This window comes from Phalacrocorax carbo, chromosome 25 (assembly GCF_963921805.1).
Source record: "Phalacrocorax carbo chromosome 25, bPhaCar2.1, whole genome shotgun sequence".
NCBI lineage: Eukaryota > Metazoa > Chordata > Aves > Suliformes > Phalacrocoracidae > Phalacrocorax > Phalacrocorax carbo.
In genome coordinates, this window is record NC_087537.1 from 232,827 (window position 1) to 339,616 (window position 106,790).

The window sequence follows — 106,790 nt, forward strand, 5'->3', positions numbered from 1 at the left end:
GAAAGAACAGTCTGTAAAAGGGCAATGCATTCACCTTCAAAATATAAAGTTCTCCATTTTTATAAGAAAATAGACAGTTATTCTGCATGACTGAGAAATCACAGAAACAGCACCTCACTAGCGAATGTTTTTTAATAGGGGTTTCTCATCTCCCTGCACAATGCTTCCCTCCAAAAAAAGCAGTTACTAAATCCATATAATCTGTGCAAAATGCAGTGTTGTTTCAAAGAAAACCTTTTGACTGTCATGCAATAAAATAGTCTAGGGTATTTCAGAATCATGTTTGCATTCAGTGATGCAATCATAGCATGGTAGTGTAAATTTAAACCTCTGTAACTGCCCAGAACTGAAAACTGCTTTGTAGGTTTTTGCATTTCATGGGATTTTCTTTCTTTGTGTTGTTTCTTGTTATCTTTTTGTTTTTCTTTTGTAAAATAATAAGTGGAAGAGCGAAAGTAGCATCAGTAAAAAAAAAAGTCCAAGGATACAAGAAACAGTAATTTGTTAGATTTCTTTTTTCTCCTGGTAACTGAGGCAGACTGGTAAAGTATTATTAGCTGTTCTTGTAATGATTAACTCATATTTGAAAAAAACAGCTGATCCTGTATGCATTTACTAATATTGCTGCCATCATATCTGCAAAACCACACTGAGTAAATCCTTAAACCATCTGCAGTGAAGAACTAACTGTAAAGAAGTAGAACAGATTTGGCAATTACTTGTGTAACTGTGAATTGACTAAAGAAACTGTATTCATGTATGCGTTTTTATGAACAAAGTAAAAATTTTTTTAACAACGATCAGAAAGGCCTGCTGACAAGTCTCCACATGCCTTTCTCACTCTATTTTGACAAATTTTAGAAGTTTTTCTATAGTCTTACAATCAGAGGAGTGATTGCTGCAGATGGAAGCACTGCTGCTTGTGCCCTGACTCAGAAGGAAAATGTTTTTTTCTTTCACATTATTCTTTGTTCAAGTGAACCTTAGGAGGATACTGGGAAGCATTTCCACTTTGTCTTTAGGTAATGCCGTTTGTCACTGTAATAACATATCACTAATGAGTAGCTTTGGAGAAATTAGTATTTAATTATATATTAAATCTGTAAAGCATAAAATCATCATGAACGTTTAGTAAATACTTTGATGAATAGCTTGGTTACTCTTTCCACAGTAATGTTCTGTGCTGCAGACTAGCCTTCATATGCATATGTATTTTAGTGGGATGCTTTACTCCTAAGAGCTTGACTGACCAAAGCAGCTATACTCCTAATTACTTAGTATTGCATCTGGTGAGTAATAGACCGTCCTATCCTTATCGCTGAGGACTTTGAATGACTGAAGAGCTAGAGAGGTCTCTGCAAGCTAAAACTCATCTGTTCCTAGCCTATCCCCCAAATAATATTTTTTTTTTCTAGAAAAAAAAAGAGATGCTACCTCTGTAGAGCCTAGCAGATCTTCTGCCATACCGCTGTGACTTTTGTTGACCCTCTCCTTCTGTCTCTCCAATGGCTACCCATTTTACTTCACTGAATACAGCTTCTTGTCTTTAAGGCCTGACTCGCTTCTCATGCATGCCCTGCCAGCTGTCCTATACGATCAGTCTGTGAGCTTCTGCGCCCTGGACGCCTGGCCACCAAACATCCGCCGGCACTATTTGCCCCGATTATTTTTATGCATGCTCCAATGCCGCGTCCCCCTTTGTGGGATGAATCCCCCTATAATATCCAGAAAGCCACTGCAGTGTCCTCCTGTAAGTCTCCCAAAGCACACCCGACAGCTGCCAGCTGGGGTCCGGCGCGGCCGCGCTCACCACCACCGACGCTCTCCGAGAGTGACTACAGAGAAGGGCCTCAGGAGCGCGGCCGGCGCAGAGCACCGTTACGTCGCGGCAACGGCCCAGCTCCCTACGTTGCCCAGGGGCCTCCCGAGATCCCCTGGAGGTGCGGGGAGCCCCGCACGCGCCGCGGCCGGCGCCGCCACCTCTGGGGCGAGACCCCGGGCCGGAGCTCGCAGCCACCAGGCTTGAGGGTGGGCTGCCAGCCCGACCCTACGCTACCGTTTCGCGGCGAGTCCCCGGCGCCCCACGACGAGCCAGGGGTGCTCCGACAGCCCCCAGCCCCGCCGCTGCCGCCCGGCCGGCCCTGGGCGGGTTCGGGGAGGGAGGCAGGGGGGCGGCGCGTAGGACGGCTCTAAGGGCGCATGAGCGAGACACGCAGCCGGCTACAGGAAGCGGAGAGGCGGGGAGCTGCTTTACGCCCTGCCGGGGCGGGCGGGCAGCCAGCACCGCACGGGCCTGGGCCCGGGCCCGGACCCCCACCCGCAGGTAAGGGTCGCCCGGCGGCAGCACTGCTTCCGAAGCGCGGCGCGGCTCTGTACCTGCAGGGGCGGCCAGGGCGATACCATTTCGCAGCCGGGCGGGGCCGGGCCGGGCCGGGCTCTGACGCCGCCTGCGAGGCGCGGGCCCCGGCGTGGCGGGAGCCCGCGGGTGCGATGGGGTTTGCCTGGCGGGCTCTGGCCGAGGCCTCGGGTCCGCGCCTGGCGGAAGCCGTGCGGAGCCGTTCGGGTGGCGGAGATGGCGCCAGAGAGGCGCTCGCAGAGCCGGGGCTCGCGGCTGGGGAAGCAGCTCTGGAAAGGGGCGTCTCGGTTCCGGCGTGCGGGATGTCCGGTCCGGGGCGTAACCTCGCTCCATTCCCGCTGGGCCCGCGGCGGGGCCCTGAGGCCTTGTCGCCGCCAGTCGTCGGTGCCCCAGCTCGGTGGAGCGCATGGAAAGCTCTTTCCGAGGAGGGAGAGTGCTGGCCGGCGATGTCCGGGGACCTGGTCCGGCTCGCTGCGCTCCGCCCCTCGGCTTCCCGCCAAGCCCCCGGGTCGCCTGAGGGGCGCCCGGCCCAGGCCTGGCCGCGGGCTGCGGCTGGTACCGAGCGCGGGGCCGCGGGGCTGCTGCGGGGGGGGCTCGGGCAGGAGCCTGTCCCCGTGGTGCCGAGCTGGGAGTGATGTGCGGTTTTCTCCGTGCTCTGTTCAGCCGTCGGAGCAGTCGCTCTTTCAGTGCTGAAGTAGGTATGGTACCCAGCCAAAGACTAGCTCGGTCGGGATCTGGATGCTTTTTGTGCACAAAAGCGAAGTGAGGAGTCACAGCCTGGGTCACAGCCATCGGCTTTGATCTTATTAGCGTGCAGGTTAGTGACCCAATGACTGGGGTGATCTTCTGGAAAGATGCAACTGCATCTGCTGCAGAACTGCAACTGCTTTCCAAAATGAGATCATCTACTACTTTGACCAATATATCTGGATTATAGAAGCTTTATGTTGTATTAGGCTGTGACCCCACTACGTTTGTTTTTCAAGGTAATGTGGATATGGCAAAGCATATTATGCTTCTGTTTAATCCCCTTCTTTGACCCCATGTACAGCATCAGTTCAGTTTATTTAGCCCTTTCCAAATATCAACAGCCTATTTCCTAGGAAAGGAAGGTGGCTCAAACATTCTGTCTCAGGAACAGCTAGGCAAGGATATGTGTGAAAAATGAATTATCACAGAATCACAGGTTGGAAGGGATCTCAGGGATCATCTAGTCCAACATTTCTGGGAAGAGCGCAGCCTAGCCAAGATGTCTGGACAGGGTGCTGGGCCGACTCTTAAAGGTGTCCAACATGGCCAAGTCATCCCCTTCCCTGGGGAGATTATTCCAATGGTGACTGTCCTCACTGTGAAAAATTTCCCTCTGGTGTCCAATCGGGATCTCCCCAAGAGCAACTTGTGTCCATCCCCCCTTGTCCTTTCCATGTGACTCCATGTAAAAAGGGAGTCTCCATCTTCTTTGTAGCTACCCCTTAAGTACTGGTACATGGGGATGAGATCCCCTCTAAGCTTCCTTTTCTCAAGGCCGAACAAACCCAGTTCTCCCAGCCCATCCTTGTATGGCAGCTTCCCAGTCCTGTGATCATCTTGGTGGCCCTTCTCTGGACCCCTTCCAGCCTGGCCACATACTTTTTGTATAGCGGGGACCAGATCTGTACACACTACTCCAGGTGTGCCCTGACAAGCGCTGAGTAGAGCGGGATAATGACTACTTTATCTCTGCTGGCGATGCCCTTTTTGATGCAACCCAGCATCCTGTTGGCCGCCTTGGCCGCAGCAGCCACTGTTTGCTCATGTTGAGCTTTCTGTCCACCAGGACCCCCAGGTCCCTTTCCACAGAGCTGCTCTCCAGCCAGGTGGATCCCAGTCTGTGCTGCACTCCCGGACTTATGTTTTCCCAGGTACATGACCTTACACTTCTCCTTGTTGAACTTCATAAGGTTCTTGCTGGCCCATTCTTCCAGCCTATCCAGATCTCCCTGCAGAGCAGCTCTCCCTTCTGGAGTGTCTACTGCCCCACTCAACTTGATGTCATCAGCAAAATTCACCAGGCTACACTTGATGCCGGTATCCAGATCACTTATAAAGGTATTGAATAACATTGGGCCCAATATCGATCCCTGGGGGACTCTACCGGTGACAGGTTGCCACTTGGAAAAGGAGCTATTTATCACCCCCCTTTGGGTGCGGCCTGTCAGCCAGGTCCCCACCCACTGCACAGACCCCTTGTCTAGGCCATAACGCATTAATTTCTCCAGGAGGAGACGGGGGGGGGACCGTATCAAAGGCCTTGGAGAAGCCCAGGTAGACAGTGTCCACCGCCCGCCCCATTACAACCAGGCAAGTCACTTTGTCATAGAAGGCCACCAGGTTTGTCAAGCACGATCTGCCTTTAGCGAAGCCATGTTGGCTTTTCCCAACCACATGCTTCATTTGACTTGTGATGGCCCCAGGAGGATTCATTCCTTAACTTTCCCAGGGATTGAAGTAAGGCGGATGGGCCTATAGTTACCCGGATCCTCCCTTGACCCTTCTTGTAGATAGGGGTAACATTTGCATTCCTCCAGTCCTCTGGGACATCCCCCGTTCTCCATGACTTCTTGAAGATTATGGAGAGTGGCCTCGCAATGACATCAGCCAGCTCTCTCAACACCCTCGGGTGGATGGTGTCAGGGCCCATCGATCTGTGGGGGTCAAGCTCCTGTAGTAATTCATGTACTAACTCTTCCTTCGCCGATGGTGGGTCGGAGTTTGGATCAGTCGTCAATTTTGTTCCCAAAGCCTGGGACCCAACAGTGCTGGTAAAGACCGAGGTGAAGAAGGTGTTGAGGACCTCTGCCTTTTCTGCATCGTTGGTGATTGACTCTCCTTTTCCGTTTAACAGTGGGCCTATGTTTTCCTTCTTTTTCTGCTTATGGTTGACATGGCTGAGGAAACCTTTCATGTTATTTTTTATGTCTACAGCCAGTTTCAATTCAAATTGGGCTTTTGCTTTTCTGACTGCGTCTCTGCACTCTCTGGCTATGCCCTTGTAGTTCTCGGCAGATAATCCTCCACTTCTCCATCTCTGGCGTGCTTCCCTTGTGGATTTGAGTAGACCCAGGAGGTCATGGTTGAGCCATGGGGGCCTCTTGCTCCGCTTATGGTTTATACCAGATATTTTTAAAGAGGAAAAGTGTATTTGAGCCTATTCATACTACAGTGATAAAAGGGCAGATCCATGGTTGTGAGCCCCTCTTGCAAAATATCACATGCTAGTGCTGAATTTAATACCTTGAAGCCAGCCCTGAGTCTTGACATAGCACATGCTGGTGACAAATTATTGGGTACGGAATGCTTTTCATTCTTCTGGCTGTTCATTCCCATCAGTCCTGGCTAACAGGATTTGTACAGAGTGTGCAAAATCTCTCTAGGGGAAGCCTTCATTTTGATTGCTCTGCCTAACTTGTCTAATTCTAGTGCTCCTGAGTTCGCTCTCAGGTTTTTGAGATGTTAAAATGTATCTTTTCCAGATCCCTGTGTAGGATGCTTTTTCACTAAGAGTCTGGAAAATAACTGAGGTTTTCTTGGGTTTTGGTGCTGAATAGGTTTGACTGTGGTAAGCACACATTCTTACAAAGACAGAGCACGCAATTAAATTTCTGTTTTCTTGATAAGTAGAGATTTTAAATACATGACAAATGAAATGCAGTAGTCAAGGAACCAGAGCAGTTAAATGAATTTCCTATAAATTTCTTCTGGCACAGAGTATTGGAGGGGTGTACGATGTGTTCATTTCTTCAAAGCAATAAGTAATAAAAATGCTTTTGAAAGGTAATTAAGTAAGTGTGTAGCATATGTAATAGGCATGAGTGTGATCCATGGATTAGAGTGAAATTCCAGCACTCTTTCAGCTCACTTGCTTAGTGAACTCAGTTTTGTTTTGGACTAATTATGGACTACTTAAGCATAGCAGTAGAAAATATGGGGTGCAAAAGACAGACAACCATCAAGCTTAATATTGCAGTACGTTGTAGAGAAACTCAGGAGCGTAGAAAATGCTGAACATGTATATGCTAATTTTCTAGGCAGTACTATGGTATTTTTCAGGCAGCTAATAAAAATAAAGTTGCATCAGAAAACCATCAAACTCGTGTCATGCGATCAAAATAGATTTATCTACAAATAGAAACTCAAGGAGCATCCTTTATTGCATTTAGCAGAGTTGGAGTATGCCAGATGTCTTTCTAATCCTTTTTGCGTGCTGTTATGATTGTTTATTTTTCTTCAATTAGTCTGATGAATTTTATGAGCATGAACAAGACTTTAAATGCCCTGGAACACACCTTGGACTGGTGATGACAAGCATAGACTCAGTTTTGCAGTTTGAAATGAAATTGCTGTGGAGTCACTTGCTCTCACTGACAAGAAGAATCAGCAGTAAAAGCATCTAATGGCATTTTTGAGCAATGGAAGCAGCCTTATTTTTTGTAGCATCCTTCATGCCCGTGACCAAGGTTGTTGGAGTGATGCTCCTACTAGCTTTAATTAGTTGCATGTAACTGTAGTGTGGCCTGCATCAGAATGTCAGGGGGATGTAGAGTCCTTTGCGGTGTGCTTTTAGGAAGCCCTGGAACATCTTGTCATGACAGTGTCTTCCTGCATGCTCTCTCTGTTTCTGTGCATATGGTGTTTATTGTTGCTTTTAGACATCCATTCTGCAGCATGCTTTTTTCTTTTCTGTCTTTTCAGACAGTTACTTAGGCCTTCTAAAACTATCTATCTTGAGAATAAAACAGGGAAGCATCAGCTTTATCCAAGATACCATATGGTTATTATATAACATAATATTTCTCATGTTTTTACTTACATAGCAGAATAACTGCAGGACTCTGCCTGATTCAGGTTAAACGTAACACTTGAGAGAAAGATGTACTAAGAATTTACTATTTTTACATGATTGCCAGTTTTCTTGCATGCTTGAGCTTAGGTATTATCTTTGCTCATTTCAGGACTGCCTCTGAATCGCAGTCCAGAAAGAAGAAACGATCATCTTGATTTGAACGTTTGTCTCTAAGATTAAGAACAAAACCATGCCAGTGCTTTCGGAAGACTCAGGTAACTAATCTGCATGCTTTCAACAGACCAGTGACTGAAATATTAGTGTATGCGTTTCACACAGGAAATTAATTCAAACTGAGTTAAATAAAATAGAATTAAGGCAATTCAACTAGATTTCTTAGCAATTACCTAAAAGAAAATGAGAAAGGTGGAAATGAATAAAGTTAGTCAGATTTCAGGAAATGCCTAGGTTCATAAGAACCCTAGTGCCCCTGGATATATGCTGGTAGACAGGCTCCTATGGACAAACTTGGACCTCTTAGCGTAACACTGGCTTCTGTGCATGCTTATTAAAAATCAGTCCTTATATCTCTGCTGCTTGCTGTGCCACTTCTTAATATTTTCTGAATAGGTATTGGTAAGCTTTGTTAATGTTCTTCCTTTTGACTTAAAAAACTGTGATTCCATTCAAGGCTTGCTAAGCAGTGTCTCCAATACTCTACCCAAGGTGAAGCCATATACACTAATGATACTGAGTCTTAAAGCAGAAATGAATTTGAGACTCCTGGATCCAAATACACTAAAGTTCATGGAGAGAATAGCCAAAGAAGCAGGTTTTAGCTGCCCTACCCTGCTTTTTGTTTTGTTTTCCCAGTCATCGTCCAGCAGGAAGAAACAAACATCTGTCTGGCTCTGTGCACTGCAAAATTAGAAAACTTGCTACAAGCTTTGCTTCCACTGCAGTGGAAATCTACATCAGTCTTTTCTTCCTCTGGTCAGACCTGACTTCTAACAGGTGCCTCAGAGGTACAAAGGGCAGGATAACACTTGTGAGCAAAGTTGCTCGGGAAGTAGAGCTGGTGGCTGTGCAACGGAGGAGGTAGTTCAGGCATTTTGCGAGTCTGCTGTGGCACTCTAGTAACTCAAAGTTTCTTAGAGGGCTAGCTGTTCTAGAAACAAAGAGTAATTAACATGAAGGGGGAAACTTTGAAAGTGATGTCTTTATATAATGCTTTGGTAGCTTTTACCTTAATATGATACCTTAAGCTGTGTTTGCCACTGAAGAAGGGAGCATGAGTGGAAGATAAGCACAAATCTCTCTTCAAACTTAATGATCACCAAGGTGGTAACCAAGTAAATGTAGCTGACGTTAAGTCTGCGATAGAAGGTCCTGTGAGACATACTATCTGCAAAACTTTTGTTCTGTCTTGAATTTAAATTTAGGATTGCATGAAACTTTGGCCCTTCTGACATCTCAGCTAAGACCTGATTCAAATCATAAAGAAGAAATGGGATTCCTTAGGGATGTCTTCAGTGAGAAGAGTCTCAGCTACCTGATGAAGGTAGAAGTTCATTTATGAACCTACATTTTCTTAGAGGTTACTTATTCTCTGTTCCCTTGATTTATCAACCATTTACTTTGCCAAAGCTTTTTTTTTTTTTGGTAGAATTCTATACTGACCAAAGTATGTTGTATTTAAGCACAAACACTACAAACATTCATTGACAATTAATGTGTTTGTTCAGAAAAAAACATTTCTGCCTTTATTGCCAAAGTACAGATACAATGCCCCATAGCTAAAAAGCAGTGTGAGATGGCTTCATTTTTTTTCCCTAAATGCTGCTGAAGTCTTAACAGATTTTCTGGCTGTCTGTGAGACTAGCATGAGCAAAAAGGAAACTAAAAGACTTCTAAACAAAACAAAAATAACCCCAAGAGAGAGAATTTTTCTGACACTTATCTGAGAAAAATTCTATTCCTTGAATATTAAAAATATTCCAGTGCAGGTATAGTTTTGTATCTCTTTGTAGTAATATCCCTGAATAATCTTTTTCAGATTCATGAAAAACTCCGTCATTATGAAAGACAGAGTCCAACTCCTGTTTTACATAGTGCAGCAGGATTAGTTGAAGATGTGAGTAAAAATTCTTGCCTCCTTATTTTCCTATTATTTAAGCTTGCTTTTCTAACAGATCAAAACTTTGCAATTGTGCTATATGTCTACATATTTCTCATCTTCCCCGACTGTTTTTAGGAATCTGTTGGCTAGTTTCACTTATGATTGATCAAGGAAATAAGAGCTCAAAAATGTCAAGTTGTTAAATGTCCAGTGAAGATGGACGCAGGCAGGTGGAACAGAAGGATGTTATTAGCGGCCTTCGTAAGGGAGAGGCTGCAAAAAGCATTCAGTCTTCTCTTGTCAATAGACTATCCCAGCTAGGCATTCAGTCTTCAGACTTAAATCCATTACAATCCAAGCAGCATTGCTGTTCTCATAGAATGGTTTGGATTGGAAAGGACCTTGAAGGATCATCTAATGTAACTGCCCTGCCATAGGCCAGGCAATCCTTCACTAGGTCAGGTTGCTCAAAGCCCTGTCCAGCTTGACTTTGAACATTTCCAATGGTGGGGCATCCACAACTCCTCTGGGCAACCTGTTCCAGCATCCCATCACCCTTACTGTAAAAAAATTCTTCCTTATATCCAACCTAAATCTGCCCTCTTTCAATTTAAAACTGCTGCCGCTTGTCCTGTCACTATAGGCCTTGATAAAGAGCTTTTCTCAATCTCTCTTTTAAGTCCCCGTTATATACTGAAAGGCAGCAGTTCAGAGCTGGAGCCTTCTCTTTGCCAGGCTGAACAACCCCAAGTCTCTCAGCCTGTGTTAATAGGAGAGGTGTTCCAGCCCTCGGATCATTTTCATGGTCCTCCTTTGGACACACTCTAACAAGTCCATGTCTGTCTTGTCTTAGGGACGCAGTACTCCAGGTCGGGGGGATCTCACGGGGACAGAGTAGAGGGGGAGAATTACCTCCCTCAACCTGCTGGCCATGCCTCTCCTTATGCAGCCTGGGATACAATTGGTTTTCTGGGCTACAAGTACACACGTACCTGATTTTTTTTTTCGTCCACCAAGTCCACAGGGCTGCTCTCAATCAATTCATCCCCCAGTCTGTTCACAGAGTAAAGTTGTATCTTAGACTTGTTTGTTAACATGCCACGTGCCTGAAAAACTGAAATTTATACTGCCTTTGACAGCTCTTTACTAGTGGCTTGCATCTGTTTCTTTTGAAAGCGTAGCAAAGGGCTGTGGAAGGTTTGGGAGCTAGAATTCCTTCCTTTGCAAAGCCAGGAGACCCCACTGTGCCATCTGAACCTGCAGCATACCCCTCTCCCCTTTCCCACAAATAGCTTACTGCCTCCATGAAAGTTTTGGTACTGCTGCCTATCAAGTCATATGAAGTTACCATCCCCTAAACAGCAGAGGAGACATTTTGTACAGGACTGTATGACTTCTCTCTCTAGAACCCTTTACAGGAAAAGTAAATATCTCTCGCCTCAAGCCGGTCTCTCTTCCTCCTCACTCCCTGCCCCTTCTTTTGCACTAGGCTGGTTGTGTGACAGAGCTTCCATTATTTCTCTAATCTTTTGTTTGGAAGGCCTGAGTCTCCAGGGCATCTTTTGGTATCCAGGCTTTGCAGGGGAAGAAGGGAACTTCTGTTGCACGTTCCACACAGGTAATCTCCCTGATTACAGGGAGGATTAAACTTCTTTATTGCAGTACAAGCACAAGAGTGTTGTTTCACATATTGCTTACGGATACCATATAGAATTTAGAATTTCTGAACTCATTCCTGAAATTATATTGGCGCAGTCACTCTTAAAATCGTGTGTGTAGGGGCTAGGATCCTGATTTCTGATGATGTCTTCCTGCACTATCTAAAAATAAAAAATAATAATAAAAAAAAAATAAAGAACTTTCCATTTCTTTTAGGATTCATGCATTATTGATTGGGATTGGTTTCAATCTGTGCACACTACTTTGAAAGATGATAGAAGCTAGCAAACGCTCACCAGAAACACTTACTTGGAAATATATTATCTTGTTTGGTGGGCTCCTTTTATTTTGAGGTTGTTAATTTTTATTTTAAAGGTAATAGAAGAATTGCAGACCACACCAGTGAATAATGAAGAGAAAGAGCTACTTCAGCTGTTGTCAACACCACATCTCAGGGTAAAAAACACACCAGGGACCTTAACAAAATTCCTTTGCAGAATTCCAATGGAACATTTTGTAATGGAAAAGTTACACTGGAGAGTCCCTAAGAGAAAGGAGAAACCTCCTACAAACCGTAGTTCTATTCCACTGTGATTTCCTGCAGAGGCTTTAGGATACAAAGGGGATTGAGATGACACAGTGTAGGCCTTTCGTGCATAATGCACCATGTTGGCTTTCCTCTCCTCCTGAATATTTTCTGAGGGAGCAGAAAAGAGAAGGGTACCATTTCTCAACTTCTTGCTTTCCATAGTCCACCTCTTTTCTGTAAGTTTATTATGCTGAGCTGTGTTACTGCCTGGATTTACTTTAAATATTGACATATACCAATATATAGTTCACGTGATGGGCAAGATGATTGCTAAATCTTTTTTGGGGGGATTTATGGTGAGGGTGGGAAGAGGGAGGTTTAATTTTGCTGTAATGTTGGAAATAAGAGACTGCAAGCTGTAATATTACCCCATTACATTACTGTTTCTTATTTTCTTTACGCAGGCAATGCTCGTAGTACATGACACCGTAGCCCAGAAGAACTTTGACCCAGTCCTTCCACCTCTACCCGATAACTTTGATGATGATTTCGATGAGGAATCAGTGAAAATTGTTCGGCTAGTGAAAAATAAAGAACCCCTGGTACATATAACCGATCTCTAGTCATAAAACTCTGTAGTGCAAAAGCGTTACTGTGAGTATGGAGGAGATGCTTGAAGATGTCATCAAATAGCCTGCAAAAACAAGGAATGTTCTGAAGCTAGTAAAATAGCATTAAAAAAAGACTTTACTAAATACATCCTCACAATTTTGCATGAGGGGCTTTATAGGCATGGGTTTATAATGCCAGTTAATGCAAATTGTATATGTTGAGCAATTATGCTTAATATACATAGTAATTCTTTTCATATTGTAGCTAACATTCAATGAATTGAAACCTTTGTTTGCATGAAAGTCAGTGATGTATGGTAAGAGTATGCTTGACAGCTGTATGTAAACATTATATTGACAAGGTACTAATATTATACAAATGGGAATGGAAGAATTGATTTCCTAAGAAAAACCAATTCTGCTGGGGGAGAAATCTGCTGAAGTGCTTTTTGTATATGACAGTAGGTAGTAGAAGAGAGCAGTGACTTAATTCCTGATTAAAGCTTTATATTGCCAGCAGCGGTAGGAGAAGAAAAAAAAATCTAATTATTTGGTTTTCCTTGCTTTTGTATGTAAAAGTGCTGGCTGTATTGTATAAAGAGTCCGAAGACACATGGATGAAGTTAGTAAGAAATTCTGTTTTGCACGCTTGAGTGACTCTGATCACAATAACGTAGGTAGGGTGACCACTCGGCAAAGTTGGCAGAAAGGAAGGTTTGTGCACCTTCCCACCATCACATGACATGGGCACAGGCAGAAGGTGAATAATGGTGAAAATTGTCAAGGAGGAAGACAAAATTTATAGAACAAAGTAATTCCAGTTTAAAAGACACGTTAGTTTACGTCTTATTTCATCGTTTACTTTATCCTAAGCAAATTTCTGATGATGGTTTCGGGGGGGCTATGTTTTATTTTAGGGAGCTACCATCAGAAGAGATGAGCATACAGGAGCTGTGATTGTGGCAAGGATCATGAGGGGTGGTGCAGCTGATCGCAGTGGTAAATTTCTGAAGAAAAGGGGATTTAAAATTGCATTTGTAAACTGTTTTAAAATTTCCAAAATAATGCATGTGTGCACGTACTGTATACACATACCTAGAGCAATAACCTCTAACTAAACTTGATGGTTATTCATTCAAAAACTAATTCTTTAGACACAGGTGTTTAAAATACATATAGACTATTGTGTAAAAAAAAAAAAAAAGATAACAGCCTATTGAAATCTTAATAGGCAACTGTTAGATGTCAAACCTGAACTAGTGTGTAGGCTCTCTGTGTAGTCAGTGGAGGGAGATGGACATTGCTGGAGAGCAAATCATCCCAACGAGCTTTAGAATGGGATAGGTTGTTGCTGGAATTGCTTTTCTTCCCTGTTGACTATAAAGGGAGTCTATGCAGTAAGCTCACACTTGACAGCTGACTGTCAGGTGTTGAGTGGCAGGAGACTTCTGTGTGTAGGCTGTCAGCCTGCTTTTGGGATCTACAGGGTTAATTCATACAGTATTTGACCTTCCATTTTCTAGAAGGTGATCATCCAGATTTTATTAAATAAGCTGAATTGACCATATATGAGATTTATAGACTCCAAGCCTCATTTACTTTTTTTAATATACAAGTAATGCAATACCAAAACTAACTAATTACTGTGATGAAAAAATATTATCTAATTACAGCTTTCTTCTTGATCGTTATCATTCTTCAAATTAGTGTATTTGGATTAACGTAATGTGAAATGACTGGAGCACGCACTTAGCATTTCTGTATTTCATCAGTAATCTATTTATTTAATTAGATATGTTTTTCTCTGAAATAGCTGCTAGGAAAAAATGCCAACAGAGATGGGAGAAGTAGGTCTCAGCTTTAGGAGAAAGAAAAGAAAGGATTGTTTTTTACCTTTAATATAGTATCTTGGTTTATTCGGAGTCTCGTGTTGTTTTCAGTTTGATTTACTGAGAAATTCTTTTATGTTCGTTAACAGTAGTTATATAACATGAGTAAAAATGTTTTTTTGGTGGTGTTTTGGGTTTTTTTGTGTTCTGTTTTTTTGTTGTGGAGGTTTTTTTGTGGTTTTTTTTGTGTTTTTTTTTTTTTTTACTGGACCAGGTAAACAAACCTAAAACTTGTAAGGGCCTCTTCACAGCTTGTTAAAAAATTGAGTCCAGTGTTCTTTCTGGGACTGTGTAGTGTTGATCTGTCAGCTGACAGCTATGTCATTCCTGGCTTTATAGTCAGTGGCATGGCTCCTGACTGTACAAGATCTGATAATCTTCATGAAACTATCCCAGTTTTGCATTCTTAGTGCTGATCCAAATAACGAGGCAGGGATTTTTACAGAGTATCTGGGCACATGTTCTCTGTTTCCATGCTGGTCTCCTATTAGACTGTGCTGCACGGGAAAAAAAGGCCATACAGAGTGAGGGTGGGAGACAATGCCAACAGAGGCATTTGACGCTAGTCAGGAATTAAGCTGGGGGAGGGAGGAGAGCAGGCACATCCTATTGACTTTGGTCAGACATCGGGGGAGTGGTGCTTTCCAGTCTGTAGACTTATTTTCATTTGCTTACCATCTTTTCAGGTCTTGTCCATGTTGGAGATGAACTAAGAGAAGTCAATGGTATTACTGTGCTTCACAAACGACCGGAAGAAATAAGTCAGATTTTGGTCTGCACTGATTTTCATTTCAAGATCTTTTTCTGTTAAGTGATCTAGTAATTGCAATAGATAATTAAATTTAACGATGAGTTTAAAATATGCGTAGAGCTAAAAGATGCGGTCCCTGCTTGTTTTTCTTCTCCCAGTGCGTTAGTCTTTTCCTTTTGACTTGAGAAACTTCTGTGAACTGAATCGGTACCCAGTAAGATACAGATGGGAAGTTACATGTTGCTGTGTCGAGAACTTCCCTTTCATGCTTTGTTTATGACAAGCAAATTGCAAATTAAAAGTGCATTCCTAGAAGATAAGCAGTTTATTCATAATACAGTATGTTAGGAAGCTGAAGAAAACCTTGGTTGTCTGTCCAATAGAGCTATCAGTCTGTTCTGTACCAGCAGATTTCTTTTGACATAAGCGAATTCTTGCTTCAAGCTTCTCTAATGTTAATGTCCACAGATCTTAGTAACTCTTTCTAAACCTCCACATCTGTGGTCTGCCTGCTGCGTTGCAGAAGGCGGTGTAGCTCTTATGCTTATTTGACTCCCCTCTTGTGGCTTGGTGTTCCCCCCGTCTCGGTGTGGAGTGGGATTAGGGACACAGTAAGAATGGCAACACTAGGAAGCTGAAGTATCTGGCACCGGTTCCATCACCTAATTTAAATTTAGATCAAAGTAATCCTGAGTAAGGAGAACGACTGCTTTTCACTTGGGCAGGGTGGGGGTGGGTATGTGTGTTAAAATCACATTTTGAAATGCTGTGTAGTTTTATTTGTGGGGACCCTGGGATGCTATCCATCTGTCCCATTTCAAATGCCTGCAGTGTAATAGTTTTCTTTTCATGGTTTGTTTTTCGAGGAAGATCTACAAATTTTTGTTCAAGGTGGTTGTCTGGCTTTCCTTTTTAATCTGTGCAGAATAGCAGGCTTCTCTAGGACAGCGTTCATCTCGTCTAAAATAAGACATCCAAAATAGATCAGATAAACCTAGTCTGCTTTTCCAAAGCACCGAGAAGTGCTTTTTAATTTACTATAACTGATAATCGAAATTTACTAGCAAAAATTTTAGTGAAGGTACATGTTTACTTTGTAGATGTTTACATTTCACCCTAACCAGGTAGCCGCTCTGTGGGAAAATACAGCAATATTTTTCAAAGGAGCACTTTAAAATGGTTAGTCTGCAGAAATTAGTGTCATATGAAAAGCCACAGAAGTATTTAATGCCCTGTAAACTGTAGTTCAGAAATTAATGCAGTTGCTAAAAGCAAATGAAGGAATATTAACGCAGGTCTTAATGTGTTCTAGCCAAGTAGTTACTGTGGATGTCTGCATGGGGAAGACCCTGTTGTCAGGGATTCATGGATCATCCTGATGGTCTCTGTAAAGAAATTAAATAGCGGGTTAGCTCGGCCTATTAAAGTTCTGAGAAGAAGAGACAGATGCTAGCTCCTAAACTGGAACTTGAATGGTCTGCATTGTGTCCTTGTCCTGCCTTCAAAGTAAAGATATTTCTCTCTCTCTCAGGCTCAGTCTCAGGGATCAATAACATTAAAAATAATTCCAGCCATCAAAGAAGAGGATCGTCTAAAAGACAGCAAGGTACACAACTTAGTGAAATACTGAAGTGTGTGTTTTCATATTTACACAGTGCTGGCATCTCTGTAAATGCAAGATTCCTGATGTTTCAGTGAGGAGTGTCACAGAGCCATAACTGAGTTGGAAAGATAACAGAGCAGTTTCCTGTTGTAAAATGCAGTGCCCTTTTATTCAGTACAATGACTTAGATGACTTCTTGCTTCCTCACCATCTTGGCACATATTCTTTCATAGCATTTCTGAAATATACCCTCTTCTTTTTGTTCACGTAATTAAAATTGGTGTTCCTGCCAGTCTCCTCTTACCGTGACAGCTGCTATCTGTCTGTTACCTCTGGGAGTTTTGCCACTCGAGTCAAAACAGACCTATCTGCAAACAGCTGCGTTCATCATTTGACACCATTAGCCCACTGCAGACATCAACACGCTTCTCTGAGTGCCTCATTTGCCCTCCTCGATCAGCAATGACTTACTGTTTGACTGGTCCCTTACAGGGTTCTTCTGTCAACTTCTGTTTCTGCTTCCTTGCTCTCAGTTGCCAAGTTTTTCCTTGATGCCCCGCAAATCACTTTTAAAAATAGTTCTTGTGTGATGTGTTAAACAATGGGAAGATCCAAATCCATGGTTGAATAGTAGATTTTGATTCATTAGGGGAACATTTTAATGACAGTTTTTATAATTGGGCAGCTTTGCCATAAATCCCTTTTTGTAGTTTTCTTCCTCCCCTTCATTTTTTCTCCTTTGTTTGTTGCATTTTGTACTTACATAGACTGCGAACTGTTTCTTGGGACTTTGAGCTTTGAGTCTCATGTTCCACAATGCAAGTACATAATGACTGGGTATTGAAAATGCTGGGCTATATACTGGATATTGAAAATTACTGGGCCTGAAAGTTAGTTTATTTTTTTCTGCGTCAGTCAAAATACAGATGTAGATTTCCAGGTTTCAGTATTTTTGAGGACTGTAAAGCACAAAGGCGAGATGAAGAGTGTATGTATATAGTTAGCAGTGTAAGCATTGGGAAAGCCTTTTCAAGGTAGTTTGAAGTTCCAAATAAGGCAAGAAGAAAGCATGTGTTACTTTCTTTTACAGGTGTTTATGAGGGCGCTTTTCTGCTATAATCCCAAAGAAGACAGGGCCATTCCCTGCCAGGAAGCTGGGCTGCCATTTAAGAGACGGCACGTCCTGGAAGTTGTAAGCCAAGACGATCCCACATGGTGGCAAGCAAAGCGTGTTGGAGATACCAATCTCAGAGCAGGCTTGATCCCCTCAAAACAGTTCCAAGAAAGGTTTGTCAATGAAGATTACAGAATTTTTTTCACACATACAGTGTCGTGCTGAGTTTATGCTATTTTTTTTTTCCCAGGAAACGAAGGGCAGCATCATGCCAGGGTGAATAGCAGATGCTTAAAGGAAAATGCTAAAAAGCTTCATCCTCTCCAATCATATAATAAACTTCCTAGCTTTCCTTGGCTAGTTTGCTGTTGCCATTGCTTTGTAGCATGAGGACAGAAGCACTTGCTAAACACACATTATGAAATGAAATGTGGAATATCAGTTTCTTGCCCCACTCAGCCTACGGAGACACTGTATTTCACAGACTTGTACTTCCATAGTATAAGAGGAAGTGCTGATTTATTGTAACAATTTTGAATTTATGCATGTAGTAGTAGTCAAAAAAGTGTATCTGATCTTTCTTCTGGCTCCTAAGAGAGTATTTAGCTTGGATCTGAATACCTTCTAGACCTTGAAGTTTCTTTGTTTTTACAGTGAGATGTGTATCTCTTCTAAAGCAAAAATATCCCTCAAGTCTTGTATTTACAGTACAGAAGTCCTATATTTAAGAAATCTTATATTTAAGAAGGAATCTGATTTAGGCTGCTGGTCACATTGTTTGATTCTTACTCCAAATTACTAGATATGTCTTCTTTCAATCGTAGGTGTTACAAAGGCGGGGTATCTGAGAATTAAACAGGTCTGATTCTATTGATGGCCTCCGAAATTTGCATAAGGTTTCTAACAAAGGATTCACTCCACTATATGAGTGCTCCTTTTAAATTTTAGGCAAATTCCGCCTAAACAGCTGTATCCCTCTTCCTGTGCATGCATATATGTCAATAGATGCTGCTGCACTGCAGTCCCTTTTTTCTTTTTTTTTTTTTTTTTTTTAGATGTTGTAAACTACATTTCAGTGTATGTAAGAATATAGAAATTGCTTCAGTGCCTATTTCCCCCGAGTGACTGTAAATACCTGAGCATCTTCTTTAGTCTGTTGTGAATGTTGGTCTGTTGCAAAAAAAAACACTTAGGAAGAAAATGTGGTTTCCTTTGCCAACAGTGAGGGGTTTCCTGGGGGTCAGATTTTTGTGCTGGGTTGTTGAGGGTTTTTTCTGGTGTTGGGGTGGAGGGGTGGGGTTTTTAGAGCAAATTCAAGGCTGGGAGATTAGGAATTGAGCTCTGGTTTATGATTTTAACAACTTAGAAAATTTTACTTGATACTCTGTTCTTCCATTTTCACACAAGCTGAGTAACTTGGTTTGTTTACTGATAAATACAGAAAACTCCAAACTGATCTTGGAAGGCAGTGGCTAATTTCTGAGTATGCATAGCTGTAGCGATCATTTTGGACAAAGGTTATCTCCTTTTGAGTTCTCTTTGAGGTTAGCAGTTTTAGGATTGTGGCAGACAGGAATTTTGCCCATCCTGTGTTAAAATGGCAAATAGAAGCTGGATTCTCAGCAGAATTAGAATAGAGTAGAATAGTAGTTGGTTTTTTTAATCTTTAAAAAAAGATTTGGTGGGGAAAAGGAAACAGAAAAAAATAACATTGATGAAAGTAATGTGCTATTGATTTCTGTGCTCTGATGTATGAAAGCCTAAACATTTTAGAATGTTCTCTCTCAGTCAATTATCAGTAGCAATCTGGGACTGTCACAGTTTTAAAGGAAAAGTATTTTAAATGTTGATTCAGAGACATTTTGTGTTTTTCAAGGAAAAGCACTATTTCATGCTTTGTTTTCAACACTGTATAACATGCTATAAATTCTTTATAATTTTGAGCTTACTTGGCTAAAGTATAATTATTTTCTATTTAGACGATTGACTTACAGAAGGACGATAGGCACTCTGCAGAATCCCAGAACTGTGAAGAAACCGTTATGTAAGTCTGTTTTGTTCCTGTTCCTTCAGTGATGTCTTAGTTGATATCAGCTTCTCAGTATTTTTCCGTTATTTAAGTAATGATGTCTGAATGTGTTGTGTAATCTGGCATTGATTGATTGATTTGCATGGATACAAGCTGCCACATCTGAGGATTTGGGATTGAGCTTAATCCAGTGTTAGTTAGTGCCTGTTGTTTTCAAAAAACGTGGCTGTCCCTCTCTTCCTACTCTCAAGAACTTGAGGCCTTACACATTGCTTTAAAATTTGCTAGCGTTCACATTTTTTCTATGGTTTGAAACTTAAAAGCTGCAAAAGTAACCCAATGCACACTTCTTGAAAATCTTACGTAGTGCATTGATTGTATGCTTGTATGAAAATAATCTGTAGCTTTAAGGAGGATAAAAATCACTGGAGCTGGCATCTGCATTTCAGGCTTAGCGTTACAGAGCTGGTCTGAAGTAGACTTTAAAGTGATTCTTGTTTACAGCTCTGAAGCCTCTGTCAGTGAATTATTCACACAAAATATGCTATTTGTGATGAAATTGCTAGTCAGTGAAAGGTAGAAGACGTTCTGTGTTATCTGACTATAACATTACTGTTGCTCTTGGGTACTTCAGCACAGCTGTTATTGATGTGTGAGGCAGCCCTGTGACTGTGTGAAGCCAGGCATTGTGCTAGGAGTGCCACCCTCATGTAGACTAGGAATCTGGAAATTGTCCATCTTCAGTGATATAAGTGAACTTCTGACCCGTGGTGCGTGGCACATCTCATGAAGATACAGGTATTCTTACGCTACAAAGAGGGAAGGTACTCAACCAAATTATAAAATAGCATTATTGATTTAAATGAAGCTTTTCCAAATTAGTTTCCATTACATTCAGTGTTAGGAGGCATGTAATGAGGATTGCTACTTAGGCTTTTTGTCAGATGTTCTCGAGACAATTAAGCTGATAACTTGGTATAATACTAAATTTTGGAAAAAAAAGTCTTTAATCAGTCGATAAGGGTATATTACTGCATTATTTTTTTTTAAGATAGAAAAGCCTGTTAAGCAAATCAGACCAGAAGAACCTTCCTTTTCATTCCCTCTAATTTTACTCAATCATTTGCCAGTCTTTTTAATATCATACCAACTCTGCCTTTCATGCTAACTACAGATGATCAGTCTTCTGATAAAGGTAGGTACTCTCCTAACTCATTTTCTGTCTGAATATAAACAAATAAACAACCAATGCATTTTTTTAAAATACTTGCTTAGCCCCCAAGAGAACGGAATAGTAGATGTAGCTTGTTCCTACAGCAGTGTCTTTCCGAGTTATTAATTAAACTAATTTAATTTGGATTGATGACTTGGGAGTAAATTTGGAAGTTATCATTACCTGATTCAAGAGAAGAGATTTGTGTCTTCTGATATGCATTTCCATGTTCTGGTTTGGTAGGTTTCTGAGTGAGGCTGATAGAGTTGCAAGTCAAATGCAGTCTTCATATCTGGTCACAGAATCACGGAATCATGTATCTGGTGTTTATAAAAACATAAATATTGGGGTTTAACGTTTTAGAGCACCTGTATCAGTCCAAATTGATATTTCTTCAGTGTTCATTTGGACTGTTTTCTGTGTTACTTCCATTATGAGCAACTGTGTCAGGCTTATGCAGTTTATGTCACTGGACCACATGCCTTTCCCAATATCAGGTATTTTCTGTTGAATTCCTCATGCTGTGATTCCTACCCCCTACCCCCAATTACACATGCTTCTTGAGAATAACATTCCAAGTACTGGTATTCCATCAACTTCTGTGAAAGTACTAATCATATTGTATACTTCGCTGGCCGTGACTGGTATACCCCATCAAAGCGCAGTGTGAAACTAAAGCCTACCTTCAACAAAAGAAAGTAGCTCTGATCTTAGCCATGGATAGACATATATCGCTACTAGTATCTTCTGTTAATGTTGGCATAAATTTTTTATGAGTATACGTTAGCATTGCTGATTACATACCTGCATCCAACTATTAATTCAAAAACAAAGCTCCTTCTCTGGAATGGTGCATTTTGTTAAAGGTGTAACCTGCATATATTTTTGCCTATGGTTGGTCTTGTCCCAGAACCACAGACCACCTCCTTAAAATGAATTCTGTGGACATTGCAGGGCACAGATGCCTACATTTTAACAAGCCAGGTAGCCCTCTTTCAGGAAGTATGAGAACTTGGTAGTTATCTTATGATTGCAGAATAGTGTTCTGCAGATAAGTACCATGGTTTTATTTTGTATACTTTTAGGGGCCTTGAGGGTGGTTATAGTTTGAGGAGGGGCAGGTTGGCTTTTTTTAACATAGATTTGCATATTATTTTACATACATGCATATGATGAAAGCATCAGATCTTTACCTTTTTAATAAAGAATTAATACGTAGTGATAATTTAGTCAAAATGAAGGTGTTTAGAGCTCATATTTCAGTCATCTCTGCCTTTTTTTAAAGCCCAAATGATATTGCAACGTCAGAAGAAGCTCTATTCTTACACAATCGCACCTATTTATAAAGTCATATATTAAAAAAGAGCTCTGTGTTTGCAGAATTTTCTTTTTTACTTAGGTTTGAATATTTTAACAGCAGCATTGATCAAATGTAATGAATGCTGAAGAGCATAAATACTGGGATGTAAAATTTTCTTGGGCAATATCAACATCAAGGACTCTGTAAAATATAAACCACTAGCCAAGACAAATAATTGTATCATTAATATTTGTGTTAGAAAAGCGTGTGCATATAACACAGGATATAAAACTTATCCTTCCCTCATCAATGAGCCAGACTTGTATCGCAGGCACTGTTTAAGATATCTTCCTCCTCCCCTCTCACTCTCCTCTCCCCTGTGCCCTTACCCTCTGTCCCCTCCCGCTTTTTAATTTACAGAAGACTGTGACTGTGAAGGATATTTCAACGGACAGTACATAGGTGAGAAACCAAAGTCCCCTTCCTCTTCCCTAACACAGCCCCCCCGCCCCAACACACACAGAACCAAAAAAACCCCACCCCCACCTTAAAAAAGAAAAACTAGCTTATTTACATTAGAGTTAATTTCCCATACATTCATAAACTAGATTATCTTTGTGCAGGGGCATAATTGGACTTGGGCTTAGCTAACACTTGGCAACTCAAGGTGATACGAGGGTGGGTTTAGTATGGATTGGGTGCTTGGTTTTTTACCTGACAGGCAAAATTTTCATCTATAAGATTAGCACATGTGCACTGATTTGATTATTTAAAAAAAATTGTGAAAGTAACTTGTATTGAAAGACCGAGTAACTTCTAGCTGAACGAGCTTGAATATTTAGATAAGTGGAGATAAGGTTTAATATAGCTTTTGTTTTTCTCTGCAGCTGGCTTACGCAGGAGCTTTAGGTTAAGTCGTAAAGAGAAGGAGAACAATCTGAATGAAGGAAAGCAAGCAGAGCAGGCAGACGCAGCAGAGTTCCTAACATATGAAGAAGTCACAAAATATCAGCAGCAGCCTGGGGAACAGCAGAGGCTGGTGGTTTTGATTGGTAAGATACATAACTGGCTCAAAATTTTTCACATATCTCCCTCTTCCCTTATCACCTGCACTCCAAGCGGGTTTCTTTGGGTGTTTGGTTTTGGTTTTTGTGGTTCTGGTGGTTTTTTTTGAAGGTTTTTCTGGTTTTCAGCAGCAGCTGTTCTCTTCTTTTAAATGACATTAAAAAAACAAACCACCTAAACAACCCAACTCACCAAATCCTTTTGAAAATAATGATGCAGGACCGTTTCTCAGTTTTCTGATTCACTTTCCATTGGTTCTCACTCAAACATGCATTCTTATGCTGTCAGAACAGCTGATGAAAAGGTCAACGTCAGAATTATCATGCAAAATTTTGCATGCAATTTTAACTCCATGTGCTTAACAGCCTTGTGTTAAGCCAGCTTCCAGGATGTCATGCAAATCAAGGGTATGTCATAAAACTGACTGCTAAGAATACAGATTTTCTGACTTAGTGCCCGAACAGCTGTTCAAGGATTCCGTTTGATCCTGATGATGTTCTTCAAAGCAGAATGTGACAGGTCATGAGGTCTCTCATGTGCAGGTTTCTTCAAGCACACTCCTGTATCATATTATTTGTGTGAAACTGATACTGTTTATTCTCTTTCCAGTATTTTATTCCACACAGAAATCTGTCAGTGCATTCTATTTTATTAGGTTGTTTGGGGGCCAAATTAAGTGAGCTCAAGCAAAAGGTGGTGTCAGAGAACCCACAGGAGTATGGTGTTGCAGTTCCACGTGAGTAAAATTTACTGACTTGTGTGTCGCCACTTTATTCCATAAATGCTGTCTAATAGTGTAGAGCTAGCAGCATTGATGAATGGTAATTTGTGTTTTGACTATTGATTGTATGCATACTTCAGAAGTACTTCAAATTATTTTTCTGATTGTAATATACTTTGCCCTTAATAGCTGAATAGATCACTACACGACTGGGCGCGCACGCATTTGGAATTCTGTCAACTCTGACTTTCTTGAATTGTGTTTTCCCAGGTGAACAGGTTGCGTTTTCTCAGTGTCCATTAAAAAAATGAGAAACTGAATACAGGAAGAAAAAATAAGATCGTAAATTGCAAAAAGAACTAGTGTGAAAAGTCGTATCTTAAGATTCAGCCAAAATACTATGTGTGTTTAAAAGAGGATGATATTTTCCTCAGAATATCATACCAGCTAAAGTTTAAAAAAAAAATTAGTAATAAACCAAGTCAAAATTTTTACAAGACTTTAAATTGCTGATTAGTATATCTAGGCTTCTCAAACAAGCCAGTCACAGAGACAGAGAAATGAGTGATCCTGCTGCACGGATTTGTGGCTAGTGTTACACTGAAATTTTTTTTGCTGGATTATTTTCTTAAAAAAAAAAAATATATTACACACATTAAAAAACATCAATATTTGTGTTCCCCAACAAGCTGCTTTTTGCAAACAAAAAAATTGACATTGAGGGCACTCCTTATATGTTATTTAAGACTTTCAGTAGATGTCTGTCAGGCAGACATTCAGTTAGCAGAACAACTCATATGGGTAATTTCTACTTGAATTTAAACATGTGCACAAAAATAGCAGACATCACTTCTACGGTCAGGCATATATTTGTAAAATGATCGCCAAAGCTTCTCCTACAGTAATAACAATTATTAGAAGAAACTAGGACATCAAAGGTAAGGGACACAATTATGTAAGTTTCACAGCAGTGTGTGAAAACAGCGGAGGGTGTTCTTAGTCTAAATTCAGAGGCAACGTAATAGGACTTCATGTATTTCCTATTCTTGTTTTCCAAGTTTCAAAAAAATGAGAGCCCAGTATTCCAAACAGTTAAGAGGTACTCTCTTTCCACAGGATATGCTCTACTGCTTTTACCAGGCATAAGTAGTATGCCTCCTAATTTTTGTGTTAGTTATAGTATGTTGGGAGCAAAACAACTTCAGTTTTGGTCTTACAATTTTTGAGATTGAGTTTAAAACAAAATTATAATGTTGGATTTATATTTTATATTAATGTGAACTTGCCAGTGTGTAACTGCCTTGTTTTGAGGTCATGAAAATATGACTGGAACTAAACAGAGAAAATATAGTTGTTTGCAAAGACTGATCTGCTTCCTGTGTCTTGCTTCCATTCTTTTCTAGATACAACCAGGTCAAAGAAAAGTCATGAGAAAGAGGGAGTAGAATACAATTTTGTCTCTAAGCAATCATTTGAGACAGATGTGCAGCAAAACAAGTGAGTTAATTTTAAAATACTGGCATAACTGTATTTTAAAAATATTGCTAGTTAAATCTTACATCATATGAATACCAAAATCAGGTGTGAAGTTGGACTAGCTCTATTAGAAGGGTACAGCTTTCAAAGTAAAAAGCTCTTTATTCAGTCTTGACTGTGTGAACTCAGAAATTTAGGAAGAAGCAATGTAGAAACAACGTAGGACTAGCAGGAGGATCATAAGTTAGAACTTAAGCCTGCATATCATAAGTAGTATGATGGGTCAGAATTTAATCTAGTGAAAGTAACAGATATTTAGTTGGGCCTACTTATTGTCCATTTAATATGATGGGTAACAAGTTTTCATAAGTCAACTTTAAAGTGTGTTATAGACTGAATCCATGGATATAAAGGCCTTTCTGTAAGATTGAGTGGGTTTCCTGAAAGTACAGATATTTGGCTAGTCTCCCAGAAGATGGAAGAATTAGAGTCCATTTCCTTGCCAGCTTTGTTCTATTTTCTGTGAAAAACATCCTCATTCTTCTGTTAGGCTTGAATATTGGTCAATTGAATTAATACAGCTTCTTACCCTATTTGTCAGTAGCACTGATTAGCTATTAGTGACATGTGAGACGACTATTGCTACTGAGCAACCAGAAGGGGGGGGGGGGGGAAATCAGAAAAAAAAGAAACCCTTCCCCCCCCCATTTGACTACTGTGACTTCAGGAAACAGATATCAAATGTTGTAAGTTAACTATTCTTTGTGGATGGTACTTAAAAATATATTGACTTTTTAGATTTGTGGAACATGGAGAATACAAAGAAAATCTGTATGGTACAAGTCTTGAGGCAATCCGGTCCGTGATGGCCAAAAAGAAGGTTTGTTTGGTGGATGTGGTACCTGAAGTAAGTTCTGCAGCTTATTTTAAAGAAAGCAAGTATTTCTTACTGGGCTGCCAGCCTAAGTAACCGCTGTTGTTCACCATTTGCGGCTACTTGCCCCGCAGAGAACAGCAATGCTCTCAGAACTTGTGTTTCTAACCGGTGGCCTGACCGGTAGCTGAGTGGAATAGGACTCTTGAGAAAGCAGTGCAGTAGTGTTTACAGTTCCTAGCTGTCTGGCTGATACAGCCTAGATGACACTGTACTGGTTCTCACTGTGAGATTTTTCCCTTGCTGTAGGAGAAACGTGCATCACTGTCCCAGCCTGCTGAAGTCCTAGAGAGAATACTAAGAGCGTGGATGGGGTTTTTTTCATTCTTGTTCCTTCCTGTTGCCTCTAAAGCATTACTAGCATTGTAACCAGTGCCAGTATACCTGCTCCTAATCCCTCCATACTAGGAGTTAATCTTTGGAGTTTTGATTCAGATTTTGTAACTGGGCTAGAAGACTTGTAATACAACCTCAGATGAATTCCAGGTTTAAAATTCCCAGTGTTTGGCCTCTTAAGCAAAGCAAGCCATAACTTGCCTGTCATGTCAATTTTTTTATATATATAGACACACATACTTCTCTCAGTATCTTTTGCCATGTCCTTGTTCCTGGTATTGCATTGCCAATAGCAGGGCAGGTGTGCAGGTAGACCACGCTCCAGCACTTCACACCACAGTGTGTGCTATTGAAACTGTTGAACCCAGCTTGAATCGATCATTGACATATAACACCAACAAAAAAATGGTGTAACAAAAAAACCATCTATTCACAGGCAGTAAAGCACCTGAGGACTCCTGAGTTTAAGCCTTATGTTATTTTTGTGAAGCCTCTCATTCCAGAAAAGAAAAAACATGCCCTAAAATCTCCCGTGTCAGAAGAAATCTCAGCCCCCCTTGTAAGTATTCTAACCTTAATCTCTTCTTTTTAGGCATGAAAGTAGTATTTGGGCTAGCATTTCTATGGTAGGAAGAGCTCCTCTTCCATGACAGTGAGAGTCACCGTGGGGGCACCAAGTGGGTCCTGTGCCCTTTCAGCTGGAACTTTAGAATGAGATTTGACTCCCTTAAAACTTGGCTATATAAGTAACATGAAGTAACATGCATGCCTTCCACATGAATCTGTGTACATCACTGAAGGCTGTAGCAGGAGAAGGTGCTACTGAACTCAGATAAACTAATAATTCTACATTTCTGATGAGCAGCCCCATCAAATGGTAAGGGTAGCCACCTATTCCTGACACCTAACCCAGGCTGTTGATCAGGTACATGCAAAATGCAGCATGTGGGTGCCTTATGAGGACTAAACCTAGACCAGCTGCAAACTGGTGATCTGTAAATGTGAACAGAAATACTGCGAGTGCATAATGTCATTAATTTGGGTAACCTGAACTTGAGTTTATATGTAACTGTTCCCTTGGTAAGTTCTCATGTAAGCCCTTAAAATTATTGAACCTGGGGACAGCACTTAACTTCCTTCTCAACTTCTGGGGAGTATTAGTTCCAGGTGTTAGTTTAGGCAGTGACTTTAAATTCATAAAATGCAGTATCACCATCTTGCATCCCTCCTGTAACATGTGTTTTCCCATCCTTATCACCTCTTTCATTTTTGAAAACAGCCTACCACATTCCAGTAGTAGCATACTGCTCCTTGATCTCAGCTGTAATATCTTACACACCCTCTCCTAATGGTGGCAGCTCTTGTTTCATTTCCTTTCAAAGTAGTGACTTACTGTGCTAATATACTTTAATATACTTAGTAAGGAAAAAGACATGCTGTAAATTTCATACCATCTTCTCACATTGATCAGCAGGATGAAGAACAGCAGGAAATTATTAATTCAGCAGCATTCATTGAAGAGCAGTATGGCCATTTAATTGACACTGTACTGGTGAAAGAAGACCTCCAGAGTGCATGCAATCAGCTGAAAACTATGTTAGAGAAACTAAACAAGGATTCATTTTGGGTGCCAGTCAACTGGGTTAGGTCATAACTTATCATCTGTTTAAGGGAAAGATTGTATAAAAATGTATTGTAAATATATGGATTTTAAAAGGGAAATATGTCAACCTCACTTGAAAATTGCTGGTCTATCTAGAAGGTAACGCAAAGACTGCATGAGGAAAAACTGAACAAAGTCCAAAGCTGACACTGCCTTCCTGAATCCAAATCCTTAATAGCAGCTGTCATTTAAAAGTGAATATTCAGACTAAACAGATCAGTAAAAGACTGGAGTGACTTTTAGACTGTAAATAGTGCATTTTGTACAGTAAAATTGCACAGAGGGTCCCACACTTCCAAAGCATTTAAGTAGCACTAGGCCACTAACCATCTGGAAGTTTCATCCTTTGGCCACAAGTTTTGTGGCTAGAGTGAAGGTAGCTGAACAAGGTACGTTTCAGGAACCGGTCTGCCTACAGAACGAGCTGCTTCAGTGAGGTGGGAGGGATGTCCTTTGGAGACTGTTTACACCATGTCAGGTACTCAAAAGTTCAGCTGGCTGACAGGCCAGCAAAACGTGGTTCCCTTCACTCAATCATCAGTTGCCAATCCTTTCCAATTACACACTAAAACTAGGCCAGTTATGTAAGTAATATATACTTTAGTGGCTGAGAGATGTGGGGAGGGGGGAGAGGCTTATGTCCAGCTCACACTTCCCAGTGCTTCCAAGCTTTCTTGCACAGGTATGAGTCTGTTCAGCTGTAGCTTATGCCCACTTTACCCATCTCTTCCTACTGATGCAGGACAAATGTGTCAGTGAACACACCTGCATGACTAGCCAGCTCATAAACCAGACATTTTTAGTCTACATGACATTAACTGCATATGATCTACAAATAGGACTTTTAAGCAGCTTGTTTTCTACAAGCTATCTTTGCAAATGTCACCTCATGGGACACGACCTTGACCCCAACAGAACAGCTCTTTTGAAAATGCCACTAAAAGGAGAAGGCTGAAGTACCAAGTACCAAGATGGGTCCAAGGCATCATCCTTCCAGCATTTATGACTACTTCTGTGTTAAGTCAGGTAAAGCCTTCCAGAGTATCTAATGGGCTACATCAAGTCCTGAAGAAATCTTAACTGTTAGAGGATTTTGTATACTCGAGTCTCCTGAAATATATACAGGATTTTTAGATCGGTGTTGATAAGAAAATGCAGAGAGATGATTCTGGAAGCACATACGCTTTATAATTACTTGAAAAAAATTTTAGTTCATACAGGTGCATGTTAACTGAAACTAGTTCCAGTTTTGTTGCCTGCTGAGGTCTAATCTTTCCTGTGTACTATGCCCTTCAACAAGGCTTTTTTGACCACTGGTCTAATTTCTTTCATCTTAATAGTATGATGTTGTTCCATTGCATTTAGCAAAACTAACAACATTGTGTATTAAAAGCACATTTCTTATATACCAGTGTCACTGAATCTACGTTAACTCTATCCCAAGAAGCTGTGCAGGACAGTCACCCATATCCATCTCCTCCAAAGGTGCATACCCTAGCAACTTCCGTGTACTGTGCTACAAGGGTAAGCGCTTTCCACAGTCAGATATCAGCTCTGACAAGCCAGAGCAGATACGCTGCCAGACTGGTGGCCTCAGCAAATGTACAAGAACTCCTTTATATGTGGGCGGCCCATCAGCTCTGCCACCAGCTTTCTGCAACCTTGTCGCAGCACAGCCACCAAAAGTAATGTGGCTTGCAAGACAGACATACCTTCATCCTATGAAAAACAGAGTATAATATTTTTAAAACTATTTAAGTAACAGCATTTCAAACTAAGCCATGTTATGGAACGGGCAGAATGATCTCACCATAGAGCTATATTGCAGACTACAAGTAAGTTTATATATAAACAGGTTTAGAGGATATAGATTTAAAGAAAACTAGGTAAGATACTATCTAAGGGTCAGCATTCACTTAAAGCAAGGTTGCTAACATCTTAGAATATTCCAGATGACTAGCAGTGAATAATTTGTGTGTTTTATTATCTAGCATATTCTAATAGAAATACGCATTCAGAAAAGCAAGGCAAATGACATCTGAAGTACACCTGAAGTTAAAATAACCAAGAACTTAAGATGTTAAGATATACCATTGCTATTAAAAGTGAACTGAAATATTCAGAAGTTAATTTTTTTTTTTAGTGTATGCAGATACTCTGTATTGATGTATAGTCATAGATACTAACTTGGGATACTGTCAGAAATTTTTTTTTTTTAAACGCAAACTAAAGGCAGTGAGAAGCTATGTATTATATGCTAAAGCTTGCAGGTAACTAAGATGAGCTTCAGTTGTTGGGGCGGGGTTGGGGGGAAGAACATGTTCAATGCTCCTATTTATTCTAAAATCCTAGGAAGGGGGTCCATGCAGAAGATGGTTGTTACCAGGACAAGACTCCAATTCTGACAAGATACTGAAGCCCTGCTGCATTAGCCATGCCTGGTATATGCTCCTGCCATTAGGGGGGGAAAAAAAGGTGAGAAGAGATTCTGAAGAGAATCAGAATGCAAGTTTCCCTTAATTCAAAGGCCTGCTTTGTAAATAGCAACAAAAGCTCAAAGTCAAAGTACTTGAACAAACTCCTCCCCCTTACCCTGCTGCTGACCTTGCTCACACCTAAAACTTAGTCTTTCATATTTCATTTATATGGTTTGTAGTATTGAAGGCTGAGCCTTGGTTAACATCTACAGTTTCCAGGTGGTCTTCTATATGCTAGCTGTATCTGAAGCGGCTTCCCTTTCTAAAAACCAGTTGTGTACAGTACACCCAGGGCACGCTTCAGTCAGTAAGCGCAAACGTGCATTCAGATGGTTTTGAAGAATCCATTTCTCCAACCAAATTTCCAATGACAATTTACTATAAACTACGTACCCTCAGCATCACTGAGGTGTGCACAGATTAGGGCCCTGATACCTCTAACCCAGTTTCTTATGATGTATACATCGTTTTTATAAAGTGAAACCTGCATTAGAACAGCATGCCTAATTCTCTTGTGAGGAGATAAGGAATCTTGCAGCAGTCTGCTGAAAGCGTTTGGTGTTCTGCCATTAAAAAAAAAATTGCTGTGGCTTTTGTCATCAGAGCTAATTCTACGAAAACTGTAATCAATAGAAGTATACTTCATCCTTTTTTCCCCTACTCTTACACGTCCTCTTCCCTTTGTACACCAATGACTTATTAGCATCCTCAGTCAACTCTTCTGTGGGAGAATACATAACACCGTTAATATGGACTGTACATTGCTCTTCCACCTCCTGCCTGAGAATATGCCACAGGTTATCTGTAATACCTACAGATTTTGAATAAATATTTTAATGATCATCTATCATTGGCTTTTTCTAAACAAAGATAAACTTATTTTGGTAATAAACACATCTTAGTTTGTCTAGAATGGGATACAAAGTATGTTAAGTTCAAAAAATGCTCATCATCAGCTACCTTTTACGAACAGGTATCCCAGATACATTCACATCTAAGGTACTAAGAATGCACTGAAATACTACTTTGTTTTGCCCTTTCAGATAGTATAGAAAAACTTGGTGCAGCGCACCTGAGGACGCGCAAGGGAAATACACGGGACAGTGACAAAGATGCTTCCCCTTACAGTTGTCATTGGTAATTGAGCACAACCCATCATAAGCAGTAGCCTTTTTTTCCCCCCCTATGAGACACAATTATAAGTAGTAAAACCTGTGAGCGTCTCAAGTTCCTAATTAGGAAGTTGAAAAGACATACCAAAGAAAAACTGCCTAGGATTCAATGGCTTCCTAAACTGTTCAGTGAAGAGTTGGCTGGGGCTGTAACTGAAATTAGTTTCCATTTCTGGAATGTAAAAGCAAGGTTCTTGTCCTGGTGACCTTTTTATAAAGAAACAGAACACTATGGCTTATTGCTCTGCCCTAACCGAAATTAGTATTTTTGCTTAGGCATGCACATGAGTATACAATAGAAAGATTAGGTCTTGATTTATATTAAAATACTGGCAATGCTCATTTGGCATATCAGAACAAAATAGCAACAAAACAACTTCAGCAAAGCATCCATTAGCACTGAGACAACACATGCTTTTTTTTGTGTATAGCCGGGCCTTCAACCCAAATTTCTAACTTAATTTCTAGAAATTAACTTAACTTTCTAGAAACTAACTTAAGTTCTAGAAAGTGTTTTTCTTGCTTCCTTTTCCAATTACCTAATGCTTTCTTACTACTTTCAGATTTTAAGATAGAGGTAGCTGTATATTATAGAATCATATAATCGTTAAGGTTGGAAAAGAACCTTAAGATTGAGTCCAACGGCTAACCTATCACTGCCAAGCCCACCACTAAGCCATATCCTCAAGCACCACGTCTACCCTTCTTTTAAATACCTCCAGGGATGGAGACTCCACCACCTCCCTGGGCAGCCTGTGCCAGGGCCTGACAACCCTGTCGGTGCAGTTTTTCCTAATATCCAACCTAAACCTCCCCTGACGCAGCTTGAGGCCATTTCCACTCGTCCTGTCCCTGGTGACTTGGGAGCAGAGACCAACCTCCCCCCTCACTCCAGCCCCTCTCAGGCAGCTGCAGAGAGCGAGAAGGGCTCCCCTCAGCCCCCTCTTCTCCAGGCTAAACCCCCCCAGCCCCCTCAGCCGCCCCCCAGCACACTTGTGCTCCAGACCCTGCCCCAGCCCCGCTGCCCTTCTCTGGACACGCTCCAGCCCCTCAAGGCCCTTCTTGTCCCGAGGGGCCCAACCCTGAGCCCAGCACTCGAGGTGGGGCCTCCCCAGGGCCGAGCACAGGGGCCCCATCCCTGCCCAGCTCCTGCTGGCCACACCAGTGCTGACACAAGCCCGGGGGCTGGTGGCCTCCTTGGCCACCCGGGCACTGCTGGCTCATGCCCAGCCGGCTGTCAGCCAGCACCCCCAGGGCCTTCTCCGCCGGGCACTTCCCAGCCCCTCTGCCCCAGGCCTGGGGCGCTGCCTGGGGTTGGTGCGACCCAAGGGCAGGACCCGGCACTTGGCCTTGTTGAATCTCATACTGTTGGCTCCGGCCCATTGATCCAGCCTGTCCAGGTCCCTCTGTAGGCCCTTCCTGCCCTCCAGCAGATCGACTCTCCTGCCCCACTTGGTGTCATCTGCAGACTTACTGAGGGTGCCCTCGATCCCCTCATCCAGATCATCAATGAAGATCTTGAACAGGACCAGCCCCAGCACTGAGCCCTGGGGAACACCACTCATGACCTAGTTTTTGAACTAGAAAAAAACTAAGTAGCTATAATTTTAAAACATCCCAACACAATGTATTTAGTTTGAAGTTATAATAAAATATTTATACAAAATAAAAATTAAAGTACATCCCTGCCAACTAGTCTCAGAATTCCTTTCACTATAGGTAGGCTTACAGTCAACAAGTCAAAATACCTTGGTTTTCCACAGTGATGTTCATTGTTTTCCTGTTCTGCTTACCTCTGAGCTATAAACAAAAATGAACACATCTGAAAAAAAAAGAATATTTGCTGGCTAATAAAGTGATATTTGTATGGCACATATATTGCAAAAGTTGCAAATGCCCATGGTCAAACAAGCTTGTGTTATCTACCCCCGTACGCACACACACTTCCACTGCCTTACCACCCCACCCCAACCTTTCAGTGCATCCTGTAATTGGACGTCGGCTTAGCTCAGCTTTTCCATAACAGCACGTTAAGGGCTGTACCGTTATCGCAGTTCACTGTCATATCCCTTCCCTGCACAGGTCTGTCTTCGGTCAGACTTACATCTACATAACTTTAGTTATTCTCTTGCAGCACTCACAGCTGCAGGCACCACCCAGCAGGTAAAGTAATCTCACTTGGAAAGATCTAAGGGCATAGCTGTATGCAGAAGGAAAGTAGCAACAGAACAGCTGATGTGACTAGGTAGGGGGAGGCAATGATAATACACTGCAATTTGGTAAAAGGATGTGTACTACACATGCAGGCTCTTTCAGTGCAAATACCTATCTGCAAATACAGAAATAGAAATCACCTTTACAACCAGCCATCCAAGGCAAGCCCGAAAGTAAATAAAAGTGTGTGGGAATCACAATGACAAAGCAAGTTTGGGGTTGCAGTCCACGCGTTAGGGCAATTTGGGAAAAAAAAACTTCAGGAGAACTGAGGTTGGCAGAAGAAAACCCAAACAGGACGATCTCTAGTGAAAGATGCGGTTGAAGCCCTATTAAGGAGCAACGTTTCCACATCTGGATGGAACAGGATGATAGGCAGCATAAATTTACACAAAATGACAGCGACTATTGGAAGCTCTGGAAGAAGAATGCAACATAAAAGCATTTCAGTAGACACATTTTAACAATGAAAAGCGTTAAAATCTCAAAAAAGTGGTTCCCTGTTTGTTGCGGAGGGTGTGCATCTCTATGAAACAGATTTTGTATACAGAATGGACTGAAAGCAGACCTTTGTAAGGATACTACAGCAGACGAGACTACAGGGAGCTTGAGGATGAGTTCACAATTGCATTCTAAAAATTGCAGAAGAGAACTCTGAAAAGGCATTTAACTCTTCAGGAGATGAGGCAGGAAGGTACTGCCACCTATTAGGTGCTAATTTAGCTCCCTCTGTTATAGACGGCCCCTTCTGAAGCTGGCATGATTTATCAAAAACTCCTTCTGCAGGAGTCCTTTCATGGATGTAATTTTGTGTGGGGTGGTGCAGCTTTTTGGAAACATTGAGTGGAAATGAAAGGCCGACAGCTATAGTTCTGCTTTTGTAAACTGTGGATCCATGCCATGATATTATGCAACACACATGCACACCTCACCCCCCCCGGAACAAACAGAACCAGCTCCCTCCTCTGAAAGGCTTCATTCCAACACTCCGCCCTCCCTGTCCCTTCGCTGTGTCCCGGCCAGCCTCTCCAAGAGCTCTTCTCTCTCAATTTGGCCAGTCCACTTTCGATCCTCCTGTGCAAGAGAGAACAGGTTTGTAACACCAGTCTCAGAAGACCCTTCACCAGACTGCCTCTCACAGTTGTTATGTCGCCCTGTCCATTGCCCGTATCACCTTCTCCTCATTTCTGCACTCAGCCATATGCAAAGCCACCATGTTCTCTTGCTGGTTTTTGTCACTACTTCCTTGTTTTCCTTCCCCCAGCATTCCCATTTATATATGCATGTAAACAAATTAATAAGATATGAAAGCAGGGACGCATTCAATTTTTTTTTTTTTTTCTGTCCTTACTCCATCATTACTTCAATGTAGGGAGTCACAGGCTAAAGAAAGCCCTCTGTTCTATATCTACCTGAAGAATTCCCTACCGCCTGAGGCATTGTCACAACACAGACTTCGGAGTACCACTACCTAAATCCTGCCCAGGTTAAAATGCTGGGTCTGTGCATGTGGAGGCTTATTATCCACATGAGATCTTGCTTAAGGCAGGGGGAAGCCTTTTAAGTGAAAAAGTCTTACAAAATTACTCAGCCTCAAATCCCTTCACCCAGCTCTTCCTCTGTCAGCATCCCCCAACAAACCTTGGAACAGTTTTTTTAGGGAGAGCATTCCAAGTCTTCATTGTTTTATAGAAGTAGTATAAATAGGAATGTTTCAGACTTGCAGAGACAGGAAGGGGAGAACTCTTGTTTCAGAGCTACCCAAACACTGTTCAGTAACATTTTCCTATTTATGTGCCAAACCAGTCATACTGTGCCTCAGTTCACAGTAAGTGAACTGCAGTATTGTTTAAGGGGTTTTCTGTTCACAAAAGCATGAACCTGGATCAAAACCTTCCTTCATCTATTTTAGCTCTCACTTCATCAGAAGTCAAATTCATTTGACGATATAGTAATTCAACAAGTCCACTTACTGAGATATTAACTAGCGATGGTTTTAAAACATCTAGTGATTAAGGAGGACTGGAATTTCCCAACAGGATCTCTACAAATGTTTCACACCAATAGCAGCTCCCTCTTCTCTTACTTTTGTTCAATTTATAGTTTAAATAGTTCAAGATGCTTATTAGCAGTTTTTCAGTAAAAAATACCATCTTGGTGTTTCAAAAATCCCAACCAACCAAATAACAAAATTCTTGACTGGAGCATGAGGCTGCAACAATTTCAGAAGCGTGTACCAAACTCTAGCTTGTTCTTGCAAATCAAATCGTCAACAGCACCTAGATTTTTCTTTACCACAGCTCTTTGCTCACAATTTGCGACTGTGACAGAACAGGCTAAGTACTGTACAGTGCCCATCTTTGTCAGAGCTATTTGTTCATGTTCACAGGACTTTCACTATGTCATGGACTAGCTTCTGATATCATAGGAAGAGTATGATAACTTCTAGTGATACCACCAGTCAAATTTGCAATATAGTTTGTTTTCCTCACTATTTGAGGTTAGAAAGACAAAGTTAGACAACCAGATGATACCTTTTTTTGCTGCATATAAGCATTCCATAACAAGCCTAGTTCACTCAGTCCTAAACACTCAATTTTATATTTCATTTCACAAATCCAGAACTGTAGACACCTTTCCTGTAGTTTCTAATAAGGATGGGTGTATGTTTACATTACTACTTTCAGACCTGACTATATTTAAAATTGAATGAAAGACTGATTAAGTTCACTTCCCTCAAAATTTGTTATTACTATAAATAACAAATCAAAAACTAATCAAGGTGGATTTTGGCTCTGGGTTTTCTCCTGCCCCAAAATACAATAGAGGAAGCATTCATTCAGTAGGATTGCATTTGCAGCAAACTGAAGCATGATGCAAAGGAAAACTGTTACTTTTAAAGGGGCTGCCAGCCATTTAATTATTTTTGAAAAATATGCCATTCTTAAAAATGAGGCCTTCTAAGGAAGGCAGATACCAACTGCAGCACAGACCAGCTAAGCAGTTTTGCCCATATTCAACAGGACAGCAACAGAACACATTGTCGTCTCTTCAGTCTCTTCCTTAACCCCAGGAAATGTAGGAAAGAAGTCACTACCGTGGCAACAAGCTCACTGCACAAAGTCATGCCCATCACCAGAAAAAAACCTACACAGACAGCAGAGAATGCACCAGGACCATTGTATGGCCTGCTGATCAGTAGTCCTTCATGTCATCTTCTCATGATTGTCTCCTTCCTAGCCTTCCCACCTGGTTTTATGGCATTGTTACAGTTGCCATGGCCTCCAGTCTTCTGAACTTGACTTCCTAGTCTTATTTTCTTGTGTCGATGCCCTGTTGCAGTTATACCTTGCTGATTCCAGACAATCTCAAATTGTGACATACTCACATTTTCCCCGATAGACACTTGGTAGTTTAACAATTCACGCCCTCTGTGATAGCAGCCTATCCAGCTGCTATCAAGCACACGAACAGAAACTACTTTCTCTTCTACTCTCTCATAACCTGATACGAATAAGTATTCCAAAGGGACATCTTATAGACCAAAACCAAGATGGAATTTTAAGCAGCAGTCCTTCAGCTGGCTGTAGGCAGATGTATTTCCACTGCTAAAGACATTAAAAACTATTATAAGATCTGACATCTCCATCACAGGAAATACAAAGGAGTGATATTCCAACTATGCAGCCGCTTACATCCGTTGCAAGGCAGACAGAAGCTGATGCAAATGCCCGATACCAGTATTTCTATTCACTTCAGTGACAATTATACAGGCACACTTCTCACAGAAGAAAACAGTTCTACAAAGAGTGACTTTGCGGAGAACAAGCTAGAACAGTTCTGGAGTGAGGTTGAGGTTTATGCGCCTTGTCTTCAGCCATGTTGTGGTAGTGCTCATGACGAATCACTGCTGGTACTCGGGAAGGCACTCCCACTAATATAAACTAACTTGACAGTGATGAATCATCAAAACATACATCTTGAAAAAAGGGCAATTCTTCTGTTCTGACTCGACAGTGTCCTGTAATGAACAACTGTCTTTGGACTTGTCACTTGTAAACAAGCACTTCAGTTCACATTTCAAATGTTTTTAATATTGTCCCCAAATTTGATACTTTTACAGTGTTGCAGGCAGTGAACCAGAAGTCTTCTAGAGACATTACTACCAAGGTCAGAGTCTAGGCTAACATCTTCCATAAGTCAGTTTTGTTTTCAAGAAAAGGCAGTGAGTTTAATTGAGAGGGGGGAAAAAAAGATTAAAAGCAGCAGTTATCTGTCAGAACTCCATAATGGGATTGGCAGACAGCCAGACTCACCTAGTGGAAAGTCTTCCATAATCAGGACATTTTATATTAAACTTAGTTTTAATCCTGCAATTGCTGAATGAGGGCAGGAACATAGGTTTGCGGAGAGCCCTGTTAACTGTAAAACAGACCCACAGTGTAAACGAGCCAGAAATGACAACTCCATTTCACCACTGATCCTCGCCACAAAATATTTAAGAGCAGCAAGGGGTAACCTACAGTCTACTGCACAGGAAGTGGTTTTTGTCCTGCCAAATGATCGTAGACACACCTCTTCACTACACCTGAAAATTTAAGTAGTAACACATCTTACTATCTGGAGACACGTAGCAATTTCAGCTGCTTAAAACCATCTGAAATAGGGAAACAATGTCACTGCCCAGGGTGACCCTTGGCCCTTAACTACATTTAAGGGAACTTGGGTGCCTGAAAGACTCCCATGCCGTTCTGGGGAAGAACAGCTTTTCAATAATATCCCAAAATGGAGTATTACCTTATGTACTACCTTATCCTATGCTAAGGCAGGAATTTCAGAAAAAGTCCATGCTGAATGCCATGCAGCAAAAGCACAATACTCTAAGAAGCACTGTGATTTAACAGTGAAAAATCTGACAGTTACCAGAAAAATATCTGGAGATATCAGTTGTGCATAAGGGGAGGTTTGGATCTGTACAACCGGTGGTGGGTCAAACAAGGCACAGACTAGTGCTTGCAATCCCTCCCGTCAAAAAAAAAAAAAAAAAAGAGTCCACTCCGTTCAGACCAAACAGCCACCTGTAGATTTAAGACAGTGAACAGGAGGCGCCACATAAGCTTTTATCCTGCTGTACTGAAGATTCCATTAGCTGGACTCCCCGCTTCTCTGGGCTTTTATCCCAAAGACCTGGTGTCTGCAGGATCTTTATGACTAGTTCCTCAAAGGCATGTTGCACTCCATCCTGTGTCTTGGCACTGGTCTCTGGTGGAGGGGGAAGAAAGAGAGGAGGGGGGCAGGGGGAGAAAAAAAAAGAAAAGTATTTTATCTTATTTGCAGGGCATATTCCACTTTGTAAGAAGTTCTTTTGGGACCAGAGAGAAGATATAATTTTTTAAATAAGTGAACCTCCTCTTCATTCTCACTTAAGTTGATTATGATAAACAGAAATGCATCCCAGTCTGAAGCATCTAATTTTTCCATCTAAAAAAATTCCATAGGTCCCCATTCTCTCCAAAATGGAGAAACAGAAATTGTTCTCCAGTTGCGATAGTAAATCTACAAAGTAATTATTCCACTACTAAGCTGGGAAACAAAGAACACAGAGGGAATTACATGTTTTCCCCTATGTGCTTGTCCCAGTTCCTTCTGGAAATCTTTTCAAGAAGCTTCACCTAAAATGTACTTTAAAAAAAAAACCACCACAAAAAACAAACCACAGTTTGTTCCCCATCTTTATATCTTAGTATTGTACATTTTATTGTTGGTCTAAGAATATCACCTCTTATGTTGCTGCAACAGACATTACATTGGGTAATGTCTTTTTCATTTCCAAGGTCCCTGCTGACATGAGTCAGGAGAAAAATTCCAGTCTTCTGGGCTCTGAATTCAAAAATCCTGCTAGCTTCAAGAGAATATAAAATTCATGCCTACACAGTATATGAAGTAAACCTCTTTCCGAAAAAAGTAATTCCAATTGCAGTCAATGCAGAGCATCTCTGAAAAAAAAGTTAAAAACTACATCCATGCATATGAATTAATGCAGCAAGAGGAACCCATATTGATTAGGTACTAAAAAAATGTAACTGAAGTACAATTGTACGCTTCATTCACGCTTAGCAATACCAAAATAAACGTAAGAATATTCAAGGTTTTGGCACAGAGTTACATACCTATAAAAAGCAGCGAGCGTTTCCTAGCAAATTGGAGTCCTTCTCTTCTCTCTACTTCACGATCAGGCTGCAGAGACAAATGAAGAACATGACTAAAGTAAGCTACACTTGCCACTTTTAGGAAGTCCCTGGAAAAGCACCACTGCAGAAGTGTAGCTTTGCTGAAAAGAAAAAAAGTCTATAAAACCATGTAGCAATCAGCAACTGGATTTCCCCACTCTACAGATAGCTTACTGCTAGAGGCAGGCTGTTAGGGGGTCAAACTGAACAGCAGCAACATCAAATCAGTAAGAAATTAATGTGTTGCTATCTTCTGAATCAACTACGAGCAAGACATATGCCAGAAAGGAGGTTTTAGTAGTCAGATAGCTGAAAAGGCATACCATGGAATCTGAAAATTGACAGATTTGGAAGAGGGCAGAAGAGAACCTAGTTCAGGATAGCCACACTGGAAACCTCTGGTAGTAAAGCAAGAGTGAAACATCTCACTAAGCAAACCGGCATCCAAGATACGTCAAAATGGCTGAGAAATGTACAGCAACCAGTGCACCTCACACCCACACAGATGATTACTCTATAGCCATCTGAAGAGCTGAATTATCCTTCCCTACCACCTGTCCAAAACACAGTCTGGTGGTTAAAAAGAAAGAGGCAGTTGTGCTGTTGCACAGCAGTTAACTTCAGTAGCATACAGCAGTTTCTAGGCAGAACCTCTCACTACCTTAAGAGAATCTCTCTCATCAGTTGCATGTCTTCAAGAGAGTTTCCATTAAAATCTTTAACAAGATCTGCTTCAAAAATAAGGTACTAAGTAGAGCCTGCCCAACCTAGGTTTCTCAGTTACAGAGCATATCACCTCCTCACACAACAGATGCGTTAATTTCAGCACTTAGCTCACATTTATACTCTGTCATGACCAATTAATCTGTGGAAGAGTGTAAGAGGATGCATTTCTAAACTGACCTTATCAGTTTTATTGCCAACTAACATCTTCACAGTGTTGCTTTTGGTGGTATACATTTCCAACTCATTCAGCCAGCTCTCTAGTCCTGTGAAAGTGTCTTTTCTTGTAACATCATACACTGGTAACAGAGGAAAAGATGTTTAACAGCTGTAGAGTCTTGAACAATGTTTACTTCATTATGGCAGAACTTAGTCCCTATTAGCTAGCTATTGCCCCTGCCCCCTTCCCCAAAGCAGTACTAGAGTATTACAGAAATAATGTATCAACCATATCCTCTTCCCAGAGTTGGAATACATTGGTTGTGCTCACCCAAAGTCACTAGGGATTACTGAACACAAGCATCTCTGCAACAGATTTGTGACTGGATATCAGACTTACCATTTGAAATCTTGTACCTGTTACTAGCTCTGAATTGGGCCACACAGAATATTTTAAAATAGGTGTTTTGTCTCCTCATTTAATGTATAGCTAGCTACATGTATGCACTGCTGCTAAAAACATGGATTTGAGTAAAAAGCAACTTTTGGTCACTGGTAACTTCATAACTGCATTCACTTAATCACTAAAGTTTAAAAAGCTGCATCACTGTCAGAAAGGTTATTTTGTACAATAAGGTGTTCAGCCTTCACAATCCCCGAGAATAAGAAATCCCTTCTTTTCCTAACTGGTGTTGTCATGCAGAAAGGGTCTAGCTATCCATTACTTGTGCTACAAACCTCACGTCTTACAGTAATCACATCAACGGTTTCTGGAAAAAAATGTAAAAACATCCAGGGGGGCGGCAGTGCGGGGGAACCCAACGCAAAACCCAACTTGCCTTATTACCAGAAACTCACCAAAGGAATTACTACAAAGCTAATAATTCATCCACTGAACAGCTTGCAGCGTGACATACCTGTACCTTTAATTTAAAACATTTTGAAGAAGCATTATTTCCTGCCAGAAGATTGGCACACTCAGTGTTTGAGATAATGATGCGGTAATGTTGTGAAAACCGTAATTGTTCCTCTGATTCTCTCAGACAACCTCCTTTGGTAAAGACATAGACATTTGGGTAGTAATAAAGACCACACTGTTTTTAATTATGTTCTTCTTCTATATACCTCCTACCTAAAACAACCCCTTGAGCTCCTCGGTAATAACTGGGAGTTAGTGTTCTAAAGCGCTCCTGTCCTGCTGTGTCCTATAGAGGAAAAAAAGAAAAAGAAAAAACAAACAAAACAAAACACACACACTTACTCAAATATATTTAGAACAAAAAATGTATTTTAAACTACAGAAGACAAAGGTAAATTCTTCCTGACCAGTAAGGATATGTGAAACCATAAAACAGAATGAGAGAAGCAGTCAGAAAGCAGCAGCAGCAGCAAATTGGTAAGGAGGGGTAGAAAAGCATGGAGAGGACTTGATGGAAGGTTAAAGCGGTAAGCACAGGCACCTCTAACGAGAGTGAGGCAAGAAAGTCAATGGGACTCAAGAATTACATAAAAGGCTGTTGCTGCAAGCCAAGCAGCTAGGCTTAATCAGTTATTGATCAGCTGAACTGAATGAGGTGAGGAATAATTGGTTTCCCAGTGAGAGACACTGCAGGAAAGGAGACATAGTAGTTCCAAAAACATCCCTTTGCTCTCCACAGCAGGAAAGGAGAATCCAGTTAGAAAGAACTTCTTAAAATTTGCCAAGATTCTAAGCAGATAAGAAATTTAAAATCAGTAGTTTCATTCAATTATTACTGCAGTATGTCACACTTACTTTCACGAATCTTCGAAATAGCTCCCAAGTGCAACATGAAATTCAAAAACCCGCAGAACAAAGGAGGCAAAAGAATTACACAAATATGATTTTAACAAAAAAAAAATTATGTACAGATTACAACAGACAAACAGCTATGTTGTAATTTATTTCTTCTTTGTTAAAAAAACCCTAAAATTGGCGATATATTTACTTAATTTGGGTCTTCGTTGCTAAGGTGATTGTACATCCATGCACACAGGGGCACTAAAACAGAAGCCTCTTTTTCACCTCAGTGCACTGTACACGCATTAGAGTTTTTATTTTACATTGTACAACAGCACTGGTTTTTTTTTCCTCCCTAATTAGCAACTTCTCCTGATGCTGTTACAGACTACTGCAAAAGTGCCTTTTCCAGCTATACGACTTGTGCAAGTTCTGGCCTTGCTTTTCATTTCACAGCAAGAAGACACACCCCTGTGTGATTATTAGGGCAAACATATCCTGATTACTCTCACCAAAGCTTCTACTTTGTGCGCGGCATGTTCAGAACATGGCCAATACATGTGCTCACTGGCTAGAGCAAGCGTGACTTTATCGCTCTTGCTCTGCGTCCCATGCACAAAGTGTGAATGAAAACAAGAAAATAATTCAAGTTTTTGCATTTATATTAATTTTGTTAATACCAGCCCAAGTCACATTTGTGCTCTTTTCCTATAGTCCCAATTACTTAATTCATAATGGCATCTTCTTTCTCAAATACCTATGACCATACACATAAAAACCCTTCCTTCTAGGGCTCTTTCATTCCATTTAGGAGAATAAAAGTGCGGCTTTAATATTATAAGTAATCCTGTGCATACGGCTGCAATCTGATTTCCCAGTTTGCAGGTGCTGGAAATACAGCATCAGGAAGTTCAGGAGAAATGCTCAAGTCTCCCAGTAAATCTGAACCAAACAGTTCAGGATCAAGTTTGTGTTCCCCCCCCCGCCCATGAATAAAGCACCTGGACTGCTTCTGGTGCAGTATACACACAGAGTTGCTGCACGGCCCCTCATGCACCTCATCGCCCAGAACGTCACTTTTCTGCAGTTCAGTCAATTAAATCCTAAGCCTCGATTTAAAACCTAGAGCAATGAAGCACTTACGAGTGTTTTGAAATAACCCTGTCCGCAACTGTTCGTTGTACCATCAGGACAGACACTCATCCTCTGTGCATTTACACCTTAAGTACAGAATCTCAACATGCAGAAGACTTTAGCAAGGGTGGGGGAAAGAGAAAGAGGGAAAAAATGAAGAAAAAACTGAAGAGCCCTTTTTTTACATCTGTTGAGAACAAAGTCTCCGCACACCCGCCTGGGACAAAACCTACCCATATTGCAAGCTGTACTGTATGGCCATCTACCACCATTTTCTTCACTTTAAAATCAACACCTAAGGCGGAAGAAGGGGAGGCTTGTCAGGAGGAACCGGCGACTGCCCGCCCTCGCAGCCGGCGGCCCTCCCCAGCGCCCGCCGCCCGCCCCGGCCCCGCTCCCGCCACCGGGGCCCAAACCGAAACAAGCCCAAACGCCCCCCGTTCGGGGGCGGGCGGATTCCGGACTCACCGACGGTGGGTTTCAGGCACGGCTCAAACGCGCCGTCAGTGAACCTCAGCAGGAGGCTGCGGGGAAAGAAACCGAGAGCTCAGCCCGGTGTCGAGAGAGCCCCGCCCGCACGGCCCGCTCGCTCCGCACCTGGACTTCCCCACGGCGCTGTCCCCGACCATGAGCAGCTTCAGGGTGAGGCCCGCAGCGTCCATCCCCTGCGCCGCACGGAGCCGGAGCCGCCCGCGGCGGAGAGGCGCGGCGGAGACGGCCGGGGCGGGCCGGGCCGGGCGGGCGGACGGCGGGAAGCGCGCGAGGGCAGCGCGCATCCCTATCTGAACCGCGCGCTCCTCGCGTGCCTGCGGCTCCACACCCGACCCCACCGGGCGGTGTCGGCACAACCAGCTGACGCGCCTCCGCCAATCAGGCGGCGGCCGGTGCCAGGCGGGGCGGGGCGGGCGCGCGCCAGGCCCGAGCTGCTGCGCCAGGGGCCCCCGGCCGGGCGGCGGGGATCGGCCTGGGCCCGGCCATGTCCGATTACCGGATCTCGGTGGAGGAGCTGAACGACCTTCTGGCTAATGGGAGCGGCTGCTATAGCCTTCCTAGCGCGCACAGCAACGAGGTGGTGCCACGCATCCACGTGGGGAACGCGTGAGTGCGCGGGGCCGGGGCCGGGGGCGGGGGCGGGCGGGAGGTCCGTGTTTGCACGGCCGTGAGCGGCACTCTCGTAGGCGCTTGAGCGCGGAGGCTGGGCTGGGCGGACTGCGTGGCCGCGCAGGGTTGTGGGGCGCAGGGCGTTCACTGAGTCGTAGCCCGAGCGACGCCCGAGCGGGAGTTAGAGCCGGAGGGGGTCAGGCTGCAGGGCGGAATCTGCTGGGCCCGCGGCGGCCCCGGGCCGCCCTCGGGAGCCTGGCCCCGGCTGGGCAGCCCGGAGGCCTCCAGCTCAGGGGGGTTGTCAGCCGGGAGGCCTGTGGCTGCAAGGCCTGAGCAGCCTGGCAGCAGGCGGCCTGGGGCTCCTGCTGGTGCCTGGCACGGCAAGTGACAAAGACACAGCTCGTAAATGGCATCTGCTAAAACGTTTGGTACCCTGTTGTCCCAAATCTAAGCTAAAATAGAGCTGAAGCAAGATTAAGACTAATTAAATTGCTTAAGAATGAAATGCACCTGCTCAGTTGCGTTAGTGCTGGGGTTTTTTTGTCCTGATATTTCCTACTCTTTCTAACAAGTTGTGGTCATCCGCACAGAGGAGGGAGGAGAGACAAAATGCCACGAGGTGTATGTACAATATCATCTGCGGAAGCCCGGTCACAGCACCAGTGTAATAACCATATGTCAGATGAGTGGAATAAGCTGGAACATGAAGAATGAGCAAAATAGGAATATGGATGTTAGATCTCGGTTTAACCATGCGCAAAATTACCTAAAAGGAGCAAGGCCTTAATAGGAGTCACCACCCCTGTCTGTGATTGGTCAAATGAATGTTTCAGAACTCTTTTCCCTAAAAAAACTCATCCTAATTAAGTATTCATGGGCAGGATGGGAGCCAGAGTGATGCAGGTATGGGTATGATGAAGGCCCTTAAAATGGGAAAAGTGCTCAGGATTCACCAATACCACCTCTTTTCTCAGTTGTATGATGGTTATTCTTTGCACTAAGCTTATGATTCCAATTATCTGTTCCAATCCTATCAAATCCTGCTGATTCTCTTTCCCCATTTTGTCCATCTTTGTACACTTTATCTCTGTGAAATTGGGGACTTCTTGATACATGTGTAGTATACTGGATCCCTGTTCTTATTTGAAGCTTGTAACTCCTAAAGAAATATAAGTCAAACGCATAGGTTTTCATTAATTTTCTCCTAAGCAAACCCAATTGATGTTTGTCACTGCCAGTTGATCCAGGACATGCACATCTAGGGATAGGACTTAAATTACTATCTCAATGGCCAATCTGACATCTGACAGCCACCTTCTCCTTCATATTTTTAGCAGTTACCTGGAAGAAATTAAGTCATAGCCTGCAAGGTGATTTGCACAGTAAATAATTAAAAAATAATTTTGAAAATAGTTGGCTACTACAGAGTAGTTTTCACTGTTCAGTAATTGATTTTAATTATATAGTATGGACTTTAATACATTCAGATGCAAGGTTGTCTAGGAACAGAGAATGCACGTGTAAGTTGTAGGATAGAAAATGTCTAGTGGAAAGCTTTACCACTGAGAAGGGCTTTTTATGTAATAATTGACAACCAAAAATATGGGGACCACCAGTGCAGTTTGTAGCATAAGAACAGTGTAACTGTTAGTTGGACTAACAGACTATGTGCAATTCTACTGTCCCTGTTTTTAAAAGCATGCTGAAAAATTGTGGAGGACAGCTAGAGGTAAGAAATAACTTTGTGGGCTGAAAAAGCTGTTTCAAAGTGGGAACAGACAACCTACTTAATTTATCAAGACTTAGTAGGCAATGATATCCTTGAAGCATCCGCAGAGAATTAAGATAATGCTGATGTCTAGTTGAATGGATGAATATCTATTAAGATTCCAGTCACTGCAGGGTGAACTTTGATATTCTCAAACTGGAAATAATACTAATTCTTAAGAGGATTTTTTGTATGAAAGGGGGTTGTTGTATACTGCATTGTAAGTAGCATTTGCTATAGTAGTTGTCATTCTGAAAGAATGTGAACCTGTGCAGATCTGTTCTCACACCATTTCCAGCTACATGTCCCTCTTTTGTACTCTCCTTGTATAAAGATAAGGCTGAAGAGAGATCTGTTTTTCTGTCTTGAGTCCTCCTACAAACTGCTGGGGAAGTGAACCTCCTTTGCGTTCAGCCTCTCAGACTTTGTGCACATGTGGGTCCAACTGTGTGCAGGGCATCAATAAAGCTTTTACTGTTGCGTGCAAGAAGTAAGCCATAGCTTTGGGGCCTGTATTTGCAGTTCATTAGCCTGTCTTGTCCTGCTCTAGCATCTGCGAAGAGCTTGGAATATACCTCATGTGAGAAGCTGTCTTGGTGCGGTGTGCATCTGATTGGCGCCCACCTCATATCTCAGTTTTGGCCTTTGTTGCACAAATCTCCGTACTGAATCTCTGAGGAGTCGCTGGAAGCACCTTGCGCTGGGCATCGGGGAAGTCTGGGAAGGCAACATAGCAGGAGAGCTAAGTAATGCAGTCATTTGATCTGACATTCAAATCGCTGCTTTGACTTGGATGGATCAAACCTTTCTGCAAAATAGGGCCACGTTTGTGACTACAAGCAGCAGAGATTTTATAACAATAAGAATTCAGAGTAGCCACATCTGTAGAGTTTTAACATGGGGGGATTGGAGTCCCAATACCTGGCATAAAAGCAGTAGAATTTGAATAGGAACTCACAGGAATAAATTAAAATGTCTGAGTGAGATTCATAAACTTATGTTGGAAACCTTTTAGAATATTTTGCACAGGGGTGCTGCTGTCTTTCCTTACGAGTAACTCATCTTTAGATAAAAATGGCAATAGGGAGACATTCAGGTGGATGAGATTAAGTTGGGTCATAGTGTAGGACAAAAGTTTATCTGTCAAATGATTTCAAGTTTCAGACGGAGACAAAGTACTAGATCTGCCATGCAATACATGAAAGCCATAGTTAATGAAAACACAGAGGTACAATGATACAATAAAATATTTTGAAAATAATGTTTTTGCATATTACAGTGGACAGTTCTAACCTCTCAAGAAGATTGGACAAGATTGGTGCAGACAAGGGTAAAAATGTAATATCACTAAAACAAGAATCATTATATAGGTGACAGACAAGTGCAATTAGATATTTTTCAAGCAATAACAAAATAAGAATTCAGGATACACTGGAAGTACAAATCTTCTGTTTCTGTAAAAGTGAAGATGTGTTTCAGTGTAACGTGTTAATCGGTGACCAGGACGGTTGGACAGAATGCATCTTTATCAGGCTTGCAGATGACACCAAAATGGGGGGGAGCAGTCAGCGCACTGGAGAATAGGGTTTTTATTCAGAGCAACAGTGTCTTGTCAAAACCAGTGTTTTGCCAGAAAGTAAGCGGGCTTAGCTTTTTGAACTACTGACTAACGGAATCTGTTCGTGGGTTTTTTCACAGACTATTGGAAGCCTGTAACAATTCAAGCCATGTCTCCAGAACTGTATTTGGTAAAAAGGTTCCACTTACAAATGCCCAATCTGAGTTTTCTGTCTGTTTTAATGTGCCTGGGTAACCCACGAAGAAATTCTTTGTTCTTAATGTGCTAGAAGTGCAGGTACGTTGTAAGGAGTATGAAAGGCATTCTCCCCAAATTAATATTAAATTTAGTGACTGTAAGCAGTGAGTAAGTGGTGAAGCGGTGAGGAAAGAATTTTGCATGAACATAACAGTGGAAATCAAAATGTGTTAATGTCCTGGCATTTTTTGCCGTTAAGGACTTGGTTTATTCACTTACAATACCATATGGCAATACTTTATAGCCTCATGTACCCTTAATTGCTGATGTGTGGTTCTCTAAGGCCTGTGTTTTGTAACTGGTAAAATTGTTCATATCTGTCCAAAAGAAACACTTCTTACTAGTGTTACTCACGGGATGAGGAACTCTCAATCTTCCATATTGAGAACAGACAAGATTCTCTGGTTCTGGAAAGGGAGGGAAAAAAAAGGGCATACAAATACCGTCTTTTTTACCTCTAATTGTGTAATAAAATCGTCTATAAAATCTGCAAAAATCGTTCTCTGGGAATAAGTTTGCCTCCAGGGGAGCCAGCCTGTGTTGCCAGATTCAACCATGATTCTAAGGACATGAGTTTATGTTGATCCTGACCGCTATCAGATATATACTGATCTATATACTAACCCCACTAAGCATAGGAACTCACAGCTGAATTAACCATTTTTTATTTTGGCCTTGCGCTGTAGGATTTACTTTGTGTGGCAAGCAGATTTCCCCAGGCACTGATACATGCCCCCTGGCACAGATGATGTTCTGCCAGATGGAAAATTTGTCAACATTTGTTTGGCTAGTGAAGTCTTTACAAATATTTGGCTATTTGCCATAGTTGTTTGGCACAGACAGCAGAAAATGTAGAAGCTTCACTCATGCATAGGGATTCATCTGCTTACACTACAGTTTAAGGGGTGAACAGTCATTAGGAGAAAAGGAACACTCTAGGTGTTCATACAGCCTTGAATTATGTGAAAACTGAGAGTGAATGCGCTCAGAAATTCATACAGATATAAACCAACTAATTTGGGTATTTAACTTTTTTAGAATAGCTAAGTGTCCAGCCAAAACCCTTAGGTGCATTGCCGTGTCTTAGAGACTTGTCCAAAAAGATACTGCACAAATGCTTATCTGGAGCTCAGCTTGATATTAAGACTCCTTGTATTTGCAATTAATGACTTGAGACATAGGGAGATTTTCTAAAAGATTTCTATTTCCACATCCACTTAGACACATAGTGAAAGCTGCCTTTGAAAACAGTAAAGGGATTTCTGTCTGTTTAGGCTACCTCTTTTCACAGAAGCTCAGATATCTTTCAACTAAAGCCTTCTGCCACATTCTGCTAATGTTGACCAGCGGGCTCAGATTTTAGCAGGGGACCACGTGGCATGATAAAACATATGCAGGTTTTTTTTTCCCTTCCCAGGAAAGTGAGGCAAATATTGGGACTGACATACGGAAATAATCAGACTCAGGATCAAAAGTAGTGGTTTTACAACAAAAAGGAGTCAATGGCCTCCTCATATGATTTAATGGTTATGTCCTTTTACTGTAGATTGCGTTCCAGTGCACAAGTAGAGATTTGTGCATTATCAGTTGTGTTACTAAGCAGATGGATGGATTGCCGTTGTACAGCCTGGAGCTTTTCTCAGAGCTTATGGCATTATTACTGGATCTAACTCATTGTCATCATCAAGTCTGAAAGGCATGATTATTATGTATCATCCTACTCAGTTGTTCACTAGTAGGGTAGGGTGCCCTTTTAGCTGCTTAAAGATGAAAGCAGGTGGTTTTGCTACAATTATTTGATAGAACTGAGGAGTTGGAAAGGGCTTAGCTGACCTAAAAGTACCAAATGCTTTCTTAAGCACTTAAGCATCTTAAACATAACTTATTGGGATTCTTTCTCACCTTTTCCATTTTCCACACTGATTTCAACTAAGGCACTAAAAATTATAATACCTGTGATGACAACACTGACTGGCAAAGACTGATCTATATCACTATATTGCTGGCCTTTGGATAGCCTTGTCAGATCTTTGCATGACTTCAAAGATGTTGAATAGCACAAGGACAGAGGACTACACCTCACAGGAGTCTTCAGATGAGACCTTTGAAGATCCATTTATTCATAGTTACTTTCTATGTTTCTGTGGCCTATGGGGAGCCAATGCTGTTTCACAGTAGTTAAAATTGCTGCCTAAAATGTCTGTCTGTCTGGACTGTCTGCTAGAGTAACAAGCACTGCTTACCTAGCCCTGCAATGCTGGTAGCTGACAGTACAGGCTGTTTGTAACTGGTTTTCAAATTACCTTATGTAGATAGCGGTTAATCTTAAAAGTGGTTGTCCTGGGCTTTCTGTTATCTCCAGTATTTTCTTACTGTAGTCAGAATTTTATGTTCAGAAAGAGTTATAATTTTATGCCACAGAAGGGTGTAACAGATTAGGTTTCATGTGTGCTCTGCTTGGTTGTCAGCCAACAAAATAACATTCTCTCATGCACAAGTAGTGACCGTGGCTCTAAATGTTGCTGTGAATTTATAATCTGTAGCTAATTCGCTCCTGGGCACAGTATATTTAGCATCTATTAACAGAAAAATCAAAGGGTTTGGTTAACGGTACGTTCTGGGGACATCATAAATTGGATGGGGCTCTGAGCAACCTGATCTAGTTGAAGATGTCCCTGCTCACTGTAGGGCAGTTGGACTAGATGACCTCTAAAGGTCCCTTCCAACCCAAACCATTCTATGATTCTGTGATTCTAAATACTGAGGTGATTCACCAAGTTCTAATAATTTTCTTGACACTTTTTATCATACAGGTTCATAGCCAAGAACATTATGAGGCTGCAGCGTCTGGGGATAACCCATGTTCTGAATGCAGCAGAGGGGAAGTCATTCATGCATGTGAACACTAATGCAGAGTTCTATGAAGGCACAGGCATCAGATACCACGGCATTAAAGCTAACGATACACAAGAATTTAACCTCAGTCGCTATTTTGAGGAGGCAGCTGATTTTATTGAGAAAGCACTTTCCCAGAAGGATGGTAAGGCAAACTGAGATATCTTTCTACCGTGTTTTCTGTGCATTGCATATGTTTCGTAGCAATTTATTTTACTGTTTAAAATGGCTCTTTGCTCAGATTATCAGCTGAACAACCAAGTCAGGAATTCAGATTAAGGTTCTGGATCAAAGACACCAGAATAGGCAATAAGACATCTTAATCTTCTGTCTGTAGTCGTAGGTCTCCAGTACATGGCAAATGGAAGTCTGTCACTGTAGGGGTGACTTTGAAAAGTAAAACAGCTGCTGCATCCTATAATAATGCCCTTCTGGAAAGATATGTTCTTATTTTATCATAGAAGTGGTAAATTACATGAAAAAAAAAAACATTAAAAAAAAAGTTCAGGATCTAAAAGTTGTTTTAGGACACTAGAAGTTATAAATTAAAGGCAGAAGTGATAAAAGTAATGCATTGCTGAAAAGTACTCACACAACCTACTATATGATTTTTATTTCCAAATGTACAGTAAGGATAGAGACTGTGGCCTTTAAGTTTTTATTACATTAAGTCATTAAATTATTTTATGTGATGATTACCTCATTATTCCCTAGGATTGCAGGAAGGCTGGAGATGATATTTGCAATGCTGTTGATTGCCACATTTCTCTACAGTGTGTTTCCCCAGAGCAGAAATCCTAGGACATAGTGCAGTGGGCCAGAGGATGTTTGTTGTTGTCTAACTATTTCAGCATACCAGTTATTTCTACACGTGTTTAATTTTTCTTGCTTCATGACTGAACATGAAAAAGGAGGAATGAGAACTCCCACAATTCTAGAAATTCTTTTTCTGAAATGGGCAAAAGGGGTCCTACAGCTGTGATGTGCTTGTGACAGATGGAAAGAGATTTTACCACCAGTTTGGTGGAGTATGAAAAAATTCTAAAAATTGAAATGTAGCTCTTCCAGTTAGCGTTGTGACTCACTGAAGCAGGTTGCAGTAAGAAAGAAGAGTTTAACAGTGCCCGCTATGCCATGACTGTCCCTACTCAGTTTGATCTAAATAGTTGCAGATTCAATCTGAATTTACAATAGCAGTTCTATTTGCTGATTCTTTCAGTCCTAGGTCATTGTCTACCATGCTTGCCACTGTTTTCTTACTGTGGTAAATGAAGAGGAACTTTGTAGCTGGGTGATGCTGGAGCCAGTTTTGAGATTAACTCACTACCAAAATTTTATAGTTTTGTTTGACATTGAAGTGTAGAGTAAGAACAGTGAAGAGGGATGCGGTAGTATTTTCCTTCAGTTTCAGTTTAGCATTGTAGTTGCGTGAAGGAAGGCAGGTCTGGTATGTTAAACGTCTGGAAGGGAGCCCTTAAAACACTGCCTTTCACAGAGGAAGACTAGAAACACTTCTGCTTCTGATCATATGCAGATGGGAAGTCGATTCTCTTCCTGTATATGATCAAGAATCTCTAAATCTTGCTAATTTATGGCTACAGGCTCTCAAGAAATGTTGAGAATGAATTGTGTTAGTTGTTTAACTGGCTGCTGATCAGAGATTTGCCTTGAGCTGGGAAGCCTCTGTAGCTCAAGGCAAATGTGGTAACAGGCTTTCTGCTGCTGTGGTTCAAAGCAAGTTGCGGCTGAGATGAAAATGTGTGTGTATGGTTCATCTGTTCTGTTGCCTCAGAAAAAAATTTACTGTGGAGAGTAGCCTGGGGCCATATCTCTCACTGCATTTGGGAAGGGGAAAATTTTTGTGTCTGGAAAAGCAGGTCAAAGGAGGAAGCAGATGAGAAGCAATAATATCGGCTTAGATTTCTCAAAAGGAGCAGTGGCCTGCTTTATTATTGTTGGATACCTACCTACAAGATTTACGCATGTGGTGCGTTGACCCTGGCTGGACGCCAGGTGCACACCAAGCCACTCTATCACTCCCCCTCCTTAGCTAGATGGGGGTAAAAATATGACGAAAGGCTCATGGGTTGAGATAAGGACAGGAAGATCATTCAGCAATTGCCATCATGAGCAAAACAGACTCAACTGGGGAAATTAATTTAATTTATTACCAATCAAATCAGAGTAGGATAATGAGAAATAAAACCAAATCTTAAAACGCCTTCCCTCTACCCCTCCCTTCTTCCTGGGTTCAACTTCACTCCAGATTTTCTCTACCTCCTCCCCCCAAGCGGCACAAGGGGATGGAGAATGGAGGTTGTGGTCAGTTCATAACACGTGTCTTTGCCGCTCTTTCCTCCTCACTTTCTTCCCCTGCTCCAGCGTGGCGTCCCGCGCATGGGAGATAGTCCTCCATGAACTTCTCCAGCATGGGTCCTTTCCATCGCGTGCAGTCCTTTGGGAACAGACTGCTCTAGCACGGGTCCTCCAAGGGGTCACAAGTCCTGCCAGAAAACCTGCTGCAGCATGGGGCTCCTCTTCACAGGGTCACAGCCTCCTTCAGGCACATCCACCTGCTCTGGTGTGGGGTCCTCCATGGGCTGCAAGGCAACAGCCTGCCTCACCATCGTCTTCAGCACTGGCTGCAGGGGAATTTCTGCTCCAGTGCCTGGACCACCTCCACCCCCTCCTCTTCAGTGTCTTTGGTGTCTGCAGAGTTGTTTCTTTCATTCTCCTCTCTCCCAGCTGCTGTTGTGCAGCAGGGTTTTCTTTTTCCCCCCTTCTTAATATGCTATCGCAAAGGCACTCCACCATTGCTGATGGGCTCAGCCTTGGCCAGTGGTGGGTCCATCTTGGAGCCAGCTGGCAGTGGCTCTGTTGGACATGGGGGGAGCTTGTGGCGTCTTCTCACTGAAGCCACGCTGAAGCCCCCCCACTACCAAAACTTTGCCATGCAAACCCAAAGCAACCCGACAAATAGGTAGAATGAGTTCCCTAATCAGTTAGCTAGACGCATTTTATTGGTGCTGGCGTAGGTGTGATTAGATGTTTCTGGTTCTTGTTGCTGCACGGTCAGCAGTTTAATTTACCTGAGTGTTAATGTGGCTTCATAAATAGCCAGAGGAGTAGCCAGGTATGTTCCAACGTGGTGTTAGCATAGGAACTGGTAGCAATGCAGCAAAAAAGGCTGGATATCTTTGAAGAGATGCAATATATGACAAACAGCCTCTTTCTCTGTCTTCAGTGTATTTTAAATGTTGCATCATTTACTGGTCATCTTTAGGGGCCAAGGCTTATTCTAAACTACAAAAGACTGGAGAAGTGTAGTAAATAGACACAGCTTGACTCCCTTTAATACAGCAGCAAATATGTTTCAGTGTCAATGTTTGATATACAACCACTTGTTTTCTGCATTATCCTTGATGACAAACTCTGTAGCTAGTAACACAGTGATAGCACCTTTCTTCCAAGTTCTACATGTCTTCTGTAGCATTCTTGAGCATTTACATTTCTCAAGCTGCTGAAGGACTAATATTATTGCACTTTATATCCCAGCTATTTCATGTTGCTTTTCAAACATATATTCCAATATAACACAAATTATGACCTGTCTTCCCTGCAGGACAAGTATTTGTGCATTGCCGTGAGGGCTACAGCCGTTCTCCTACACTGGTCATCGCCTACCTCATGCTTCGCCAGAATATGGATGTCAAGTCTGCATTGAGCACTGTCCGGCAGAAGCGAGAGATTGGCCCCAATGATGGCTTTCTAAGGCAGCTTTGCCAGCTCAATGAGCAATTAGTGAAGGAGGGCAAACTGAAGCCCTAGAACAGAGCACTGTAGTATTTTTTTGAAGTTTCTCAAACCATCAGAGGACAACTTAGGTGCTTTAGGTTCCCAAACCCCAACCACCAACCTAAATCACATAATGCGAGGGAGAAAGGATTCCTGCTCTTGTCTAATGAAAGTATCTTTCTCAGATTCTGGGTCTGTCTTTTAAGACGGCACAAAATTGTGTCACTGTTCAGAGCTGTTGCAATAAGGAGGTGTTTTTAGAGGGGTAACTCCAGTGATAGCTGTCTTCACATGTATTTCAGAGCCCCCTACAGACTCTGTAGCGTGTGTGGTTTGCATTGACATTTGAGTGTGATTCATTTAAGCTTCGTCTTGTATCCCACCAGAGCACCGTTTTCTGAGAGCCCCAACAAGTCTCTTCACTCACTCTTAACTGAAGTACTGTATTTTCTAAGGCTTCTTTTCCATGCACACAGGTGCCTAAAGTTTGAGTGTAGACGCTTCAAGGAATGGAGAACCATATATACAAATGCACAGATGCACTTGCCTGTAAAATGAAGTGTATGCAGTGTTGTGTTTAGTGTGGATTTATGCAATACACAGTGTTTGGTAGTAAAGCCATTCAGAGCCCAATCTTGATGCACACTGTATCTCCAAGAATATTCGTACCTCTTGCTGTTGTGATTGACATGAAATAGTCTGATATTAAATGCTCTTTTATTTTTGTTTTGAAAACATGCTAAAAAAAAATGTCAAGAGCAAATGTTGAGGAAAATACTTGAGCAAGGAAGAAATAATGTCTGTATTTTAGGAGTGCTTGTACTGGATGTATGATAAAGTCCTAAGTATCAGAATATAATGGCTCCCGAGGCTTGTATTGAGTTACAGCGTCTCTCTCCCTTTTTACTATCGCTGTTTATTAACATAGAAGGGAATGAGCACATATGCGGGTTACTTCCAGGAGGGCAGCACAGGTGTGCTTACAAAGCAGTCTGTAGAAGTATGCTCTTCTTGGATTGCTTGCATGGTATCATTAAGTAGAAATGAGCATTGTTACATACCACATGGAATAGGAAGCATTTCCTTTCTATTAAAATAAATTATGTCTTAATTCTCTTTAACATACAGATGAAGTGAGTCATTGCAGTGTTGGGAGAGGGAGCTTTGTTTACAGCATGCCTGACTTAATGTGCAAATGTGTACCTGTGAATTATAGCACTGTATTAACACAAAAGGATCTCCCACTGCAAACTTGGAGTTGTTGGTTAAACTAACAGAACCAGAGATGTATGTACTCCCTCTTTATGCTTTCATGTAGTTCTAGATTGAAAAGCTTAACACTATTTTAACCAGAAACACTGTTGCGTTAGTAACACACGTAAGCCCAGATCTAGTTTTGTATATTTGGTTCACTAATCAAAAGTCACACAGGATGTACATTGTTTTACTTCTGGTTGTTGGGGTCGTGTGGTTTGCGTGGGGTGGGGGGTGGGGTGGGGGGTCTGTACAGCTAGATAATTTTCTTGAAATTAAAATCCAGAGGTGATTATTCTGTTTGAAGACCAGGCTTATTTCTGTTTCCTTGCACAGGTTGGGAACTGCCGAGTCAAGTAGCCTTTCCTCTTTTGTGTCCTTTAAAGGGATACCTGGGGAACACTACATAACATCTCCCTTCACCTCCCTACAGTCAGTCAGTATTTAGTGCTAGCTTTGAATCAGGATGGTTCGGTCATAGCAAGCAGTAGTCACTTTCATTGGCTCATTACATACCTGTTTCCTTTCTCCCATTATATCGGTATTAAATGAATTGCTTCTTCAAAATTCCTAGTTACTAATTTCATGCTGTGTAGCTTGGGGAGTAGCAATACTGGCCTTATCTTTTCTACTATACTGACTTTTTTGTACTGCGGTCTTATTTATAAAACATAGTTTTAAAACTTTTACTGTGGACACAGATTTTTTTTTTCTGTCTCCTCTCACACCATGTATTGATAGTACTTATCTGCACTACAAGAAAAAAAAAGTTTCTTGTGCATGCACTTTTTTTGACCTGTTACATAGACCTTGAAAATTCCAGCCCATTAAAGAGCTAAGAAACCATTAGGCACTGGATTTTTGTTACTCTTTCATAGATGGTAAGAAGGCTAATAGCTGTCAGATTAAAACTGGAATGCTTTATTAAAATCGAATCTGTTTACCTTATGGTGATGTTTTGTATTTGTCAGCATCAAGAGATACTGACAAATCAAGACATACAGGAATTTGTTCTGATATTCAGGATGTTCTTTTAATTCATAGGACACTGCTCACTTCTAGTGGTAACTCCAGTGGTACTCTGGCCCATTTATCTCAGTATAACAAAACTGATTTAACAAACATTTGTAATATGTGGGTGGAGAGGAAGAAATAAGACAATGCTATAAGCTGATTTTTAAAATTGAGTTCTAAGATGGTATATCCTATTTTGAGTGACTCAGTAAGGAAACCATTTCTAGCTCTGCTTTTGGAACAGCTAAAAATAGTTAGAATGTCAGGCTACTGCTCCATTAATGGATCATACCCTTCCTCTTTTAGTCTTATCATGCTGTTTAAGTACAGTAATGTTGCAAATTTCTCTGCCTATTTTAGCTGGCCAAATAGAGCTTGTATGCTTCTAATACATAATGATATGCTGTATACTTCTACATTTCTCATTCTGATTGTAGAAGGAAAGATTGTATAAAAAGGGAATGAGAGCTTTCTTTCCATGTAATATGAAATTGAGAAAGTATTAGAAGAAATGCACTTTTTTATTCTTCTGAAATTACTGCACGCCTGCCCTTTGCTGTGATGTGTTCCTTACAAGCATGCTAATTGGGGAAGATTTTTTTTAAAACAAGTATTTGTTGCAAATCGCAACATTACATTTTTGGAGTTGAAACCTCTTGATTATAGCTAAAATAGTGTGATTTAGATTTACATTAATGTTTATCCTGAATAGCAGTGGGATACTTTTTGTGTGGCTAGCACTCTGGAGAAGGGATGGGGTCTCTGGAAAATATTCATCTATCATAGAACAAAGACATCTACCTGTCAAATCCAGCACAAAGAAAGAAAAAGCAATAGCTTGGGGTTTTTGTACTTAAGAGTTAGTGAAGTTGGAGAGGGGAGTTGAGTGGAGGTGAGAAGCTATTGGCATTTTATAGCAAGGAACAAAGAATAAAGTCCAGATAGATAAAATTATGGTATATGTAAAACTAAATTCACCTTCCACTCATACTGAACTAAATCTTTCTCAGCCATTGCATAAGCACAGGAAAGAAGTTTGTAACTAAAAATTAAGATTCAAAGCAAAAATAACATTTTCTGAGTGTTTTCTTCATCCTTTGGTCCTGCAGCTGAGATTACAATGTTGACAACATACTGTCAGAAAATACTTCATGAGTGAATGCTGTAATAGCTGCTGAAATATCTGTCACTGCTGAAGAGCAAACATTTCATGAAGTTACTTCAAACTCAGGATTAATAGTGTCTGAATGCAGGGCTAGCAGCTGCAATGTGTTGTATTATAATTCCATTTTTGGATGTTGAGCCTGTGTTAGTACTGGACATGTTTTTCTCCTGCAAGATGAGTATGCCCGGCTTACCTCTCTTGGTGTTGTGAGAATTAATTAATCTCATAAAAGGCTTTGAAGATGAAAAGCACAGTGTATAAGAACACTACATGCTCTCTGAATTGAAAAGCAAACGTGTCAAATATATCTTCCTCCTGCTGAGCAAAGGAGAACAGCAGAAAGGATATTTGCAACTTCTGTTTTCATCATTTAAATATTTTCATTGAGCTGTCTTCTGTTGTCCAGATCTAATTAAATCTCTGCTGCTAGAACTAGAAGCAGGAATTTTTTTTCTCCTTTTTTTTTTTTTTTTAAATTAGTTCTGCTAGTTTACTGTGTTTTTAGCACACAGGGACTATCTCAGTACGTCACAGAGATGTCTTTTATAATTCCTTTCTGGGCCTCCCCAGTGAGTAAAACTGAAAATAGAACAGGCCTGAGAGGTATCTTCTAAGGATTTGTTTCATGAGCATTAGTCCCCTATTCATTTCTTCTATTCTACAAATAAATCCTGGAAATGCAGATTGTGTGAGTAATTCAATTAAGTGTTTGGGTTTTTAATATTATTTTAATTCCAGTATGCCAAGGTTACTGGCTAGCTGACTCACCAGATGGAGCTGTAGGCTTGTTATTCTTCAGTAGATAGTGCTCATTCCATCTCTGAACAATGCTGTTGTGCGGATCTGATGTATTCTGGTCACTGAAAACGGCAAGCCACCAGAATGATTTATCAGTGCATTTGCTGGTCTCGGGGGGGAGAACATTAAGATTCCTTTTATTCTTGGCTACTTGAAGGAGATCACATCATAGCATTTAGACTGATACATTCACAAGGCAGTATGTGACTCAGCAAAATTCTTACGAAACAGAGAAAAGTTGCTTGGGCAAGGGTGCCTTCACAGCATCTTAGAAAAAGAACTGTTTGAGAAGCGCTCAGGTTCTTCTTGAAAATGTCAGAAACTGAATTCCTGGGCAGTGTGTAAATTATAAGCCATTGGCAACAGATAAGCTTAAATTGCACACGTATATCTCAGGGCCTGGATACCTATCGGAGCGCCCCTTGGCCCGGGTGTGGGCAGAGGGGGGTGCACAGGGAGCACCAGAAGTGCCAAGTGACAGAACTGATTTCAGAAGCAGGTTTATGTGTGCCTGCCTTCATTGTACAGTGTTGTGCAACGCAAGTGCGTCAGGTCAGAAGTCTCAGTCCAGAAAGCAGCAGCAATGGATTCAGGCTAAGTGTATAATGCTAGTTTAATCCGTGTACCTGCTCCCCCGATATGCCTGACTCCTTCTCCACATGGCTAGGGGTGGTGCTTTTTCAGCTCAGAAAATGATATCCTGGTTCTGGATACAGAGGATCCAAACTGAGTTCCTCTGTGGTCGGGGGGGGTTCATTCTGAAAGTGTCCTTCATAGGTCTTTTTTTTTTCCCCCCTGTACTTTATTAGCAGTGCAAAAATCAATTGATTGTGGGGGGCTGCAGCCCAGACCATGCCTGCTTTGTTGCAGAAAGTACTGTGTGAAGGCAAGCAGCTACAGGACACGGAAGGCTGTTTTTGTAGTTAAGCAATCTGAATGTCTGTGGGGTTTGGATTCTTTCCTTGCCTTTATTAGGCTGCCCTCCGAGCTTGTGGACGAGAAGTTTTAAGCTGGAGTCTAAATATAGCTTCTGATTTTCACTTTTGTACATTCTTTGGTGTGATTTCTCCCAGTGGGTAATAGAGATAAATGTTAAGACAGTTAATAGAGGAGATTGTTTAAATACTTAGGAAAGCTACATCGAGATTTTTTTTGTTTTCTGTGGCAATTGATTACTGTAAATGTGGTTGTCTGCAGGAGGCCTACACCGACCAGTAGCTTTTGGAAATACTCTCTGGGCAGACATTACATGAAAAGAAAATAACAGAAACTGAACTTTGATAGCTACATGCAATTCTGAAGTCATTTAAATAGGGGAGTGAATAGGTAGTAATGGTTCAGTGATTACCAGTGCTCCATTTTCTTCTGCTCTCCAGTTCTGCTTTTCAGCTGTACTGCATTGTGTCACAAGCTGTGATCTCACTTTGGACCAGGTCACTATTGATGAATACCACTACAAGGCGGTATTCCTATCTGACAAAAATAATACCAAGTTAAAAGTCTTTGTTTAGTTCCTGGTTATCCTTCCCAACTTGTTCAGGTTAAAAAAAAAAACAACACAAGAAAACAAAAAACACAACATCCCACAACCCAACCACCCCACCTAACCAAAATGAACTAAAAAACCAAAATAAAACCCCACACCATTTTATTCCTTTGAGGGCTATTAGAAGATCACATCAGTATTTCCAAAGAAAAGAAAAAAATAGCTGTATTGTAAGGCCTAAAAGCAGAGCTTAAGATCATTGTACACAATTTCAAGTATAATTTAATCATGGTAGTCTAGCCTACTCTTTGATGGAAAAACGAAACAAAAACCCAAACCAACTAACCAAAATCTGCAAGGAAGGTGATTCCACAGCTTTCCAAGCTGGTGCCTGTCTTTTCTTTGGAATCCTTTTTATTTGGTGGGCAATTGTGTGATACCCTTGTGAAGGTGTGTATCCTGTGCTGTTGAATGGATTTCACCTGTTGCTCTGTGCCAAAAATAGACTTACTTGTAAGTAAGAAAAATTATGCTTGGAAAAACATTTGCAATGGCTGAGTGTTTGGGTTTCCTGTATTTGTGAGACCATCGATAACTGCTTTGAGTAAAGGAGGCAGTTATGAGTGAAAGATAATCAGTGCTGATGATGAAGATGATTATAGGGAAAAGGGAATCAGCATATCTGAGGCAAATTCTGTGACAACAGTCTGTATTAGAGGATGATATCCTGACTGGCTGTGGAGAAAAAAAAACCTCTTGTAAAACAAAAATAGTATGTTGTATCCCTCCATAAAAAGAGTAATTTCTGAGATGGTAGGATGCATAAGATGTGGGCTGGCGGAAAGGAGGAAGGGGAGCAGACAGTAAGGGCACACAGTTACATGCAACACAATGCGTGGTTGCTTTTAGAGAGTCTTTGGAATATTTGGAAAGGCAGGCTCTTCTGAGAACGCTAACCTCTATAATTTTGAGCAGTGAGACAAGGTAGGAGAGAAAGCATGTTGCAATATATTTCAGATGCTATTACTGTAGGAAAAGACCATTGTACAGAGCTGGTAGGCTAAAGCTCATGAAACTCTGTACCGCCGGCGCATCTGCTGTGCGTGTCTCTGCGTATGGGTTACGGTGGAGAGGTGAAATATCCTCAGGTCATTGCCGTTGTTTAAATCTATTATTTATCATCAAGGTCACACCAAGGGAGAATACACCTCCGCTGCTTTAACTTTTGTGACACCTGTTTTCTGTGCAAGGTCAGGAGAATTGTCAGACTGGAACGCAAGCCTTAGGTAATGAGTCTTACAGTAGTAGGGAAAAGCCAGACAGTGAATCACTTTTGAATCTCTTCTACATGAAACATTTTCTTGAGGATGTATGTGACAAGCATTGCAGTAACAGCCTTGGGTGTCCCTCTACTGCTTTAAGCAAACATTTTGCTTTCAGTAGCTAGGATGAGCTCAGTGTAGTGTCTAACCTTACTAAATGCCGAGATGCTTTCCAATTAATGTATTTAGCCTGACATCATTTGCTAATAGCCTGACTGTGTTTGTGGTCTTGAGACACAGAAACAATGCAACTGTCACCACTATCATATTACTTCTGCAAGGAAGAAGAACACCACAGGTAAGATCTTAAAAAATGACACATGAATACATCTGGGGCATAGGTGCCCTAGATGTGAGGTCATCAGTTCTCTTTTTGTGGATTACATCATGAATGGAAATCAGTCTGGTCATGTTTGTGTGTTTAAAATAAGCAAATGTCCTATATTCAACACTTGCAGACAATGTCAGCAGAAGCAGTAGTATGCAATGAATTTGAAGAAAATGCAAATGATTTTTTTCTTTAAAGTGGTAAAAATGTGAGAAAGAGCACATAAGAAGCACAATGTACAACATCCTCGCTGTTTATCCTAACTAACCTGGTCCAAGTAGCCTATTTTTAAGGAAAACTAAACAAAATTACTTCTCATTTTGAAAAGCATCTTTTTCCTGATTCTTCCAGTACCTTTGTGAAACAAAAAGTAGAGGTTCTTGTTTTGTAAAGGAAAAAAAAAAGTTACACACACCCACCCCCCACCATGCCAAATCATTTGCCTGCAGAGACTGAAAAGCATAACTACTGAGCTACAGCTTCTAGGTTTGCTTACTTTATACCAGAGGTGGGGGGGAAGAACAACAGTAAAAATAGAAAGTCTGAAAAACCTTTGGAAAATACAGTAGCCAAAGATTCAGATGTGGAGGTAGAAGCAGGTTTTAATTATAACATTGTTAGAAATACTTGTCAGGTTGCAATTCATCCTAGTCTTGTCAATCACCATCGTTGCCAGGCACAAAAATGAAGTGCATATGAGAAATTTTTACATAGAAGTTGTAGAATATTGTCACTAACCCACCCCCACACACCCATTTTATTTCACGCTGACAAAAGCTGAGATGAATGAGTTGTCTGGCCCTTCCCACTTTGTATAGTCATTGGCTGGCTTGGTTCTAAAAAGGATTTAAAAAAGGGGAATAATGTGCCTTTGCCTGGGATCTGAGACTGTCAGAGGGCTGAAAAGCTAATCTGTGAGCTGCCACCATGCAGATCTCTTGGGCTGTGTGCTCTGTCTGTGTCTTAATACAACTAGCATTTCGACCTGTGGAAGGGTGGCAAATGTTTAAAAATGATGCTACAGAAATAATTCCTGAGATCACTGAAAATACAGAAACACCAATGGAGCAGACTTTCAGCAACAACAACAACACAATGAACCAGGCAAAGCATGGAGGAAGACACATACAACAAGCTCCAGACGCTAACGGTAAGAAAAATATCATTATTACTGGTTTGGACCCTAACAGGCAGTTTGTAAAATAATACTTTTTATCATATGTTTATTTATGAAAACCTTTCGGTGTGGACCTAATGCTGTAAGTGACACAGAGTTACATCTACTGTTGAAGAAGTATCAATGTAAATGTTAGAAGGGCTATACCGGAGTTTACTGATGGAAAAATGGGGTATAGCTATTGAGCAATCCTTAGGTACTACAATATGCATTCCTATTCTGCCCAGCTGCTCTCTGCAGACACAACTCCAATAAATAAAACCTGTAGAAGATGTTACTTAAATTTCTCTACATTTTGTGCTTGCAAGCACTGTGAGGAAAGATCATAGGTCATCTTTCTCTTTTTGATGTTAGGATGGGGCAGCGGGTTGGCAGTGGAGATAGATAATATAAATTCTTAATATTTAGAAGGAGACGCGCTAGTTGTGTCTAAGCTCATACAGCAAAAAGGGCCCATGGAGGTTGCATTCAGCTGGATGGGAGAAGTGTGCTGCTCTCTGTCCTTTGCCAACAGCCAGATTTTCAGCCAGATTCCAGCAGCCAAAAAAGCTGTCATGAACAGTTAAGCACTCCCAAGGGGAATTAACGCCCAAAGGAACTGGAGGGGACTTTATTTTGCAGAGGTGTGCCATCTAGGGATCCCTTTGGCTACTTCCAACAGCACTGATATACTTCATAATAGATTGTCACTGCATTTGGCCCAAACGTCTATTAGCAACGATGCAAAACAAGCTTTGTGAGGAGAGATGGAAGATGGGGAGTTAGCACCAAACAGAGAAAGGTAGTTTTGAAGAATTGTTCTACTGGCAAATAGGGCGAACTTCGTCCTCCAGGTTGACACGTTTAGCTACCAAACGCATGTAGCAACAAGTCAAACTTAGAGCTCCCACTGCTGCACATTGCAGGTCTGAGCTAGCCGCCTTCTTCTGGAGACAACTGGAAGGAAGTTGTGTTTTCATGCTGCAGCTGTCAGTTAAGGTGCTTAAAACCATAGCATTAACAATATTTTAAAAGAAAAAAAGAGAAGTAATATTCTTTGACAGTGCAGATTTATAAGGGTCTTGAATCTCTAAAAGGGGGAGCACTCTGCTTCTCATGGGCAGCCCCACCAACCACCAGGTCCAGGAAGGTTGGTTTTGTTGTTACGTTTGAATACCTTCATTTTTTAGCCTCTTACTACACTGACATCAACTGGGCAGAATCTGTTCCACTGATATGTGCATGTTTTTTGAAGTGGAAAGGACATTTACTTAAGAACGAGAGAGTGAAGGAGACTGGACAGTTATTCAAGATATAAAATGATCTTGCGTACTTATTTTCACATCTTTAACACAAGGAATCAAAATGATGATCCAAAGTGGCCAGACCTTCCCAGGACACATGACATTGCAGGAGACCATGAATAGTTTTGCAGTGTGTGGAACCTGCACACATACAGAAAATAAACCAATATAGCTGAGGCAAATGCCTGTGTATTTAACTGTCTCCGCCTATGGTGGTACAGTACACCTGATTCAGAGCATTATTTTTTTACAGACACAGACATAATTTTCTTAAATGCTTAGGGAACTTGGGAGGATTAGACTAAGCGCACATGGAGTTCAGTTGTCAGCATTTTTGTCACAGCATTGTGAGAAGGATTGATTAATTTCATTGATGCAGTCCCTCGAACTTTCAAAAAATGAAATCTGCTAGCTGTACTCTGATAAATATAAACCTGAGCACTAAAAATCATGTTTCTGTACTTCAGTGGAAAGCCAAAAATTAAAATGCCTGTACAAACATTGTTCTATCACTAATGACTCAGGGTCAGAATTCTCTTGATGTGCTAAGGAGGGAACCACCTTGTGCACAGCGAGGAGAATGGGCCTAGCAGACACAGCCTTCTATTTGTAAGCTGACCTTTGAGGATTTCCACCACAAGTAGTGTTCCCGAGTTATAGCTACCCTTTTGACTAAGAGAAGAACATTAACATGTGTTTGTCTAGATGAAGTTCTTTCTTTGATAAACATCTTCAAAAACCAAATTCTGTGTCTTCCAAACAAGTCAGTTAGCCAAGCATGTCGCTTGGCAAAAGAGACACCTTTGGAAACAGTCTGTTCCTACAATCAGAAAGTCTTTCTAAATCCTTAATGCTAAAAAATCTTGCATTTTTCATTGTGTTTCATTTGCCTATGGCTATCCATTGAGATGAAGCAGGAATAAAAAACACTATAAGGTTCCTAATCAGCCAGAAGATGCCTCCAGCTGCCTGAAAGAAATGATGTGGGACATGTGGGATTATCACAGAGAGCAGTAAACTTGGAAAACCTAATGCCTGAAGAGTGGGAATTCCTTAGCACTGTTGTTACCTGCTAATTTCCCTAACCTGGAACACAATATGCTAGTTAAAAATCACTTAAGGAACACTTTCTTTGTTGCAAAAGGATTTAAATCTGGAGTCAACCGCTGAAGTCAATAGAGTTAAACTAGAGCAGTGGGGGAAGGTTTTGCCCGCAGGTAAGTGAAGCCAGTATAATCCCATCAAAATTTCCCATGAAGTAACCGCCACTGCTAGGGTTCACAGTTCAGAAGCTCCACTGCCCACCTGCACAACCCTGATGTGGAATTTACCTAGTGGCAAGAGAAGGATTTTATTCATCGGTCTGTACATTGTTATTCAAGGGACTCATAACTAGAGTAGCCAAATATTCTGAAGCTGCACAAGTGAGTCTTTGGAGATACTTTTCCCAAAGTCTGCCATTCAGGATGTCCAGCTTGTATCTAGTTCAGAGCTAGATATCTGCTACAGAAACAAGTGCTTTCTCAAGGATGGGGAAGAAAGTAGTTGGTAATCGATGTGTTTCTTGTTTGCAGATGCTTCCGACTTCAGCTGCAGAGAAATGCGAACCACCCGCTACATCACAGAGGGGCCTTGCCGCAGCCTCAAGCCTGTCAAGGAACTGGTCTGCTCTGGTCAGTGTGTCCCCTCACACCTCCTTCCCAATTCCATTGGTAGAGGCAAGTGGTGGCGTCAGAATGCCCTGGATTATCGCTGCATTCCTGCCCACACTCGCACGCAGCGCATCCAGATGGCTTGTCCTGAGGAAGAGACTCGGACTTACAAATTCCGAGCTGTCACGTCCTGCAAGTGCAAGCGCTACACTCGCTACCACAACCAGTCTGAGCTGAAGGACTTCGGAAAGGAAACTGTCAGGCCTCAGAAGAACAAGAAGCCCCGTCTCTCCAGAGCCAGGAGCAGCAAATCTAACCAGCACGAGTTAGAAAATGCTTATTAGAAGGTACCTCTGAGTGACACAGCCTAGCAGCTCTGGATATTTTACAAATCATCAAATGGCACTCACAAGCCACAGCATGACATTCTGACTGCAGTAGGTTCCAGTTCCTTCTGCTAAGATGGGTCAAAGGCTCACATAGTGAAAAAATCTATCAGATTATAGCAGTTATGGTCTGATAAGAGAATGAGATAAACCGAGCGGGAGGTAGCAACACCTAAATTCAGTCTGAGAGGAGAGGAACACCTTGGAGATTCATGTGAGATCATGTGGCTTGTACAAGTAGGAAGGCAGAGGACAGGGAAGCTGTTACGGTGACAATCACGCTTTGTTAGAAGTCATTCTACTCACTTTATGTGAAAAGAACGCAGAGATACCTTTCCCACTTTTGTAAGTGCCGTGACGCAGGGCAAGCATGCGATTAGGAGAGTTACCACTCTCGGAACAAGTTGTACAAAGTTAGTGATAGCAGGGACTTCAACAGTTATGGTGACTGAAGTCAAATCGTTGGGAAATTAGCACCCTGTCAGATGTCTTCATGCCCCAGTTGTTTCCTCTAAAACGCAAAAATCAAAATACGACACTTGCATTCTCAAAACACTTTTAATACTTTTTATTAAAAGACTAATCAACAGATTGAAAACTGAGATTTGACAACTAAAACCATATTTGTTTTAGGGACAATGATTTGTTTTAGGAACAATAAAACAAATTCTACTAAGTGGAGCAGATTTATGCAATGGATGCTCCTCTCAAACCAGATAACCTCACTGGTGGTTGTCCTGTAAACAGCTAACAATATGCATAATTTATCATAAAAGATACTGATTAATCCTTATTTCTTAGAACACAAATGTCTTTAGTATCAGCTTAGATATCTCAGTTTACATTTTCTATTCTGTAGAGTTTGGATTGTTGGGCCACACAGTTTGTAGTGCTAAGACTGTGCAAGCCAAGTCCCGGGAGTAAGGTGCTGGTTCTGCATTAAAAGTGAGCCTCTAGCTAATTTTAACGTCATGAATTCCTCTAGAAAAGTCTTTGGTATGTGCAACCTTGGTAAGTCTTTAGTTTGACAGCGGCTTTCCTTAGCCTCTCAACTTTGAGTCTAACGTTCATGTTTTTCCATTAAAGAATATTATTAGAAAGTGAATCATCACATGCTGTATATATCCTGTAGAAGTGCTAAGCCTAGTATCAGATGAACACAGTTTGGGATGAAGACAGTTCCTCGCTGTTCTTATTTTCTACGTAGAGTTTATGCTGAACTCATATAAACTATGGAAATCTGTGATGTTGATAGATTTTGCAATTATTTTATGTGGGACCAGAACCTAGAGAGAAAAGGTATTGTTTCAGAGAGTGAATTACATATTTATTTTTTCTCAGAAATTATTTATGCAATATTTTCCTTTGTAGAGAATAAGAAGTAATACTGCTTTAAAAATATTAGCATGTTATTTTTAATTTTAAATACATTGTTAATAAAGTAGAAACAATGATTAATTATAGGAAGACTCATTGATTTTCAGCTACAGTGTAAAGCTGATCTGCTGCAAAGCTAGTGAATTACAGAACAGTCAGGGCATTGACTCCAATTTCTGTGACAGAGAGTGTCAGGGTCCTTAACTCTCAATCAGTAACCCACAGATCTCTAAAGAAACTCCATCCTGGAACTTCTTGCTCCAGTCCACAACATTTCTCATGGAAAAGTTCTTCCTGGGCAGATGTGGAGCTCAGAACTATTTCAGTATTCTCATTTCTACTTCCCATGGGGAAGAAAAATTCGGCCGATTTAGGTTTCCCCCCCTACTCCCAGTGACATTTCCTGATTCATATGTTCACAACCTGATAAAGCCACCAAAGAAAACATGAAGTCTGTGAACTGTCGCTCAAGATTTCTTGATTGAAATCTGGTTGCTTCAGATTTCTCTCATTGAAAGAGAAGAAGTGTGGAAACCTCTTGCAAGTGCTGCCAAGCAACAGTTAAACTTTTTAAAGATTTAGTATTGTAGACCTATGCCCATTTTCATTTATAAGGCCATGTTCTTCAGAAACAAAGACGTTTTCCAATGAAGTCAGGGAAAACTGAGCTTGGACTGCGCATGGCATACGGATCTTTCAATACCGCTGTGAAGATGAACAGCTCTTTGAACACAGCCAGTAGATAAGGTGTCCTTTCACTACTATTAATTGATAATTCATATAAAAACCTAATACAAAGAGTTGTCATACCTGTGACAACGTTTTCCAGACTTATCTTTGACTTTATGAATGTGGCGCTTGGGGCTTGATTTTCTGAAATCAGCATGAATACCTGCCAGTGCTTCTTACATAAGAAAAGCAGTTCAGTTCCTCTGAAAAATCTCAGTGGCATCTAAAGTTGCTGGAATAACATTTTTAAAATGTTGTCTATGATAAGCCAGACTTACTCCACTTTATCTGAGATGTCGTGCTGTATCCCAGGCAGTGCAGGCGTACAGGGCCTGCTGCGGGTGAACCGGCAATACCTTTCTCCCAAACGTTTCACCTGAAAGCCATCCTCTTCCAAAAAACACCCCACTTCTTGCACGCAGTTCCCTTCTACCAGAAGCACAAAAGTTTCCTGCTGTTAAGCTGCCATTCAGAATCTTGTAGTTTTCTCACTTACAATGTAGTGATTGGCTCTTTGCACGTTACAAAAGCTTTTACAAGAATACCAATGGACAGGGAGGCCTGAGGCACTTTTACATTACTATATTTCCTCTCAACGCCCATCCTGTTTACAGTTGCGTCTCAGTGGTTTCTTACCACAGGTTAAAAGTGGATTAGATGAGCTGTTTGCAGATATGCTTAGTCTTCTGTAATCTTACTCCTGAAACAGTCCCTTCCAACACCTCTTTTGCAATTTATATTGTCAGGAGAGGAACAGGAAATAGTAGTGTTCTGCAAACAGCTGGAAAAATCAAAATCTGGGATGTTTCACACAGGTAGAACTGCTACATTCCTCCCCACCCCCCACCCCACCCCCTTTGTGGGTTATTTTCAGACAGAGCATTTGTGCTTATTTATTTTTTTTTCCTCTCTCTCGCTCAAGTCTCTGATAAAGGTGTACATGATTTTAGCCTCGGATTAGTTCATATTACTTACAGTTAGTAGGGCTCTAGAGCAAGACAGGAATTTAGAGGGTGACTTACTGGTCTAATAAACTATGTCAGTGTTTGCTGGAAGCATTATTTATGACTCGAGGGACATGCTGTACAGAGGAGATGCCACCTCTAACTGGGGGTTTGAGAATGAGCGCCTGCAGGAAATTTCAATTTGTCCTTCACACCAAGTCTGTACACTTCCAGGTGTTTCCAGAGGCAAAATCTTGATAACATACACAGAAGAAATAACTGAAAACAGAGCGACTTTATAGATTGTCCTTACACCAGTGAAACATTTCTGGACACGAGACATACATAGGACAGGGTCATTCAGAGTAACAAATACTCCAAAGGGGTAATGCGCAGGCACCTGCTCCTTTTGCAGAACCATTAAACAGCTTTTCTTCAGGACTATATAAACCTGTCAGGCCAAAGGAAATTTCTTCATTATAATTTTTGCAATAAAATAGCACAGTGGCACGTAATTTAGGTGCTACTGAACTATAAGTAGTGACAGGTCACTGAATTTACCTTCACTTGGCTGACGACAGCTGCCTGTCAGCAGCTGAACAACTGTCATAATGGGTAGTCCACTGAAAAACAATCAAGTTGCTTTTTTCAGACAGGATTCAAGATTTCTCCAAATCAGCTTTGAACATTCACTTGTCCCCCATTTTTATTTCCGACTTGTGTAGACAACAAACCACGGTGCATTCTCTACAATATACTCACTGACTTACAATAAATAGTGTGCCTACTTCATTTCTTTTTCTGGCAAAACCACAATTCTGCTATTATTCAGTGAAGGATAAACTTATAAGCAGCACAAACAGCCTGCTGGTATCCACAGAGTCCCTAAGATTTTGCATGAAGTTCAACTTTTTAATTACAAATTGCACAATAAAGAATATAACTTTATCCAGTGAGGTCCTAGGTCCAGAAAACATGTGTGTTCTGCACATGTGGTTGGGAAAGTCAGCATCATGAAATACGGAAGGAATAAACATGTATTTTTTTAGCCATATGACATCAACTTGTAATTAGCTTGTTTCACTCAAATTAGTGCAGTATATGGGCGCACAGAACAACTTTTCTATAGTAAACAGGGTCAAAAATCTTAAATTAACATAGAACATATTTATATATAGGTTGAGTTTGGATTGAACATACTGTGCAACTGTAACCTGAAATTTGAATAAACTGAAACTCCCCCTGAAAGGCAAGTAATGGAAGTCCACCTTTAAAATAACTCACAGGTTAAAATAAAGCCAGTACAAGTTGCAGAACTTGCAACAAACACAGCCGATTATGTTATTCAGTTATACAAAACAGTGCAACTGCTCCCCTTTCGGTCTTAGCGCCAGCAAAGGACAATTCTGCACAAGGATTTTTTTGGTAATATACAAATGGGTGGACATTTCTCTTCTATTCCCAGAATTGTGGGAAGAGTTTTTCCACAGCATGTTGGACAGTTGTAGCATCAAGCTGCAATGTTTCATGGACAAGGCTCATGATGCCTTGTTGTCTTTTCATTGAATTAAGAATATGGTGCTTTTCTGTATTTTTTGATGCCACAATGAATTTTATTCTCACAAGAGTATAATAAATGTACTGTGCCTGAAGCCCAAAGGGAAGGCGGTAACGCTGATTCTTCTGTCTCCGTTAACCATTTGTGACCCTGTGTCATGAACTAGCTATTTCTTTCAATCCTAAAAGCTCCCACTGCTCTTTTATGAGGACAAGTTATTACTGTGAAGGGAGGATAATAAAACTACTCAGTAAAACCTGAGCAGAGGTAAAACTCATCAGCACAAGTCCTGTTAATTCTGAAATAAAAGTATAAGGAACACAAAGACAATCTTCAAGACATTATCTCAGCTGTACCACATCACAATGTGTGGCTAAATTGCACAGTTCCAGGGAGGGGGTGTCCGCAACTTCTCTGGGCAGCCTGTTCCAGTGTCTTACCACCTTCACAATAAACACCTAACCTAAATCCACCCCCTTTCAGTTTAAAACCATCGCCCCTCATCCTATCACTACACTCCCTGATAAAGAGTCCCTCTGCATCTTTCTTATAGGCCCCCTTGAAGTACTGGAAGGCTGCTATAAGGTGTCCCCAGAGCCTTCTCTTTAGGCTAAACAACCCCAACTCTCTCAGCCTGTCCTCATAGGGGAGGTGCTCCAGCCCCCAGTCATCTTTGTGACCCCTCCGTTGGACCCACTCCAACAGGTCCATGTCTTTCTTATGGTGGGGTCCCAGAGCTGAACGCAGTGCTCCAGTTGGGGTCCCACAAGAGCAGAGTAGAGGGAGAATCGCCTTCCCCAACCTGCTGACCACGCTGCTTTTGATGCAGCCCATGATACTACTGGCTTTCTAAGCTGCAAGTGCACACTGCCAGGTCATATTCAGTTTTTCATCCACTAATACCCCCAAGTCCTTCTCTGCAGGGCAGCTCTCAACCCACTCATCGCCCAGCCAGTAGCCATGTTTGGGATTGCCGTGACCCAGGTGCAGGACGTTGCACTTGGCCTTGTTGAACTTCGCGATGTTCACATGGGCCTACCTCTCTAACCTGTCAAGGTCCCTCTGGATGGCACCCCTTCCCTCTAGAGCATCAACCACACCACTCAGCTTGGGGTTATTTTGAACACTTTCATATCTAAGCTCATAATCCATCCCAGCCCTGCTTCTCCCTGGTGGTACCAGGGGCTGACTGGTTCACACTGGTGCCATGAACATCCAGTACGTGATGTGAATCGCTTTTTTTGCCACATATTTGCTACTCAGATGCTAACTGACCTAGGTGGGGCTCTCATGACACTTTAGATTGAAATTGTCCCTTTCTTATGATGTTGTACAGCACCCAGGATGTGGAAACATTGGTCTGTGCTTGGTGTCCATAAGGGTAATGCGATCATTTTAATCTCAAAGGGAAGTAACCCCAACTCCTTGACTGAGTTACCAGTCCAAAGCCCTGCAGCTCCCTCCTGAAGACTCCCACATCAGGTCTGTTCGTAGTATTAACCTTCAGGTTCAAGCTTTCTTGTTCATGGCTTTCCAGGCAATTTAAATATACTCTCAAACCAAGGAATAAAAGTGTATTTATTTCGTGGTTATCAAGCCCCCAAATTAAACAGACATCTTTATCACTTTGCCAACAATTTAATGCTTGTGGCATGAGGTTATTTCAATGTCTTAAGAAAACATCTCAGCTCTGGCTAAATAAATAAGTGATGTCATTCTTCATTCAGGCTACCAGATTCTTTGGTGTAAAAACTTCCCTTAGGAGAGGCTTTGGGACATAGTGGCTCCTCTGAGACTATTTACATCTGTCAGATTCTCTAATGTCTTCTTCCTTCCTTCCTCCTGTCTATTTCCTTCCCTTCCACTATAAAATGGTCAGTATTTAACTCTAATGCTTCCAGTCTGCACAACATGCTTTTAGAATTGGGTGGTTGTTGTGTTTTTTTTTTTATAACCAGAAATAAGGCTTAATTTAAGGTAATTACTCTCCCATTTGGAGGGTTTTGCTATTTGCAGGGCCTTATTTTTTTTCTAGTCAAATTAGCAGGAGAAGTTAGTTTTAAAAGTGATAGTTTTCTTCTAAAATTGTTCTTCAGCTTAAGGGTGGTGCTCAGAACCAGAAACTTTGCACTCATTATGAATTTCTACATGTCTAGAAACAAAAGTAGCGCTATCAGGAAATCATTACTGAGGGGAGAGAGGGGACAGACAGCTGCATAAACTTTCAATGAATTGAGAAAGTGCCTGTGAAATTTCAGCCTGCTCATCAATTAGTATTGGCCTCTGAATAAATTAATCTTCAAATCAGAGGTGTCCAGGGTCCTTCTAGGAGCCAAAAATAGGCCCCGTAATTTTAACAGATAGATTTTTCTACAATTAGTTTTGTCATTAAAATCACTAATATGGCATCAGGAGCTAACAATCAGTCATAAGGATTATTCTTTGGACTTGCACTTGCAACAAAAACAGAACAATAATACTTTGTGCAGTGAAAAGTGTTAATAAATGCAAGCATTTAGTGGAGCATAGTTCAGTGACAGGAGTTAGCGAATAGGATACCCTTACTGGGAAAACTGGTGTAATTTCAGAATTTAAGTGTCTTATCCTCAAGCATATCCCTTTCTTCTAGTTGGAAATGCTGTCTGTCTAGAATTTAACAATTTTAGCTAGTTTTTCATTATTTTGGGATGCTTGGAACCTCAGAGTGGCCATCAGGTGTGTATGCAACTGATCTGCAGCACAGTGTGAGCGGGCAGTCTGCACGAGCAATAAATTCGGTCCACATCCAATTTACTTTTAAGCTATACAGCTCTCAAATAGATAATTCTGTCTTGGTCAGCAGTACCGTCACCCTATGTTTACCGAAATACACCACTATGATTTTGAAGTACGCGTTACATACAGACATTATACCCAATGACTTTCAATTTACTTGTATTTCTCTGCAAACAGTGAAAATATAGCTTTTAATATCTATAGAATGCTCTGCTATTTAGAAGGCAAATAGGAGGCCCAAGAGCAGTGGAAATGACACGTGCCTAAGGGCATTCACATAAAAACCCCTAACTTATTATAGAAAGTTTACGGGTGGTCTTCGGCGCAGTGGCAGGTATACTAAAAACATATTTGGAACTGGATGTTCAGTGCGAACTTACACACAAGTCTGAGGAAAAGCTGGTACAGGAAATTTTATTTAAAAAAAAAACAACCAAACATAACAAAGAAGAAAATCATGTCCAAGAGAAAACTGCAACCAATGTGGGGTTCAGTGGAGATGTACTGATTTTTGACACCTGGATCCTAATAAAATATTTAAAGGGCAATCACACAGATTACATTTATGCAGTTCAAAAAAGATCTTTCTACTTATGAAAGGCCAAAAAAGACATATTAATCAGCAAAAAGAAACACATTTAACAGTAATAATGGAAGGATTCTTCACATCTACAGGACCTGACAATTTAAAATGGGTTAACATTCAAAAAATTCACTTAACAGAAAAAAAATTTTAGATAATTTCTCGAGTCATGGGCTATGAACTCCTGGACTCTGGGGACTACTTCTAAGGGGAGCTGGTCTGGAAGCTGACTGAGAAAAATTACCCTGTATTGAATATGTTCACTACACAGGAGAGTACACCTCCAATGGGAATTTCCAGATGTCTGCAAATTTAAAAAGCTTGGAAAAGCTTTATTCTGATTACTTAGGCCAAAAAAAAAATTCTCCTATGTAATTATGACATGTTCCCAAGTAAAATTAAAAAAAATCTTGCAAAATGTTCATCATTGAGGAGCTCTTTGGACCATTAATCCACAGTTGCCAAAGAGAAGCTGTTCCTACTATAGCTGTGTCTGCCTTTCCCCATGCTAGCTTCCATTGTCACTCCCTTCGTATCAGAAACATGGTGGAGAATCACATTTTAAATGCAGTAGTCTTTAAAATCTTCTGTTGTACTCTCAGAACTTTTTTAACTCACACTCTGTTCTTTCTATTTTATAGAATGGACTTCTGTGCAGTTCACAGGAGGTATGGATTAAGCAAGACCCGTGTTCTTAATAAGACAAAAGCTGTCTGTTAGACTCAGCTGTACGTCTGCACGCTGCGCTTCTGGAGAGGTAGCTTTCTCAGCAGCAGTGAATGTAAAATTAGTGATGGTTTGCAGAATCCAGCATCAACCATTTCAGTCCAGTTACATCCATAGGCATGAGTTACATCTCCTGAGAGCCAAAACTGAGAATTCCCAGTAACATTTAATCTCTCAAAAAGAATCTTGACGTACAAAGCAGTTAAGAATATTTGAAGTTAACGCTTAAGCTCAGAATATGGGTAAACAAGGATTAACTTGTCAATTGGTTTAAGCTGAGCTCTCTCCTTTGACTTCATTTCAATTACATTTTTTACAAGCAGTTGAGGAAAAGGCCAAGTACATGGTTTAACTTAAAAAACCCACACACAGCCTTCTGGACATACTTTGTACATATCAATGTTATTTCAAATTATTTTTACTCATATGTGATATTAAACTCTGCCCAAGTACCAGGTAGGATGTTTTGCTAGTCGTCTTCTATTATTATATTAACAAATAAAGCTCTCATCCTTAGCATATTCAGTATTTTACATTTTAAATTTCAGCAGGAAAAAGAAGTGTACATTGTCTGACATTTTTCTGATTGTAACTTCAGAAAGAAAATTATAGCATGCTCTCTTGCCCATGGTAAAGAATCACAGCAAATGTGAGGATATTAAAAGGTATATCAACAAACATAAAATGGATCTATGTTTTCTAACTGAGGAAAAAAGAAAAAAAAAATGAACTTGCTGGCCTGATTTATTTGACTGTTTCTAAAGAAAAGAAGAAAAAGTACCTGATCATGCTTTGGCTGAGAAGCTGAATAATCTGTTATTGCCTTACAGGAGTGCATTGAATAAATGTATTTTAAATGCTAAATAATAGAGCAGTGGGATTTACCCTTAGACTAAAAAAAAAAAAGACCCATACATACAGTGTTGCTATGTATTCTTTTTCATACTGTCACACACATCAGTATGTTGCCACTGTTAAAAGTTAAATTTAATTCTAGTCAGGTTGACAAATTTGAAAGGTCTAAAACCACCTGGAACATTTAAAATAGTTTTAGTCTTGGCGTTCATAGCACTCATCTGTAACAAATAACAGGTATTTAAAACAGTCCCTTCTCTGTAGATAAATTATACTAAATGGAAAACATGGTAATATATAGTCAGCGGGTACATTCTAAAAACTTTCAGACTGCAAGCTCTTCATGTACAGGACTGAAAAATCCCAGCCCAGTGAAGGCAGTTAGGTCTGTACAGTATAAACATAAAATAACAACAGAATAAAATAACAAAAGAAAAGCAGGTTAAACATTCTGACACTTCCAAGAAACAGCAAAGTCTCACATTGTGAAAGGCACTTAGTGCCCTTGAAGAGGGTATTTTGTGCTGCCACCAGCTTGAGGGCTTTGCAAGATTTAATTGCAGAGTGGGTTGCCTCAGGAGACTGTCACTGTCATGGGAAGGGGAGAAGACATAGTTAGCATCTACTTTTTCCTGAGAACAGAAAAATTTTTTGCTTGCTATTTAATTACATGGGAGAGGGTTTGCTTTTTTTATAGTGCCTTTCCTTTTTCTTTTTTCCTTTAAGAACACTGGAAAGTGTTTTTAACAACAGTGAAAATGATTACGCTGGGTATGGAGGTCTAAAAGACCCTCTTTGTGTAAGTGCCATGGTGACTTCGGAAAGGCTGCTGCTCTAGGGGAAGTAATTATTTAGCTGCCACTTTCTTCTCACTCTTGTCTCTCTTCTTCTCTACCTAGTTTCTCTATCTATTGTGATATATCACAATACTGGTTTTTTGCATTGCCTACTGTAGATCTCATTCTGGTTTTCATGCAGTGACTGACTCCAAGCCTCCTTGGTCAGCCATTGTATTTTTCCTATTGGAAATGCATGGCTTGAGGTGCTATCGCATTGCTGCTTTTTGAAAACGCTCAGGCACAAACCTCACGGCAGCGGCCAAGGCTTCCACACAAATGGCTCCTCCTGCGCTTCCTGGCAGCTACCTCAGACCACACAGATACATGTGGTTTATTTCATATCTGCTATATATTTATGGAAAAGCAAACCCTACACATCTGCTAAAGTTAATTTGAAAAACATTCCCTGATTTCAGAACGCACAAGCTGCATAACTAGGGAAGAAAAAAGCAGGGAAATTACCAAGCTCTAATACTGCAGGAGGCATCGCCGCAGGAATGGAATGTATAAAGCAGCCCCTAGTCACTAAGACCTGCTCTGCCACCATGTGAGTGCTACACCTAAATCACGGCTTAACATCTGCTGTTAAGCATCGTGGACCAGATTCCCATTTATATTTTTATATTATATTTTTATAATTTTTTTTATATTATCCCAAGGTAAAATGACATCAAAATAAGATTCCTGACCTTGAGGCAAAAGCTGACTTTCTGATAATCGGGCTCTTTTCCATCTGCAGGCATATGTACACTTAAAGGCATGCACACGTGGACTTTTTACAATATTTGCAAATGCTAGAAATAGGCCTCTGTAGTGAATACTGCACTGTATCATAATTCCATTATATGGAAATGCACAGGAAGAGTAGAAAAGACCCTGTGAGATCCTCACTTTCAAAAGCGGCTCAGGATTTCCAGGTACTAAGGTCAGCATTACTCCCCCGATTCCTGAGAGGCAGCTGTCAGTGTGAGACACCCGGCTAGGAGCTGCAGGAGCACCAGGGTGGGAACGCGTGTGGCCTGTGCTGCTCTCGGACTTTTGAGGCTAAATGCAGGAAGGAAAGCTCCTCTACCAAACCTTCAAAACAGGCCCTCAACGCTTCTAATTTTTCATAATTTCTGACATTCTGTACTGTGACCCTTTACATAATCAAAATGACTAATCACAAGAATTTAAAATGAGCTTTCCTCACATAACTTATTGCTCAGGGGAACTTCAGGCCTTATAAACACGTAAATGGCTGACAACAGCCTTTCAAACATAACAATAAGTTTAATATCCCAGGGAGATGGAAATTTTATGCTCCATAAAAATAACCATCTAGTGAGAGGCCAGAAGCTCTATATCAGGTCCTCAAAAGAAAAGAAAAGGGCACATGTACGTTAATTTCGAACTCAACGTATAGCTTGAAGAAGAACTAAAGTGAATAATATAGTAATTTAAAATGTATAAACTTCCAGTTCAGAATATGTCTTTTTGACTACAGGAGCCAAGTTGAGCAAGACAGATCAAATCATCTGAGGGATGATACTTTCTGGGGTTGCAAAGAGTTGCAGCATTTGCTTTGCTGGATTTGCCTAGCAGCTTGTCACTGCTACTTGCAGCCTTGGCATGGTAGAAGCTGGGCACCTGTGTCCTCAGCACTAGCCCCGCAAGTCCTGGCAAAGGAACAGGCCAGAAGTCAACTGATATTAGACACCTTTTCACCACTACCACGACCCAGCAAGCCCAGACACCAAGAATCCCAGTGCTTTAGTTTTGGCTCTTGAGGAGAAAGACTATTTTATAGGCAGACACTCCAACCCTCTTCACTGTGCTGGGCAGGGGTCCAAACCTGGGTGTCTCTTGTGTGTCTCTAGTTAGCATGGATGGTGATTCTATGTCTAAGCCACGTTACTTTACAATTTAAATAATTCAGTCTTGAACAACAGGCTGCTGATTACAAGATACAGCATAACTCTAAGCTTTCATCGTCCTTCATCTTGGGTCCGCAGCTGGTAGAAATGTGAGGGTGGTCAAACACTGGAACAGATTTCCCAGAGAGACTGTAGAATCTTCATCCACAGAGATACTCAAAACCTGACTGGACACAGCCCTGGGCAACCTTCTTTAGCTGACCCTGCTTGAGCAAGGTGGTTGGACTACATGGTTTCAAGAGATGCTTTCCAACCTCACCAGTTCTGTGATACTGTGGCTGTGTAACGAGCAGATAGTTTGCTTGTATCATGGCCGTTTTTCTCCCCTTTGGCCCAAAACTGGGAACCTCTGACCTGCAGGACCTCCAATGCTAGGGATTAATTCAAAGAAGTTCCCTTAACTCACATGGTTAACAGTAATGTTATTTTAGACCACTTCAGCTCTTTGCCAGTGCTTTGTACGGTGTTCTGAACTCACTTGAAACATAAAGCTTGAAGAAAGTCTCCTGGTCCATTTTAAATAATAATGATTAATAGCTACTGTTTACTGTTTACTGAGAGTTTCTTTACTGCTTTATGCGGCAAATGCAGACAAAAATCATCACAATCTGTATTAGCTAAGTGAATTAGCTCAGCAGGCTATTCTTATACAACAGAATTCAAAAGGGACTCTAAAAAGAAAACTAAGGCTCAATTAGGCAAGTAACTTGGTGAGAAATTGGGTATATATTGAATTCTGAGTAACTGAGAAGTATACAGACATAATTAGCTCCAAGTAGCACATACATAAAGGATATAGATATGAAAGATATAAATGAAAGTAGAACAGGATACATGCATAGCAATTGTGGGCAATGGGTTTTTTTAAGGAAGAGAAGCAGCTGGAATATTGGCAAGTCAAATCAGAAAGGCTGAAACGGGGTGTTACTCCCCCGAGTCCATTCTGTTTGACTGACCAAAGCCTGGAGCCCTGTGTACGCCTGGTGTTTTGTATCCTGAATTACAACATCTGGCAAGAAAAAAAAAACATTTTTGCCTTTGATCCTTAGTTAAAGCAGACTGAGAAAATCCCTTTATAATTAGTTAATAGTTCATGGGGCTAAAATTGTTGTTGTAGCACAATCTGTGGGAACAACACAGGAGAAACATTTCCTGCAGAAAGAATGCTGAAGTTTAATTACTACACATCGCATGAGAAAGGATTTCAATTTTTAGGGCCCTGCGTTCAGGCAGTTACTAGGTAGCCAGCTTGTACTGGAATATGGATGCTTTAGTCTAATCTCTGCTGCGCCAGAGAACAGTGGAGGGGCCTCATTCTCATGATGGGGTAGAAGGAATGTTACACATTTCTTAGGTCTTATCATCGTGTACATTGCTATGCCAGGCGGTTTAATTAATAACTGTCGACATCTTGTCATTTATCATTACCAAAACGGGAGGTGAGGACCCTTCCGTATGCACGCTGTACAAATAAATTAAAGTTGTCTCAACCAGTCTCACGCGTTTGCTTCTGTCAGTCACTCATGTTGTCCTTCCCGCAGTTCAGAGACTTGCATCTTATCTTGCTCTCAGGGCTGGGCAGCTATTTATGTAATGTAAAACAAAAACACATGCACATGCACGCCTGGTGGATAATCAACCTCAGTTAATATTGTTGTAGAGAGTTCGATTGCTGAGTCCACAGCAAGACATTTACTACTAGATTTGAAATGCACGTCAAGGGAGAATGTTTCAGGAGCAAAGACATGCACAGAAATGGGTCCCTGAGACAGTGGGAAAATGCTGCAGTCAGATAATGACATCAGCATAAGCTTTTTCAGTGACTTCAACTGTCATTAGAGCGGTATCTTATTTTCATATCACATAGCGAAATACTAAGTAGTTCAGTGTATGTAAAGTGTTCATCTTTCTTGGAAATCAGATTACCATTCTGCACGTGCCTTATGAATACGCGGAATGGCTCTGGGTACTAGGCAGGATTTCGTTTCTAACAGTCACGGGGAAAAACTTCCTCTCTATGAATGCTTTGATTCTTGGTAGCATTTTATAGGAACGATCAATTCCAACTGAAATGAGAAGGTGGACATAGAGTAGTAGTGTGAGTAACACACTTCCAAACACAATCTATTTTTGGTAAATAAAAATAAACTGTTCATCAGAGGTGCTGCTCTACCTTCAGGGGCGCAGTGTGCAGGGGCTGTACACAGAGAAACGAGCGCCCCACAGAGCTTATCATTTAAGTTAAAAAACAGTAAACTGAGCTCTGTTTACTTTGTACAATAAACTGAATTGTGAGAAATTTTCAAGTTAATTTGTGGATGCAGACAGAGCCTCCTGTGCCTGCTGAAGGCAAACGATGGGGCATCTCTGGTTTTGCAGGCACGTTTGACTGATTCTGAAGGCGTTGCATCATTCTTGGCTATTGAAGGCCAGTAGGAAGTGCTGGATTCCTGCAAGGACTGACGGAACCTTGCTTCTAGAAGGAGGGTTCTGGCTACCTTTAAAGAATCATATTAAGTGGCAACTCGCTAAAGTCCCTGTTAAAGGCACTAGCATGATTCAGGTCACACTTTCATTTTCATGAGGAAAATAGTTAAGAAAATTGTGGAATATGGCAGTTTGACCGCACTGAGTGTCCCAGCCTTGTTCCTTGTACTGATTTCATGGAGGGGGTTGACCCTACATGCAGGAGAGTTTGTGTGGCACCAGATAATATCTGTTTCAGACAAACTATACGTTAAGATTTCATGAAGACAAGGACATGATCGAAGAGACCCCAGCATACAGGTAAGTGCAAACAAGAAAATCCTGCACCCAGAGCTTGTGAATTTCCCATCTTCAAAATGTCAAAGGGATAAAAAGTGACAGGCATAAGATGGACCAAAATGAAAGAGACCTTTCACATGACATCCTTAGCAGAAGCTCATGGTAGATACTTGGGGGTCAAATGGCTGAACTAACTATGAGAGCATTTTGATAATGTGATATGGTGATAATTCTGGCCCCTTCTGGCCACAGTAAATTGCTGTGTTTGGCCGGAGCCAAGCTGAAATAGCACGTTGTGCATGCATCAGGAAATGATCTCATAATATACGAAGCCTCAGTCTGTAGGTGATAAGTAAGGGCCCGACAAATTAATCGCATCAGCCGCATTCATCTTTGGATGCTACTCTGTGCCAGGCCACAATGTGTGGGCTGGAGTCTATTTTTTTCATTTGTCTAACTTAAACAGGTAGTTTGAATTACTATGATACAAATGTTCTATTCTGTGCTGTCTGTGTCCTAGATTGTTCTTGCTGAAATGGGAAGAGCTATCATGTCGTATTTTACAGACAAGGAAACAAATTATTATGCTGACAGCTGGCTTTTGTCAATACATTTTGAATTATGCATTCTGTAAATCTATTGAAGTGAATTTATTGTTTTTGTTAGTATTTTCCTCTTTAATGGCAAGCATCTTTATTAATAGTTGTAATTTAATTATTTATTATGCCATTCAGAATGCATTAGGTTCTCAGGCTATCCTTTAATTGGATTCCGCACTGTATTATTAAGTCCTTGCAAGACCAGAAATCACATCTAAGTGAAATGGAAAGAAAGAGCTGCCTTAGGCTCAGGACTGGAATTTAGGAGATAGTATGCTACTAAAGAAAAAAAGGGAAAAAATAACACATTAATTTATAGAGAACAACCCCACCCTCATTTTAAAGAAGCACATTTCTTTTTCCAAAATATGTCTGTAAATTTTGCTGTCATATGAATGTTTTGGCAGCAGAAAGAACAAAATCATTACAACACTCTCCCTTTTTTCCCCCTGACACACACAGTGACTCTATTGCAGACATAAGGAAGGCAGGCAAACCTTTTAGTTGCCTGCATTCTATCTTTCTGGTGTTCATTTTTGAGTTAGCAGAGAGAAGATTTGGGGTTTGGTTTTTTTTCCAAACTTATTGTTTGTTTCAAAACTAACCATTTTTAGGAACATAAAGACCAAGTTTGTGTGCAGAGTCTTTCGACTAGATAAATTTATGAATGTGTGCTCAAGACATGAAAGACCACACATTACTGTGAGAAATAACTATTTTACTGCAATATCAGAGTCCTTTCTGATTCATTTCTGATCCTTGGCAGATGATAAAAAAAGTATGACAGTAACTGGAGAAGAATATCTGTAATATTAATTTTGCCAGCTCCATTCTTTGCTCTGCAAACAGTAGTGTGCAGGGTTTGGCTGGAATAGAGGCCATTTTCCTCACAGAAGCTGTATGGGGCTGGCTGTGTTTTGGATTCACGCTGAAAACAGCGTTGATAACACAGGGATGTTTTCGTTACTGCTGAGCAGGGCTTACAGAGTCAAGGCCTTTGCTGCTTCTCACCCCACGCCACCAGCGAGAGGCCGGGGGTGCACAAGGGGATGGACGTGGACACGGCCGGGACAGCTGACCCCAACTCACCCAAGGGGTATCCACACCATATGAGGTCACACTCAGCAACAAAAAGCTGGGGAAGAGGGAGGAAGCCAGGGACATTCAGAGTGATGGCGTTTGTCCTCCCAAGTAACCACTACACATGATGGAGCCCTGCTTCCCTGGAGACGGCTCAACACCTGCCTGCTGATGAAGTGGTGATGAATTCCTGTTCTGCTTTGCTTGCATGCACGGCTTTTGCTTTACTTAAACTGTCTTTATCTCGACCCATGAGCTTTCTCACTTTTACTCTTTCGATTCTCTCCCCCACCCCACCGGGGTGTGAGTGAGCGGCTGCGTGGGGCTTAGTTGCTGACTGGGGTTAAACTATGACAAGTAGCTAACAACATATTTAACAAGTCATCTCCTAATAGTGGTTACACACGATAGATGTACCACAAGTTAATTTTCAGTTTTTCTCTGCTTTCTAGAAAAGGGAAATTATTCCCTTTGGATAAAATCTAAGGCGTGCAGAGATTGGAGCATCAGAAGTGTATACAGGTAAGAACATGTGAATATTTCTATTGTTAGACTCTAATTTTTTAGTTTCTTCTGTTTTTATATTTTGTTTTAGATTCTTACTGTACAAAACCATTGGAACAATTCTCTTCCAGATAAGAATGCCTTGCTGGCGTAAGTCCATGGGAGGAGGTTCCCAGGCACCGGTCTATGGCAGATGACATGAAAAGAGTGGTTTTTCTTGTGCTGGTGGATTGCATTGTAGGAGAGACAGTTTTTGGAAGGATACGTCTGTCAAACATTCCTCAATATCTAACTTCAGTTGTATAAGCCATAATATCTCGTATAAATCTGCTCTGGCCAAACCCAGAATTACCTGACTTCCAAACTGAGCTGAAGTTCTTAGGTGTGCTAACTGCCTAAGTAGAAATAGTATCAGAGAGTTTGATCAAACTCTGTGAGAAAAAGACCCTGTGCAGCATTAACTGTGTCAGAAGCCTAGGATAGTGGAAAACATACCATTATATATCATAATTTATGAAAACCCCCCAACCTCTCATGTGTCTGAAGGCCTAGGACTGTCTCCTTTGTTGAGATGATCTTTGGAAAGAGATAATTCTTAGTCTTACGACACTGATCTAAAGATGATCAAGATGTGAGAAATTATAAATGCAATAATTTTTTTTGGCTTGCTTAAAAGCAATGTAACACTTTAACTCTTAAGCTAGGAAAAATTGTTCATGTTCTAAAGGAAATTCAATATGTTTATCCATTTTGGTTGTCTAAACCAGTTGAAAAATAAAATGTTCAGCATTTCTCCACACTGGGTGAGGCAAAGCTACTTCCTCAAAAGTGAAAAAATATTGAAAGTGACTGTTAAAAATGTATACACAACAATATTTAGTCAGTGATCCTTGACTGATGATACACAAGAACAACGGTACCAGACAGCCTCAAAGGTAGTAAATGGAGAAGTGATAATGAAGCGGGATAGTTATTCTACCTAGGAAAGTCAAAAGCTCTGAGGTACTACATTCTGTATTTTGGCTATTAGACAAGAGACAATTACATTTATGCAACTCTAAGCGGAAAGGGGAGAGAAAAGGTCAAAAGCTGATTTATTCATTAGCAGGTACAACCGCATGACACTTAGAAACTGTCACTGAAATAACAGACTGCAACTATAGGGACTAGAATTCAAATATTAGGACAAGAATCTTGTTTTTAATTCTCTGGGCAAGGAAAAAACATGCAGGTTTAGTTTATGCTTGCTATCCTTTTGTTTACACTTTTGTCTGCTGAAATACACTGCATCAGCCGTGTATTGGTCTGACTGTTGGTCATCTGCCTGTTATCCGCTGGGGTCACTATAACATCTCGAAAAACACTAAACTGGTGCATTCAGGAAGTCTGCTCCTTACTACAGGGTTATATTGGGAGACCCCTCTATTCTCTGCATTGTTCCTTCCACCCGGTCTGCTCCTGCGAGGGGACCAGGTGAGCCAGTGATGGTCTGCACCCTCAGGGGTGCTTGCTGAAGACATTGCAGCTCCTCTTGCATGACAAACCAGCCAATTTGGCTTCAGCAAAAATTCCTGTCTTCAAACCCTAATTACTGTGCTGGCACAGCACTCTGAGTGGTTTTCTAATTGTTTGTATTTATTTGCAAAGTCTCTACTGCACAGGGTCCTGTGATAAATATAATTCCACTCATGGCTAATTCTATGTTTTTTTGGGGGGAGAGGGGAGAAGGGAGGGCAATTTCATGGTAAACCATAATTACTAGTACAACAAGTACCTTAATTGCCAATCTAATCCGAGGGGGTAGCTGAGGCTTAAATCAGCCTAATTAGAATTCTACTTCTTCATAATAAATAAGTGGTAATTGCTAATTGGATCTAGCCTACATTATTTTCAAATGGGAACCATTTGAAAATGTGAATTTAATGTCAGTTTGTGTTTAATTTCGGCCATTTTCTACTTGCATTAGCCTGACAGTCTAGCACAGAACTGAACAGAGTAGACAGCTAAGAAGTGCTCCAAGTCTTCTACTGCTATTAGCTTCTAGTAGCATAGAACCCTGGCAAACAAAGGACTTGATAAAGCAACCTATAGCTGTATGTTGAATGTTGAGCTCCTTTGAAAATCCAGTTCCAGTTACAGGTGCAACGCATAGAAAATTTGGCCCTAATTTAATTGCCTACAGCTATATCGTAACTCAGTCACCATGTGGAAATACACTTTTGAACTTCAGGTCTCTGCTCCTCACTTTTAATGAAACCACACTCCTTCCCAAATTAAATGTGTCATATTTCATTATTTGGGTCATTCGTGGCTAGAAACCATGATTTCTGATTGAGCCAAGTAAAAAGGGGAACTATCTTTATGATATACTGATAACTTCACTCCAGCTGTATCGCTATCCGATATGTATTTAATGACAGGCATAACACAAGTATATTTTCCACACTTCTTCCCCACACCTTAATGACCTGAATTCCTGAGTTATTCTTGCAGACCTGAAACAACACTAGCAAGCATAAAGAAACCATTAAAAACATTTTTCTTCTGACATTTTCCCTTATTTTTTCTCTCTAGGATCTCCACTAGTTGTTAATGGGAATATTATGCTAGAAGTCATTCTGACCTCTGATTGATACGTGTGTTCAGCTGATTTGAGATTTAGACTACTATAGTTATGAAAATTCCGTCAAAGATTTTTCATTTCCAATGAACCTTACTGTTCTGTTGTTGTCTCTTGAATACCAACAGGGAACAGAAAGTTTGTTAATTACAGTAGGTATAGCAGCAGTAGATTTATATCTTAGGAGTCCCCAGAAAAACATATGGGTAATAAGCAACAGTGAGAATTAGAACAGAGAGCGTTTTGTGGCATCACCCAGAAGCATTGTAGATCTAAAAAGATCTATGTGAATAAGAGTAATGCTAACTGCAAGACTGACTGGCCCAAAGACAAATATCCTCTCCAAGTCCTATCCAAAAATTTGTCCTTAGTATAGTCTAGAATCTTTAGTATACTAACATGCTACTCTTCACAAAATTAAGCAATTTCTCTGACTTCTGAGCATATACAAATATATGGTAGATACAGGAAAAAACAAGTGTCAAGGTGCTTAAACCTGCCAGCAGCAGTACATGACCCTTGCTGCAGCTAGTCGCAGTATCATTTATACTTTGGAGCAGATGGATCAGTAGGTCCTCTTTGCCCCAATTTTAGCTCTTTTTTTTGCAATTTGGAATCCTTCAGAGATAAATGGGGTTTTTAGATAAGCTTCTGTTCTCATAGCTTCTGGGCAAATACCTCCTTCTTTGCAAGGGGGCTTGGGGCCCTGGGAACCCAGCGAGGGGCAAGTGGAGGAGCTGCTCACACTCCTTACCAAGCTAAAAATCACTTTTTCTATCAATCAAACCCTACATGAGGCCTCCTTCAACTTACAGGCTCCTCACCTTTGTATTATGATCCCACCAGTCACTGTCATGGCAACCACGGAGGCCATTCCAGCAGAGAAAACCGCCTTGGCAATTAGGAGGGAGCCTGTGGACTGGGAATCCCTGCTCTGGCGTTACAGTCCTGTGGAAGGGATTGCAGGGCAAGGGTGAGGAAGAATTCAGTACAGTGGGAACTTTGCATGATAACTGCCAGTACATTTTCTGTAAGTAAAAAAAAAAGCAAAAACCAAACAAAAACAACAAACCCCCAAAACCCAACAGGGAGAGCACAGTGGTTTCCTCAAAGATGAACCTGGGCGCAGAGAGCCCTTTTGGCTGCGGCTAGTGGGAAAGACTGTGCAAAGTCCAGTCCCTACCCCTCCAGAAATGCTACCCTTCTTGTTACACAAGCTTCCCTTAGCACCTGCTGCTGACATTCCCCACGTATACTTCAGCGAAGCCTCAAAGACATTTGTGCCCTTCACCGAACTCCTCCAATGACCTATGAAGGTACACAGCAGTTCCAGGAAAACAAACATTATAATCCTGGAAAGCTGATATACCTTACAGGGAGTTTATTCAAAGTTCTGATTTAGATTAGGCTTTTATCAAACTGTTTCTGATACTGTAGAAGACAGCTGCACTTTGATATCTTGCACATTCTTTTCACGGCCCAAACTTATATTTACTTGTCCTTCTCTGATGAAGCGCCTAAGAATCAAAGATAGCTTTAAACCTTAGAAAAGACATGCTCTGTAATACCTGGAGACTTTCATGTGAAAATTTCTTCAAGAGAGTATTTCCTGCACAAGTAAACTCTTCACAGCACTCTCTATAGATAATGTTGCCTAATTTATCTTCATTTTTATAGCCAGCCTTGAATGTGTCTGTCCTTTTGCCCAAAGAGGAGTGATAGCAACAACTGTAAAGTAACTGATTAAGCAGCCCAATCCCCTGCAGAACTCTCATTTCATCTTTTGGAACATATTAACTGCATTTTCTTCTTGTTTGCTTACAGAAATCACTGCCAACAGGAGGAGAGTGTCCACAACATCTCATTTTGATGTTTTGCAGCATTGGGACTGACCAAAGTCTCCCAAGAGCTTTATAGCTTCTGATATAGACACATCTATTAGATGGTCCTTTGTATGTGACGTTAAACTTAGAGCATTTTGGCAACATCTGATGCAATTTCCCTGTGGCAAATTCTAAAGGAATAAAAATCAACCCAGTTCAACTCTAAGCTTTTCAAAGTTTTTGCTTTGATTGCTTATTTAATTATTTGTACTTACAGAAGGGTTTTTACCCTACTGTAGAAGTGCCAAGTTTACTTCCTTATGTGTACGCTGCTTAACATTGGTGTCTCTCTCTCGGAGGGAGGAAAAGGGTTCTGTGCTTCAAGGCACCTCAGGCTTGATTTCTGGTTTACAGATGCTTCTGATACTAAGAATTCTGCCACAAGTGCCGACAGCCATTTTTGTGACATGAACCCTGGCTAACTGGTGGGATTGGTGCATAGGTGTTAAGCCTGAGCCGGCAGTGGTTGATACGATATAATGGCTATTAAGTGACCTGTGCTAAAAGGGCTGGTTGGTCACAGAACAGTTCTGCCCACGGACCCTGTCACCTGCCTCATCAGAGGAGGGAGTGTTTGACGTAGTAGCCAAGGGCAGAGGTGGAACTTTCACTCCCAGCATGTGTCTGCTTTCATCTTCCCAGGTGAAGTCTAAAGCTTACAATTCTGGAAGATTATAATTTATCTTGAACTAAACATTTATGCAGCCTGAGGTGGATTTTCCTCTCTCTGTCACATTTAATATTCATTCATGCCCTTAGTGGCTGATTGCAACTCACTCTCCCTTGGTCATTCCTTGTTCTGGCCTGCCTCCTGCAAGTGCTTAGTAGCCCTACTCTGGTGTAACACATGTTCCTTGTTCTAACGTGTCCTGTAGCATCATTATCCTATGCAGTTCTTCTTCTTTGGCATGTCATGTTCTCTGCATGTGAGTGGGTAGTGTGTGTGTGTGTGTGTGAACAAATGTCACCTCAGTTTCCCTGATCTTAAAATTTAGTTTGGTTTTTTTTTTGTGAGCCAGTTGCCTGACACTTTAAAAAATAAGGCATTGACTCGAAACAGTTTACAATTTTTTCATACATGGAACTAAAAAAGAGCAAGACATGTAGTACCCAAGAAAATGTGACAATCAAATTTTTTCTCCATAAACCATAACTGTTACATCCTGAGTCACAGCAGGAACCATGGTGCCTCACTGTCTTCGAGCAACGAACCACAGGAATGACTGTCGTGGTCACCTTCTAGCAAAGGGTTTTGTTCCTCAGAGACATTTCTCCTCCCACAATAGCAACAGTCCAATGACAAGAAAAAAATAGCTTCTTCCTTTTCTCCCAGACAACAATCTGGCAAACACACTTATAATTTGCTGAAGGGGCCTGGTGTGCATAAGTTATAAACATAAAATAAAACCAAATGAGGATACAGCCACAAGGCAAAGGTTGTAGCTAGGGAGGGGGAACATGAATTCAGCAAATCTGTGGCCTTACCTCTGGACCCAGCAGCCGCACAGGACTCAAGCAGCCCGACAGTGCACCAGCTCCTGAGCTTGCCCTTGTTTTCCTTTTGCAAAAAACCAAGTCTTCACATTTCTCTTTTGAGTAACCCAGAGTAACTGCCCTACCCGAAGCTGTGATTTCCCTCGCCCTTTGCCATTAGCTGCAGTGTACGGGGTCTGGACTTGGTTGCTTTTGCTAACTGAACACTTAGAAGAACTGGTCTAGCTGGGAGTTTATTGACTACTTCATATGCTTAGGTGTGGACTTCTCCCATGCAAAGGAGCTCCTCACCAGTTCACCTTGCCACTCAGCTTGAAAGCACGCTCTCCAGCTCTCAGCTGCAGCCTGGTGGTTGTGCAAGCAAATCTTGCCAGTGGGTCTATGGACTGGACACTGCAAAATTACATGGCAATGCTCACATCCACCCAGCAGTGGACAGTTGCTACAGTTCAGTTGGTTGGTTGGTTGTTTTTTTTAAGTGCAAAACAAAAGAATAATGGACCTTCTTGATGAAGCATCTGCATAATTTTATTCTATTTCATTTGATTCGTTTATTTCTAAGTGGAAGGAGGGGGATGGCAGCATTTTATTTAAACCTTAGCTACAACTTTACACTTAAAAATTAGTCCTTTTACCAAGAATTGCAGGTAGATGTCACCACCTTGTGGTGTGAAATTGAAATGGCTTTAGAAAAAATTGTGACATGCTATTTTATGCAAAGGCAACATTAAATTGACCTTTGTAAATTATTCTCTAAGGCAAACGATGCTTGTCAGCAGCGTGCTGATGCAAAAAGGCAGGGAGGAAAAAGGTTTTACGGCAAATTGACCACATATATACATATATGATGGTGCATCATATAATATAAGCATGTTGCACTCAGTTACCCTTTCTGTATACAATGATCCATATCCTGCACAGCATGAATAGCTCTCTGATGCCAGGTTTAAAGCAGTCTTGTCTTTTAACTATTTTATTTGTTTAAAAATTTATTTAGGACAGTCCTGTGTAATTCCATACAGAAAACAAGACATAAACCCTCAACTTTTCCTCAGGTCACTGTTACTTAAGTATTTTGGCTTTTAAAAGTATTTATAGGTATAGCCTGATTAACCCCGTGCAACTCTGGAATGTATGTGAACCTCCATAACCGTGTTCTGGCTAGCTCACAGTCATCTTAGAGTTAGCTTATATACCCAGGTCCTGTCCCCCTGCTCCATCACATTTTTTGTTTCCAGCCCATAAGCTCCCAGTTTATAATAGAAATTCTTGTTTGGCAAATTCATTTGCCTGATTTGTAAATTGTTATCTGATTTTTGTAACTGTAATTCTCATTATAAAGTAATCATCCATCGAAAGAGATAAAATTAATCGAAGACAAGAACGGCTCAGTTTTCTTGGGCTATTAAACAAGCATCCACCACTTGCTAAGGCATGTACATGCTTTGACCTAGAGGACAGCTAAAATCAGGCTTGCCAGAGCACAGGAATTGCCAGTCACAGAAACGGAATGTAACATGGAAATCATCATATATCTCACTGGTTATTAAGTCTTCCTTTGTACTATGTTTCCTAACTTCACATAGCATCCTTTCTTCCTACTTTTGTGATTTAAAAAGGTCTTGGTGTCACATTAGTCATACATAATAAAACATTCATTTATATTGTGTGTATAAATACACCAAAAAAGGCGAAATGAGGATACAGAAAATAGAAGCACTATAAAGACGATTTAGCATAAAGTAACACAGCAGATCAGTGGCCAAATTAAGATGAAAATACAGGTCTTAAGTGCCAATTCATGAGCCACATTGTTTCTACAGAAACAAAAAATCTAGCAGCTGACGAGGGCTTTGTGATTTTACACACTTCTAATTACTTGTTGAGTAGTGGATGTGTGAGGCTTTAGACTACAGCCACTGTCCACATGTACAGATAAGCATTGCATTTTGTTTCCACTTACATCGACAGGATGCTGACTTGCAAATACTAATGCAAAACGGATCATTGAAAATTAATTATAAAAAAATTTTGAAAAATCCATTTTTCTCAGTCTTAATCTCTTTCAAAACATACTTTTCCCATGTAAGCTGGCAGGCTGTAGAAGGGTCCTACCATAGATCCTAATTTTCTAGCTGATACTCTAAAAACATGACAAACAAAACAGCCTTTTGATTATATATATTTGAGAACCTTGCTCTGAATTTCCTTTAGAGCTCATTCGTTTGGAAAGAACCTCTTGGAGGATGGACTGTCAGGCAGCGGAACAACGAGCGTTCACGTTCGGAGCGCTGGGCACAGCAAATGCCGCCCAAAGGAAGGCCAGCACGTGCCCGCGGCCTCGCGAGCCGCACGGCGCGCGGCCCTCGGGGCCTTGGGCTTCTGCACGCCGAAACGCGGGCTTTGCTGGTCGTGGGCCACGGCCTAACTCGGAGTGGTTCAACAGCAGCGGAGCTGGTGCGCAAGGAAACGGAAACCGGGGTGACACCGCATTTACCACGGCTATCGGCAGAGGGAGGCACTCCACCACTAACCCCTTTGCAGCAGAAATTACGGGGAGAAAAGAATTTAAATTGGACAGAAATAGGTCCTCATTGCTCTGCCTCTAAGGTGTAAGACAATACACGACAATAGCTGTAATGTGTTCTATGGTTTCAGCAGAAATCCCTAACGAAATTACAATTGACTTATCACTTGGCAGATAATCCTATACATTAATGTATTCGTATCTCCAGAAATTTATGGGATTCTTATTACAGCAAGAACTCAAAATGTAAGTGTCGCGCTCTGTCCCACATCAAAATGCATGAACTATACACTAACATCTAAGTGTAGCTTTGTTAAACTATAACCACAAAAAAATGGTTTGAAAGGTTGAATGTTCTGTTCCTATCTGTTCCTTGGGAATGCCATGGTTCCCTGTTTCTTTCATGTGGTCTGATGAAAACAACAGACGTGTTTTGCAACCTGCCAAAGGCTGAGCTAGTTTTATATTTTTCAAAATATTTGCCCATCACACTCTTTAACTGTTCCTTTGCTGATCCCCAAAAAATATCCTTGATTTAATAGAAAGCTTCTGGTGCCTTGGACCTTGTTCAGGACATTCAGCTCTTCATGTTATAGCCACAACAGCATGCACAATGTAAAGACAGGACTCATTATGTTAAAAAAGATGATTTATCAAACTTTTTGGCAAATGGTCTTCGCTGTCTTAATGATGAATGTTGTAGCTGAAACACTGCTTGCTTTTATGACCTTTCAAGGAAAGGATATTCTTCATCTTTACATGGCACTGGGCCTTAAATCCAGAAAAAAACCTGAAAGAGGAGAGACAAGCAAGGAATACAGAAGCTGGTGTCTAGACTTGCAAGCAGAGATCTTTGCTCCCTTAGCACAACTTAGCACACAGCTGCTGAAACAACGGAACATACTTTGCCTCCTGTAATTGTCAAGTCTCAAGACATGGATGTGTATTTACCTACTTTTATTCATATTCTTTTCTTGATAGTAGAGAGAAGCTGAAAGACAATGTTTTAAACAAATTGCATGAGAAAATCCCAGTTAGGTGGGAACAGCTCCAAGGTACAAGAAAAACATGTACACATCTACCCACCCTAGAATTTCCTGTGCCAAATTTCCCAGTTTCAATGACAGCAACACCACCAATTTCTTTGAGGGATTCATGTCAATTTTTTTAGCAACAAGACATTGTCAACGTCTCTCTGCCAGAGGCTCTTTCTCCAGACCTCAAATAATATTGCTAGTTGCTTACTCAACTTCTGCAGGCTTCAGTTTTTTGACCATCAACTTTCTTACATGCTTACACAGTTGGACGAGGTGAGAAGAGCTGGGATATTGTTTTTACCCTGGTATAAGAGAAGTACCAGGCGAAAACAAACTGAGAAATGCTAAGAGAAAGGTAAAGCTCATTTACTGAATATAATTATTGCAGATGCAACTGAGTTTTTCCTGCGAGAAACCCACTAAATCCAGCTAACCCAAGTTTGCCATCATTTGCCTTTAACTCCTATCACACCTTTCATTTCTAAAACCCAAACCACTTGTTATAGGAAACATAGTCATAAAAACAGCTAAAAACCAAAACAAAACAGTGATCTGCCAAACAAAAAGTGTTAAAATTGACAGATTATGGAATGTATAATGTGGTTAAGCAGTTTCCAGCTAGTGTTTCTTCCTTTTAATATTTCTGCAGACTGAAAGCTGGCCACCTCTCTCTTCTGCTTTTTGCTTCTGCTGCTCTCTGTCCTAAGATAAATTACCATGTAAGTGTCTCTGAACACATCTTGATGCTTCCTGTTCCTGAAGCAGGTTTTTTTTCACTACTGTGAAGCCATCAAGTTTAATTAATACCGGAAATATTGACTTAGTGCTAAGAGAAACATTATCATTAAATTAGAAATTCTTGTGGTAGTGATGCCAGCTCCCCATTGCATTGCAATGCATTGCAGAGCAACTCAGACACTGAATCTCAGTAAAAGTATCAGACGAGACTGTGGAAAGAAAAAAGCCTTAATAGTTCTGCTCAGTGGCTTGACTGTACAGCTCCTGCCTTTAAAAGTTTAGGGGAAAACCTGAGAAAGTTAAGGAAAGTGAAAAGTTCAAGCAGCAGAAGGATAGAAGTTGAAGACTGAAAAAAAAACCTGGATAGACGAACTGAATCAGAGCAGTAGGAAATAAAGAGATAAAAAATGAAGGAAAAAACGCAAGGTATTTTAAAATACTGTTGTGTTCAGAATGAGTATGTTATTGCATGTACTACTTTAATTTGTAGAAACTTAAGTAGAGAGGTTGACAAATGTGAGAATGTACAAGTGCTTTTGTAGAAAAAGAAAAGGAAAATAAATCAGAAGATCACTTCAGCCCATTTAGAACTGTGAACATACAAGCATATTGTCAGGAGAATGTCAGATTCAGTTTGTAAATGACTTCCTACAACAAAAAGTAAATAAGTAGCAAATATAATTCTTCAGTCCATGCTTTAGCTACTCTGGATATGAACAAATAGGAAAGTATGCATTCTGTTCAATTTATGTTCAGCTAGTTTTATTGAGACTCTGCCAATCCTACAGTCAAAGCAGCTGGATTACACGGCAACAACTCTAACCTGGTGCACAGCCCCTGGGTTGGGAAGAAATTAAATGGCATAGCATGGATTAAACCACCTAATCAGGTGAAAGGTCCCCAGATGTTATGCTGTGGTCACTTCTCATGATTGCTAGAGTATCAGCGCTGAATAAAGCAGTAGGAAAGAAAACCAGGCAGCCAAAACTTCCAAACTGATGCCGAAACAACATTCAGTCATTTTCCCCTTCTTTTTTTAATCAACTGTTTGGAATGGAACAGGTGAAATAAGACATGGAGAACAATAACTCAAGTCATTAAATCAATATGAACTGAAGTATTTCAATAAGATCTCTCTTGAGATACAGCTTTTCAGTGTATCATATTTGCATAACAAAGGAGCCCCACGGAGAAGAACAAAATGCATACATTGAATAGAGTTGTATCTGATTCTGTGGCAAGTTTAGTTAATGTATCAGAAGCAGCTTATCATCTTGATTCAATATTCTTGGTCATTAGGTTGCCTGTATCTCTCAAAGATGCAGCTACAGAAGATTAACAGGCTCAAGAATTGTATGTTTACAATTCTTTTACAAAAATATTTCTTTTGTATGATTTTATAGTTTTAACTGATCATTCATCTTGGAATGGCTGTTCTCAGATCATTTGCTGGGCTAAGAAAGCATTAATTCTGCAGATATTTCCTTCAAATCACCTTTGTGTGCAAAAGAAATCAAGAGTGTTGCAGTATATGACAAATACATTCCCTCAAAACTCAAGAAATGCAAGAGAAGCCTGGTTTAATATACTTAGGAATTTTGCAGCTGGAGCATAAAAATTATTATGTGGTGAAAACATGGACAAAAACAGATATTAGTATTGTCATATTTTTTTAAGTGTACTGTGCTTTTGGTAAAACTTTTCAGGGCTAAAAGCATTGAATACTCACATAACCTAAGATATTCATTGTACCACTTCAGATTGAGAAGCTGGTTGTTTGGCATCTTCTCTCCAACATTATTTCTCTGACATTACATATAACTTCTGCTTGGACACTCCCTATGAACTGATGGAAAACCTGTTTCGAGAAGTTTGGGGAGAAGAGAGGTAAGTATAACACACAACCATAATATCGCTGCTACAAAATAGCTTTTTTTTTTGAGAAGGAATGCAGACTTTCTCACTCTCTACATCTCCTCCTCCAAATCATCAAAAACCTAATACTGATTTCCCGTGAATACAGGCTTTTTAAACTGGACTAATTCGTCATATAGTATTACAGCAAAATGCAAGTTAACATTTCCTGATGTTTTGTCCAATATCTAATGTCTTTTAATATAGCTCTGTAACCACATAGCTCTTCAACTTTCATTGGCAGGAGATCGTTTTTCCCTTCTAGGTACACTGCCTCTATTAGTCTAAGCTTTATGCTTTTTCTGTTCTTTTGGTCCTTCAGAATGGCTGAGAAAACTGTTAAAATGACTGATAGACCAGAAGAGCCCATTTTTGGGCTCGGCATTTCCTTTCTAACTCACAGCGCTGTTTTAGCCCCCTTCTCCTCTCCTTCACAGGCGCTGCTGCTTCTCCTTGACCCAGCCTCCACCAATCCTCTACCCTCTGCTGGGTCTCCTGTGGTGGTTCAGATTCAGCAAAGCGCCTAATTCTCTCCTCTGCTCTCCTGCTGCGTGCGTCACTCTCTGTAGGTTTACTACCTTACCTACCACACATTTCTCCTATCCACATAGGCTATAATTTCTCCAGCACATTACGTTCATGCACTGTTTAGCATCACGGTATAGGCATCCTTATTCTTAATACCTACAAATCAACAGTCACAACGAATGTGATAGCAATTTTTAGCACATCAGTGTTCTGCAAAATCAGCTGCTTCGATTATTATTCACACAGATATATCTGTGTCAGACACTGAACTCTACTACTGCCCGTGGCGTAACCCAGAGTTTTGTATCAACTGCAGTGTAAATAGATCCTTATATACCATGATAGCTACTTCGGGATACAAAATGAAGACCACATAGAGAACTCAGGAGTCCTGTCTCCTAAAATTCAACTATAATTATAAGTCACTTCCTTTTTAGGAAGCTACTAAGTGAAATGCTTGATGTCTTTATGCCTCAGTTAATCCATCGCCAAGCTTCACTGGCCAGTTGTTTCCCTCAGAAGTGTCAAGTTCTTTGAGCTCCCCATATGTAAAACTGGAAGAGCCTTAGTGTGTGAGCAGACCCTTAGGGAGACCCACTCCATCACTGACTCAACACAGGCTGCTGAGTGCTGAAAATCCTTGCTGCAGCTCTGCTTCCTACCATGGGATGTATCTGCTGAAACCCACTACAGCTGAGACCTTTCTGCAGCGTATGCTCAAGACATTTATTCTTGGAAAAAAAGATTTTCTGTTAGCATGGGACTTCACTTTAGAGAGAAGTCAGTTGACTACAGTGGAAAAGAAAATGAATGGTGGAGACTGAATTGTCTTCATAAGTGCACATGCAGTTAAAAGAGACCTAAGATTCAATTTTAGGATTTTCAGTTTGGTGCTAGTTTCAGCACTTTCAGTTCTCCAGCAGACAAGAATTGGTGCTAAAGCCTTGCCCGTGTGAGTTAACAGCTATGTCCTACTGACTTCAGCAGGTGTAAGCTTAACTAATCAGATGTAGGAGATACAGCCTAGTCAGTGCAAGGGTCTGCCTCAGGTCATACTGGCTTGGCTTCCACTCAGCTGTAAGAGAGAACTACCGTCTCTGACTATAGCTCTACTTCCTCAGCCTTTGGAAAGCTATTTAGCTTGTTTCTGCCAGCTAAGAATAAGAACTGTAAATATTCATGAAGCATGTCTGCAAAATGCCCTGAAAATGAACTTCAGAGATGCTGGGTAACACGACCCATTCTTGCAATACTTTAACATGTCAAAAATGCCCAGCAGATGAGGCAAACCCAGAGCCAGCTCCAGTCTTTTATTTAGACTCCCCATCCTCCCTCTTCGTGTGGCAGTGCCAGCACATTGTTTCAGTTCCACAGTCTCATGAAAGCAGAACAAATATGAGATTGCCAAATGACCGATCCTATATGTGAGAACAGCTCAGGAGGAGCAGTTCAGTGAATAGTCAAGAACACTTTTTCCTCACATTGCAATGCTTTTTGTGTGGCAGAAGATGACTTCCTAATGGAATATTGAACTGCCTCCAGGAGCGTCTGCTGTGCCAACAAGTATAATCCTGTAGCAGTATCAGTGCACTTACCACTGGGTCTTTGCTGATACAGCAGCTTCAGGCAGCAGTATAATTTTTTTTCATCTCTACTTCTGAAGGTGTTGCTGCAACATTCTTCAGGGCAGTGCTGCTATTCAGCAGATATACAACATTTGGGAGCATTTGCACGGGAGGTTCTAGGCATAGGGGAGCACATCTCACGTATAATCCCTTGGAAACCGAGCTTCGTGATCCTACAGTGCTGCACTTTCCTTCAGAAGTTCTTCTCCCTTCTTCACTGAGAGAAACTGTACCAACAATCTGAGCTTGGTGCCAGTGAATTTTCATTCCTATCACTGCAACTTGGAGAGAATTCAAAGCACCAGAAACATGGTGAAGAGTCCATAGTGATTGACTTAGAGGAAAGATTAAAAGTCTGAAATACATCTGGCTTGTGTTTAGGGTGGCTTATCATAGATACAAAAAAAATTTTAAAACTCACTTGAATAATTGCTCTCCACCTGTGCAGTGCCAACAGGTTGTTACTCAGAATAATGAGATGGAGTCAGTAAAAGTCAGAACTGAGTCTAGACACTAGGGAAGAGTGAATAATTGTCTTCACCAAAGGGAAAGTGGAAGACAAACTGACAGTTACTGGGGTCGGGGCAATATCCTAGGGCAATGACACTGGAGCAGGTTGCCCACAGAAGTTGGAGATGCCCTATCCCTGGAGGTGTTCAGGGCCAGGTTGGATGGGGCTTTGATCAGCCTGATCTAGTGGAAGGTGTCCCTGCTCATGGCAGGTGGTTGGAACTAGATGATCTTTAAGATTCCTTCCAATCCAAACCATTCTATGATTCCAGTAGAGAACAATTAAACAACTATCCGTAGGGAGACTAAGTAACCTGATAAACTTTTTCCATCTTTAACTTCTGCAACTAAGCAATGGCTTCCTGAATTTAGTATTGGCTATTTCTTGCCCTCCAGCTTTCTTTCCTCAGTACAGAAATGTACAATGGAGTTAATAACAAGGGTTCTTCTATGAATGAGGAATTCCTCAGTCTTGGTCCAGTACCCACATGGAGGAAAACTTTCCCAGTTACTTCATTTTCATGCATGACAGGTCATAGCATGGTATCATTTAGGATTTATTTAAAATTAAAAAAAAAAAAAAGCTTGGAGAGCACTGTTTTTTAATGAAGGGTGTTATTAACTTGCATATTAGTAGCTCATACAACTTCAAGAGTAGATCGTGGTGCCTAGAGTTTTCTCCATGACAAGCGTGTAAATTTTTCTTAAACTTCTGACAAGATAAGCGTCTAGCCAGTGTCTCTTTTGCAAAGCTAAATCTTCCTTTGCCTTGCAGTCAGAGTAAAATCTGTAATCTAAGAAATCACTTTGGATTTCAAGTGCAAAAGCACAAGGCAATTGTACTGGGTCAGGTGCAGGGAAAGCAGAGTGGGTCCAGGGCTCCTTCCCTAGAGGGCTCCCATGTTCGAAGAAGGAAGTGGCATGAGATGGTTCGGGTCTTTCTTTACTGAGAAAGAAAATTGCCTTGCCAGAAAAAGGAGGTGAAGACATGGCACAACTTGTGTTGTTTCACCTTCATGAAGTTATGCAAGTTACTGCGCAAGGTCTCAGGGTGAGCCAGAGCTCAGAGGCTTCTCGGTCTGTGAGATGGCTGAGAAATGCTTTCCTAGGGGAGTCACAGAATGAACTGATAAGAAAGCTCAAAGATAAATCCCCGCTTTCCAGACGTCAGCTTGTTATGGGAGCATTCATTACAAAAACTGATCTCCATCCATGCCGTATTTTTCTACCCAGCACAGTGCTTGACTGAAGAGATGTTGACTTTACGAAGGTTAAAGGTGGCTACCTCAACCAACAAATGGGATTTAGCAAGAGGGGAGGACTGTTGTTCTTTCTTCTTTCAGGAATGAAGTGTCAGGAGGATGCAGAGGTCAAACAGGCCCCTGCTGAGCAGCTGAGTGACAGCACCAGCTGCAGAGGGTGCCGGAGCAAGGCAAGACCCGAGGGTTCTCACATTTGGGAAGGGTATGCCATCTCCTTTTCCCACATCTGAAGGCAGAGGCATGACAGTGAGCGCTCCATTGGGAAAACAGTGCCCAAGCAGTTTAACCCAGAGTGCCAAGTGATGTACAGGCACTGAGTCGTGCCCTACAGCTAGCCCTCTGCTCGGACCTCACGGGACTCCTCCATGGGAGTCTAAAGCTACTCCTGCACGAAGCGAACAATAGCCTTGTGGACCATCCTCCCTTCCCTTCTATCCCCCCAAGTATATGTGCAAGGACATAAGTGTTTGCATGATCAGCTACATCATTTTGTAGACTGCAAGTAGGACTGGAAAACAACAGACCTAGGCTTGAATTCATACAAACCCCTAATAACCTGTGTGACTGAAGTGAGTGGGTGTTACACATATGACAACACACACAGAGAATGTAAATGAAATACTTTGCTTTGGCAAAGGTTCTGGACTCTGACTTACAGCCTGCCGGTGCCCGGAACATTTGCAGCATTCATAAATTCATTATATTCATTTTCAGAAAAATAGGAGTCAAGGGATTTTCCTCCTGCCTGTGAGTAGGAAATATGTTTTAATGTTTATTCTCTAATACAACACAGCAGCAGATTTAAATATTTAGGAGAGTTCTTCCTGGAGAATGAATTAGGTATCAGATATTTAGTATTTTGCAAGAAAGTTCAGATTCATGTGACAGAACAGGATTTGATGCTCTTGTTCAGAAAGATCTGGAGTAAACCCACTTGATTTCTTGGAAAATGGTCAAGCTCTAAGAACCAACAGATATATCAGGATAAGCACACCTTTTTTGTTTTCTTTTCCCTGATTCTTTGAAATGTAACAATTCTGAACTATACAGAAGCCAAATAAAACTATCACTTAAGCCCCTGTGAAAAATGAAGGCTCTGTGCCCATCTGCTAAATCTCTGCCTATGAAAGAACACAAAACCTAGCACAAATGGTGGGAGAAGGGAAAGAGGTGCACACAATATACAGCAAGGCCTGAGGGAATAAGTACTGGAAATGGCTGCAAGCAGATTATGGAAATATGGAACACTTGCACACATAAATTGTCATTAAAACCATAGAGAGCAGCCTTGAGAGAAGTTGCAGTAACCCTAGCGTAGCAGGGTTGGGGGCACTCCCAGCTGCCACACTTCTGTGAAAAAGGGATTGAGAACAGATTCCCTGTTCACGTCTTTTCAACTGTGATGGCTCTAGGGTCTAAGAATCTGCTTTCTGTTAGGAAAAACTATAAAACTTTCAACAAAAGATGAAAAACATGTCTTCCACTGGCATAAAAGCAGGAGATTTCCTGGCAGGAAGGAGTGGCATATTGAAAATTCCCTGGAAAGTAGAATACAGAAAGAATAATTACCACTGGCAGCAAACTCCAACTCTCAGCGAATACGTGTGTTACAAAGCTAACAAGACAAACAAAAATCACTCAAAACCTTGCATGTGTGCACAAGGCAGGTTTAATACTTCTTTTAAACTTAGGATTGGGCCTTAAATTAGATATAATCAGTGAAGTCCTTTCTTACTTTTATTTCCCACTTTAGTTCTTGAAATTTGGTGCCTGTTGAATTCTGTGTTAGGGTTTTTTTCAAGTCCAAGATTCGGGGAATTTTGTTAACAGTGCAATAAAAATAACTTCATAGTGTTACAGGGAAACATTAAAGCCTTTCTCTGTGTGTGTGTGTGTGTGTGTGCTGCTCTTTCCCTTTTAAAAAAAATACAGACATTGTTTCTTTAAAAGGCTCCATCTGCAAATCCCATTAGATGTGCGTATAAGGTTTCGGATGATTAATAGTTGCCTGCTTTGCTTTGGTTGGAGGGACTGAGTGCATGTATGTTAACCCCTCCCTCCCCTCTCTCACATTTCACTTCACAAACTTGTCACTCTCTCCCCAGCACAGTATTTAAAATGTGTTTCACTCATGTCCAGCACTTCACAAGGAAGCAAGCTTCAGGCCTTGGGAAGCAATTCAGGGCAATCACTGCATAGATCTGGTTACTGTTTTCCAGTTGGGACAATGAAGATATTTAGAAGAGTTCCCAAAGTAACAAGCTTGCAACAGCATAAAACCCACAAACAAACTGTTGTTTAGGGAGGAAATCTATTCTGTAAAATCTGGAAGATTTTTCCCTCTGCTCCTCTTCTGATTCTGAAGCCTGAGCTATAACCTGTCACGAGCACTGGAGCGTGGACAGGATTGGAAGCAAATGGATCCCACCAGCAGCAGCTGCATGCGCAGTCCACAACCTCCTGCCGCGCTTTGGGGGTGCCTGCGGACCACCCATGCCGATGTCACCACAGCTTCAGGGCTGAACCACTACCCACCAGCACCGTTCTCCTTCCCTCAAAAGTCAGATTTTGCTACTTACTCTGATTTCTCAACCTCCTGCCTGGCAGCTGCTCCCCATAGCTTCCCACGTGAGGATCGGATATTTGTGGAGCAGCACCCCTCTTTCCAGCACTCTGACTGGCATTTTGCAGCAACTGAGGCCAGAAGACCACTAAACCCCGGACTGGCCTTGGGTTCTGGGGAGTCAGAAGGCAGCAGCCCAAGTCTAGTGAGCGCAGCAGTGGGTATGAATGAAGATGATGAGGTACCAGTAAACACTACAAATGAGACTGAGAAAACATCATCTGAAAGAAAAAAGGAAAACCCAGGTAGGTGATATGAAATCAGGGTTGTGGGATAGTACAGGCTATAGAGTGAGAGCACCTGTAAGATTAGGAATTAAGAAACAAAACTGATGAGGGAAACTTTTTGTAGTTCTTGACTGGAGAAACTTACACAGTAACAACACTGAAGCTAAGTGGCTTATTCTTTGATGACCTCTGGTGTCTGTATTTCACTCCTGCAGATCTTGTTTACTGAACCAGGCATTTTACTCAGCAGCACAATGCACATTTGCTGTACCTAAACAGGAATCCCATGGCATGTATTCACTAAGCGGAAAGCCCTAGGGTGTGGAGCCATGCATTGCGTACCTGCCATTTGTCCCAGTGTAGGAGATCGGCAGTCAGAGCAAAGATCCCTCGCCTTGAGCTGCCTGAGCTAGTTGGAAATGTTACACTAGGATTTTGATGTCTCTGTCTATGGTAAAAAGTACAAGATGCAAAGTCTCCCTTTAGATATAAATTCCCTTTGGCCTCACTAAATATAAAATATTTTTACCTCAAAACAGGAGGTACTAAAAGTTTACCGATCAGTACAACATCCAACAATGCAGAGAATGTAGATAGTTTTCATTGTCTCATTCTAGCTAGAAAAGTGCTTTTTTTCTATAGCGCAATATTCAATCATTTCATAGCTTTATAACTTCTGATTTGCTGACGTCTCAAATCCAGGTATGTGAAATATGCATAAAATTGTTTTCTCCTAAGGAAGATGTTAAAAATTAAGATGTTTACATGCATTCATTTGCTATAGTATCCGTTTACAAGCTACAGTGTGCCTTATCCCACAGCACTGCTGTGAAGTGGGGAATATTTTCTAATATCTCCATTTTATAGGTAGAGAACTCAGCAATAAAAATGTTTATTTATTTATTTTTAGGTTTTACAGGTTGGCTACAGAAGAGCCACCTCTATCCCATTTTCATTTCTCCATTTTGCAATTTAAACACGCAGCTTGCATGTGTGCGCTCTCTGTCACACAATCATCCCTAATCTCTGTTCTCTTCCAATACGAATAGGCTGTTGGGGAATGCATAAAATAACTTACGTTCCAAACTTCCTTATGCCCGGAATCTAGTTTACTGTTCTTTCTTTAGAAACACAGCTTTGTAGAGTTTAACTTAATTTCTGTTGAAAAAGCATGTCTGGGGTAAAAAAGGATCCCAAAAACCCAAATGCAAAGAAGCTTAAAAAAAATTTAAAAGTGAAAAATGCTTTTATTAAAACATTTGCTAGTCATAGGTAAACAGCAGATTGCAGTATACTCCGATTAGTGTGATATCCTTATTCCTAAAGGGACTGATTCTGAAGTACATCTCCCTGTTTTGAGCAGATGACAAATGTTCCTTCTATTATCTATTAGCAGCACCCTTGACGGTTTCTCTCCACACTTGCTGCTGTCCCATATTCTTTTCCTTACAGGGGAGCTGTAAGCAATGACATCGCTGACCGGTATGGTGCTCCCTACCTGCTAGCAACTGTGCAAGTTGTTACTCTAGTGAACGCAAAACAATTAAAACATCCCAAAGGGGATTCCACAGCTTTTCATTTCACTCCCTTTGCTTACCAGACAGCAGATAGAATTATTTGATATAACTCCTGCAAGCTTTTCCTTCCCCCTGTCCCCAAACAAAGTAAAACAAATGAAGGGGAAGTCTAAGAGCAATTTTACTGTGATTTCCTTCACTTTTACAGCAGTTCCAGGAAACACAGCCAGACATATCACATACTGATTGTTTATTCTAAGTGGAATATAAGCCTTTTCTCTCTTCTTGAGAATTTTCCTTGACCTCTAGAAAAATCTAGGAACCCAGAGCCTTCTCTTTGGAGATTGGGCTAGTAAAGAAAAACATATTGAAATCACTTGAAGACAAAACCTACAAAATAAACTATTTTATTTCAGTTGGTGCCTTATCCACCACAATTTTACCTGAACTACAATTGCCATGATTAAGGTGTTACCATAATTCGTACCAGTGCATGCAAAACCTTTGGTTCTCATGAAGACCCTAGTTCTTACAAGACACACAGTGGAGATCTTGGAACATGGCGCTTTGCAGCGTTCTGAGAAAAGTCTAAAATAAGCATATTTCTCAAACAAATAAGCAGAATGGTGTAAAAATAATAAAAAGCTTGTCAATCTTTAAAACTTTCTTTGACACATGGATATATTAAAAACAGTTAAAAATGGCTTTGTTATGGCAATAATAACTGTAGCATCTACTGCAAGTACTTGTGGATAAACATGCACATACCCTCCCATTCCTCTACAGACTTCAGTTATTTAGATGCCGATTCAGTCTTGACTTCACAGGTTCACCAAATGACCTGAAGATATAAGTTAACTTAGCGATAGCTTTCACAGCTGCCTCTGCTCTCCATCCATAAGGCAAATCCATTAACATTTTCAAATAAAATTTCAATAAAGTTTCTGTCTGACCTGTCCTAAATTGTACTTGTGTTATTACGCACTTGAAGTCCCCAGATCTCTGACAATAGTGATGTAATACATAATAGAATTCAGATAGCTTTACGTTATGTGAATGAAACAATGGAGACTAATAGGGAGATTGCAATAGAAATGAGAATGTGATAACGGTGTGTAATGGCTCCCTTAACAGCATGAGACATACAATGTCCTTGACTGAAGAATTCTGGAGAACTTTGTATTGAAACATGAAGAGCTGATCTGAATTCCTGCCTGCCAACCTTTCTCAGCCCTGCCACTAACTATAGAGATCCTTCCTAAGCTTGCAATTGCTATTTACAGCCATGGTGGCATGAAAAACAGTAGGTAAGAGTAGCTAGCATCAGGCAGCAGCAGATAACCTGAGGAGGACTGAAAAGCGAAGTGCAGGCAAGTCCCTAATCATTTTAAAGTGGTCTGGGCCCAGAACGTCATGTGCCACAGCCCTCCGTACGCACCCGCCGTTGAGCACTGTTCCATGAGGCGCACACAGAAGCAACTTCTGGATACTTTAGCATCAGCTGCCAAATTAAGCCAGTATTATCGAGGTCGCTTTATTTGGCCAATGTTCGCAATAGCTTTCAGACTTTCATGTTCTATAACAGCAAAATCTGTCAGTGTCTTACTACCTGGTTTAACCACTTAGAATAAATACGCCCTCAAAGTCTTTAGTATGGGGAAAAAAGTAACATAGTGCAGATGCCTCATATTTTTATTTTACTTTATTCTACTGAGGGAAAAACTGGAGACATTGAC

General features: G+C 41.1%; 5 protein-coding genes and 2 long non-coding RNA genes across 18 annotated transcripts in view; 4 read left to right on the forward strand and 3 right to left on the reverse strand.

Annotated features, from left to right (window-relative positions):
- The first annotated feature begins 2,181 nt into the window (after positions 1–2,181).
- Positions 2,182–29,594, forward strand: MPP3 (MAGUK p55 scaffold protein 3). 8 transcript variants are annotated; one of them, XM_064473460.1, is made up of 19 exons: positions 2,227–2,323; positions 7,348–7,453; positions 8,621–8,739; positions 9,235–9,312; positions 11,332–11,412; positions 11,950–12,087; positions 13,014–13,095; positions 14,672–14,757; positions 16,268–16,342; positions 17,430–17,626; positions 19,433–19,497; positions 20,657–20,677; positions 22,416–22,457; positions 22,883–23,047; positions 23,716–23,796; positions 25,185–25,278; positions 26,056–26,164; positions 26,964–27,086; positions 27,999–29,594. In XM_064473460.1, exons 2-19 carry the CDS (start codon positions 7,429–7,431, stop codon positions 28,179–28,181), a joined length of 1,764 nt encoding a protein of 587 aa, XP_064329530.1. In that variant the 5' UTR covers positions 2,227–2,323; positions 7,348–7,428; the 3' UTR covers positions 28,182–29,594. The 8 variants fall into 8 exon arrangements, with proteins under 8 accessions (XP_064329525.1, XP_064329526.1, XP_064329527.1 ...); XM_064473462.1 differs by having other exon boundaries at positions 28,002–29,594; XM_064473461.1 differs by lacking the exon at positions 2,227–2,323 and adding an exon at positions 4,238–4,257.
- A 3,850-nt stretch (positions 29,595–33,444) lies between these two features.
- LOC104039596 (ras-related protein Rab-18-B) lies at positions 33,445–44,908 on the reverse strand. Of its 3 annotated transcripts, XM_064473465.1 has the most exons (10): positions 44,656–44,908; positions 44,527–44,582; positions 44,292–44,353; positions 42,940–42,960; positions 42,298–42,370; positions 41,187–41,305; positions 40,224–40,290; positions 37,520–39,315; positions 37,225–37,482; positions 33,445–35,127 (listed from the first exon to the last, which is right to left on the reverse strand). In XM_064473465.1, the coding sequence occupies exons 1-8, from the start codon at positions 44,832–44,834 to the stop codon at positions 39,140–39,142; spliced, it is 753 nt and encodes a 250-aa protein (XP_064329535.1). In that variant the 5' UTR covers positions 44,835–44,908; the 3' UTR covers positions 33,445–35,127; positions 37,225–37,482; positions 37,520–39,139. The 3 variants fall into 3 exon arrangements, with proteins under 3 accessions (XP_064329535.1, XP_064329534.1, XP_064329536.1); XM_064473464.1 differs by having other exon boundaries at positions 33,445–37,482; XM_064473466.1 differs by lacking the exon at positions 42,940–42,960 and having other exon boundaries at positions 33,445–37,482; positions 44,656–44,907.
- Positions 44,909–44,949: 41 nt separating this feature from the next.
- On the forward strand, positions 44,950–56,292 carry DUSP3 (dual specificity phosphatase 3). 2 transcript variants are annotated; one of them, XM_064473468.1, is made up of 3 exons: positions 44,950–45,127; positions 51,557–51,783; positions 55,261–56,292. In XM_064473468.1, exons 1-3 carry the CDS (start codon positions 45,084–45,086, stop codon positions 55,464–55,466), a joined length of 477 nt encoding a protein of 158 aa, XP_064329538.1. In that variant the 5' UTR covers positions 44,950–45,083; the 3' UTR covers positions 55,467–56,292. The 2 variants fall into 2 exon arrangements, with proteins under 2 accessions (XP_064329538.1, XP_064329537.1); XM_064473467.1 differs by having other exon boundaries at positions 44,952–45,156.
- Positions 53,737–61,087, reverse strand: LOC135317345 (uncharacterized). 2 transcript variants are annotated; one of them, XR_010376329.1, is made up of 4 exons: positions 61,013–61,087; positions 59,635–59,726; positions 59,060–59,181; positions 53,737–54,951 (listed from the first exon to the last, which is right to left on the reverse strand). It is a non-coding gene; the product is annotated as an uncharacterized LOC135317345 (long non-coding RNA). The 2 variants fall into 2 exon arrangements; XR_010376328.1 differs by lacking the exon at positions 53,737–54,951 and having other exon boundaries at positions 56,440–59,181.
- Positions 61,088–61,231: 144 nt separating this feature from the next.
- Positions 61,232–68,759, forward strand: SOST (sclerostin). The gene is made up of 2 exons (XM_009501132.2): positions 61,232–63,950; positions 66,835–68,759. The coding sequence occupies exons 1-2, from the start codon at positions 63,728–63,730 to the stop codon at positions 67,254–67,256; spliced, it is 645 nt and encodes a 214-aa protein (XP_009499427.2). The 5' UTR covers positions 61,232–63,727; the 3' UTR covers positions 67,257–68,759.
- A 32,873-nt stretch (positions 68,760–101,632) lies between these two features.
- On the reverse strand, positions 101,633–103,352 carry LOC135317211 (uncharacterized). Its single transcript, XR_010376277.1, has 2 exons — positions 103,267–103,352; positions 101,633–102,225 (listed from the first exon to the last, which is right to left on the reverse strand). It is a non-coding gene; the product is annotated as an uncharacterized LOC135317211 (long non-coding RNA).
- Positions 102,854–106,790, forward strand: part of MEOX1 (mesenchyme homeobox 1) — an 8,897-nt gene continuing 4,960 nt past the window's right edge. The window contains exon 1 of the mRNA XM_009506282.2: positions 102,854–103,555. Coding sequence (XP_009504577.1) covers positions 103,105–103,555 — 451 coding nt within the window. The 5' untranslated portion in view covers positions 102,854–103,104. The remainder of the gene's footprint in view (positions 103,556–106,790) is intronic.

Excerpts from the sequence above, each read along its gene's own strand:
- MPP3 (XM_064473455.1), top strand. The coding sequence starts at position 2,200 with ATGAGCGAGACACGCAGCCGGCTACAGGAAGCGGAGAGGCGGGGAGCT. Across the intron at positions 14,758-16,267 it reads AAGAAATAAGTCAGATTTTG|GCTCAGTCTCAGGGATCAAT; the intron begins GTCTGCACTGAT and ends TCTCTCTCTCAG. Across the intron at positions 26,165-26,963 it reads TGGTGGATGTGGTACCTGAA|GCAGTAAAGCACCTGAGGAC; the intron begins GTAAGTTCTGCA and ends ATCTATTCACAG.
- LOC104039596 (XM_064473465.1), bottom strand. The coding sequence starts at position 44,834 with ATGCGCGCTGCCCTCGCGCGCTTCCCGCCGTCCGCCCGCCCGGCCCGG. Across the intron at positions 42,961-44,291 it reads CAGTACAGCTTGCAATATGG|CTATTTCGAAGATTCGTGAA; the intron begins GTAGGTTTTGTC and ends TGCACTTGGGAG. Across the intron at positions 41,306-42,297 it reads AGCTCAAGGGGTTGTTTTAG|TGTATGATGTTACAAGAAAA; the intron begins GTAGGAGGTATA and ends CTCTGTTACCAG.
- DUSP3 (XM_064473467.1), top strand. The coding sequence starts at position 45,035 with ATGTCCGATTACCGGATCTCGGTGGAGGAGCTGAACGACCTTCTGGCT. Across the intron at positions 45,157-51,556 it reads CGCATCCACGTGGGGAACGC|GTTCATAGCCAAGAACATTA; the intron begins GTGAGTGCGCGG and ends TTTATCATACAG. Across the intron at positions 51,784-55,260 it reads AGCACTTTCCCAGAAGGATG|GACAAGTATTTGTGCATTGC; the intron begins GTAAGGCAAACT and ends TCTTCCCTGCAG.
- SOST (XM_009501132.2), top strand. The coding sequence starts at position 63,728 with ATGCAGATCTCTTGGGCTGTGTGCTCTGTCTGTGTCTTAATACAACTA. Across the intron at positions 63,951-66,834 it reads ACAAGCTCCAGACGCTAACG|ATGCTTCCGACTTCAGCTGC; the intron begins GTAAGAAAAATA and ends TCTTGTTTGCAG.